Below are 143,635 nucleotides of genomic sequence, written 5' to 3' on the forward strand. Positions count from 1 at the left end.
CCTTAGGCCATGTATGTGTGCCACATGTGCACACAAGCACTATTCAGGGGTGCAACAGGGTGTCAATGTGACACCCTGCCACCCTTGAATGTTTCCCTATTTTACCAAATCGGTATTTACCGATTCGGTAATTGACATTCATTCCTATGGGCCTCCAGGCCCATAGGAATGAATGGCAATTACCGAATCTGTAAATACCGAATCTTATCGATTCGGTAATTTTTACCGAATATTTACCTACATAGCATTTACCGATTCTAAAATACCAAATCGGTAAAATTCGGTATTTTAGAATTGGTAAATACTATTTACCAACATCGGGCTCTTAGAGTCTAATAACTTAAAGTATAAGTAAAAGATTAATATATTCATTAGAAGTTTCAAAACTCCATGTTAGATTTCTGAAGAACGCAAAAAATCATTGTGGCTTCTCTTCGCGCTTCTGGTTAACGAAACACAGCAAAGAAGACCTACAACATAAGCGGGATGCAGCTGGCAGCCCCAGCGTGTACATGCCCGTTTTTACAGTGTTTAAAGATGGCCGATCAGTTGGGTGGCGGTTTAGCTGCCGCTTGCTGTATGGTACAAGTGGGATGATACGAAGTATGCATCTCAGACTACCCAATGTTATAGTCCTGTTTTTCAATCACAAACTTACTTCAAATGTTTAGTTTGATTTAAGTTATTCCTGTAACTGTTAAAAACAAAGAGATAGATCTTGAGAACACAATTTGTCACAAGGGGAGGCTGAAAAACAAATCTCCTAGTTTTCTAGATTCCATCTTGTTTGTTACACAACGTGGATGTCACTGTCTGTGATGGTGAGACCGGGACTGTTCTTATCAAGGAAATGCCACTGAGTGCGAGCTGCCCAGACCATTAATAGAGAGTTCTCAACCACAATATTTTGGCAAGAGGTCAAGCCAGGAATAAATGGGTGAGGTTTGTGACTGCCCAACTCTGTGAACTAAACACCTTGTTGCGGGGTTCACAAGGATTTTTTAAAGCACTCTGTACTTTAACCCCTTAAGGGCTGCTGACGGCCAACGGTCGTCAGCAGCGCTACCTCCCCAGTGCTGCGCACGACCATTGGACGTCCATTCAGCACTGGTTCCAATGGACAGCGCAGCACTGGGGAGGGATGTTTACACGCAGCTAAGGTGTTAACAGAGCATGTTTCCAAACACTCAAAGGAGATAGTGATGCCTAAGAATATATTTCATACCAATCAAGTTACAGCCTGTGCAAACTTGGCTCACCAAATGCAGCAATAGCAGGCACAAAAGGCTTACTTTAAGATCCATTACAGTCTAATCTATATTTCTTCTAAACATTAGGGGATTCAACAAAATGTATCCGGTTTTATAAAACAAAAAAAACATAAAAGTCATACATATGATGTTTTTTTTCTGGACAAGGAGATGGGATTGGCTATTAGGCGATTATCTCGCTCACCTTCCCACCCTTCCCTAGTGGTTTCTTCTGTTGCTCCATGTTAGACCTGTCAGCCCTAGGCTGGTCTTTCCCTATTTTTTTTCCGCCCTTGCCTCATTTTTCCCACCTTCTTTTTGTTGGCCCTTAGGTCTTCGGGCACCTTTTCATGGCTAATCCATGTTAGGGTGCAGGTGGTCTCTACTAAAAACATGGCTGCCACTGGCCCCTGCTACTGCAGCGTGGTCTTTTAGTGTAGCACCCTAGTTGCCAGGAGCTGGCTGGATCCCCATACATTGTTGCAATGTCAGCCTGTCATCCCCTGTCCATAGGTAGAGTGGGGAAGCTCCTGGAACCTTCCAGGAGAAAGGCGGAACCTATTTTTGCCGCCTTAGAGAGTGGTCACCTGACCTGGGCATATATAAGCCAGGGAGGGAACTTTTTTTGGTCAGTTGGGGCATCACTGACCTGGGGGACCCACGCAGGAGATTTAGGCGGGAGGGCCTAGTCAGGGACGTATGCCACTGGGAGTGACAAGATTTAGATGCTGCCTCTTAAGTTGAGTGAGGTATCCTAAACTAGCCCCCTGATCTAGCCCAGTGGTAGGGGACCCCAAGGCCCCTCTTCAGTGACCTGAGGAAACTTATCCAGCTTCCAACTCAAACCCCCCCCTCACTTCAAGAAACCACCTCATTTACCCAGTAATGTTTTTTCTGCTGCTCTGCATTTGCCCTGGATTGTCTCTCCTTTGGGTCTTTGTCAAAGCGCCGGGACACTCCATGGAGTAGCCGTGCGCTATAAAAGAGCCAAAATAACATAACTTAAGGGCGTAGAACCATCCAAGCGCCGAAACGACTACTTGCCCTTCATCCAGAGACTGCTGGGGGATCAACCAGGTACTGGTGCCGTCTCCCCTCTGTGCCCCCCAGCTTGGTACTGACTGAACTGCCTGAATCGCTTTAACCTGCTGACCTGTAAAGTGCTCTAAATTCCTAGTGTCACAGACTGCTATCCTGCCCTGGACTGCCTGCCAAGCTCTCTTGCCCTAAGCCCTGCCGAGCTGCTGGGAGTGCCCCACATCGAGTGTCATCAAGCGCTTCCCTGAGCTGAGTGAACTGTCACCCAAAGCGCTTGGCTGCTGTGCCCCCCCCCTGTGAAGCGCCGTACTGTCCGGACCTGCTGTGGTACCTCGACCTGCGATGCGCGAGCTAGCGCTGTACTTGGGCCCCGGAACGCTACGAGTCGCTAACATTCCCCCACTCACCGCCACAGCCCCCTGTGACTCGCTGGGTCTTAAGCGCTGTGGTCCCCCTCGGCGGCCCTCGGTGCCAGGCCCAACCCGACTGAGAGGAGGTCCCGCGGCCCCCAGAGCTTGAGGAAGGCCGCCGCGTATTCTAGTCAGGCCTCGCTAGGCCTGAAGCCACTGCCATCTCCACCACGTGACGGGGGCGTCCGGCCTCGTCACTGGCCGCGCCCCCGCCTCTCCTAAGCTGCTATTGGTCCTGCGGCCCAGCCCTGTCACTGGCCGCGCCTTGATTGGCGGTTGACTTCCCCGCCTCCCGAGGACGCGACTGGATTGGTCCCGGGCCCTCGCAAGGGCCAAGAAGGAAGGCGGAACTGCTCTGGGGCCGAGGACGAAGACCCGGGAAGAGCGCGAGTGTAGCGCGGGTCTCCCCCGACGGCCTACCACGCGCTGGGTCTGCTCCTTCACGGGCGCCGAAGCCCCGCACCTGTCCCCATCACCGCGCTGGGCCGAGTGAGGCCCCCGGGAGGGCCGGAGCCCCCTGCCCATCTCCAGAACCATCGCAAGGGCCCCGGAGGGCTGAAGATAAAAGGTAACTCCCAGGGAAAGAAGGGCGGAAGGCCGGAGAAGACCCCGGGTTCGCCCCTCCCCCTGGAAAACTGTGACTGGGCCCCGTTGGCCCCCAATGAGCCTCTAGTGACTGCGAGGCCCTGCTGAACATCGAGGTTGCATGACCTAATTGACTGTTCATGCTAGGTGACAGGCTCATGCCTAATTAAATGGTATACCTGGAGCCATAGTTACCCCTGGCTAACTGAGTAGGCCCTGTTTGATAACGAAATGGTTAAAGGCCTGATTACCTGTCGATACTTGGGGACAGGCGTGTACTTCATTGACTGTTTAGGCCTGGTGATAGGCTTACACCTAATTAATTGTTTATGCCTAATTGAATATCCAGAAGTGGTTTAGCCCTGCACAAGGGAGTTGTCAGCCTCAATGCAATGAATTACCTTTAATGAACTGCTTATTCTTATAGGAGGGAGTGCTCATTCTTACTGCCTGAAATGCTGGTCCATGATTTATGAAGTACCCACTTTATACAATGAACAGGTTTTTTCCTGAATTGCTACCTTTGCTCCTATGATGAAAATACTTTAGTGAAATATTCTAGGAAATGTTGATGAATTGATTACCCTGATCTTAATTCTATATAAAGCTATTGATTTTCATCAAAAGTACTGGTGTGATCTCCATTATTGCGCCGACGTATTGTCTCTACCTACCTGCTCAAGCCTAGCTACCCCCCGAAGAACTGGCGGTCCCAGTTCTTACACTCCATATGCCGGTTCCCATTCTCAGCTTCAGTCCCCTCAAGTAGGCTTGGTGGACATACCTCAAAATATGCCTCAAGACCAGGCTGGGGGTATCGTCACCCTTACACCAGTTGTTGTCACACCGGTCGGTGCCCAGTCTCCAATTTTTAGGTCAGCCCCTGACATGACCCCTGGCAATGGGTTGGGCCCAGGAGGCGCTAAGAGGAAGTGCCCCTCAGTTGGGGGCCCTACTAAACGCAGAAAGAACATTGGATCACAGTCATCTTCAGCAGTCCACCCAATAGTGCCTAACCTGGATCACATTTCATTAGACAGGCTAAAAAGCGGCCTTGCTGTCAGAACTTGGAACTAAATTGGACCCCATCCTACTACAACTTCCTGCACTGGAAAGCAACCTGTCTGCACTGATCGCCTCCTTACAAGTGGACCGTGCCCTTCTCTCCACAAGTATCCCTCCTACAAGGCCTACGATCTCGACCACCATTTCCAGTACCAGTGGTAGTGGCACGGGGGCAGGAGACAGAGCAGTGTCTATCACGAAGCTGCCTAGTCACATGGTAGGAGATACAACGGCACCTATTATGCCCAGGACTGACCCTAAAGACCGTCCAGCCAACTGGAGGGGGCAGGGGTCACCCAGACTAAGTATCTTTTCAGTCTCTGCAATCTCAGGGTTTCAAAGTGGGAGATTGTACAGTTCCGATGATAGGTGGGAAGGGCTGGAAGCCATGCCCCCTGGGGACTTGAATAACTGTTCTCCTAGTTTGGGCTCTCTTCATCTCCTACCAGAGTCTGCTCCGCTTGTTGTTGTGTTAGCTAGAGTAACATGCCTCAACCCCGTGACCAAGGAAGACTTTTACCAGCTGAACAATAAGGTGGTGCATGGCTAAATTCCAACATTGCCCCTGGGCTTGGGGTGGAAAACCAAATTCTCATGGTGCGCCGGACACAGTGGGTTGGTAGCGCCAGGAAATCCTGGCTGGAGGACTGTATTATCATCAATTTTAACAATCCAGTCATGGTAAGCCGAATCTTAAGCACGGTTGCCCAGTCTAAATACAGGTGTTGGAACTCAGCAATCTCGACACTCCCACCAGAATACTTCTACAGACCCAATTATTACCAACTGCCGTCCCAGAACGAGTGGCTTCAAGAGGTGGGCCATAGGGGTTGTGCAGTGGGGATGATAGGGGTAAGCACAGTAAATAGGTTTACTCCTCTGAGCTCATTGGAAGATTGCGATTGACGATGTGTGGGTCTCTCGGACCCTGTGGCACCCGCATCCCAGGGTAATGTATCGCCCCCAGAACAGGTATCGAGTGTGAATGGAGGGTGTACATTTCTTTCTTGGAATATCGCGGGGCTGGAGAGCGAGATTGAGAACACCGAATGGTTGGCCCTTGTAAGGAGTTTTGATGTGATATGCCTCCAGGAAACTTGGACTGTAGACAATAATTATCACCTGGATGGCTATAAAACCCTCTTCGTTCCAGCTACCCCATCCAAGTCAGGGAGAGCCAAGGGGGGCTTATCACCTTTGTTTCTCTAGCCGTCCTTGTCATCTCCGCTACATCACTAAACGTCTCTCCCAATTTACATGTGATGTTGTTGTCCAGTGGAAAGAGCAAGCTACTTCTGGTAAACTTTTACAACGCAGGAGTTACACACTTGGATGAGGGCAACTCTGCTGGGGTCTGTACTTCAGCATAGCATCTTGAAAGGTCAGAGTTATCACTATATTTTTCTAACAGGGGATTTTAACACTCATGCGTGGGGACATCAGGCAAGGAGGAGTGGAAGCTATGGGCTGTGCACGACAAGCAGGCTTACACACGGAACATACTCCCCAGGGTATTGAGCTTAACTCCATCTTGCTTGAATTTGATTTAACATCTGTAATAAAAAAGGTGCCTCCGGGGAAGACAGACATTACTCCCACCTTTATTGGGAGAGGGTGTGAGACCTTTATTGATTTCACCTTTGTATCTCCCCCCTTATTCTCTGGTTACCGATTTTTCTGTGCAGGCAAGTGAATGTAGTGACCACAACCCCATTTGTGTCTTAACAGGCTAGACCTGAACACTCGTACATAGCAAGGTGGGCGGGTGCTGGTGTCCCCTTAAAGTGGTGGAAGCAGAAAGGAGGGTAAAGTGGGGGTGTATTGTCCCAGAGCTACTCCACAAGTCCCTTTTAACTCAGTGTCGAAGCAAGTTTGCAACCTGTCTCGATGATGAGGCAAGTGCTCCGGACATCATGGGTGCATTTGGATCCATATCTACTGTCATAAGGAAGTTACTACGGGCCTCGGGTGGGGCTATAAGCACCAGATCCGCGATGGTTCGGCGTGCTCCCAGGCTTCCAGGAACCTGAGACAGGACTTGGGTGTTAAGCCCCGAGACCGGGTGGTGCTCAAAGGCCTATGAAGAGCATATAAAGCTGCTCTAGCAACTCATGAGTCTGTTCTGAAGATGGAGGCCTGGATCGATTTAGTGGAGGCGAGTACACCGCGTAATAGCTCAAAGTTCTGGGGCATTATTAACAGCCCATTTCTATATGGAAATAATGCTAATTTACTGGAAGCCCATATCACTGAGGACAATTGAGTACAACATTTCGAGGGTATCTTCCAATCAGATACCCTGCCAACTGAGGGGCAGGAAAGGGTGGAAGGCAAGTCGGAACTTATTTTCACCACGCAAGAGGTGAGAGCTGGTATTCTGGGTCTGTCTAAAAACAAGGACCCCACGCCAGATGGGATCCCGCCATATCTCTACATCGCCCACATAGAAACCTGGGTGCCTGTCCTCACAGATGTTATCAATGCTGAAGTTCAGGTTGGCCACCCAGATTCTTGGGCTTTATCGATTATAGTCCCGGTATTTAAAAAGGGAGATCGGTACAGTACCTATTGTTATAGGCCCATTTCTCTGCTGGACTTTGTGGTGAAGGTGGTGGGCCACATGATACTTGATACACTTGTATCATGGGTTGATGAAAACAACTTTTTATCCGCTATCCAATACGGCTTTCGCCCAGGTCGTTCCACTGTGGAACAGTGTTTAAAACTGTACATGGTTCTGAACAAATACACTGTAGCTCGTTCCAGCCCCATATACCTAGCCTTCATGGACCTGTCCTCAGCATTCCACTGGGTCAATAGGTCCAAGCTGTGGCAGTTGATGTCCTCCATTGGCATAGACAGTAACATAATTTTATTTCTGCGGGATCTTCACCGTGATTCAACCGCGGTTGTCCGCTGTTCAAAGGACCTGAAAGTGTCCAGTCAGCTTGACATCAAGAGAGGGGTGTGTCAAGGGTGCATTTTAGCACCCGTTCTTTTTAACCTATATATTAATTCCTTAGAGAAGACCCTTTTGGCCAACAAATGCTGATTGTCCCCAGGTAGGCAAGCGTAGCCTGCCAGTCCTATACGCAGACGATGTAGTCCTTGGGCGAGGACAGCTTGGTGCCTGCAACTTCTTCTGAAATATTTTGCCCTTTTTATGAAGGACTTGAACCTTTCGTTTAATCATTCAAGTCGTTCCTTATGCAGGTGGGACCTTGTAAAGCTAAGCAGTTCACTTTTAAATTCAGGCTTTCGTCAATACCGAAGACCAATGTTTTCTCCTATTTGGGAGTTGTGTTTGACGATTCCTTAAGTTGGCGGACATACCTCAAGATAGGCTGGGGGTATCGTCCTTCTTACACCAGTTGTTGTCACATACGTCGGTGCCCAGTCGCCAATTTTTAGGTTAGCCTCTGACATGGGCCCTGGCAATGGGTTGGGCCCAGGAGGCATTAAGAGGAAGCGCCCTTTGGTTGGGGGCCCTTGTAAATGCAGAAAGAATATTGGATCACAGTCATCTTCAGCAGTCCACCCAGTAGTGCCTAACCTGGATGCTATTCAGTTAGACATGCTCAAAGCAGCCTTGCTGTCAGCACTTGGAACTAAATTGGACTCCATCCTACTACAACTTTCTGCACTGGAAAGCAACCTGTCTGCACCGATCGCTTCCTTGCAAGGGGACCATGCCCTTCTCTCCAAAAGTATCCCTCCTACAAGGCCTACGATCTCAACCACCATTTCCAGTACCAGTGGTAGTGGCACGGGGGCAGGAGACAGAGCAGTGTCTATCACGAAGCAGCCTAGTCACATGGTAGGAGATACAACGCAACCTATTATGCCCAGGACTGACCCTTAAGACCGTCCAACCAACCGGAGGGGGGCCGGGGTCACCCAGAACCCAGTTACTTCTCAGTCTCTGCAATCTCAGGGTTTCAAAGTGGGCAGATTTTACAGTTCCGATGATAGGAGGTAATGCTGGAAGCCATGCCCCTGGGGACTTGAATAACTATTCTCCTAGTTTGGGCTCTGTTCATCTCCTACCTGAGTCCACTCCGCTTGTTGTGGTGTGAGTAACATGCCTCAACCCTATGACCAAGGAAGACTTTTGTCAGCTGAACAACAAGGTGGTGCACTGGCTCAATTCCAACATTGCCCCTGGGCTTAGGGTGGAAAACAAAATTCTCATGGTGCACCGGACACAGTGGGTGGGTAGTACCAAGAAATCCTGGCTGGGGGGGGACTGCATTAGCATCAATTTTAACAATCCAGTTATGGTAAGCCGCATCTTAAGCACGGTTGCCCAGTCTAACTACAGGTGTTGGAACTCAGCAATCTTAACACTCCTGCTGGGATACTTCTACAGACCCAATTATTACCAACTACGGTCCCAGCGCGAGCGGCTCCAAGAGGTGGGCCATAGGGGGTGTGCAGAGGGGATGATAGGGGTAAGCACAGCAAATAGGTTTACTCCTCTGAGCTCACTGGAGGATTGCGATTGACGATGTGTGGGTCTCTCGGACCCTGTGCCACCCACATCCCAGGGAAATGTATTGCCCCCGGAAGAGGCATCGAGTGTGAATGGAGGGTGTTAATTTCTTTCTTGGAATATCGCGGGGCTGGAGAGCGAGATTGAGAACACCAAATGGTTAGCCCTTGTTAAGAGTTTTGATGATGAGATATGCCTCCAGGAAACTTGGGCGGTAGACAATAATTATCACCAGGATGGCTATAAAACCATCTTCATTCCAGCAACACCATCCAGGTCAGGGAGAGCCAAGGCGAGGCTTATCACCTTTGTTCCTCTTGCTGTCCTTGGCATCTCTGCTTCCTCACTAAACGTCTCTCCCAATTTACATGTGATGCTGTTATCCAGTGGAAAGAGCAAGCTACTTCTGGTAAACTTTAACAATACAGGAGTAACACACCTGGATGAGGGCTAAACAACTCGGCTGGGGTCTGTACTTCAGGATAGCATCTTGAAAGGTCAGAGTTTCACTACATTTTTCTAATTTTTCTAATAATGCTAATTTACTGGAAGCCCATATCACTGAGGACAATTGAGTACATCATTTCGAGGGTATCTTCCAGGCGGATACCCCGCCAACTGAGGGGCAGGAAAGGGTGAAAGGCAAGTCGGAACTTATTTTCACCACGCAAGAGGTGAGAGCCGGTATTCTGGGTCTGTCTAAAAAGAAGATCCGCGCCAGATGGGATCCCGCCATATCTCTACATCGCCCACATAGAAACCTGGGTGCCTGGCCTCACAGCTGTTATCAATGCTGCAGTCCAGGTTGGCCGCCCAGATTCTTGGGCTTTATCGATTATAGTCCCCGTATTTAAAAAGGGAGATCGGGACAGTACCTATTGTTATAGGCTCATTTCTCTTCTGGACTCTGTGGTGAAGTTGTTGGGCTGCATTTTACTGAACACACTTGTATCCTGGGTTGATGAAAACAACTTTTTATCCGATATCCAATAAGGCTTTCGCTCAGGTCGTTCCACTGTGGAACAGTGTTTTAAACCTGCACATGGTTCTGAACAAATACACTGTGGCTCGTTCCAGCCCCATATACCTAGCCTTCATGGACCTGTCCTCAGCATTCCACTGTGTCAATAGGTCCAAGCTGTGGCAGTTGATGTCCTCCATTGGCATAGACAGTAACATAATTTTATTTCTGAGGGATCGTCACCGTGATTCAACGGTTGTCCGCTATTCAAAGGATCTGAAAGTGTCCAGTCAGCTTGACATCAAGAGAGGGGTGTGTCAAGGGTGCATTTTAGCACCCTTTCTTTTTAATCTATATATTAATTCCTTAGAGAAGGCCCTTTGATCACACATGCTGATTGTCCCCAGGTAGGCAAGCGTAGCCTGCCAGTTCTCCTATACGCAGATGACGCAGTCCTTGGGCGAGGACAGCTAGGGGCCTACAACTTCCTCTGAATTCTTTTGCCCATTTTATGGAGGACTTGGACCTTTCGTTTAATCATTCCAAGTCGTTCATTATGCAGGCGGGACCTCGTAAAGCTTAGCAGTTCACTTTTAAATTCGGACTTTCGTCAATACCGAAGACCAATGTTTTCTCCTATTTGGGAGTTGTGTTTGACGATTCCTTGAGTTGGTGCCCTTTGCTTACTTGGAAGAAAGGGGATGTAGTGAAAGGTTTTACAGCTGTTTTTAACTTTGCCAGCAGAGTGGGAGGGAAGCCAATAGGGTCTCTTTTGAAGACATATGAAGACAAATATATCTCAAAGGTTAGTTATGGGAGTGAGATATGGGGCCACATTGGGGTAGGGGCAGTGCAAAGTGCTGAAAACTCTTTCCTGTGATGGGCCCTTTCTGTCCCACAAAGCACCCCGGTTAATGTTGTGCACGAAGAGTTGGGGATGCCTTTCCTCTCAGATGTACTGGATTTCCGTCCCCTGGCTTTGTGGCTTAGTATTTGGGCTAGTTAAGAAAATACACTTAGCAAAGATGTCCTACAGGAATGCCTTTCACTTGACCATGTCTCAAGCATCCGATGGCTCCAGTATAGAAGAGTTGGCCTCTCCAGGGTAGGTAGGAACTATTTGCTAACCCTGAGCGCATATGTGAGAGGGACCTTTCCCTGGTCAAAGAGTGTTTTTTAGAATGAGCTGCTGTGATAGAGAGGGAAATGAATGTGTAAGCCTAGTGTGCGTTAGTACATTGTGTTAAAAACTGTACCAACCACCGAACCTTATCTTCTAGGGCTTAAAAGCATTCATGATCATTTTCTATTGATCCGGTTTCGGCTCAACATCTTCTATTACCTCATGGCACACCCTCGTGGCTCCCACAGAGGCCAGTGCCTCATGCCCTGTGGCTGCAACAATGAGTCTCCTCAGGAAATGATTCACTTTTTTAATGTTTTGTAGTTTTTATGCTGTCCCTAGAAAGTTATTTATTATTCCAATTCTCAAAAAAGCGGGTTTTAGGCGGGTGAGACCAGCTCTTATCTTTTACAACTGCTCTCTAATGACACTGTTTTGCATACGCTTTACTTTTTACGGTTCGCTGTTAGACTCAGGTCAAGCTGCGATTAACTTCTGTACTGTAATTCATGAATTTTTATCTTGTGTTTTGATTAACTTGTACAAATTATATTTTTCAATCTGTAACTTGGAAGATGTTTTATCATTTTATGTATGACTTTTATGGTTTTCTATTATGAAACCGAATAAATACAATAATCACTAGGGGATTCATTTAGAGGGTAGCATGGTATCCCTCACAATAACTCCAGGAGTCACAGTTCACACAATGTACATGTTTTGTTCCCCCTACTTCCAACCTTACATGTACCCCTAATCACCTGCCCAAACCTCTCCCTGCTGATGCCAATGTGGTCCTCCGTCATCCCACAGACCATATTTTTGACCCCTTTGAATGCGCCCCTACAATAACAATGCTGCAGTTGTAAATACATATCAACTACCATTTTTTGTGTTTGAAACATTTTATTGAATAATAAAACCTAATAAACATAAGCTGATTATTAAAGCAAAACAAAACATCAGTTGCCATACACATAAGAGACAAAAGTTGTACATAAAAATCAACATACTGTAACACAGCAAAGTTATGTAGAGCACAATTCCTAATTTCGGGCAATCTTTAAAGTTCAACGATAGAAACGTTCATAAAGAACAGGAAAGGAAAGAAAGAAGGTGGGATACAGTGATTTCATTAATGTAATGCTTCCTAAATATAGAAAAACAAATACTATTATTTTCCTTAAGCAATAAAGTCTGCACATTAAAATACTAAGAAATATATTGAACAATGAACATTTCATGTGTAATTAGAATTCAATTTGAATATTGTAACCTCCTCAGCATTATTTGACTCCTGATTACAACCTGAATGCTTTCTGGAAAGGAACCACCTCATAGGGGTTCAAAATCACATATTTTCCAACAACAGGATTCAAATGTTAAACTTGAATTTCAATTCAATTTATTGATTTAAGCCTTTTTGGAGATCAACAATTTTAACCCCTTCCAGGCTCATGACGAGCTGGGCTCGTCATGAAGTAGCCTCCTGCCAGGCTGATGACAAGCCCAGCTCGTCATGAACAATGGACTTTTGAAAATTCCAGCACAGGAGGAAAATATCACTAGCAGCGATGGTGTTAAATATATACAAAATCCACACGCTTTTGCAAATTGTCACCTAAACTTTAATTCAATCCACTTTCTGATTAAACACTTCTCATTCCAGCAAGCATCACAGGACCACTTGTTGTTATCTTCCGAATTAGTGATAATGTTTCGGATGATTTTGAGGGAGGAGATTATCCCGGTCTGGCTATACCTGTTTAATGGGATCTTAGAAGGTACATCTCGCCTGCCTGACTCTTGGAGTGATGCAGTTATTGCCCTGATTTTAAAGCCAGGGGAGACCCCAACTCAATGTCTGGCTAGCATTTGTAGTGATGCCTTATGGATGGGTTCAAAGGGCCCTTTCATCAGTTCTGTTAGGACTAAATTTAGGTTCCATACCGGCTGCGGCATCCTTTTAGGTGGTGCGATCCTTTTCGCCCCCTCTAGAATCTCTTTACTGCTTGTGAGGTAAAGAAACTCCTTCCTGTCTCTCCTCTAGTGTAGGCCACTATCGCTGCTAGGTGTACCCTCAGCGAGGATGAACTCAGCTTTGCTTTCAGCAGGTGTGTGAGATACCTTAGCACCATTGATTCCTTTGTCATCTTTCTGTGCAGTTTTCCCTTATTGCACCATAGTTTGAACCTCCTCCATTTTGCCATATAGCACTTTCGTGTTGTAGGTTTTCTCGCCTCTCATAGCACCCGCAGGGTGCTCTCTGGTAGTCTTAGATGTGCAAATTCTAAGTCTTCAGGAGCCATGCCGCTAGGCTGGGGCTCTCTGGCTCTCGGTGCAGTACTTCTCCGTTCTGCATGAAGAGTAAGTCTTTTCTTTTCCTGAACTTGTGGGGTGGCCCCTGTGTCATTTCCATTATTTGTGAGTACCATGTCTGCCTTGCCCACTGTGGTGCCACCAGGATCAGTGTCATGTTGCTGGTTCTACACTTGTTGAGTACCCTGGGTATCAGTGGTATCGGGGGGAAAAGCGACAGCAAATCTTTTTGACCAGCGTATCCATAGGGCAATACCCTGGGATTGTTTCCCTGGTTGCCTGGATGCGAAGTGTTGGCCTTTTGCATTCCGGTGTGTTGCAAATGGGTCTATCGTTGGTGATCCCTACCTTCTGAATAGCCTTAGCATTTCCTGTGCATTGAGCTCCCACTCATGGGATGCTGATGTCTGTCTGCTGAGCCAGTCTGCTTCCACATTGTCCTTCCGTGGTAGGTTTATGGCTAGCCGGTCTATCTTGAGTGGGATGGCCCATCTCCATATCTCCTGTGCTAGGTTTGATAGTGGTGCTGATTGTGTTCCTCCCTGCTTGTTGATGTAGAACATCATTGGTGTGTTGTCAGTTTTTATCAACACTCTCTGGTTGTACAGTTTTTTTTCTGGAAGGCCTTCAGGGCAAGGAAAACGGTCTTCAGTTCCAGGTAGTTGATGTGTTTGACCGCATCTGCTGGAGTCCACAGACCCCTCACCCTGAGCTTGTTCATGTGTGCCCCCCATCCCTTCTGGGATGCGTCTGTGGTGGTGGTCACTGTTGGGGTTGGTGGTGTTAAAGGCTTCCCTCTTGTTATGTTCTCCTTGTTCCACCATATCTCCTCCTGCACTGCGTGCGTTACAACCACTAGATCTTCCCAACTTCCTGTAGCTTGTGACCATTGTTCTTGCAGTCATTCCTGGAATGGTCTCATGTGGAGCCGTACATCTCGGACTAGGTGTATGCAGGGCACCATCATCCCCATGATCTTGCTCGCTGTCCTCACTGTCAGAGCTCGCATCTTCTGGTAGAGGCATGTCTCCTTCAGCAGAGCCAGTGTTCTCTTGTCGCTGGGGAACACTTTGCTCTGTATGGTGTCGATCTGTGCACTCAGGAAGATCTTCACTTGCTCTGGTTCCATTGAGGATTTCCCCCAGTGAATGGGGAAACCTAGGTTTGTCAGTGTTTCTGTCAACCGATGTGCGTGTTCCTTGCACGTCCCGTGTGAACTTGCCTTAAATAGCCAGTCGTCGAGGTAAGGGTATACGTGAATGCCTTCCCTCCGTAGGTGCGCTGCCAATGCTGCAAAGCATTTGGTGAAGACCCTTGGTGCAGATTTTAGTCCAAAAGCTAGGGCTGTGAACTGGTAGTGTTCTTTGTTGATTTTAAATCTTAGTAGATGCTTGTGCCGCCTGTTCATGGGAATGTGCAGGTAGGCATCTTTGAGGTCTCCATCCCTTATCTGAGGGTTGACCTCTTGTAGGGACGTCATTTTTAATTTTTGTGCCTTCATGTACTTGTTTAGGAACCTTAGATCCAGGATGGGTCTAAGCGTTTGGTCCACTTTTGGTACTAAGAAATAGGTTGAGTACACTTCCTTGTTCCTTTCTCAGTATGGGACTGGTTCGATGGCCTCCTTGTGGAGGAGTTCTTTCGCTTTCTCTAGGTGTAGCGCTAGCTCTCTCCCTGAATACGCCTTTCTTTTTGGTTTTCTTTTTGACTGTCTCTTTTCCAGTTCTATACAGTATCCGAACTGTATGATGTTGAGTATCCATTTGTCTGTGGTTATCTTCTTCCACTCCTGGAGGAAGTGACTTAGCCTGCCTCCTACTGGTGTTACATGATCTTTGATGCTTTGTCCGTGTAACCCTCTATTTGTCTTGTTTTGCCCCACCCTTGGAGGTGCTGTGTGGGTGGTCACGTCTTGCGTGACAGAGTCACTTTGAGGTGGGTTGTTGGTCCCCTCTTCTAGTGTGTCCGCGTCCATTCGCCCTTCTGCGAAAGGACTGGCCCCTAGGCTGGTACTGCCAGGTTTGCCTTTGCTGTCCCTGTTGTGCTTGGCTGTCTCCCTGGTGGGACTGCTGGAATGTCTGGTGTGACGTTCCTTGCTGGTTTCCCTCTCTTCTGTTCGGTCTCCGTGTCAGGGTACCCCTTCTCATCCCCCTGAATTGTAAGGCCCCCATGGACCTTGCAGTTTCGTTTTTTTTCTTCAGCTGGGTGAGCTTTTCATCCACCGGCGCCCCAAACAGTGTCTCTCCATTGAAAGGGGTGCTCAGAATGTTGTGCTGTGCCTTTGGTTTGAAGCCTGAGATCCTGAGCCAGGCCTGCCTTCTCTCAGTGATTCCCAACATCATCAGCCTGCTGGACGGGTCAGCCCCATCCAAGGCTGTTTTGAGGCAAGAATTCGCTATATTCTTCCCCACCTCCACAAGGTGTGAGGCTCTTTGTTGGTACTGGTCTGGGAGGTGCTTGAGCAGCTGTCCGATCTCATCCAGAATTTGGTACTGGTGCCTGTTAAGTAGGGCGTTTGAGTTAGCCATGCGCCAGTGCACCGCTGCATTTCTTCAATCAATCAATCAATCAATCAATCAATCAATCAATCAGAGTACTTGTAAAGCGCGCTACTTACCTGTGAGGGTCTCAAGGCACTATGGGGAGGAGGGGTGCTGCTACTGCTCGAAGAACCAGGTTTTGAGGAGTCTTCTGAAGGCGAGTAGGTCTTGGGTCTGCCGTATGTGGGTAGGGAGGGTGTTCCAGGTCTTGGAGGCGAGGTAGAAGGATCTGCCGCCGGAGGTCGTTCGTTGGATGCAGGGGACAGCGGTGAGGGCGAGGCTGGCAGAGCGGAGCTGGCGGGTGGGGGTATAGAAGCTGAGTCTGCTGTTCAGGTAGGCTGGTCCGGCATTGTGGAGTGCTTTGTGTACGTGGGTGAGGAGCTTGAAGGTGATCCTCTTGTCGACGGGGAGCCAGTGTAGGTCTATCCGGTGGGGAGTGATGTGGCTGCAGCGGGGGACGTTGACGATCAGTCGGGCGGAGGCGTTTTGGATGCGTTGTAGTCGACGTAGGTGTTTCGCTTGGATTCCTGCATACAGTGCGTTGCCGTAGTCCAGTCTTGTTCTGACAGGTGCCTGTGTCCCCGTTCTTCTTGTTTCGGTAGGGATCCACTTGTAGATTCTGCAGAGCATGCGGAGGGTGCTGTAGCAGGAGGAGGAGACGGCGTTGACCTGCTTAGACATGGAGAGGGAGGAGTCAAGGATGAATCCTAGGTTGCGTGCATGGTCAGTGGGTGTTGGTGCTGTTCCCAGTGTGGTCGCCCACCAGGAGTCATCCCAGGCTGAGGGGGTGGGTCCGAGGATGAGGACCTCCGTCTTGTCCGAGTTCAGCTTCAGACGGCTGCTCTTCATCCAGTCGGCGACGGCCTTCATTCCCTCAACGAGGTTGGTTTTGGCGGTGTGTAGGTCCTTGGTGAGAGCGAGGATGAGCTAGGTGTCGTCGGCATAGGAGGTGATGTTGAGGTTGTGTTGGCGGGCCACTTGTGAGGGGGGCCATGTAGACGTTGACAGCGTTGGGCTGAGAGATGAGCCCCGGGGGACGCCGCAGATGATGTCAGTGGCTTCGGATCGGAAGGGTGGAAGGCGGATGCTCTGGGTTTGCCGGAGAGGAAGGACGTGGTCCAGTCAAGGGCCTTCTCTTGGATTCCGGCTTCTAGGAGGCGTGTCTTTAGAGTGCGATGGCAGACCGTGTCGAAGGCGGCTGACAGGTCCAGGAGGATGAGGGCTGATGTTTCGCCATTGTCAAGTTGGCGCCGGATGTCGTCTGTGGTGGCGATGAGGGCTGTCTCGGTGCTGTGGTTTCGTCTGAATCTGGACTGGGACGGGTTCAAGATGTTGTTGTCTTACAGGTGGCGGGCCAATTGCATGTTGACGATTTTCTCGATTACCTTTGCCGGGAACAGGAGCAGGGAGATGGGACGGAAGTTCTTGAGGTCCTTGAGGTCCGCCTTGGGCTTCTTGAGGAGGGCGTTGATTTCGGCATGCTTCCAGCTTTCCGGGAATGTCGCTCTTTCAAATGAGATGTTGATGGCCTTCCGTAGTTGGGGTGCGATGGCTGCGTCTGCTTGGTTGAATACGTGGTGTGGGCACGGGTCTGACGGAGGTCCTGAGTGGATGGAGTTCATGACCTTGCGTGTCTTGTCGTCATTGACGTTAGACCAGGAGATCAGGCGGTTGGCGCTGGAAGTGTTTACAGGGGAGGTGGAGTCTGGCGTAGTCGGGGTGGTCGTGGTGTTGAAGCTGTCGTGGATGTCAGCGATCTTGCGGTGGAAGAAGATGGCTAGTGAGTCGCTCAGTTTTTGTGAGGGCGGGATGTCGTTGGCACTGGGGTTGGAGAGTTCCTTTACGATGCTGAAGAGCTCCATGCTGTTGTATGCGTTGTTATCCAAGCGGTTTTTGAAGGAGGATCTCTTGGCTAATCTGTAGAGGTGGTGATGTCTGCGGGTGGCGTGCTTGTGAGCTGCATGGTTGTCCGGTGTCCGTTCGTGGAGCCATATCTTCCCCAGTTTCCGGCATTTATTTCTATCTTCCTCCCGGTTAGGTCGATCCTCCTGCTTTCTTTGTCTGGTGGTGGGCCTGATGTTGTTGGCACAGTTGCCCTTTTTCTAGTAGTTGCCGCAATAATGGAGTCTACTGTGACGGATCCTTGGATGTACGGGGTTCTTTGGAGGAGTGCTTGTACTTCTTCTCCGTCCTTGGTGTGACGGACCTGCATGTTACTGGGTCTTTGAAAGCCTCCCTCCCTTGGTCCACGACACTCTGAAGCATGGGGAGGAACTAGCTTCTGGTCTGAGTGGGGAGCAGGGTCTCCAAGAGGAAGTCTGCCTTTGGCTTTTCCTCCTCTAATCTGACTCCAAAACCTGTTGCCGCGTTCCTGATGACCACATTATAGGCTCCAATGTCATCCGGCGACGAAGGCCTCGAAGGGCACATGTCCACGGCCTCTTGTGGCCTTTCGGTGTCGAGGTCCTGCCATTCCAGGTCCTGTGTCCCCGAGGATGCCGAGCCGAGGGTTGCCCGCTGGTCATCGTCCAGCTCCTTCTCGTAGTGTAGGGCCTCCTCCTTTAGGTGTTCCTGGGGCTTGGGAGTTTTCGGCGGCCCTTCGGCGTCAAACTCCTCTTTTTCTTCTATTTCGACGATCGGCGTCTACGGCTTCGACAGAACCGTGAACCTCTTCATTTTTTTGTCAAACTCTTTTTTCCTTTGCAGGTGCTATCCATTTTGGCCTCGAGCCGTCTCTTCCTCCCCTGGAGCTCGGCGGCCTGTTCGGCGTCGAACGTTTCGGCCGATCTTTTCCTCGCCGCCATCAGCGTCGGCGTCGACCCGGTCTTCGGGTCATTCTCTCTCGATGTCGAGCGGTCCTTTTCGGGGACTTGCTTCGACGACCTTGGCATTTCGCCGGTCTTCGCCGCCTGGGAGTCCTTTTCGAAGGATCCGCTGGGCTGTTTGTCCTTGGATGCAGCTGCAGCCGTTGAGATTTTCGGCGCTAGTACTCCCTTTGAGGACTTAAGACTCTGTTTTTTGAGTGACTCAGACCTTCAACGGTCTGTCAGGGGTTTGGGGGTCAATGACTCTCCTACCTCTTTAGAAGTGTTCTTATCGGACTCTCCGACCGTGTAGTCATTGGCTTCACCGGTGACGTTATCCTCCTCATTGCTGGAGAGTCCCAGGTCCCGAAGCGACGGCGGTTGGCCCTTGCCTTGCATGTTGTAGTTGGCCCTTCTCTGTCTCTCTCTAACCCGGAGAGTCTTCGGTGAGAAGGCGGAGCAGGCGTTGCAGTCCTTGCTCTCATGGTCGACAGGTAGGCAAGGTTATAAACCGGGTGCTGCTCCTTCTGTGCGTATTTGTGGTGGCAGTTATGGCAGAATTTAAAGGGTGTCTTGTCCATTCCTGTGCTCAGGGGGCCCCCTGTGTGCGCATTCTCCGTTGGACGTCGAAGTTCTCCTTCTTCTTCGTCGTCCCGGCTTGGTGGTCTAGTCCCTCGTTGTCTTCTCCAAAATTTTCTGTTGAAAATTCGCCTTTTCTGCGTCTTCTTTCCTCCAAAAATTCTGGAGCTCTTCGGAGACTATGCAGACCCAACGGCAGAAAATAGAATCTGAAGATGGCGCCCAAAGGTGCCTACGATTCCGGACCCAACCACTAGACCGCGGAATAATGCACAGCATAGTGAATCCAGAAAGATTCACGCTGCAAAAATTGTAGTTACCAGACAGCTCAAGAGCTCTAGAACGAGCAAAATCTACCCTCCAAGACTCTACATAAGAATAAAAAGGAGTTAGAATAACCAAGTCCTTTTCCATTCCACCCTACCCCATAGCACTGCCACCAACTCCACCACAATAACCTTGAAAACCATAGCTCCTATCCCCAAAGCACCGTCATCTGTTCCCACAAAACACTGGCCCTTTCTGCTTGTCCTAAAGCTACTCCCCCACACTGCCACCTACCCTCAAAACAATACATGGCTACACTGTCTGGATAGATGTGTTGCAGCAAAGTTTGTACTATGTTGTAACTTGGACACAGCCAATTGCTTTGGTCAGGCGATTGACATGAGTGTGGAACTTCGGTGCATTGCCTGGATTAGGTCTATATGCTTCTCTAAAGATACCCAAGCATCGTTAATGGACAAGCTATTTGATGGTGCTCGCCTTTTAAGCAAGAAAGTGGACTAGGCCCCAGACAGATTCCTTGGGTCTGTCTGCCTCCGCCACGCAATTTCATCACAAATCTCATCCCCTTTTGGCTACAGTAGGGTTTTTCAACTCTGCCAGCGACAGACCCTGCTACAAACCCAACAGGTCTCCCAGTTCTTTCATGGCCATGGCACACAAAGGCAACGTCCAAGACATCATGCCACTGAGTGACCTGCTGCTACAACTGGTGCAGCTGCAAAACCTCTTGGTGTCCTTCCAGACACTGACTCACCCTATTGTAGGCAGTATCCAACATTTTCTCCAGTGAATTAGATTATGCCAGTGGCAGACCCCTCTCCCTATTCCACCCAGACTTAACAGTGGTGATGGATGTATCACTTCTGGGTTGGGAAGGTCATATGGGAGACAGAGATTAGGGAACCCTCGTCACCGTCAGAGCCCCAACTCCACATCAAGCTGTTGGAGTAGGGAGAATTTCACTTGGCGATGAAGGTCTTCTGGCCCACCATCACAGGAGGGCTGGTGCAGCTTCTCACAGACAAGACAGTCAATGACGATGGTCTCATCAGGAAATGTCACACAAACGTGTTTGACAGCGAGCCGAGGATTCACTGGCTGCAGTTGTTTGGTCCGACGAACGGACGCTGGAACTGCTTAGTTGAATTTGACTTCCTCCCAGGTACGCTGCCCCAAGATACAGAAGAATCCTTACTCTGTTGTATTGAATATAGTTGAGAAGCATATGGGAGAGACGGCGATCTACCATCCTGATGAGACCATGGTAATTAACTGGAACGGTTGAAACATTGACTATCCAGGGATTATGTCTTCTGAGAATTGCATTTGCTTAACTTGTATTGTACAATGGTAATTTACAGCCCTGCTTTTGTGTACAAAATGTGGATCGGACTGTTTTATCATCATATCACTTTCATCTTGAGCACTGCGCAGTCATCACTCAACAATTTATATATACACTTGCTGCTGAGAATACAATTAGAATTTTGGGAAATGAAAAGGCCTCATCTGAATTCTAATCATGATAAAAAAGGTGTATTAATATCTGCCCAGGGCCTGCATATGTGATAAAGACCTGTGAGATAATGAACTCATAGACCTCTGTAGTTGTTCACAGTGCTCTGGGAAGTGCTTTTATGCGCCTGCGCTTGTCACTTCTGGAGCAGAATGACGTCGACACTGAGCTGCCTGATGTCTCCTTCTGCGTGCAGCAGGACTGCTTTAAAGTTTGAGGATCCAGTCTAGCGTGTGGGAAATATTCACAAGGTGAGGAATCTGTAAGCAAAGGAGTATCCACCAGAAAGAGCGTTACCGAAGGCAACTAACTGGTTTGTTATGTTTTCCTGCTGTTGTATATTATCTAATTCTGGGTGGTGAACTCAGCTTGCAGAGTTTCCGTATTCCATGGAGCTCGCGGAGTTCCTAAAAACTCTGCACGTTGTTTTTTTCCACGCTCGCGGTCTTCAACGTCATGTATTGGAGCGAGGAAAATCCACCTCCTGATGAGATTTTTCCTTGCTCGCGCTCGCCAAGGTCTAGTTGGTGATCAAAATCAACTTCCTGGCGAGATTCGTTGCCGGATTTCTCAATGCGAGTGGTCGTGCCTGGTCACAACCACTCGCGTTGAGAAATTTTCCTTCGCATTAATAAAGCTGCCGCTCAAGTAGAAGCAGCTGCACCCTCTTGCGCTACACATGGTGCCATTCACGATACATTTTACAGGGCGGGACAAACAATCGCAGATCAAAATCACCACGAACGGCATGACCCCAACACACTCCGCTGGTCGCAGAACTCTGCGTAGTGCGGCGCCGTTTTTTGACACTTTGCGGAGTTCTTCATTGAGGACCACCACCTAGGCTTAATCTTATCATGAAAATCTAGATTTCAGTCATATGTTAAGAAACAAGGGTGAGTAGAAGCCTTTTGGGTGGAGAAAATGTAAGACATTAATATTGTGAATTTTTTGGTAATTAGTTGATTTTTGCAAGTACTAACACTTCTCTGTGTAAAGTAAAGACCTTGAGATTTTTTAAACTTTCAGATACTCAAATTGTGGATTTTGTTGCAATTAAAACATTTTCGAGGCCTGAAATATCTTTGGAGGTTGCATGCGGGCAGCCTAAGTTATCCTGCAAGAATTGCTTGATTAAACCACAATATGTGCTATCTCATGTAGTCAGGTTGTTAGAAGCGTTTCTGCAACTCAAGATATGCCTTACTTTTGGCCTGGTTTGGATGCATTTCTCATGTTTAGTGAGATTTCCTTTCTGAGTATAACGTTTCTGGATTTCCTCTCCTGTAGAAGGCTTTAGTCCAGTGTGAATTCTCTCATGTTAAGTGACATTGTATTCGTGATTAAACCTTATCTGACATTCAGAAAACACATAAGGCTTTTTCTCCCGTGTGAGTTCGCTCATGACAAGTGAGAAGTAATTTGTAAACAAAACTTTGCTTGCATTTCGAGCACTCATAAGGTTTTTCCCCAGAGTGGGATCTCTCATGAAGCATAACACTGTCTTTCAGATTCAAGCTTTTATGGCATAAGGATTCTCTCCAGTGTGGAGTTTCTCATGGTAAGATAGCGTTTTTCTCTGCAGCTTTTCTGGTATTCAGAGCACTCATAAGGTTTTTCATCAGTATGGAGTCGCTTATGGTTAGCGAGGTTGTGCCTATCAAATAGGAATTTCTGACATTCACAGCGTTGGTAATGTTTTTCCCTGTGTGCGTCTGCTCATGTAGTGTGAGATTGCATTTAAAATTGATGCTTTTCTGGCATTTGGAGCACTAAATTTTTTTGATGGTGAGTTTTCTTATGGTGCATGTAACCATCTCTACCTCTGAATCTTTTCTGACATTTAGAACACTGATAATATTTTTCCCCAGTGTGGATTCTCACATGTGCAGTGAGATAATATTTTTGGCTGAAACATTTTTGGCATTCGGAGCACTGATAAGGTTTTTCCCCAGTGTGGGTTCTTATATGCTGAATGAGACGTCTTTTTTCACTGAAACATTTCTGGCATTCCGAGCACCTATAAGGTTTTTCCCCAGTGTGGGTTTTTATATGCTGAATGAGACGTCTTTTTTGACTGAAACATATCTGGCATTCAGAGCACCTAAAAGGTTTTTCCCCAGTGTGGATTTTTATATGGTCAGTGAGATTGCATTTTTGACTGAAACATTTGTGGCATTCAGAGCACTGATAAGGTTTTTCCCCAGTGTGGGTTCTTATATGCTGAGTGAGATAGCATTTTTCACTGAAACATTTGTCGCATTCAAAGCACTTATAAGGTTTTTCCCCAGTGTGGGTCCTTGTATGTTTAATGAGTCTTCTTTTGTCACAGAAACATTTCTGGCATTCAGAGCACTGATAAGGTTTTTCCCCAGTGTGGAATCGCAGATGTGCCATTAGAAGTGATTTAACTTTGAAATCTTTTGGGCATTCAGAGCACTGATAAGGTTTTTCCCCAGTGTGGAATCTCACATGTGCATTTAGAAGTGATTTAAGTTTGAAATCTTTTGGGCATTCAGAGCACTGATAAGGTTTTTCCCCAGTGTGGGTTCTTATATGCTGAGTGAGACTGATTTTGTTTATGAAACATTTGTGACATTCAGAGCATGAATAAGGTTTTTCCCCAGTGTGGGCTATTGTATGTCGAGAAAGACTTCTTTTGTCACTGAAACATTTCTGGCATTCAGAGCACTGATAAGGGTTTTCCCCAGTGTGGGTTTTTATATGTAGCGTGAGACTACTTTTTACACTGAAACATTTCTGGCATTCAGAGCACTGATAAGGGTGTTCCACAGAATGGGTTATTGCATGTCGAGAAAGACTTTGTTTGTTACACAACGTTTTCTGGCATTCAGAGCACTGATAAGGTTTTTCCCCAGTGTGGATTCTCACATGTGCAGCTAGAAGTGATTTAAGTTTGAAATGCTTTGGGCATTCAGAGCACTGATAAGGGTTTTCCCCAGAGTGGATTATTGTATGTTCAGTGAGTCTGCTTTTGTAACTAAAACATTTCTGGCATTCAGAGCACTGAAAAGGTTTTTCTCCAGTGTGGGTTCTTCTATGATGAGTGAGACTGTTTTTGTCAATGAAACATTTCTGGCAATCCGTGCACTGATAAGGTTTATCCCCAGTGTGGGTTCTTCTATGCCGAGTGAGACTGTTTTTGTCAATGAAACATTTGTGGCAATCCGTGCACTGATAAGGTTTTTCCCCAGTGTGGGTCCTTGTGTGTATAGTAAGTCCTCTTTCGTCACTAAAATATTTCTGGCATTCCGAGCACTGGTAAGGTTTTTCCACAGAGTGGGTTAATACATGTCGAGAAAGACTTTGTTTGTTACAAAACCTTTTCTGGCATTCAGAGCACTGATAAGGTTTTTCCCCAGAGTGGATTCTCATATGGTCAGTGAAATAGGATTTACGGCTGAAACTTTTTTGGCATTCAGAGCACTGGTAAGGGTTTTCCGCAGAGTGGGTTAATGCATGTCGATTTAGACTCGGTTTGGTACAAAACCTTTTCTGGCATTCAGAGCACTGATAAGGTTTTTCCCCAGAGTGGATTCTCATATGGTCAGTGAAATAAGATTTACGGCTGAAACTTTTTTGGCATTCAAAGCACTGGTAAGGGTTTTCCGCAGAGTGGGTTAATGCATGTTGACATAGACTTGGTTTGTTACGAAACCTTTTCTGGCAATCAGAACACTGATAAGGTTTTTCTCCAGTGTGGATTCTCATATGCTCAGCGAGATAAGATTTACGCCGGAAACTTTTTTGGCATACTTTGCACGGAGAGTTTTTTCCCCCAGTGTGGATTCTCATATGCTCAGTGAGATAAGATTTACGCTTGAAACTTTTTTGGCATACTTTGCACTGAGAGAGGTTTTTCCCAGTGTGCATTCTCTCAAATTCAGTAAGATGAGATTTATGGCGGAATCTTTCTTGGCACAGGTAACTTTTTCCCCAACTTGGGTTATTTTGCTTTGATTGAGGTGGGTTTGAACATTGAATTTGTTCTCACAGCCCGTGTTTTTATAAGGTGTATTCATTGAGTTACATTTAATTTTCTCTTCCTTATAAGCCACGGTAAGAGTGAACCCGATTTTAGAGTCGAGCTTGTTTAGATAATGTTCAGTATTTATCTCTAAAAGAAATTGTGTGTTTTACACTTGAATTAAGCAAAATATGTCTGGAAGCAGCCCTGTAACACCTGTCGAAATGTTTCTAGCAGATAATAGTCTTTTGGTTATAGCCTCTCTGGCAGCAACTTATTTTGTGACTGAAGTTTTTCTCAAATCTATTTGTATAGGTGCTTAGCAATACAGTAATAAGGTGTTAGTCTGACATTTAATTATTAAACTGAGAAGTACCTTTTTGCACTGATGTAATGGCAGTAACCGAGAACATTAGAACATGCACAGTACTATTGTGGATCACCAGTCACAGAACATCAGTTCCTTTTACCCTTTTTATGTTTGGTGTAAGGTGTAGTTCTGAAGACGAGGATTTATTTACATTAGCAATAGCGCAACGGTGCTCATTTAATCAGTTTTTACACATCACTCCTGCACAGCAGATAATGTCGAGGCGATTTACATAGAATTAAAGAACAGAATACATTAAAAAGGAAACATTCTGAGATGGTCATGAAAACAATAAAGTGGTAGATTTTTAAGGTTTTTGCCAGAGTGAGCAGAGTGGGTCGTGGTGTTCTATCCAGAGGCAGATAGTCTCAAACTTGCGTAACAGGTTAAAAACGGTTGTTGAACAAATGCGATTTTCCAATCTTTTGATTGTTTGCTTGTCAGCTTTGGAGTCTTCTTTTAGCGTCTTTTCTTTGATGGTTTGCAGAAGAAACTTTTTGTTATAACTTTCTTGTATGCAGTGTCTGCTTCCCCTCTGGAATTAGATGATGCTTTAGATGAACGTTATTCTGTCATGCTGAGGCAATTTGTCTTTCTGATAATATTTCAGATGAGGATGCTGTGATTGGTCTTTCTGGCATTATTTCTGATGCTGTGTGCACAGATATGACTTTGCTCTGGGTTAATGAAATGAAAATTAGAGACTTCACTTGCAGGTATAGTACTTTCCTCAGCTCCAACTTCCTCGCCACACCTAGGTTTTGGAAATTGTTTAAACTTAGAATGCTGGATGTCCTTCAGTTTTTCAGAATAATCCTTCTTATGGCGCTAACATTCAGTTGCCTGGTGCTAAATCTTGCTTTCTTCATGCGTAATTTCAATCACCTATAGTATTAAAATTAAATAGTTAATACATGTAGATTTTCCCAAAAATAATTTACAAGCCATATCAATGCAGAATTGCAGAATTTTGAAAATGTGAGCTGTTCTTCAGACAGAGCAGAGGATAGAATGGTAGCCTGAGAATACTTGGATGAGTGAGGATTTGTAGAATTTATTAAGCTCAAAAGGATACATGCACCCTATGGAGTTGTAACATAGAATCCCAAAGGCAGACATTAAAGTCATATGCACTGGCACCAAACAGATATTTAAAAAAGAATACTATTAATTAATTTTTAATGTAGATTTCTGGGATGGGAATTTCTCCTCCACGGACAACAGGCGTTTGCCTCTGCCCTGAGTTACCACCTACTTGTATCTGATATCCTGACTTTTGAGTTCTGTCCTCTGCCGCACGCAAATCTATTGTGTATTGCGAGGACTATGCCTAGACCTATCCCTCAACTATGGTCCTTAGTATGAATCAAGGGCAATGAAATTAAGGCGTACTTTCATGTGTTCATTTTATTCCACCTGATTATCAGTTGTTAGGTTTTTCTGCACCTGGATGTACCGGGTGCAGAAAAACAGGACACCCTTTTTTTCCAGACAGAAATTTTTTACTGAAATGACGCACCAGACTCTGGGTGCAGCAGAAGCAGCCAAGACTTATGCTGTTTTTTTACTAACTGGGGGAAACACACAATTCTTGCCTCTGTTAGAAAATGCTTTCCTCTTCCCTCCCCTGCTTCACCCATCTCCCCCCAACCAACCACATGCATATAGTCAAGTCAAGTCAAATAATTCATATAGCGCGCTACATACCCAGAGGGTCTCAAGGCGCTTGAAGAAGGGTGGGGAATTACTTGTCGAATACCTATTACCTGCTTAAAACAAGTGGTAAATAAAAGTAGAAAAACAATATGTAATAGTGAATGGCATGTGGTTTGACAAGCAGAAGAATCTGTTCCTTGTGCAACTCCCCAGTCCATGGCGTCAAACTTGTAACTGGACGTTACTGGGGTAAATCTACCACAAAACAATTACATGAGATTTTTCTGCCACCCCAGTACTGTGCAACTTCTAACAAGGGACTATGGAGAGGTCTTGGACGGGTCCTGTGACCATGAGGGCCACACCAAGTGTGCCCTCATTTAAGGCAGAGGACTGTCATGGGTTTAACAGCTAGAGCGGTGGTGGCAATGGAGCCTGTTGTAAGGATCAATAGCCTTATGATATCTTTGCATCATGGTCAGTGGAGTGGCGTCCTACTGACACACCCATGTAATGCTCCATTTCTATGAATGTGCCCAGACTTTGCGCTAACATCAAGTGCGTGTTTAGGGTGTTGGTGTGCGTAGCATAGAAGCAATGTGAGAGTGCGACAGAGTAAACTGCATCTCCTGCCTGCCAGTTGTGTATACAAGTGGGACCATCTATCCCTCTTTTATACCCTAGTTCAAAGTCCTCTGTTACCAAGGAATAATGTGCTCTACAAAGTACCCAGGTGCCTGCTGTGCCACCAGGGATGGTGTCAGCCTGACAGTTTATCTAAGTTGAAGGGGCATCACCTGCAGGCTGAATTACTTAATGGAGAAGCTGTGTACCTGTCCTGAAGAACCTAGAAGTCTGCCTAGAAGTCTGCCTGTCTGGTAAGAAAGGGAAGGGAGTTTGACTATCCAGCAGGAGGACAAGGTTATCATGGAAGAATCAAGGTCCGACACATACCAGTTATCTGTAGGGCGGGCCGGAAAGCCATCCAGCAGGACCAGCTAGTCTGAGGGACCCCCTCCTCCCCCGCCAAGACTTTCCCAGCAGTTCAAGGCTGAAAATAAAAGTCTACGACAACATGATTGTTGAGGCCCAGTAGGAGAGTGTGTGCTGCCAACAGGCCCGTTCAAGGTTTCACTTGTCAAATTCCTAACACAACAAGGTCTGAATCTATTGACTTCCTGGAGAGCCTGTGTTGGGCTTTTAGCTGCTGAAATTTCTGACTACTCTGTGTCAGAGGTCCATGAGGGACTACAAATACTCCAGTGTCGAACACCATGTCTGAGCTTACGCCTGTGGTGCAAGCGGCCACAGTGTGGGCTCAATTGCTGATGGTCGGGCCTCCAGAGGGGCTGAACTTACCGACAGGCCAGGTGTGACTGCTACCTTGGAACTGCTTATCTTCAGGCAACTGCAAAGAAAAGACAGAGTGGGTGCCCTACTGAATGCAGTCCTACATCCAGGACAAAAGCACTCAACAAAAGCCTGCTGGTGGGCCACTGCTCTCTCAAGTATTTGCGCGTGCCATTCAAGTGTCGGGAAACAGGAAAGAGACCCAGACAAGACTGACTCATCCTGTGAAAGGGTAAGACGCTTATGACAGAGCATACAAGCAACGGGGTGACTGGAGTGACAGAACTGCACCTATACTATATTCATGATACTCCTAAATGCCCCAGAGGCACCTGTCTGCAGCACATGGTAGTCTGGCATGCCAGACTGTCCATAAAGATGATTTCAGAGCCGCTACGCACATAGCAGTGGGAATCACAGACCATTCGCTGGTGGAGGTGCAACTCGATAGTCTGGTTGTGGACTTCATGCTACCCCCAAGGGTTGATCTGTGTTATTTAAAAGACGTTCAAAGCTCGTATGAGAGATGGAGCAGACTTCTATTTTAAGGGGAACAGGCGGCATGTTGAATCAGCTTGCGTGCTATAGGATGAATTCAAGCCAGTGATCCTCGAGGACACTGACTACAAGGGGACAGAAATAGTGGGAGAGACTTCCTGAAAGACCTGACCCTGCCAATGCTAACGAATGACGACCGAGACGCACTAGACCACGACCTGACAGTAGACTAAATATATAAGACAATAGGAACCTTGCAAACAGGGCAAGCAACAGGGCCTAATGAGCCCCCCATAGAATTACATAAAAGCATGATGGATGAAATCAGTGAGTACCTCCAGAGTAGGTTTCAGACTGCCTGAAAATAAGGGTGTCTCCCAGAGGACCAAAGAACGTCTGAGGTGGTGGTCATCTCAAAAAAGGACAAACCAGTAACTGAGTTTGGGTCTCATAGACCTACTTCCCTGCTTAATTTTGAGACTAAGGTCCTTGCATCTGCCTGCGGACAGTAGCTTTATGCCACACGAGGGAACGCGCTTAAATCTCCGACACCTTATTGGAGTACCACATGCAACAGGGGATTCCTTTGCTGAACCAGTGGTGCTGCTGTCATGCTCTTGTATGTGGACCCTCTAGCGCACATGCACGTCAATAACACAGTCTCCGAGTCTTTGCCGTCCGACAGGGATGTTCCTTGTCTCCTCTGCTCTTCACACATGCGTAGGTTCACCAGGACCTCTCATATGGGGTATTCCAGTTGATCAAGAGTGGGATGAGAAAATCTCCCTCTACGCTGATGATTTGGTGTAGGATACGTAATCAGCCTTCTCGAGTGAACGAATCCTACAAATCTTTCACATATTTGGAGATTATTAAGAATATAAGATCAATTGGAAGACGTCCTTAATATTCCTGCTAGTGGCAGGGACCCTGCGGCTGGACTCTACGTGCACAGTTCAAGTGGCACTACATGGCTTTAAATATTTAGGCGTGTTCATTACAAGAGAGCCACAGGCAGGAACATACTCCTGAAATTAGACCGGCTTCGCTGGGATGCCCCACACTTGCGTACGCTCCCGCTCTCCTTACTGGGCCGAGTGGCCCTATTTAAAGTGATGACCCTCCAGGGTTTCCTGTACATCGTGCAAAAAACGTCCTTTAAGATCCCACCAGACATTTTCTTTTAAAAGGTAGACTGAGAACTTCGGCTCCTGTTGTGGGATGGTGGCTCTTCAAGCTGAGTAAGGTGCAGAGGGGAGTTCAAGGTGGACCAGCGGTCCGGAGCATTCGCAAGCATTACTGGGACACGCAGCTGGTGGCAGTCAACAACTGGGTTTTTGCGGACCGTGAGGATCCTTCTTACGGGGTAGATAGATTGGCCATGGGCAAGAAAGGTTACCCCACACCAGTGCAGTATCGAAGAAAGTATGAGTGCACCCTACCTACCCATACCCAAACAGTGGTAAGGGTGTGGAGAGAGGCTACCAAGTGTTTAGGCTGAGAAGGTAAGCTGACTGAAATTACTCCACTGTATGATGGTGATCTTTTAAGTGCAGTGGGAGGATTGCAGGGCTTAACAAAATAGGGATTGATTAGCTTAGAACGCCGGGCGATGTGTGGAGGGGACAGGCACTTGTGTCCTTCACGATCCTACAACAAATGTATATTAGGTGACTAAAGAAGGTTCTGACATTTGCAGGTGGGTCATGCTCTGCAAATGTAAATGTAAATGTCAAGGTATTTGTAGAGCGCGCTGCCACCAAGCGGTTTCCTGGCGCTATCAATCATACCGCTATGGAACCCCTCCTGGCTTTCCCTGTGAAGTGTCCACTCCTGGGCACCCCCAGGGTGAAGCCAGGCATCCTAGCGCTGTTGGGGCCGGTGTAGAGGTTAAGCAAGCTATTGCCCAGAGTTGCAGCGAGAGGCCCATGATTAGACAAGGCACAAGGCGAGAATTGTCAGGTCTGAGGAAATTGAGCCCAAGACCCGCCGATGCGGGAATTGAACCCTGGTCCCGGGCCAGAACTCTGCATCAGGGTCTGCCGCTCTAACCATTGAGCCACACTCCTCCGAAAAAGCAATCTCAACCATCTATAGGAAGTTGATCTACAATTCTCTGGATCCCTTGGGGATGTTTCAGGTGGCCATTCACCAACGTTTGTGTTTTTCAAAAACAAGCTTTCAAAGCTGGAGTTGATTTTTAAAAACCAATAACTAATCATCCTCACACCCCTGGAACTGTCTCCCTGAATAATTTACTCCCAGGAAGTGGGATTCATTTAAAAACAAATTCTCATCATGACTGCCAGGTATTCCCTGGTGGTCCTGAATAAGAGAAAAATACATCAAACAGCCTGATCTAGAGAGGAAGGGCCGTCCGATGTATTTACATCAATGCCACTCAAGTAAGGCTGGACAAATGACAATCCAGCTGACTTGCATTAGGTCAGGCAGACCATCCGTTTGTTGGACATGATACTCCACCACGCTTGTGAAGGAGTACCCTGCTCACCAAACTCTAAATCAAGACCTTTATCTTGTCTGTGCTATGCATGTATCTATAGTTCTGCTTCATTATGTCCATCAGTCTTTGTATTAGTTACCTGGTATTGAGGCTTGTGTGTTTAGTACAGCGTAATCTTACGGTGTGTGGGTTTATTGGAACCCTGCGGTTTAATCTGCACTTGTTGTTTATGCGGTGTTATCACACCCTTGTAATTATAAAAAGTATGTTACAGGCGGCCAGGGATCTCTTGCCCGTGACTTCTGCGGAAGTAATGGTGCACAGTTAACAGCAGCAACATTGCAAAGTGTCAAGAGCCTGATTTAGAGTTCGCTGGCAGGGTTAGTCAGACACAAACGTGACGGATATCCTGGCCGCCGTATTACAAGCACCACTGAATATAATATATGAGAGCCTCATTTCTTTCTTTCGTACTTTCTATTTCCCTTGTTTTTATTATCTTTACTAGCTGTACCCGGCCACGCGTTTCTGTGGCTCAGTCTGGTTAAATGGAAAAGAAAGAAAAGGACAAGCGCACGTTTCTAATATGTTTAATTTCACAATGCTTGTGGGTATACAATATTTTTTGTTGTTCCATTGTCTGTGCAGATGTAGAGATTGTCTGGTTTGCCGACTCTAGACCACACAACATTTAATTGTCCCTGTGAAAAGCAATCTGTTTCTAGATCTAAACCGCACAATTCTAAAGATTGGCCCTGAGCTTTTTAAAACATTTTTTTTAAACAAACTGTATCGAAAACCACAGTTTGTAGTACATGTATCATAGCAAGTACGCATTTTTTTTGTTTTTGCTGCTTGTTATCCAGTTTTTACCGATATCAATTTGATACATGTTTAAATCACATCACATCAGTTATTATAACAGAAACAAACAGTACAGATGGTAGCTTTTGGACGCATCCTTAATATATAACATGTAACAGAACCGCAGGTCGCGGTTGCATCCTGTTCTTTTAAAATATGTTGCAAACTGAACCAACTCCTCCCCCCTTCCTCCACCCACTTCACGGTCTGCCATCCTGACACCAAATGTCCATCCTAATATATGTAGACTATTGTCTCTATGCGTCCCTTGAAGTTGTTGCGCATCAACCAAATCAATAAGGTCTGTTCGGGCCTTCGATTAAAAACACGCACATATTCGACACGCATGTATTTGAATCCAACGTTGTGCATATAAAAACACGCACGTTTTCAAATCCAACGTTGTGTCAAAATTTCAAAGCAATCGGTGGAGTACTTTCGGAGATTTTAGATTTTGAACAACGAACAGTTACATTTTTATTTATATAGATAGATTTTACTTTTTTTTGTCCTCTTTCTTATTTTTTTTTCTGTTTCTCTCTATTCCTGGCTTATCTCTCATTCATTTCTTAATTTAAGAATGCTCAGCCTCCTAAAGCATTTTATTAATTCATTTGTATTTCTTCTTTCCTGTCATGGGGATGACTGCACAGATATCCTTACAAGTAGGATCTTTTGAATTCTGCATGAACCTGTTTACTAATGGTCCTAGTCGAAGGTGTCATTTAGAAGTTAATTATATGTTTCTTATGTGAGGTAGGGTGGGTATGTGTGAGAATGCGTGTGAGTGAGAGAGCGTGTGTGTCTGTGTGTCTATGTTATGTTATGTTATTTGTACTTGTAAAGCGCACTGCTACCCTAGGGTGTTCTGCCGCTGAGTACTGGTGACCTGGGGAGCATCAGCTGTTTAGTGGGAGAAGAATCATGTTTTCAAACCCTTGCGAAAAGAAAAAAGGTTTAGCGCATTTCTGAGATGGCACGGAAGTTCATTCCATGCTTTGGAGACACAGTGGAGAAAACTTCTGCCTCCCCAATTAGTTTTCTTAAAGGTGGAGTTTTGGACTAATTTGGATCCGGAGGAACGTAGGAACATACCATGTAAGTCTGGTTTTAAGAAACTCCGGACCAATCCCATTAACCGCCTTAAAGACGACACAAAGTGCCTTGAAGCGTGATCTAAGTGGAACTGGGAGCCAATGCAGTTTCTTAAGTTCTCCTTTGACCGAAGCAAACCTACGGGTTCCCGTCAGCATTCTCTCTGCCGCGTTCTGGACCAGTTGCAACTTGTTCATATGTTGTTTCTGAACATTAAGATAGAGGCTGTTGCAATAGTCCAGATGGGACATAATGAGTGCAGTGACAACCGTCCTTAGGTTGTCTGCCGATAGGAAGAACTTGATTTTTTTGCTGAAGATACCTGATTCACTAGGTCCCCCATGGTGAGCTTGTTATCCACCATGACTCCCAAATTCTTAGCTTTCCTAGAGAGTGTAGGGCACGATCCCAGATCCTCCGGCCACCAGTCTGGGGTCCAGACCCAGGGATTATTGCAAAATTTTAACACCTCAATTTTAGCTGAGTTGAGTTTTAAACAGTTGGACGACATCCAGGTGGACATAGAGCTCATGCAATTATAGAACCTCTCCCCCGCCTCCCTTTCCGCACCCTCCATCAGTGATAGCACAATTTGTGTGTCATCAGCGTAGGAGGTGAGCTGGAAACCAAACGACTTGATGACACTGGCCAGGGGTACCACTTAGATGTTAAAAAGCGTAGGGCTCAACGCCGAGCCCTGTGGCACCCCACAGGGAAGTGAGGAGGGTTCCTAAGTGTTGCCATCTAAATCTACTGTCTGAGCTCTGTCAGACAGGAAGGAATGTAGCAGTTTCCATATTGAGCCCTTCACACCAATATCAGAGAACCTGTTCAGCAGGACCCTATGGTGGACCGCATCAAAGGCCTCGGATAGGTCCAGGAGGATTAAGATGGCATTACCTCCCCTATCGACGGCTTCTCTGATTTCCTCGGTTGATTTTATTAAAGCCAGTTCCGTTCTGTGAAAAGCTCTAAACCCATATTGCGATGGGTCCAAGGAGTTATTGGCAGAGATAAAGTTGCTGATTTGGCTATTTATTTCTTTTTCCAGTAATTTGGCAGGTAGTGGAAGCCTAGAGATAGGACGATAATTATTCGGGTCCTTAGGGTCAAGAGATTACTTCTTTAGAAGAGGAAGCACAGAGCCTTTTTCCAATTTTTGGGAAAAATTGCGGACTGTAAAACTGCATTAAGCAGGGGTGTGAGAGCCGTTCCAAAAGTTTCCGGAATTTGCTTAGCAATTCCAGCAGGACACGGATCACTAGGGCCACCCGATTTTAGCACAGACAACAATTTGACCAAATCTGCTTTCTCAATCGGGGTGAAATGCTCCAGTAGTTCTGCCGCGGCACCTAAGCTTCATGATTCTGTTAGATTGAAATCAGTCTGAGTATCATTGATTAGACCATTGAGTGAGGTAAAAATTGTTTCTACTTTGGTTTTAAAAAAGGCAGCTATTTTATTACAAAATTCTGCATCCCCCGGTTTCTTTGGAGCGGCAGGGTTAGCTAGTTTAGAAAAATCATTCCACTTTTAAAAAAGCCTTCCTTGGAGTCATCAGACCCGAATAACTTTCGTCCAATTTCCCAGCTTCCTTTTCTGGCTAAGGTTACTGAGGCATATGTGAAGTCAGTCCTGGCACAATCTGTCGAGCATTTCAAGTGGTGGAACCACCGTTTGATTCTCACACACATGCTATTAAACACGGGGTTCCTCAGGGCTCTATATTGAGCCCTGCACTTTTTAACATCTTTGTACAGCCCCTAGTCCTGCAGGCAAAAAGCAGAGGGTTGTCATTGGTTTCATACGCCGATGACTCCCAGCTAGTCATCAATTTTTTCGAGGACCTGCCAAGACAATCTCATCACATTGAAAGAGGACTTGGTAGCTATCTCTGACTGGATGGCAGCTAGTTGTTTACTGCTGAATGCTGCTAAGTCAGAAATTCTAGTGCTGGGTAGAGACAGCTCCCTCTGGTCAGAACAGTGGTGGCCTGTCAAACTTAAACCTGCACCCCAGCCAAAAAAGGCTGTAAAATATTTGGGCTTTTCGATCGATAGCGAACTTTCATTTGATGTGCAATCCAAGGCCCTGTCTGGATCCTGCTTTGGTCTCCTAAGAGGGTTGAGGCCCCTACTTGGCTATTTTGCACCAAAAGTTCGCCAAATCATCCTTCAGGCTACAATTTTGTCAAGGCTGGACTATGGGAACTCCTAATATTTAGGCGTCAACAAGTCCTGTATTGTCCGCCTGCAGAGAATCCAGAACCCAGCAGCTCGCGCCCTGCTAGCTTTGCCCAGATCTTGCTCAGTCTCGCACCTTCTGCCTAAATTGCACTGGCTACCGATAGCGAAAAGAATCCAGTTTAAGTCTTTGTGTGTGGCTCATAAAATATTGACCTACCAAGGACCGCAGATTTTGGCGAATCTGCTGGCCCATTATGTAAAGAACCGCCTTTTGCTTTCGGCTAATGCGGGCTTGGCTTGCACTTCCCGTTTTCTCAGACCTAGAGCGGGCGGTCGACCATTTAAAGTTCAGGCGGCACGCCTCTGGAACTCTCTTCCTACATCTATCAGAGGACTCCAGAACCATCTGGCCTTTTGTAAGGCGTTAAAGACCTGGCTCTTTCCAGCTTAGGCTCTTCTTTTTCCTTTGAAGTGTTTCAGCCATGGCTTAGTTAGCGCTGGGATACCCCGTCACTGGGCAGCTATGCGCTTTATAAAACTTAAAACATTAAAAATAGTTCTAAACAATGCTTTGGAATTGGATTCGGCAATGGTATTTTGTAACGAGAAGTACTCTTTTTTTAGCTTCCAAAAGAGCTTGCTTGTAAGTGAAAATACAAGTTTTGTAATTCTCCTTCTCTGCTTTGTCATAAAATTTCCGCCAATTCACCTTGTAGCAGGGTTTCCGTTCTCCCACAGAACTGTGCACAGAGATCTAGAACCTGGGTGAGTGAGGGTGACCCACTACTCACCTTTGTTTCAGAAATCCCCTTACAAAGCTAGCTACAGTGTCTCATCGGTAGTAATAACTTACCAATGACTTAGACAATCCAGAACATGAACTTAGAGTACCTCAGGTATCGTGGAACACATGAACACTCTTTCGTTATATTATCACTCCAAACCGAAACTGGGAGGCAAAGAATACACGTGCAAGTTTGAAATGTTTATTTTTCAATGCAGCATTCTCAAACGCAGTATCTCGTATAATATCAATATACATATTATAAAAATCAGAGTCAGCAGCATAGTCACTAATCCATAGTAAGCAAAAGGTGATAGCATTTTATGATGCAAAAATCTATAGAAATCTGTATCACCTATATTTCGCGCACCCTAATTAGCATATTATATTATATCTAAGAAGGTCTCATCTGGGTTCTTAGCAGGGCGGACCCATACCTCTAATTCTCAGTAGGAGGAGATCACATCAACCGCTACCAGCTCTCAGCATGCTCAGCATCAAGTGTGTTGATTCATTCCCTGTAACTGTATCTTAAACCCACGTAGAGCCAAATGTTGGCACAAACATTATTTGTGTTATGACTAACGTGGTGCGAGGATCAGGCCTTCAGCAACCTTGTGTTAGGTTATTCTGAGAGTGTGCAGTTCTCAGTGTGCAGACAGTTGTACCAAGTGTACCAAGCACGACTGATACCAGGGCAATAACATATTATTCTCAAATAAATCACATCTTTCGTCTAGGTTGAAAGCTACAATAACAATTAGGTGTCGTGTGCAAACCGAAGCAGAAAGAAAATATGGCGTTTTAAACATTTAATAAGCACATGCTAACTTAACACAATATATAGAAACGTAGTAACCATATGACACCCCCCCCAATGATCCGAGGACGGTTAAAAGAGAAAAATATAAGCCAATACTCTATGAGAGGCAAGACATGAAAGCAGAGTTCAATGATATTGAGCCAAGCTAAATGTATTTAAATGTATGTAAAATTTAAAAACACAAAAATGTATGTATGAATGCCTATAGTGGCCACACAAAATATAAAAAGTCGAACTTGAGGCCTACTTTTAATTAATAGGCCTAGAACATCTGAAAAAATCGAATGTTCGTATTGAAAAAGGCACCATTCAGAATTACTAAAAAGTCACGTGCCATATTGATGGAAGTCTTCAGAGTCACTCATCGTTGAATGAATATGCAAAATAGGTAGCTACAGCTTCCAACATGAAATCACTGCCATCATCCGAAAACAGTTCAGCCATCCAATTAAGCAATGGGAAAGAACATACGTGCTCCTCCAACACCGATTCCTCTAGCAACCTCAGAGGACAACTCAGTGGGTTCTCGAGAACACTCTGTGCCAGAAAGTCATGCGCCGCTGCGAATATATCCCACTGACCCATTAGTCCATGCATCGCTGCCACAGCCATAACCCTTCCGCCAGAACAGACCAACTCGTGAGCCACTAAGGGGTTCATCAGCTGATCAAAGTTGACGTCAGGAGAAGTCGGTAAACAGAGACACAAATCAATGGCCCAGTCGAAATCACAGCTCAGGCAATGAAACACGGGCTGGACACATGTGAAATAGGAAAATCTGAAGGATAATCCAAAAGCCGTGCTTAATGTCGCAAGCGGCAAGGATCCATAATAATCAAGCATCCGGTTGCGAAACTGCATCAGTAGGGGCTGAGCGTTTCCTTGCGCAGGATGGGCATCCATGTTTTATAAAATAAAATATCACCAGAACGCCTGCAGCCAAAGCCAGCAAAACAGGAAATCCGCCAAACAGGCTAGCGAATATAGAATGAAAGAACGCAGGGATAATACCAAATACTTTTTCAAATGTAGTCACGAGACCACTGCTAACCATTTTAAAAAAATGAGCCAGGCTCGTTGTGGAGGAGGCATTGAAGATTTGATGAACCAGCTCGCAAAAATGAGACGGCAAATCAGTACTTAAAAGTGCCTGTACTTCTGTGCGTGTGTTTGCTATGTGAAGGACATAAGTTTCGCGGGCAGAGCTCAGGGCCACCTGCTTTTGAGACAATAGGGCTCTTATACGGCCTAAACAATTGAACTCAGCTCTCAAGGTTGGTATTCTTGGCCAAATTAAAACTTCTGAATTCCCATGCGTGGGTGGATACAACACATTCTTGCAGCAAACCACCCTTTCTGACACGGTAACCACATAAGCGATACCAGCCTCTAACCCACAACAAAACTCGTTATTCAAAAGTAAATAACTTCCGTTGGACAACAAAGTGAACGTGGGAACTATTGCCGGAACTGGTGTCCCTTTCAAAACACAGGCCAAATTAGGTTTGTCCTGATTACAAGAACCATGCAACTGGATGTGTCTGCATTTTAGTGAACGGTCAGGCGACTGTGTACATTCTTCACCATTCAGATTCACTTCATTTCCCTCCTTTAGACATCTGTAAGTGTATGGTAAAGACCATGTCTAATGGAGGAAAGCGCTGCCTAATGGTTCATATCGCCCAATGGCTATATATTTCATACAATTTGTAAATTTATACAAAGCAAATGGTAACGTTATAACACCATGGATAAGCCATGTAGCAGCAGTCACTTCAGCCACTGAAAATGGCAGGGATTCTAATTTTTCAATATGTAACATAGAAAATGTTGCATCTCTCATTGATAGCATGCGCTGTTTTTCAGTCAGATTAAATGGGGCAAATAGTGACGAGACGTTCATAAAATTCCATGGCACTCGACCAGACTTAAGAGTCTGTAGTGTCCAAGCAAACTGCATGACAGAACGCAACTGATTTTGACCATGATATAACACGGACACTTCATCATGTACAATGTCAACAACAGAAGACACAATATTGTTCAACGTGTAAATTCGGGAAGAAAGCGTGTTAATGCTGTTATCCACAACTGCAAGCACCTTCTCTAAATTTGCTTGATCAATAGCTCTCAGGCGTTTAGCAGCCTCAACCTGGGTAACTTTCCAAATTTCATTGTAAATTGCATACAGCCATCGTTTAGATCTACCTTTAGCCGGGCCTTTTATAAAGTCGTTCAAATCCACATTATCATTTAATAAAGACAGATGTAGTTTAACTGCAGCTAATGTGGAATGTTGTAACCAATTCTGACACAGCTTCCCCACAGAATAAGTTGTGACAGTATAGTCTTCTTCAAAACGGGGATCGAGTCTGACTTTTGTGAACCCCTTAGCCAAACCCAAAAAACGGCGTTGGCAAGAATCAGCACTCCTATGCCACACCAGCCAACCTTTGGAATCCAAACTGGAAATGTTAAAGGACGAATTGTGTAAAAAAGTTTGCAACTCGTGAATGGACAAATCAGTAGAATTACCCCAACCTGTATATTCCTCTAAATTTGGGATGGTCGGTGTATTTAATTTTTTAGAAGTAGCCAATCCAAAGCATGTTGTTTGCAAAATAGATGAATTTAAAAACAACATGTGATTCGGGATGAGACATGCCCGGTGCAAAGCCTCAGTGCCTTGTACCTGCCAATCTTTGGTACCCCAAACCGATTTAAGGTCAATTGTTCCTTTCAAAAATTCGTAGCCATCTACAGCCAATCTGTCTAGAAAGGACTTCGAATACAGCAATTTTGTATCGGTAAGTCTAACTTTGGACATGGACTTTTGTGTCATTTTAAAGCAAAATGACTCGGGATTAGATTGATTAAAGTCTGTAAAATAGGTGTATTTTTTCAGAATCGTATTGGAACTGCCACCAAACGGAGTAGGGCAATGTTCCCATTGTGTATAATTTACAGTTACCCTCCTGGAATTTGTCTTATGTAAAAAATGATTACCATAGTGTTGAAAACAAAACAAATCACCATAATTATTAGAATCTGTGTACAGATCCTCAGCATCGAAGGCAGCATAATACTTCAAATCAGAGAATAATGCTTCTACGGCCTGAATATCCCAATCATCAGAACGTATATTCTGTTTAATTACATCTCCCATTTTTACTCTAAGCACATTTGGAACATTAATCACTTCCGTGGGCCCATGTATCTGAAACCTAACCGCATCCCACACAATCCCATCAAGGACAGACCAAGCAGTAATGTTAACTGTATATAAGTTTCGTTTCAGTCTGTGCGCAGAATGTGAAGAAGAAAGAGGGGCCAATGTTCCATTAAGGTACCGAATTCCTGTTCTTTCTTTAACGTAGTGACCATCAATCAGGCGGAAAAAATAAAACACAAAACCAATTGACATAAAAAGATAGAATGAAAATAGGATCAACCAAATGTATGTCCAAGGCGGAATTAAAAAATGTTTTTTAAACAACGTGGCATATCTTGCAATGTTTGTGGGTTTCTTTAAAGGTTCCGAAACAGAGTCAAATGAGAATCTGGACTGGCCTGCCAAACGGGTCTGTAAATCAGGCATCGATAAATCAGCAGGATAAGTGTAGTTTTGCTCATCAATGTTAGTATCAGGAATAGTATTTAATAAAGGACTGGATATGGCAGGCATCTCGAGGGACACCTCCTGTTCTGCACCAGATGTAATAGCCAGCACAGAGTGCCTCACCATGGAAGGACAGGATACAGCCGGTGTCATGCTATGAAGAATCGGCCACCCTGTGTGTCTTGACATTGTCAATAGAAATAAATCTGTTTTCCTTACGACCTGGAAGTGGTGGTAAAATGACTGTTCTTGTGCTCTTCACTCCAAGTACTCGAACCGGTGCTCGATATGAGGGACCAAACTCTTTCTTGTTATCGATCTTCTCTCGAACCAGTTCTCCAACTTGGGGTAGCCAGCCAACTACCGGGATCTGCAGCGCATCATCCGATGTGGAGGGCAAATGTTCCTTTGCAAGACTGTCTCTGGTCTTTTGTAGATTCTGTAAAACATTGCAATGTTCATCTACGTCAAAGGACGTGGCCTGGGCCTTGCTGTCTAGCCCATCGAGGTCAGGTACATACATCTTGATACCAAAGAGCATTTCGTATGGGGTCCGCCCACCCAGAGACCTTCTAGGGAGATTATTAAGCGCACGCTGCACGCCTATGAGGTGGGCTAACCAGTTTCTGCCAGTGCCTATAACTCAAGCTGTCAAAGATTGCTTTAAGTCGCGGTTCATTCGTTCAACTACACTATTACCCTCAGGTCTGTAGGGACTCGAAAATTTGACTTGAACCCCCATCGAAACCATAGCATCCTTATACGCCTTAGAGGCAAAAGCCGGACCCTGATCCGAATGGAAGGTACCACAGGCAAAAATTCCCACAAAGACTCGCAAATCCTTAATGACAGTACGTGAATCAGCGCTCCGATGTGGCCATACCCACACAAAGCGTGTGCATGAATCTACTGCTACTAAGATGTACTTGTATGCAGTATCAGAAGAAAATGGACCGCAGTGATCCAAATAAACGCATCCAAGCGGTTTATTCGAGATGTACAACTGCGTCTGAGGCGGACGCGCAGCAGTTGAAGGTTTAATCTGCTGGCAAATGTCACATTTAAGAACATAATCGCGCGTCTGTTTGTACAGTCCCCGCCACCAGAACCTTTGTTGTAGCTGAGTTACAGTGGCTGAGACGCCCGCATGCGCAGACGCCACACCTTCATGCGCCGCTGTAAATAAAGCAGCTCTGCGATCCGAGTTGGGAACTAGACGTTCGCCAACTTCAGGGATTTTCACATAAGGAACCTTATCGGGACTTAAGTGGTATGTGTATTTAGAAGGGAACCCCGCAGGATATTTACTTCCCTTCTCCGTAGCAGCAACTGCTGCCAAAATGTCATCATCTATTTTGCTTTTGGACCTCGTGACCGCTGCAACTAAGTATTTTGATACCGCTGACTTCGCTGCTTCATCAGCAAGCGAATTGCCAACAGCGTGGACCCCCACGCGCTGATGACCGAGAGTATGAATCACAAACACGAGTGGCAGCTTCTCTTTCAGTTCCGCCACTCGGACCCAGATCATTTTATGTTTTATTGTGCTACCTTTGGAGTCACGAAATTCATTTTGAATCCAAAAGAACAAGTTCTCATTGTAAGACTGGACACAGTAGTAAGAATCACTTACGATCAAAGTCGTCACACTAGGATCAGCGTATTCCAATGCAAGCATCAGTGCACGAAGCTCTGCCAATTGTGCGGTGCAGTCCCCAAGCGTCTGCGTATGCACGACACTGGACTTGAACTCATCGTTCACCATGGCCCCGACCACAATGGCGCAAGCGGAAACGTAGGCATGTTTAGAGCCATGCGCAACCTGCGCCGAACCATCAGTGTAAATGATGCAATGGAAGTCCTCCAACGGCCGCATTGCTAATGGAGCAGGATGAACAAATTCATACTGTAAATACTCCTGCGACCGTAAAGTGGGGTCAAAAATAAACGTGACAACCTGGGACGTCAAGGATGCAGCCCATTGAATCCACCGAGGGTGCAAAGCTTTGGAATTAGGTACACTGGCTTTCGTAACCGCCTCTAAGGCAGGACACGGGGTAACAACCAACATGCGCTTTCCTTGTGACAGGGCACGTTCCTTAAGAATTGCCATCTGTACAGCCGTTAAAACTTTCTCCACAGTGGAAAAACGCAATTCAGCCGAAGTGTACAAGTGTGACTTGTAAGCAATAGGTACTGTGTCTCCTTCATTAAAAGTCAGGTACGTGAAACCCACCGCCCCAGGGATAATTCTTATCACCAGGTTGGTTTGGTTATCACGAGTCTGTAAGTATTCAGAAGCGAGCAAATCAGCCTGCAAAGACTGCAGAATGGCTGAATGCTCAGGCAGCCAGCATGATTTGGAAAAAGTTGGTTGTATCAAAGCATACAAAGGCTTGATACGCTGGGCATATTCCGGAATGTAAGTCCTCCCGAAAATCAGAAAGCCCAGTAGAGATTGTAATTTTTTCAGTGTTGTCGGAGAGCGCAACTGTGCGCATTTCTCCAGGAAGTGGGGTGCTAAACCCTTCCCTTCGTTGTTAAGCTAAAGTAAAAAGGGGATTATTCATCGGTGACACACACGTTTCAATTACACCTTGATATTTCAATTGTTCAAGGATAGCCGCGACTGAAGCTTTTGCTTCACGCCGTATGGGATATGGAGGTTGAGGCTGTGGCTGAGACCGTAAAGGAATCTCGTGGCTTGGTGACAATTTATCCCAGCCACATTGATTGCGGTACACAGCCGGCGCAAGCGCCAGAGCCCACTCTTCTGCAAAATGCAGCGCTTCCACTCTTGGCACAGTGTGCTGGGTAGGATTACCTCCTCCCCTCGCGGAGCTGCGAGAACAAAAGGTGGGGGCCAGTCAGCCTCCGAAAGCAAAATATCATACGTAGACGAGAGATTTTCCGAAAATACCCCTTTTACAGTTCGCTGCATGTCACCTTCAATTAATAGGACAATTTCAAAAAGACGTTCAGGGGGAGCAACATGCGTATCAGCAGTTTCAATCACAACATAAGAATCAGTCGCTGTCACCTTCAACAGTGGACGGAGGGCCTCTCTCACTATGGTAATCTCTGCTGCGCTGTCCAGCAAGGTCAGAGCCCACGTCAGATTCCGAAGCCGCGTTCTCACTATCTGGGGCATAACAATGCGCGGTCAGGGCAGCGACTTTCTTCGTAGCAAACTGTGGTCTCTTGGGCGTAGAGCCTTCCTGCTGATCTCCACCGGCACGCGGGCGGGGCTGACCACGTCCTTGCTGGCCACCCCGGCCCCTGCCGCTCCCTCCACCACCGGTTGACGGAGCCGATGAGTCCTGAAAAGGAACGAGGAGAGCGTTGGTCAGAAGCCTGAAACCTCTCAGGCGATTTAATCATCGCGCGGTCGCGCAAATCATAAACTCGGTCCGACTGCACAGGCAACGGAGACGCAGAAGCAGAAACCTGTGTTTGTTGTTGTTGTTGCTTACCCTGATTCTGCTTTTTAGGCCAATTTTGTTTCTTGGACTTTTGTTGACCACTAGTGTCCGATGTCTGACCCTGGGGCTGCTTCTTCTCCTTATCAGGAAAAGCTTTAACCCCCATCGCATTGCGGCCTACCATTTTGTAAGCAGCCACAATTATCCTTGCTAACCGTCGGGGTCGTTCGGCCTCGGGAACCAACGCCAATGCGTTAGCAACCTGAAAGTTCACTGCATCCCCCTTGACATTTGCAAGGATCAGATCGCAAACTACATCAAAGGAGCCACACAGGCGCATACCCAATTCAACAGCCGACTCCGGTCCGTGGTCGTCTTGAACACGTTTAAGGACCCCACCTAGATTGGTCACAGACGGGGAGCCATAGCACCTCGAATAGACCGCTGCAAAAGTCTTGCCCCAGGTCTCACAGTCAACAAGGTCAGGAGCCAAATCCTTCGGTAAACTTAGTGTAAGAATCCGGTGCTTATCACCCGGACTCGTGTTGGGAAACACAGCTTCCAGCTGGCCGAATTTCTCAGCAAGCCAGAACGGAAAATCATCCTTTTCCTGGGGCTTTTTACCCATCACGGAATTTACCATGACCGGATTGATTTTCAGACCAGCATGTTCTGCACGAAGCTGTGCGCCCCTAGGAGCCGCGTCCTGAACATTACGGCTAGTGTAATGAACAAGCGCTCGAATCACTTCCACCGCGACTTCATGAAGCCGCCACAGATCAGCCACGTTACAAGTGGCTCGTCGAGGGTGAGGAGTTAACCCAGCCAAAGCGGGCCAAGGAGTGCCCGGAATGGACAAAGGACCTAACCTCGAAGCGGTTAAAGCGTGCAGTAGGGCGCCACCAAACCAAACTCCATGTTGCCAAGCATCAATAGGAACTTCCAGTGCCCTGTACGGAGCGTACGCAACAGGTACATCCGAAGCAGTGTATGAGTGGAACACACCAGAAGTAGCGTCCACTGCCGGAAATGTCAGCCACGAATAAAACAGTTTGTACGGGTAAGCATGTTCCGCACTCACCACCAGTACCACAGCCAAGCAAGGAACATCATACATCTGCAAATGGTCACGCACCGCAATGCGACTATGCTGCGGGATGTCCACGGCTTGTGCCATGTCAGCACAGGAAAGCGAAAACACAAAGATCACTTTGTAGCACAACTGGGTAGTAATTCAAAGAAACCGTTTTAGATAGATTCAAGCTTGAAAAGACCCATTTCAAAAATAGGTAGGTTTTTCCGACACTGCCGTTTTCCGGAAACGGGACTGAAGGCGTCCAGGTTTGAATGATATACTACTCGAGTGTCATGATATAAGGCCAATCAACGTATGGGCGCCATGTAGCAGGGTTTTCATTCTCCCACAGAACTGTGCACAGAGATCTAGAACCTGGGTGAGTGAGGGTGACCCACTACTCACCTTTGTTTCAGAAATCCCCTTACCAAGCTAGCTACAGTGTCTCATCGGTAGTAATAACTTACCAATGACTTAGACAATCCAGAACATGAACTTAGAGTACCTCAGGTATCGTGGAACACATGAACACTCTTTCGTTATATTATCATTCCAAACCGAAACTGGGAGGCAAAGAATACACGTGCAAGTTTGAAATGTTTATTTTTCAATGCAGCATTCTCAAACGCAATATCTTGTATAATATCAATATACATATTATAAAAATCAGAGTCAGCAGCATAGTCACTAATCCATAGTAAGCAAAAGGTGATAGCATTTTATGATGCAAAAATCTATAGAAATCTGTTACACCTATATTTCGCGCACCCTAATTAGCATATTATATTATATCTAAGAAGGTCTCATCTGGGTTCTTAGCAGGGCGGACCCATACCTCTAATTCTCAGTAGGAGGAGATCACATCAACCGCTACCAGCTCTCAGCATGCTCAGCATCAAGTGTGTTGATTCATTCCCTGTAACTGTATCTTAAACCCACGTAGAGCCAAATGTTGGCACAAACATTATTTGTGTTATGACTAACGTGGTGCGAGGATCAGGCCTTCAGCAACCTTGTGTTAGGTTATTCTGAGAGTGTGCAGTTCTCAGTGTGCAGACAGTTGTACCAAGTGTACCAAGCACGACTGATACCAGGGCAATAACATATTATTCTCAAATAAATCACATCTTTCGTCTAGGTTGAAAGCTACAATAACAATTAGGTGTCGTGTGCAAACCGAAGCAGAAAGAAAATATGGCGTTTTAAACATTTAATAAGCACATGCTAACTTAACACAATATATAGAAACGTAGTAACCATATGACAACCTCTGCAGGAGAGGCCCGTTTGGGAGTCCATTTTTTGTGAGAAACAAGCTGATCACAGGCATCCAAAAGCCAATTATTATAAATGGTCGTGGCCTCCTCCACATCCAGCGGGAGCTGGTACATTGAGTTTTCCAAGACATTTCCCAGTCCCAGTCCCTCCACATCCAGCTTGTCCGAGTGTGAGTCTCAATATAGTATGCAAAAATAACAATTGATGGACAGAATGCAGAACAATGTCATACATTCACCCCAGTACAGAGATCTAGGCCTAAATCCATCGTTTTTTGCACTCCACACCACCCCAGTTCAGACATGGCCATATGCAAATCGGTTTGACCCTGTGCCTCATGGGAACAGTCCTGCCCGAACTGCCAAGCCATGCCTTCCCTGGACCGGAAACAAGCTTCCGAGGACCGGTTTCTGGCATTTCAGCCGTCTTCAGCCAGAATAGCTTGACTACAGTGGTGTGGAGAGCATGGGACTCACGTCTGAGCATACCCATCCCTCTCGGGTAGACAAATGCAAATCTCAATATAGTATACCATAGTGTGCAGAGAGTCCAGTGGATTCCCAGGGATTTTACAGAGGTTAAAGTAGATAATACTAATGCTCTTTTGTGGTAGTGTGGGGGAGCAGTTAGATGTATCCGGGGGTACTGTTAAGCATTTATTGTACACACAGTGGCAATAATGACACACACTGTTGTACACACAGTGGTAATAAATGACACACACTCAATGAATAAATCTGATATCAATTTATAAAATGATACTTGGTTAGATTTATTTTGCAGAACCACAGAATTTCATCTTGAATAAATATGTTTTGCAATAGAAGTACTGTCCAATATAAAAAGTGGATAATTCGTGCAATTTTCAGACTTTGCAATGTTAACCTATGGAGTGAAGAAAACATTCAACATACGTATAGGCAACATCCACTTACAAGACCATTCTTCGGAAGTTAAGGTCAGTATTGGACAAGGTTCAGTTCAGAACCAACAGTGCACCACCAGCGGCACGTGGGTGCCGGGGTGCTGTTGCAAGTTCAAGGTTGGAAACTCAATACAGGGGGACTAGGGCAATCGGACAGAGGCTGCTTACAGGTAAGTAACAGCGGCTTGGGGGAACTAGGTGGTCAGGAACTGAAGTTCATGGACTGGGGATGCCACCTAAAAACTTGATTTAAGGGCGTTACAAGGGAGTGACAGGTAGTGTCCAATGGGCCCTCTGCCTAGGGTGTCTACGCAATCTAACATGCCCACCTTCTGTGAGATCCGACTTAGCGGATGGGTGCAGGTTTGAGTGTTTGTTATTTGGATTTGCCGTGGCTCTGCTCACTGAGATTGTTTCCAGAAGGAGCTGAATGAAGTATAGACTTGCCCCGTGTGAACTGGCATACGCAATTTGGGACATTTGAGTGGACGCCCTCCTTTTTGGAGGACGTGTACACCAGTACCCGTGTCCTGATGAAGCCTAAAGAAATATTTGGCCGAAGCGCGACCGCGACTGCGTCAACACCATTCTAAGGAGTCCCCTTATATTGATTTATTGTGTTTCGTTTCTGGCTCCTTCTTCTCTATATTTTTGTGTATAAAGAATTTACAACTTAGGCGAGGAGAGGATTTCCTTTATAGCTTATATCACTTAAGGTTATAGTGAATACTGTTCATCCTAATTATTTTTCTTTCCTTTTGTAGGGTACACATTGTTTGTTTATATGTAATGTATATAATGTATTTGTATGATGTATATATATATATATATTCACTGAAAAAACCATAGGTTATAGAACCATATATAGTTAGGGATTAGCATTTACAAAACCTTATTTGACTCGCATAAAACCATTGAAATTCCATATATAGTTAGTTGCACTTACTATATATCGCGGACCCGCAATCCACTGCTAATGATGTCACATATTACATCATTCATGACATGGTCAGTGACATCACTGATGACATCACTGATGACATCTCAAATGACATCACTGATGACAACACCCAGTGACTGTATGTTTCTGTAAAGTTAAAATATGTCTTACATATTGAAGAATGAGTGGATGTATAAGTGTCTGGATGAAGGATTTAGTAGGTGCATGACTGACTGTATGAGAGAATGATTAAATGTGTCTCACTGAGTGCATGGGTTAGTGACTAAAGTGTCTTAATTTGGCAATCATTATATATGTAGTTCTGTAAACTGCTGCATGTTTAAATCAGTAGCTATATCAGTAACTATATGGGTTATTGAATGGTTGCCCAAGTATTTGTATGGTAGACTGAGCATGTGTGTGGGTGGCTGGGAGGTGTATGACTCTGTGCATAGATGTGTGAGCAGTTGATTCCCTAGGTGTATGGGTTCAAAAGTGCATGTAGAAACAGCTGTATGGACAGTTGACTGTGTGCATGAGTGTATTGGTGAGTGAATGGATATCTCAGTGCTACATGTCAAAGTAAGTACATATGTAAAACACAGTCCATGTGAGAGTTGACATATATAAATAACTGAACATAAGAGCCAGTGAATGTGAGAGTGGCTGTATGGATCATTGTGAACTTGTATCAGGGATTGTATAAGAGAGTAAATATGTGTTAGTATATGTTTGAATAAGTAAGGTGTGTATAACTGTATAGTTGAGGAAATGGAGGTGTGATTGATTCTTTGCATGACTGACTAGGTGTGTGAGTAACTCCATGGATGTGTGACAGTCTGTGAGTGTCTGTTTACACTGAGTGTATCTAAGGTTATATTACATTCTGAAGATGTTCATTGTATTATCACATAAATGATATCATCAGTGATGTGATCAATAATGTCAAATGAGATGTCAGTGATGTCATCAGTGATGTCATTTGAGATGTCATCAGTGATGTCATTTGAGATGTCATCAGTGATGTCACTGACCATGTCATGAATGATGTAATATGTGACATCATTAGCAGTGGATTGCGGGTCCGCGATATATAGTTAGTGCAACTAACTATATATGGAATTTCAATGGTTTTATGCGAGTAAAATAAGGTTTTGTAAATGCTAATCCCTAACTATATATGGTCTATAACCTATGGTTTTTTCAGTGAATTTTCAAGGTTTTGTAAATGCAAATTCCTAACTATATATGGTCTATAACCTATGGTTTTTTCAGTGAATTTCATTGGTTTTTTAAAAGCTAATATCTATAGCTGTAAAATATATTCTTTATTACGTGACGTATCACGTAGCCCGTGAGACGCCTCATGATGCATCGCATAACCGTGACAAATCGTCTCTGCAGCGCAAACAAAACCGCAATCGCAATTTTTTTTTTCTTTTGCCCCGCGGGGAACTTTAATAGCCCCCTCATCAACCCTAGGGGTTCAGGAGGAGTCTACCTTACCCCTTTCCTTCATTTACACCTTTTTTTTTTCCACCTCTTGTCTCTCGATCCCACAGAGAGACAAGATGGCGGCCGCTCCAGACTGTTTACAATGTTAACAGCCAATCAGCTTCACCTCAGACTCCGGTTACACTGCCGGTTAGCTTCCTGGTTAGCTTCCTGGTTAGCTGCCCGGTTCGCGTACCAAGACGCGCCTCTACGGCGAAAAAAATCGGAATTTTTTTTTTTTTTTTGGGCCCCGCGTAGCTCTATAATATCCCCCTCATCAATCCTAGGGGGTCAGAAGGGGTCTACCTTGCCCCCTTTCCTTCATTTCCCCCTTTGTTTTGGCCTCCTCTTGTCTCTCGATCCTACCGAGAGACAAGATGGCGGCCGCTCCGGACTGTTTACAATGTTGACAGCCAATCAGCTACTCCTCAGACTCCCGTTACACTGCCGGTTAGCTTCCCGGTTAGCTGCCCGGTTCACGTACCAAGACGCGTCTCTACGGCGAAAAAAATCAGATTTTTTTTTTTTTTTTGGGCCCCGCGTCGCTCTATAATATCCCCCTCATCAATCCTAGGGGGTCAGAAGGGGTATACCTTGCCCCCTTTCCTTCATTTCCCCCTTTGTTTTGGCCTCCTCTTGTCTCTCGATCCTACCGAGAGACAAGATGGCGGCCGCTCCGGACTGTTTAGAATGTTGACAGACACCGGAGAGCCAATCAGCTTCGCATCGCAAAGTTCCGTTACGCGAAAAGTACGCGAACCGGAGCGCTACCCGGAGCGCTGTTACAGATATATATCTTTTTTTGAACGTTAATTTCTCAAAATCCACTGAAGCACATATATTGAGACCTAGCAAAGGCACATCGGGCTAACAGTCCCTACAATTTTGCCAAGTTTCGTGCAAATCCATTCAGCCGTTCGAGCTAAAAGTGAGGCCAACCGCCCTATGGAAAAATGAATGGGAAAAACGCGTTTTGGGACCCCCCTTTTTTCTCGGTCCCCCCTCAACGAAACCCCCTCAAATTTTCAGGGGCTGCTCAGAAACAAAATGTGCCATTTTCCTGAAAATTTCAGCCAATTCCGTCCACAAACGCCAAAGTTATTAGACATAGAATTTTCAAAAGTTCCATAGAGAAAAAATCCTAACTATATATACCTACTGGCTATCGCCAGTAGGTAATATTGTAAATATGTATAATCTATATATTATTTTTGCTGTTGTGCCACCTTGTCCTGTGATGCGTATATCTGTGTTTGTAAATTTGTGAAATCATATGCTTTACAAATAATTGGACATTACAAGGTAATTAAATATATCTTGTGTATAACGTTTGTTGTCGAATTGATCCCTCTATACCCCCTTTGTTCTACTTTTTCATCCTTGTGACGTACCTAGCCCAGGTTTGGGAGGGTTATTTGGACAGAACCCCTGCATAATTTTTTCACCTTCTGTGAGAGGACACAGTCCTAGCCCTAACTGGATAAGTCCCATCATCTTCAAGATGGTGGGCACTGAAAAGTGTACTTGACCTAGCCTCCAGCACCCGAGAGGTGGAGTTGGCAGAGGGGGGCTCATCTCCTCTTCTATCAAAGGTTTCCCACCTGTCCTGCTGCCAAAAAGGGGTGAGGACAGGATGGAGGCCAGCTCCTTCGAACAGGAGAGGCTAGGGTCGCATTACAAAGGAGGCAAGACCTCTGAAGCTCCCCACCACGGATGGCTCTTCCTGACCAGGGGGGATGTGAACACCTCCACCCAGGAAAGGCATTGTTCTCAGCCTCAGAGTGCGCAGGCACTCTCCCCTGAGGTCAGAACACAGTCTGGTGGTAGCAGGCTGGCTCAGGCCAATCAATGACCACACTAAGGATTGGTAGGTTTCAGGGGACCCCTCTAAGGGGCCCTCTGTGTGCAATTTTTAATAAAATCGACACAAATCAGTGCAGGTTTATTGTGTTAAGATGCTTGGTGCCAAACATCACATATTTCAGTGAGGCCATCATGGAGCTGCAAACTCATAATGACGAGTGTCCAGCCTATGTACTTACTATGACTTCCCTGGTCACTTACAATATCCAGGAATCGACTAGGATACTGCAGGGGCATCAGGGGCATTTCATGCAGATATGCCCTCACAGGGGGAGAGGATGTGGTGCAGCAGCAAGAGCTGCCGACTCGGGAAATGGGGTTCCAGGCTCAAGTCTCTGCTTCAGCGCAACATCCTGTGATTCTGGGCAAATCACTGTATCACCCCGTGACCATAGACAGCGTCTGGAAACCATCACGGGTGATGAGCCGCACAATATAAATCTGCGAACTTTAAATGTAACTCCCTGCCTGAGATATGGGTAAGACACCCCTCTAGCAGTGTTCATGGGTATGGCACACAGGTTAGCTCTTCAGTTTTGTCTGCACCAAGACACTCAGGCCGCTGTGGCAGTATGAATGTGCTTGGTGAGGGGCCCCTTAGGGTGGCATAATTTGTGCTGCAGCCCAGGGTCCCTCTTTAACCACAAGGTACTTGGTACCAGGGGTACCTTTTACAAAGAACTTATATGTGAGCCAAAGGGGTGCCAATTGTGGAAATGACGGGAAAAGTTTAGGGAAGGAGATCTGGCACAAGGGACCTGGTTGGCAGGGGACTCTGTGCACTTCCAGTCGAAACCACAATATTTTCCAGGCAACAAGTGGGGGCTAATAATGTCCAAAAGAGGTACGTGTATTCATGACACCCTCCCCCACAAATGAAAGAGGATGAGACTAACCTTCCTCTATAGAGCCTTCATCGCCCTCTTAGTGGATAATGTGAGTAATGCAGGGATACAGGGCCTGGCCCTTAAGTGGCTTTCCAAGAGGATCGCACTCAAGCTGTACGCTGTGCCCAATTCTCTTCCTCTAAAGTCAAATTGACTTGTGGGGTGCCGCAGGGCTCCTCCCTGTCACTGCACCTTTTTAATCTGTATCTGTATCCTCTAATTCAATCCTTAGGCTAAAGAAAGGTATGCACTTTCAACTACGCTGACGATCATCAACTGATCTTGGAAATCGACAAGTCTGCAGCCTCCGTTAGTAACTTTCAAACTACCATGTTACATATTGGTAGCTGGATGAACAGTAACCACCTGCATTTAAACCCAGACAAAACTGGCCCTGGAACTCTAATGTTTGTCCGACTGAGTTGGGAAACCCACCCCTACCATCTAGATCAAGTAAAAGACTTGGCATCACAATTGCTGCGATCTGTCTATGAAATCCCAGATTGGGACGGTGGTCTCTACCTGCTTTTTTCAGCTCCGGAAGATCAGGAAGATGAACAGAAGTTACTTACCTGTAAACCGTGGTTCTACAGTATTGCTATCTTTTATAGATTCACATGCTTGAATAATTCCCCAGAGCCGAAGTGGGAGTCTTACGGTACATAGAATAAATAGCAATATAGCAATAGCATAGCGAAAGCATAGCGGAAAGTGCAATAGGAAGTATTGTAACATAGAAGTTAATAGGAAAAAACGTGTCACTTTAATAACTTGTCCAAGTCATTAGATGTGGTCCAAACTCCAGCCAGTCAGGGAACTGCACCCTCTGGAACCTTCTCCTCAGAGGCTCTGCTTTTCCGATTTTTGAGCACAAGTGTGGCATAGGAGCCAAGGAGAAGAGGGGAGCCTCTGAGCGGAGGTGGGTGGGTCACATGTGAATCTATGAAAGATACCAATACTGGAGAATCACAGTTTTCAGGTAAGTAACTTATGTTCTTCTCCAGTATTGGGGTATCTTTCATAGATTCACATGCTTGAATCAGAGTAGATAGCAGTAATTCGAGAATTGTGCATGGTAAGTCATAAGTAAATCGTAAACAGAGTACGAGAGAATACATATACCTATATTACAGTATAGCAGTAAACATGGGCACATCTGCAAAAGCAGAAATGTATACATATATACAATGTGTGCAGGAGAAGGTAAGAAACAGAGGCTCACCTTACTTAAAAAGATTACGTAGCATTGCTTGCCCCACAGCTGTGTCAGCATTGTTGGCAGCTTCCAGACAGTAGTGCTTGGTTGCAGCTCTGCAAATCTGATGAAGAGGCACACCAGCAAAGAGAGAAGTAGAAGAAGAGACTGCTCTGGTAGAGTGCGCTTTAATCATTGCATGAAGTGTCTTGCCTGCTTGCTGATGGCAAAAGGAAATTGCTCAGATATCCAACGCGCAATAGTCTGTTTAGCAACTGGAGGTTCTTTACGCATCCTGCCGTAGGCTATGAAGAGCTGATCAGTTTTACGGATACTGGTTGTTCTTTGCAAATAAAATTTCAAACAACTCTTAACATCTAGAGAATGTAAAGTCTTTTCTGCTGGCAACTGTGGATTAGGGAAAAAAGTCTTTAGGATGACCGGTTCATTCAGGTGGAAATCAGATGGAACTTTAGGAATTAAGGCCTGATTAGTGCGGAGCAACACAGCGTCTTTGGTGAATTGAAGAAAAGGTGGTTTGATAGTAAAAGCTTGTATCTTGCTGACTCGAAGTAAGAGCTAAAAGCAGTGATGTCTGCCAGGAGATGAATTTAAGATCAGCGCTACGAATGGGCTCAAATGGGGACTTCATGAGTTGTGCCAACAAAATGTCCAGATGCCAAGGAGGAGGCGGGCGTCGAATTTTAGGGAACATCTGAAATAAGCCTTTGAAAAATTGTTGAATAATTCTTGAAGAATAAAGAGAATTGGCGCCATCCTGCCAATATCTGGAAATTGCAGCCAAAAAAACCTTCAGGGTAGAGTGAGAGAGTCCGGATTTTGCTAATTGTAAAAGGCAGAAGCTGCTCTGGCATAGAGTGAACAGGGTGAACATGCATTTATTTATTTTATTTATCATCATTTGTAAAGCGCAACTGACACTCTACGGGTAACCTGGCGCTGTGATTCAGGCGGTTAGCTTAGGGCCGAGATACTGTGTCCCCTGCCAGGAAGGAGTTAGCAGGATGCCAAGGAGCATACTCAGGGGTAGAGCCGGGTTTTTAACCTTTTTCTAAACTGCAGGATGTTGTCTATTTGTCTTGTATCAAATGGAAGAGTATTCCAAAGGCGGGACGCTGCCGCACTGAAGGCCCTACCTCCTGATTTGACTTTCCTAACTCTAGGCACCCTCACCAGATTAGCCGATGAGGAGCGCAGCGCTCGTGGAGGGACATACCATGTCAGTTTCTCCTGCAGAGATTTAGGCCCGTGACCATGTGGAGCCTTAAATACTATACATAGTGCCTTAAATCGTATCCTCTGCGAGACTGGCAGCCAGTGTAAATCTGAGAGTGCACGGGAGGCGGAGGAGCGGCGTGGTTGCACTAGAACCAATTTGGGCGCCATGGTCTGTACTCTCTGCAATCTCTCAATCAGCTATTGCGGGGATTCTAGGAACAGGGCATTACAATAGTGCAGCTTACTGAGGATGGTGCTCCGGACTATCAGCGCTCTGTTCTGTTAAAAGAACATCGGAAGTATTTTCCAAAATGCTCTGATCAGAGTAAAACAACTTCCAGCTGTTTTGTTGACATAGTTTTCTAATGTCAATTTCCTATCAACCATGACTCCCAGATTACGTACCACAATACTGGGAGCCAATGGAGTAGCAGGGGATAATGGCCAAAACTCAAGCGAAAGTTTAAGAGGGATTTTACCTACTGCATCTCTATCTGAGTTAAACTGAAGAATTTAAATTTGAAGCTTCACATCAAAGATAGAGGCGTTTCAACTTGCGTTTGTAGGTTTTGTTAGTGGAGGGTGCTCTAGCGTTAGTGAGGACCTCCCTGCAGTCCGGAGGAATAATCAAATTAGCAAACTCATAGTGCTCAGGCGCCAGGCTGCCAATCGCAGAGAAGTTGGATCCGGATGGCAGATCAGGCCGTGGTTCATAGTAAGAAGATTCGAAATTGGGCGCAGCCAAATTGGATTGCACTCCGACAGAAGGAGAAGCTCCGTAAACCAGAACTGGCGAGGCCATCTGGTGGCTATGAGAAGAATGCAGCAGGGTTCTTTCCGCATTTTCCAAAGTACCCTTGCGACTAGAGGAATCAGTGGAAAAGCGTGAGCATATATTTTTGACGCATTCCTGCACGATTCTGAGTGGGGAAGCCAACTTGCATAGAATGTGCATTTGCGGTTCAGGTTGGTCGTGAATAAATCCAGATTGGAGTGTCCGCAAAGCTGAAAGATGCGGTTCAGTGTCGGCTGATGAAGTTCCCACTAGTGGTTTGACGAGACCGACCTGCTCAGGGAGTCCGCTAGAAGGTTGGACACCCCCGGAACATGGACTGCTGTTAAAGTGATCTGATGTTGAATTGCCCAATCCCAAATTTACTGAGCTTGTAGGGATAGCAAAGTGGATCTTGTGCCCCCTTGTTTGTTCACATAATGCATGCTTGTTGTGTTGTCCGTTTCGGACCAACACTGAAGCTCCTTGAGTGAGGGTGCAAGAGGACTTCAAAGCCAGGAATATCACCAGTAACTCAAAAAGGTTTATGTGCCAAGTTCATAGGTGGGTGTCCCATTTCCCCTTGACTGCGAGGGCTTAAAGATGCGCTACCCACCCTTCGAGGGAGGCGTCTGTCGTGAGGATGAAACTTGGAGTGTCCACTACAAACGAACTGCTGAGATGTTTGGTATGAGAGTCCACCATAGCAATGCTCTTCGTATCTGAGACGTGATGTTGATGACATTGTCGAAGGACCCTGAGACTTGTTGCAATTGATAGTCGAGTTCCTCCAGTCGGGGTCCCATTTTGAGGCGACAGTTGGGAATTAGGGGAATACCGGAAGACAGCATCCCCAGAAGCGATTTGAACTGTTGAACAGAAACATAATGTTATGTGCCCAGGAGAGTTGCCAGTTTGGAAATCAGCTGTTGTCTTTCGTTTGAGACAAAAGCCCTTGTTTGCTGTGTGTCTATGATGGTCCCCAAGAAGGTCGTCACTTGAGAGGGGGTGAACTGAGACTTCTCCAGATTGATGGAAAGACACAGAGACAGGCATGACTGAGTGTGTCTGGTTGCGACTGCGAACGACTGCGCCTTTATAAGGCAGTAGTCGAGTTAGCAAAATATTTGGACACCATCTAGAACAAGATGTTCTGCCAACGGTGCCAAGACTTTGGTGAACATTCGGGTGCAGAGCGAAGGCCAGATGGAAGGACTTGGAATTGGAAATCTCTGCCAGCCGCTCTGAAGCGCAGGAATTTTCTGTGCCTGGGTAGAATAGGGACATGAAAATAGGCTTCTTGAAGATCCAGCGTTGGCTTGTAATCCCCTTGAGACAGTAATTGAAGCACTTCTAGAAGAGACAACATCCGGAAAGTTTGCTTCTTGAGGAACTTTTTGAGGGAACGAAGGTCCAGAATAGAATCTTGAATAGAAGCCTGCATCCCTTTGAATATTTGGGACAGTTTGATCGCTCCTTTCTTTAACATGAGATTGATTTGGCATAAAAGTTCCTTTAGACGGGCAGGAGGAGGACCTCTGTGGGGAGAATTTGGAGGGAATTTCACAAACCTCAGCAGGAGGATTTCCCTCTGTACTGCTTGTAAGAGGCAGCCTGGAGCTGTCGAAACGACTGCTGTTGCAGGGAGGAGTAGTAACGCGGTTGGTCCTGATAGGGATGGTACTGCTGGTATTGGTTGTAACCTCCCCGAAAGGAAGAGGAGGAGCCACGACCCCCCGCACCCTCAAAGGGCTGCTCTTAAAACTGTACAGTAGACACTACACACGGACCCAAGAGGCCTGGAATTTAGACTTTGACATTCCAATGGAAGATCAAGACTGGCAGCGGGCCTGTGAACTAACGTGCATGGTTTCTAGTAATGCCCATTTTCGACTGATACTTTATAATTTTCTACGAAGAACCTACTTAACGCCACAAGACCTTTATCGAATAGTCGTGTCTTGCCCAGATTTATGCCTGTGCTGCAACACTGTGAGGGCTGATTTCTTACATTAACCATGGCCCTGCGATGCAATACACTCCTTCTGGCAACTAGCTGTCGAAGAAATGGTGCATGCCACACAACTAAGTATTGAGCTGACACCCAAATGATGTTTATATTGGTATTATATGTCTATGTATACTCTGAATGCCAGGTTGTATGTTGACAAAATTAATATAAAGTTCTAAAAAACAAAAGCCATTACATTGTGGGTGGTAGTGGGTAGTGAAGCGGTAATTCACGCCACACTCCTTCGATATGTGTTTCAAGTAGCCAGACATGAGGTTGGTACCTCGGTATGACACCACCCCCTTAGGGAAGCCCACCCTGGTAAAGATGCTAATGAGGGCTCTAGCCACTGCAGCAGCAGTGGTAGTCCTGAGGAGAATAGCCTCAGAATACCTGGAGGCATGATCTACTACCAGCAGAACTGTTCCCTGATGCTGTAGGGGGTCAAGGGGACCAACAATGTCAATCATTGCCTTTTCAAATGGAACGCCAACAACTGGAAGCGGGATTAAGAGGGTCTTTGGGTGCCCACCTGTCGTGCCACTGGCTTGACAGATGGGACCGAAGTTACAAATCTACTTCACCATCTGGCCAAGGTGTCCAGCTACAGGGATGCAGGTGGACCAGAGGTATACTTCTTGTTTTTACAGCCAGAGTCTCAAGGTCAGTGCCCAAGTGACCTACAGCCATGGCACCAAGCCTTCTTAGGATCCCAGTTCTTACCCTGGTACCCACCCTTTGGCAGGTTTTTGGGGGCCTGAAGTAGAATCTTTCTTTTTCAGGTTACCCCATTTCCCTAGGGTCGCTTTCTGGCCTCTTTCTTTTGGTCTCCCCCAACCAGCAGGAGTCTTGGTCACCCTAGTTTTGACCCAGTGGTCTGCCTTCTTCCCCAACTCTTGAGGAGAAAGTGGACCAAGGTCTACCAGGAATTGATGTAGCTTCCCTTGGTAACAATTACTTAAAAGATGCTCCTTCATTAACAAATGATAAAGCCCTTCAAAGGAATGCACATTCTTACCTACTAACCAACCTCCTACTGATTTCAGTGAATAGTCTACAAAATCTACCCAGGCCTGGCTCAGGGTTTTTTGAGCCTCCCTGAAACTGGTGCTATACTCCGTACTGAATCCAAAGCCCTCACTTAGGGTACCCTTCATGAGGTCATAGGATTCAGCCTCTTTCTCACTGAGTGTCAGGAGTCTATCACTGCACTTTTCTGAGAATATTTCCCACAGGATAGCACTCCACAGCTTCCTGAGGACCTGCCTGCTAAGACAGGCCTGTTCAAAAGCAATGAACCACTTGGTGATATCATCACCCTCAAATAATGTTGGGCCAATCCCTCTGGGGTTTTTAGGGTCAAATGAATCTACTTTCTCCTTATTTATGATTGTGATGCCACCAAAGATGGGTCCTAGGCCAAACTCCTTTCTCTCTCTTCTGTAGCTAGGAGTTGGGCTTCTAGAGCTGCCCTCCTGGCTAGTCTTTGCAGAGCACGCTCTTCGTCTGAAGAGGCTTTTTTGTCTTGGGGTGTCACACTGTAACTCCTAGTGTCAGTATTTTGATCTGTAAGATCAGAGTCATCCTCTGGATGCTCTTTGTCATATTCCGCCAAAAGATCCTGGAGCCTTGCTTTGGTCGGGTTTGACCCAGTCCTGAGCCTATAGGTTTTACCCAAGCCTCTGCGCTATTTTATACTTAAAGGCATAAGGTGTGAGGTCGATTCCCTCCACCTGTATCAGCTCTTCTGAGTGACTACTTCTAGCACTCAGTGTCTTTGAAAAGTTTGGAACCATTTTGGAAAGGAAAAAACCCTAATACTGGTTTCCTAACTACAGCAAGAGTTTGACTTTTGAAACAGCTGTACTCAAGGGGACCGAACCAGGGCCCTGACATATTTCAAAATTTGGAAAAATAGTCAATTTGCAAAACTACAATTTAATGAAAGGCAATTTCTGGATTGAATCTTGTTGTCACTTATTGTCAGGGTGGTCCAGCAAATGCAAAGTCGTGTACCCTACCGCTGCGCCACCAGTGTAGGAAGCTGGCTCTCTATATACTATACCAAAAAGAGGTAGAGTGTGCCGTGTACCCTACCGCTGTGCCACCAGTGTAGGAAGCTGGCTCTCTATATACTATACCAAAAAGAGGTAGAGTGTGTCGTGTACCCTACCGCTGCGCCATCAGTGTAGGAAGCTGGCTCTCTATACACTATACCAAAAAGAGGTAGAGTGTGTCGTGTACCCCACCGCTGCGCCACCAGTGTAGGAAGCTGGCTCTCTATATACTATACCAAAAAGAGGTAGAGTGTGCCGTGTACCCTCCCGCTGCGCCACCAGTGTAGGAAGCTGGCTCTCTATATACTATACCAAAAAGAGGTAGAGTGTGTTGTGTACCCTCCCGCTGCGCCACCAGTGTAGGAAGCTGGCTCTCTATATACTATACCAAAAAGAGGTAGAGTGTGTCATGTACCCTACCGCTGCGCCACCAGTGTAGGAAGCTGGCTCTCTATATACTATACCAAAAAGAGGTAGAGTGTGCCGTGTACCCTCCCGCTGCGCCACCAGTGTAGGAAGCTGGCTCTCTATATACTATACCAAAAAGAGGTAGAGTGTGTCGTGTACCCTACCGCTGCGCCACCAGTGTCGGAAGCTGGCTCTCTATATACTACACCAAAAAGAGGTAGAGTGAGCAGAGAGTCCAGTGGATCCCCAAAGGCTTTACAGAGGCTCAAGTAGATAATACTAATGCTCTCTTTTGTAATAGTGTGAAAGAGCAGTTAGGCTTATCCGAGGGTAGTCGTAAGCATTTGTTGTACACACCGTGGCAATAAAAGAGACACACACTCAATGATTAAATCTGAGACCAATTCATAAAAATGACACTTGGTTGGATTTATTTTGCAGAACCACAGAACTTTGTCTTAGGTAAATACATTTCGCAATATAAATAATAATATACATAATTTTCAATATAAAAGGTGGACACTGCAATTTTCAGACTTTGTAATGTTAAGCAATGGGAGGAAAAAAACATTAAACATATGTATACGCAACATTGACTTACAAGACAGTCTTCGGAAGTTAAGGTCAGTACAGGGCAAGGTTCAGTTCAGCACCAACAGTGCACCACAAGCGACAAAGGGGTGGGCGGGTACATGGTGCAAGTTCAAGGTCAGTCACTGAATACAAAATAAAGGGGACTGGGGCAATCGGACAGAGGATGCCTACAGGTAAGAAGCAGCGGCTTGGAGGAACAGTTTTCGGGGCTGAGGCTAAAACTGAGCAGGGGCCAAGACAGCACCAACACTACAACACCAGCGGCACAGGGGCGGCTGGATGCAGGGTGCCAACACAGCATCGGGTGCCCAATGAAAAGCAATGGAAAATCTGAAAAAGGCTGCAGGCTCCAGCCATGAGGCCGATCGAAGGAAACCAAAAGCCATTGAGGTAAATTATGATGCTCAGGAACGTAGGAACACCTTTTGTCCTCTTCAGCAAGGCCCAGGATGGACGGGTGAAGGGGTGCCTTTTGGTGTCAGAAATGGCTAACCAGTGCAGGTCGCGGTTGAGGGGTCTTCTTGCAGAAGCTGCAGGCAACTTCTAGGAGTCCAGGAGAGGTCAGCTCATGGTGGAGTTGGGCTCTTGAGAGCAGGAGAACCTTGCTGAACAGGTGGGCCACTTGGACTCGGGCTGGTGGCATTGGGTGCAGAGGTAAAACCAGGGGGGCAGGCTGCGCAGTTCTTCAGGTCACAGAGTCTTTACTTTGAAGAGGGTTGCTTTGTGAATAGGTCTGCTTTTCTCTGGAGACCTTGGTCTGCAAGATGAGTTGACTTTTGGTTCAGGATCATCCAGGGATGCATACAGGCCAGTAGGGCTGGGACCATGCCCGTAGTTCTCTACAGAGCCTCACCAACAGAGAAGGCTGCAGTGCCCGGCTCTTCTTAGGTCGCCAGGAATTGAAATTCAGGTTCTGAGGATGCCACCTAAAATCTTGATTTAAGGGTGTTACAAGGGAGTAAAAGGTAGTGGCCAATGGGCCACTTTCCAGGGGTGTCTACACCTTCTTATCATGCCCACCTCCTGTGGGAATGGGGACATAGTTCTAGCCCTGATTGGATAAGTCCCACCATCTTCAAGATGGTAGGCACTACAAAGTGTACTTCACCTCGCCTCCAGCACCTGAGGGGTGGAGTTGGCAGAAGGGACGGGGGGCACACCTCCTATTCTATCTAAGGTTTTCCACCTGTCTTCGCGCCAAAAAGGAGGTGAGGACAGGAAGATCGTTTGCTCCCTCTAACAGGAAAGTCTGGGGTCGCATTACAAAGGCGGCAAGTCCTTTGAAAATCCCTGCCACAGATAGCTCTTCCTGACCAGGGGAGGAGTGAACACCTCCACCCAGGAAAGGGATTGTTCTCGACCTCAAAGTGCACAGGCACTCTACCCATGAGATCAGAACACTGTCTGGTGGTAGAAGGCTGGCTCAGGTCAGTTGATGATCACACTAAGGATTGGTAGATCTTGGGGGACCCCTCTAAGGGGCACTCTGTGTGCAATTTTTAATAAATCGGACACTGCAATCGGCACAGGTTTATTATGCTGAGATGTTTGGTAGAAAATATCCCATATTTCAGTGAAACCTTCCTGGAGCTGTGGAACTCGTAATGACAAGTGTGAAGCCAATGTACTTACTATAGAGCTTCCCTGGTCACTTGCAATATCCCAGAATCGACAAGGATATTGCAGGGGCATATCTGCTCATGCAGATATGCCCTCACAGGAGATATCCCTAAAGCAGCGGGCACTAAAAGGCCTGCTACAGGGGTGTCTTACCGATATCTCAGACAGTCCCTATGGGCATCGCATACAGGGATGTGTGGCATGTCGACTCTTCAGTTTTGTCTGCACCAAGACACACAGCTGCAGTGGCAGTATGAATGTATGTGTGTATGTATGTATGTATGTATGTGTGTGTGTATGTATGTATGTGCTTAGTGAGGGGTCCCTTAGGGTGGCATAATTTGTGCTGCAGCCTTTAGAGACCCTCTTCAACAACAAGGCCCTTGGTACCCGAGGTATCTTTTACAAGGGACTTATAAGTGAGCTAATGCGTTGACAATCGTGGAAACGACTGGTACACTTAAGGGAAGGAAATCGGGCTCAGGGGACCTGGTTGGCAGGGACCCTGTGCACTTCCAGTAAATACTATATCATTTTGCAGGTAAAAAGTGAAGGCTAACCATGTCCAAAACAGGCCCTTTCCTACATTGAGACATATTTCCTAGGACAGCGAAAACTCTACAGCAGGTCTTGCTCACAGTCCTTATACTGTGACTGCCACTACTGAACATTAATCGTGAATTGTTAAAGCAGGGCCAGGATCTGAACAGGAGCCAATGAACAGTAGGGCAACTCACCAGATAATAAAACTATTCTGTCTTCACACTCACTTAGAGAGAACAATGCCATCCCATGTATTGCAGGAAAAAGAGGCCACAACCCTCAGTGAAACACTCACTGCTCAGATGTGAGTCGTTAATAAGAATAAAATGAACAAAACGGGTCCCTGGGGACCCCACAGATACACCGTTCCTACCTGTACCATAAATGCTTGGGGTTCCGCAGGTAAACCTAACAGTGCAACAAAGTGTTAGGGCCCTACAGGTAAACCTTTCCTAACCCAGTGCTACAAATGCTATGTACTCACTGCAGCAGGACTGGGCGCTCTAGGGCAGCAATTAAGTTGCTTGGCATTCATCTACCCTTAGCTAAGCCACGTGATAAAGGCAGTAGATCAGGATGATTCTCCTCGGTCAGAGTAGCTCTCACTATCGAAAAGGTGGAGTCCCTGGTATAACACAAACGCAGACATGCGGTTAGGCTCTACCAGGACATGTTGTAAACTAATAATGTATGTATCTGTAGGATTAGATTGCATTGCAAGTTTATTCTTATGTCACTATTTTCCGCATACTACATATAATATAGATTCCTCACATGCTCACCCTGATGAAGGGAGAACCCCCAAAATCAATTGGGCAGACTGAATTTGAATTTACTTGAGGAACAGTGGATTTTGAAAGTGATTCTATGAGAATAAATATGCTTAAACTGGAATACAGGTGGATTTGCTTCCAAGGGAAGGAGACATTGATGCACTTTTACGGGAACAAGCTGGGGAGCAGGAGACGCAGACCTGATCTAATCTGGCGCTATCTAAACAACTGTAGCCAAATACATCTCCCTTCTGGCACACGATGAGTGGATTTCATAAATACTACAATAATGAATGAAAAATACACGGCATGCATAGACAAGGTCTGCTATGTAACCTCTGGACTCCTGTAAACCTAAACAAACACCAGTAATCAGACACTAGGGACATCACCTGAAGCTCCTAAGTTTTTCCTGTTGTTTGGTATCTTGTTTTTAGAAGGTGGGTTTTTAGGATAAGCTATTTTTAGGTATGTCTTCTTTTATTCCAGGATGGGCACTAGTTTTAGCATTGTCATCTCTTATACTCTGCATACCAAGTTGCTGACTTTCTTTCACGCATTCCTCATTTCCCCGAACAGGAAACGTCTGGGGGTGGGGTGTGTCAGGTAGCCCTTGTGGTAGACGATGGGATAGAGGATAAGGAGTGCCATGCCATCCCTTCGTATATTTCTCCCCTCCTATATTCACAGTCCCCTTTTACCAGTTATCTGCTTTGCTGTCATCAAGAAGTGGAGAGAGGGGAATCGGCAGGCGGCCCCTTTAAGCCACAGCTGAGGACGGACATCAGAGGATACACGCTTAAAGAAGGCGGGTGGAGAGCGCGTCAGGTTGGTCAGTAGTTGATCCAGCTGCACGCAGCACAGGAACGCGAGGCGGAGAAACCAGCGGGGGAAGACCGGAAAGACAGAGAAGGCCTAACAGCCTTCTGAGAGAGAGAACTGGAGCCCAGAGGAGGTCACAGTTTGTCGGTGAGCGTAAAACCCGAACCTGGCAGAGGAGGGAAAGCCGAAACAGAAGACCAGACCTCACTGAAAGACGTGGAGTCACCACACCATGGCCCCGGAGTGACGTGACTCTTCAAGGTGCGTGGGCGTCTACGGGGCTTTTGGAAAGGGGCTGAGTCAGAGAGGGACGGGAGGGGAGGCTGAGGGTTGAAAGGGACCCATGGAAAAGGAAATAAGTGAGACAGAAAAGAAAGACAAGCGCAGAAATCATCGGCTACTCTTTTTCCTTTGGTTGCTCCAACCTCTACCCCCTCCCTTGACATTTATGCATAGCTATTATTTATCCCTCAAATCCTCCCTTGATTAAACCCTAAAGCAAAAACACTTACCTGAGTCTTTTCCTTCTGTCCGAGGGACGACGGCGGCCGAGGCTCACCTAAGGGACTGAAGTGGAAGACCCTGTGAGAAAGAAGAATATAACAGAGACAATCAATCATTGTGATTTCCTATAATACTAATAAAAAGTGCATACAAGAAATTATTCAATGCAGTGTGTTCCCTCTTGACCGACTCTTCTACAACGGGGAGCTACATACTCTCTCTACAGGGAATGGGAGAAAGAAACACAGAGACCAACAGACACACACACACGGGAAAGCATAGTAGGAAAACGCATACATAGTTGTTCTATGCTTGCATATGTACATTGTTTTAGAAAGATGGTGGAACTATTTATTTTGTTCATTATGCTTATACTGCTAATTACTTTTATCTGATTCTATTATCATTGCAGCACATACATTCTATACCAGAATTACGACGGTTCAATAAATAATGAAAATGCTAATGTTATGTTATTTTAATTTGATATTGCACATGAATTACCCCTAAGCAGAAACTACTTCAAGGAGAAATTTAGGATTGGTACGTAGAACTACTCTATCTTAGTGAAGTTAAAAGAAAGGCTCTTGTATAGGTAATGCCTGAAGTTCTTCAACTCTACGGACACTTGTGCATTGGTTCAAAAGTCGGGCCCATTAGCCTTGTAAGGACGGTTTAAGTTCCACTCTGGAGCAGGGGGGAATACTTGGCGGTATAACCCTTTTTAATCCTGGTACTCTGAAGAGAGATAGGTGTTGTCTATTTTGCAAGTGTGCACCTACGACTCCCAGGTGTAAACAAATGGATGTGTAAGTGAATCCACATTGCTGTAAATGCAACAGATAACAAATGATGTTCTGCACAAAAGCATCAAGATGATTGATATTGTTGTTGTTACAAAAGGCAACAAAAAGTTTCCATTTGCCTCATAACATGCTCTAGTAGTAGGCTTTCTAGCTTCCTTGAAAATATTCATACAGTCTGGTTGTAGTTGTAAATAACCAAACTCTATGACTTCAGGAGACAAATCGCTAGGTTGAGTTCTCTGGGAATTGGATGTCCGACTTCCCCATGGATCTGAGTGAGGAGACAAGGTGTGAGATGTAGCTTTTGATGTGGAACCACTGAGAGTTCTAACAGGGTGGTGTACCAAGGTTGCGAGCCCATGTGGGGGCTATTAAGATCAGTGTGAGGGACGTTTGTCTGAGTTTACGAACAAGTAATGGAATTAGCAGGAGAGGCGGAAAAGCGTAAGCAAATATAACTGACCAAATCATCCATTGGGCATTGCCTTTGGATGCTGGTTGTGGGAACCTAGATGCAAAGTTTGGGAATTTTGCGTTGTGTACTGTTGCAAACAGATCTATTTGTAGAAAAGCCAATTTTTGAAAGTAGGGAAGAAGAACTTGGGGATGAAGTTCCCACTTGTGTACTTGCTGCTTGTGTCTGCTAAGCAGGGCTGCAATCTGAAGGCCTACCCCTGGGAGGTGTTCTGCTAGGAGATAGATTTTCTGGTGAATCCCCTAAACCCAAATGCTTTGTGCAAGGCACGACAGCTGGAAAGAGTGAGTCCCTCCCTGTTTCTGTAGGTAGTACATTGCTGTCATGTTGTCAGTGTGAACTAAGACAGTCTTGCCTACAAGTTGGGTGAGAAAAGCTAAGGAACACTGCTAGAAGTTTCAGGTAGATGATGTGGAGACGTTTGTGCTTGTCCGACCGCGGCCCTCTGGACTTTGTAATGTAGAAGATGGGCACCACAACCGGTTAACGATGTATCTGTGGAATCGGGTCTATGAAAGGCTGCCCTTTTGCTAAGTTTCGAGGGTTCCACCACTGCAGCGAGCGATGGTTGTGGCGGTCTACCAACACTAGATCGGTTAATTGACCCTGGGCCATATGTACAACCCTTTCATTTTGCGCCTCGCAATTTGCGACTCATTGTGAGTCACAAATTGCGAGGCGCTAAATGAAATGTACAGTAGTTGTTATTACACTGATTTGCAATTCCCAATGGGCTCGCAAATTGCAAGGCTCATTAATATTAATGAGCCTCTCGCAATTTACGAGCCCATTGGGAATGCCAGCCCTACCAGGGATGGTGGACTGCTGGGCTCAGCAGACCACCATGTCTGGGACTGCTTTTTAATAAAGTAGCTTTTTTTTTTTTTAATGCTGACGTTTTTCTTAAAGGAAAACGGGATGCATTAAAAAAAATTGTTTTTACGTTTTAGTTTCATAGTTTTATTCTTTAAGGGCAGGCAGTGGTCCCTGGGACCACTGCCGGCCCGTAAAAAATATTTTTAGACACAGTCACAAAGTGGAAGGAGTCCCCTTGGGCCCCTTTCGAAATTGTGACTGCATTACCACCCTCTTGAAGAGGGTGGTAATTTGCGAGTGTTTTGCGACCGCAATTGTGGTCACAAAACATTCACACATAGCATTTCGAACGCAATTAGGAAGGGAATGCACCTTTCTAATTGAGACTCTCACTTCCTAAATAGCAAATGAACTCGCTATTTTGAAATTTTACATGGCCAACAGCGATTTTGCATGTGCAAATGGGTTTGCAAACCCGTTTGCGCATGCAAAATAACATCGTACATCTGGCCCCCTGTGATTGATTCCACTGACTCACTAGACATTGTGGCAGAGGACTCATATGAAGCCTTGCATGAGGTACGATTGCAACGCAGGATGCCATCATTCCAAGCAGTTGCATGAAGACTTTGGCTGGTAATGATTGGTTGGGTTGAAATTGTAATAGTGTGGCCTGGATATTGTGAATCCTGGCTATATTGGGAGTGGCTAGAGCTTTGAGAGTGTTGATGGAGGCTCCCAGATAAGATTGTACTTGTGCCGGATACAGGTGAGATTTGTGTGCAATTATTGTAAAACCCAACTGGTGAAGTAGATGTACTGTTGTCTGATTGTGTAGTGTCCTTGGTGAGAGAGAGGATGAGCTGGGTGTCATGGGCATAGGAAAACACGTTATGGGACCCTCCTTTTTTCTCGGCCCCCGCTTCAAATGCAATATTTTAGACCCCGGGATTTCTCCTTCCCACGTAGCTCATTTTTAAACAAGCACAGAACCCCGCGCTTCGTTTTTATGGTATTTTTTACGGCGGATCCATGCACCCAGCGTAAAACTCTCAATTTACAGATGCACGGATCCACTGAGGCCATAGATATATATGTACTTTTAATTGTAATTTTCTCAGAAACTACTGAACAGATTTACACCATATAAGCAAAAGGCACGAGTCTGAACCAAGGAATACAACTTTACCAAATTTGGTGTAATTCCGTTCAGCCGTTCGGGCTGTAGCCGCGATGAATGGTACCTATGGAAAATTGCATGGAGAAAACACGTTTTGGGACCCCCCATTTTTCTCAGCCCCCGCTTCACGAATCACCCCAAGACTTTCAGGATAGGAGCGAACCGGAGCGCCCCACCAAGTTTAAAAATTTCACGAAGATTCGTCAACCGGCGCCACAGTTATTCCAAATAGAATGTTGTGGATTTCCTATGGAAAATAGGACCTAACTATAACTACCTACTGGCGACTGCCAGTAGGTAATACATATATATATATATATATATATATATATATATATATATATATATATATATATATATATATATATATATATATATATGAATATGATTGCTCAGCTTTCCCAAGAATAATCCCAGCCGGGTTTGGAAAAAGATACAGCACTCTCGGGGTTCCTGGTACTCAGCAGCAAGGATTTATTAGTCCAAACAGACGCGTTTCGGGAGAAACTCCCTTCGTCAGTGTTTACATGAAAACGCGTGAAGCGCGAACATTATATCACATTTTTTCATTGGTAACGGACATAAACATAAACATAGGACTGACGTGAGTATTTTTGTCAGCGCCATCTTGTAATGTGTAATGTACCAGTGTGGATGTTGATATTACATCAGCCTGCATTTACCTTGATGGAAAATGTTCGCAATTGTTTTGTGAGCATGGATATGGTGCATCTGGTACTCCACAATTTTATGGGGGAAATTCCTTTAATTTAAAGCACAGAAGATTGTGCATATCAACTTGAAGACCAAACGGTCTACTCGTCGTGATCTTGCCCTGGATTGTCGATTGCAGCCAATGAGGCTGCTAGTTACCAAAGAATACATCATATCCATGGACCTTCACATAATCACATCATTAAGGCTAGCTCCAAACACCCATCCAGACAATTTCAAATCCCCTCATCCAGTAAATTATTTCTCCAGATTCAGTTAAATAAAGTTCAAAATAGCAGAATCCAAAAATACAAAGGTCATGCAAGTACAATTACACGGAAACCCACAAATATCGTTCAGCCCAGGTGAGATGATAATTCTTCCCCCATATTCAGCCCTCCAGGGGCCTTAGTCTCCAGGTCTATAATATATCGGGATTCTAATCTCCTGAGCATCTGTAACTTGTTGCCTCCTCGTGGATTTTCGGATATACAGTCCACACAGAAAAACCTCAACAGGTCCCTGTTGCTATTGTGCTTTATGGCAAAATGTCGAGCAACCGGATAAGAGAAATCCCTATTTGCGATCGCTCGCATGTGCTCAAGCACTCTTAGTTTTACCGGATTGATTGTGCTGCCAATATATCTCATTTGGCAAGGACACATCAAACAGTAAATCGCATAGTCTGTGTGGCATGACATGAATTTATTTATCCTCTTTCCACCCTTACAGCCTCTCACCTCGAATGATAATGTTCGTTTACTAGATGCGCAGGCCTTACATCTCCCGCAAGGGAAGAAGCCCTTTGCATCATTCAATGTGCCCTGATTCTTGCGTGTGGGGTTTAGGTGGCTCTGAACCACGTAGTCACGCAAGCTTCTGGCCTTGCTAAAGGTAATTAGTGGAACAGTTGGCATATCTGGACCAATAATGTGGTCAGTCTTTAGAATATGCCAATGTTTTTGCATTATAGATCTCAGTTTCCATGAGTTGGTCGAGTAGGGAGTAATCATGCGGAATTGACCATCAATATTTTAACGTGATTATTTCTCCAAGAGAGAGTGTCTCAGAAGTTTTCTTACTCTATTGAGGGCATTGTTCAAGAGGTTACGTTTATATCCTATCTCAGAGAATCTGTCCATACTTTCCCTAGCTGCCTGTTCAAAATCTTTCTCCAAGGTACAGTTACGTCTTAACCTGAGTAGTTCTCCGTAAGGAATGCTGTTAATGAGTTTTTTGGGGGGACTACTAGTAGCGTGCAACACGCTGTTTCCCGCAGTTGGCTTGCGGTACAGTGAGGTACATATCTTATCGTCTCTCACGGTAACTTGGAGGTCTAAGTAGTTGACCTGCTCTTGACTGATATCCCCCGTAAATCTCAGATTACAATCATTGTTGTTCAATAATTGAATGTACTGTTTTGCCTCTTCTACCGACCCATCCCAGATTAGGAATAGGTCGTCGATATACCTATACCAGGCAACCACCTTGTTGTTAAATGTTTCATGTTCCGGGGCCCAGGCTACCTGCTCCTCCCACCAGTCTACGAACAAGTTCGCATAACTGGGGGCGGAGCAGGAGCCCATCGCTGTACCAGACAGTTGTTTATATATTTGATCCTGAAATAAAAAGATGTTATAATATAAACAAAATTGGATCAACTCCAGCAGCATTTTGTTGTGCATAGCAAATTTCAATGGTTTCTTATCCAAGAAATATTTCACAGCATATAGGCCCTTCTCGTGTTCGATACACGTATAAAGACTCGTGATGTCTAATGTCAAGAGTACATAGGTGGGATGCCATTGTAGGTTCTCAATTTTTTCAATGAAGTCGGATGTGTCCCTTATATATGACTTCAGAGAGAGCACAAATTCGAATAAGTAGTGGTCTAGAAATTTGGACAAGTTCTCAGTTAAGCCCCCTATAGACGAAATGATCGGTCTTCCAGGTGGGTTGTTAATGTTCTTATGGACCTTGGGGAGGTGATAGAACGTTGGTAAGGTGGGATGCATAGTTTTTAAAAACAAATATTCCTCCAATTCTATCATTTGCTTCCCATGCCACTTCTTCAAAAGGTCATGCAGCATGTCCACGCTTCCATGTCGAGCCACCACAACCAATGCACATCAACCTACTTGGTAATATACATTAACTGGTTAGAGGGCGTTTTCTTTAAGCAAGCTGAGGAAGGAATCTTTGCCGAAACGCGTCCTTGCAATAAAGAAGCTTTGAAAGGGGCTCCTGCGTGTGCAGTGTTTCTTCATTTGAACCGGAGCGTGAATATATATATATGTAGGTATGTTATAGTTAGAACCTAGTTTCCACAGGCAAAACATTTTTTGATTTTCAAATAACTTTGGCGTCGTTTGTCGAATCTTCCTGAAATTTTCCCAAAAAGATGTCTATCCAGGTCAGCTCCTATCCTGAAAGTTTGGAGGAGATTCGTCAAGCAGGGGCCGAGAAAAAAGCGGGGTCCCAAAATGTGTTTTCTCCATGTTCATTTCCATAGGAAATTTTGCGACAGGCTACAGCCTGAACTGCTGAACGGAATTACCCGAAATTTGGCAAAAAGGTAGAGCTTGGTTCAGAACGCGACCTTTTTTAAATGGTGTAAATCCGTTCAGTAGTTTTTGAGAAAATAAAAAAATAAGAGTAAAAAAATCAATTTCCCATAGGAAAATTTGTGCAAGGCTACAGCCGAAACTACAGAACGGAATTACCCCAAATTTGGCAAAAAGGTAGTGCTTGGGTCAGAAAGCAACCTTTTTAGGTCTCACCTGAGCCAGCGCATGCCCTGCACTGGCGAGACTTTTAGTAAGTGGGCTTCAGAAAATTCTAAAACTGTGGCCTAGAGCTTGCGGTTACGCGCTCGGGCGCGCTCTCACGAGCAGAGGAGCTATTTGGCTTTCCTCTCAACTCATGGGTCATCAGCTTTCAAAATACGAGAGCTTTCTGTCACATTCCTGAAGTTGATAGATTCCTTTTCATTTGCCTATATATCCCTACCTCTCTTCTACCCCTCTACCTCTACTCTACCCCACTACCTCTACTCTACCTCTCTTCTACCCCTCTGCCTCTCTTCTACCCCTCTACTTCTCTTCTACCGCTCTACCTCTCTTCATCCCTCTACCTCTCTTCTATCCCGCTACCTCTCCTCTACCCCTCTACCTCTCTTCTACCCCTCTAGCTCTCTTCTACCCCTCTACCTCTCTTCTACCCCTCTACCTCTCTTCTACCCCTCTACCTCTCTTCTATCCCTCTAGCTGTCTTCTAGCCCTCTACCTCTCCTCTACCCCTCTACCTCTCTTCTACTCTTCTATCCCTCTACCTCTCTTCTAGCCCTCTACCTCTCCTCTACTCCTCTACCTCTCTCTACCCTTCTACCTCTACTCTACCTCTCTTCTACCCCTCTACCTCTCTTCTACCCCTCTAACCCTCTTCTACCCTCTAACCCGCTTCTACCCCTCTACTACCCCTCTACCCCTCTAATATCCCTCTTCTACCCCTCTACACCTCTTGTACCCCTCTACTACCCCTCTACCCTACTACCCCTCTAACCTACTATCCCTCTATTACCCCTCTACCCCCTCTACCTTTTCTACCCCTCTACCTCTCTTCTACCCCTCTACCTCTCTTCTACCCCTCTACATTTACTCTACCTCTCTTCTACCCCTCTACCTCTCTTCTATCCCTCTACCTCTACTCTACCTCTCTTCTATCCCTCTACCACTCTTCTACCTCTCTACTACACCTCTACCCCTCTTCTATCCTTCTACCCCTCTACCTCTCTTCTACCGCTCTACCTCTACTCTACCTCTCTTCTATCCCTCGACCTCTCTTCTACCCTTCTACCCCTCTACATCTCTATCCCACTTATACCCCTCTACAACGCTACCCTTTTTTTACCCCTCTACTACCCTTCTACCCCTCTTCTACCCCTTTTACCCCTCTACCCCTCTTCTACAGCTCTACCCCTCTTCTACCCCTCTACCCCGTTCTACCCCTCAAACCCTCTAATAACCCTCTACCCCTTTTCTACTCTTCTACCCCTCCTCTATCCCTCTACTACCCCTCTTCTACCTCTACACTACCTCTCTTCTACCCCTCAACCTCTACTCTACGTCTCTTCTACCCTTCTACCTCTCTTCTACCCCTCTACCTCTACTCAATCTCTCTTCTAACCCTCTACCCCTCTTCTACCCCTCAACCTCTCTTCTACCCCTCTACCCTTCTTCTACCCCTCTCCGACCCCTCTACCCCTCGTGTACCCCTCTACTACACCTCAACCCCTCTACTACCCCTCTACCACTGCTCTCCTACCATTCTACCGCTCTACTACCCCTCTTCTACCACTCTTCTACCCTGCTACCCCTCCTCTACCACTCTACTACCCCTCTACCCCACTACTACCCCTCGTCTACCCCTCTACTACCCCCCACTACCACTCTACTACCCCACAACCCCTCTACTACTGCTCTACAACCCTCTACTACCCTTCTGATGCCCCTCTACCTCTCTTCTACCCCTACCCTCTACTACCCCTCTTCTATCCCTCTTACACCCCTCTACTATACCTTAACCCCTCTACATCCCCCTCTACCACTGCTCGCCTACCCCTCTACTACCTCTCTTCTACCGCTCTTTTACCCCTCTACTTCTTGTACCCCTCTACTTCTCTTCTACCCCACCCCTCTACCTCTCTTCTATGCCTATACCTCTCTTCTACCCCTCTACCTCTCTTCTACCTCTCTACCCCTCTTCTACCCCTTACACCTCTCGACCTCTACTACCCCTCAAACCTACTACCCCTGTAACCTACTACCCCTCTACCTCTCGTCTACCCCTCTACCTCTTCTACCCCTCTACCTCTATTCTACCTCTCTTCTACCACTCTATCTCTCTTCTATCCCTCTACCTTTCTTCTACCCCTCTACATTTCTTCTATCCCTCTACCTCTCTTCTATCCCTCAACATCTCCTACTTTTCATCCCCTCTACCACCCCTCTTCCCTTCTACTACCCCTCTTCTAACCTTCTACCCCTCTACTACCCTTCTACCTCTCTACCATCCCTCTTCTACCCCTCTACCACTCCTCTACCCCTACCCCTCTTTTATCCCTCTACTTCTCTTTTACCCTTCGACTTCTCTTCTACTCCTCTTCTACCCCACTACCTCTCTTCTACCCCACTACCTCTCTTCTACCACACTACCTCTCTTCTACCCCTCTACCTCTACTCTATCTCTCTTCTACCCCTCTACCTCTCTTCTATGCCTCTACCTCTCTTCTACCCCTCTACCTCTACACTACCTCTCTTCTGCCCCTCTACCTCTACACTACCTCTCTTCTGCCCCTCTACCTTTCTTCTACCCCTCTTCTATACCTCTACCCCTCTTCTACACCTCTTCTACCCCTCTACAACCGCTCTATCCCTCTACTACCCCTATACCCCTCTTCTAACCCTCTACACCTCTTCCCTTTCTTCTACCCCTCTACTCCTCTATTACCCTCTACTACCCCTCTACCCTTCAACACCTCTTCTACCTGATTCTATTAGGGCCCAGAACCATTTTACTTAGTGATGTCCATCTGCACACTTTCCTGCATCTTGTAGTAAATTGAATATTGACAAACAGAAGTGTTATTTCCAGAAACAGTGAGTTCTGCAGCTTGTCTGTGTATCTTTTATCTGCACCTCACAGACTCCTCACATTCCTCTCGAGAGAAGATCCTGCCTCCTACTCATTAGTGTAGTTTCAGTAACTGTTTCTATCATGTGTTCATGTTTCATTGACTTGTATTAGGAGAAAAGTGTGTAAAAATACATTGTGTAGCATTAGCATTATATACTCAAATTGCTTTAGGGTGGATGCTCTCGTCCATTGCAAAGACAATTGTCACTTGTTAGTTTGCTTGGCCTTTTTCTATTTTTGCATTAAATGTATTCAATGTAATCTGCCTGTTACTAAATAACTGACTTGAATTGTGTCTTGCTGATGTGAGCTGTGGAATTGTTCGGTGTATTGTGTCTGCCATGATTTTGTTCCTCAATAAAGGTTTTTGAAAACTTTTAAAAAAAAGAAAAAATATTTTTTTTCCATTAAATGTATGATAGATTTGTTGGCCTCCCGGTGTGCTGTGTATTATTTTACATATCACAAGAGATGACGATGAAAATGACAGTCCAGTATACACATTCTTCATATAAATCAACTCACAGTATACTGTTCTGGAGGTTCAGTCCCACAGACATTATCTCTAACTGAACGCAGGCACTCTAGGAAGCATGTGCTTTTCAAACCAGTTGCCCTCTGATGCGGCACTATTGGATAAGTCAAAATGTCCTGAATTTTAGGAGGGTTACCATGAACTAGTGCACTCTGTTAGACAGTGCTCACCTGTGGTAGTAAGATGGTAATAGGCACCTTATCACCTATGCACGGTGCAGGGCTTTGAGTTACAAAGCTCCTCACGCTGTGGAGAAGATTAGGTCACATTTACCCATTTTCCCATATTTGGTCATGATGAAATGCCAACTGATTGCTCCATGACTACACAGGGCATGAACAAAGTTGACCTGAAGTATAGACCCCAGCTTACCAGCAGGTCCATAGGTGATCGACACTTTCACACAGTGATAGGGGCCATTAGTTCCTCATTTTTTCTGCCACTGTTTTTAATCTCAACATGGACCAGGAAGATCACATGAACTATATTGCGGCAACTGGCCGATAGTTGATCTTATATTCATACTTTCACCAATCTCACATCTTATGACACAACATCCTCTGTCCTACTATGCTCATCCCGAGTACTTAATAAAAGATCTCCGACAAAGTGTCCTCTTGTGGTGCCCGCCAGGCATTGTAGCGCCGGCCTGGTGAGGAGTATAGCCCATTGATGAAGCATGTCACCTTCAAGTGAGTGAACGCAATTGTCTTAAAAACACATGCTTCCTAGGGTGTCTGCGTTCAGTTACAGATAATGTCTCTGGGACTGAACCTCTGGAACAGTATACTGTGATTTGATTGCCCCTCTGACCTACCCGTCATTTCCGCCTGCCCTTTGCTGCTCTGAGCTGCCCAGTGACCTGCTTGTTGTTTGTGGCTGCCTTCTTTGACGGACTTCGCCCCATCCACATTGCGGAGCGCTGGACTGTCGGGACTGCAGTTCCCAGGAGGCAGCGCGCTCTCGCATTTCCATCGGGCCAACGAGGATAAATTAGCGTTGGGGCTCCTGTGGCGCAGGACAAGGGCGGGCCCGTCAAAGGCCGGAGGAGGCCGGGTAGCGCCACCCCCCTTGAGTCTGAAACAGGACACCTCCCATAGGGACGGACGCTAGACCGAGAGTGGCAGTAAGTAAACAGCCGGATACACATTGTGGACACGTCCTCCAGTGAATGAGTGGAAGTAATAGCTGATTACATCAGTTTTAGCAGTTAGGGAGGCAGCGCCTTGTGCTTTGTGGACTCTGTTTCATTTTTAGTGTCTTTCGTATTGTATGTAACGTAGGACCTGACCATAGTTCTATAGCACATCTGCGCTGTAACCGGTGGGAGTATCGAACACCACTCAGTAAGCGGAAGGTGATTCCTGGGATAGGGGCAGGGTTAAGGGGGACCCTTGATGCATTTCTTCAAAGAGCAGAATCACTATTATTCCACGAAATTCAGCTCACAGAAAAAAGATTGTCGCTGGATACACTGCTAGAACATAAGCGATCATCAATGGGCCCCATAGCGAGGTCTAAAACACCAAGTAAAAGTATCCTCCAAGGTCCATCAAAGCAAGATAGAGGCAGCATCACTAGTGCTATGGTTCATGTTCCCATATGACACAGGAGGGTGGCTCACCTATGTACCCTGATGACCCACTTATAACGGATTCTGACCCTGACTGGTCTCACATTAGTTTTGAAGAGGTGGAGAAGAATTCCAGCGCGTCCACTCCAGTGATTGACAGGCCAGAACAAGGGCCATCAGAGTTGGTAGCCTCTAGGGCCAACTCAGGTATAGGAACCATAGTAAGGGGGGCGGAGAAGTGATCACAAAATCAAAAGGTGCAATAAAAGACACATGTACTACGCAGTTGGTATCACCTCTAGCTAACACAAAGACCCGGGGCACACGATCGGGGGGAGGGGGCCGATTGTTTCAAAGCCAAAATCAAAACAGAAGGGTGCCGTAAAGATCAGCAGAGTGAACACTGCCGTGAGACCCATTTGTAGCACGCAATGTTCAAACTGTGGGAAGATGGGGAGCGGACAAGGAATGGAAGATCTATTAAGGTCAAACTTAGAGCTCCTTTTTTCCACCCATTTGGGACCGGTGCTCGAGAGAATTAAGGTTATTGAGGAAAAACCATCTCGGCTATGCGATCAGGGGAATAGTGTGCCAGGTAGAATTAGGGGACCGGAGGAGGGGGGAGCAGAAGCCTCATCAGACTCAAAGCACACAACTAGTTATGAGGGTCAAGGAGGGGGGCACAGCGAAGGCGGGCGATTGGGCAAAGACAGTGAGGGCACCAACAAGGGTGCCTTGGCGGGTAAAACGAACGGGACTACCCTAAGCATAAACAGAATGCGGCCACCTAATACAGTTTGTCCTGACACAGCCCAGAGGGGCTCGGAGGGAAGAAGGGCAATAGTCAGTGAATAGGAGTTAACAATAGCGGACGCTGTGCCGAGCACTAGGAGTTTACCGACATTGGATCTCCCACCAGCCTCAAGCCCCTACACAGTGGTCCTTGTAGGGGTTCCTACTAACGGGGATGAGAGGGAGGAATCCCCGCGCACTCTAATTAACAAGACAGCACATTGGCTAGTCAAAAACACGGCTTTCAATATCACACAACACAGACATATTCTGATGGCAAGGAGGGTGGCTTGGATAGGAAGTAGCAGAAAGAGCTTTGCGGGTGGTTGTGTGATTTTGAATTTCAGATATCCAGAGTTAGTCAATGAGCTCCTCCATAGTCAATCCAGTGGTCAATACCAAGGGGATGGAGGGTCCAGTATCAGACTGCTCCCCTTGGCTTCTTTCTACAGGGATATGGCCCATAGGAATATGCAAGGTGACCATAGGAGGAATAGGATTGCATCAGATGGGAGGGGGCAGCTAGTTTTACTCATTAACCGATTTGCACCTCTCCACTGTGCTTCAGCCCTAAATTAAATAGATTGACTGGTGGGGGGGTTGAAAGACGAGAAAGCACGAGGGGGGAGGGGTCACTCATAATAGGAGACAATAAAGGTCCAGGGCGCACACAGTCCGATGATTTCAATGCCAATGTGAGAGTTATAGAGCCCGGTGGGAGAAATGTGGAGAAAGATGCAGGGAATTTGGGTGAAGTTCCTGTAATGCCCACTAACCCTACAACTGTCACGGCAGGCAGTCAAATAGTGGGAGAGATTAAGATCATATCCTGGAATGTAGCGGGCTTAGCCTCAAAAATCAAAAATCAAAACTGGCTAACATATATTAAGAAACATCAAATAATCCTCCTACAAGAAACATGGGAGGTACATAGTAACACCCAGGCAATAGAAGGCTACAAAATGTTTTTCGTCCCTGCACGTAAGTCAGCGCCGGGGAGGGCACAGGGGGGGGTCTGACTATTTATGTCGATCTCAGACTCTCAGGAAGGTGGAGTGAACTTAGATGGGCCTCGGACTGCACACTGGGGCTCACATATCGTAATAAGGGTTTTATTTAACTGTTGTAAATTTCTATAATGCCATTACTCCAGGACAAACTCTCCAAAGCCTAAATGAATTAGGGGCTCGGCTGGCAGGCATGGAGGAGCAAGGGGCACTGTGCTCCCAGCTAGTATTAGCAGGGGAGCTCAATTGCCACTTATGCCCCTTCCTAAGAATAAATGAGGGGAGCAGGTCGGCTTGCCCGATTGTAGAGGGGTGACACCTGAATCACACAAGGGAAGGAGGAGCGGTGAATAAGATCCTGGGCAGGCATGCCCTAACATATACCATGGATTTGATTGGTGGGGAGGGCAATAGCAAAGTCACCCCTACTTTCAAAGGCAGGGCGAAGGGCACCATCATTGATTTTATTTTCGTTACACCCATGTTAAAGTGTCAGGTTACAAAGTTTGAGATAGAGGTTAGCATTTCCAGCGACCATAACCGGCTTCTCCTGTGCATCATAGATCCAAATACGGTACTTCTATCACAATGTAGGGGGGCCGGAGGTTTGATTAAAGCCACTGACCAAGGTAGGAGACTAAGGTGGGTCAACACGGACAGAGAGGCATTTTACAGAATCTTACTGACACAGGCCGAGTCCAACGTTTGGAAGTGTTTGGACTTGGAGTTTGAGGGGGCAGACCTGATCAAGGCATTTGAGGGAGCGGCCAAACAAATTGATTGCTTACTTAGGGGCAGGAAGATCAACAAGGAACACAGTGCACCAAGGTGGTTAGATCATGACTGCACCCTCGCCTTGAGGGATCTGAAATCGGCTCTGAAATGCGTACCTAGGGACAGAGGGAAGGTATCAAGCTGCAGGGCTAGGTACAATAAAACACTAAGATGCTGCAGAACCGTATTGCAGAACCAGGCATTGGAAAACTTGAGAGAAGCAGCCAAGACAAAGGACTCGACTGCTTTTTGGAGAGTTGTTAATGAACCATGCATTCAGGATTCAAATAAACCCAAGCTGGCCTGCCACATCCTCCCATAAACCTGGCTTGAGCATTACAAGGGGCTGTATAACCATGGTAGCATTGGAGAACTAAAAAGTGGGAACCCACCCCAGATTACCTTTTCCTTGGGAGAAATAAAGGCGGTGATTGAGGGGCTAACCCGTAATAAGGCCCCAGTGCCGGATGGGATTCCACCAGATCTCCTCTTAAGCCAGAAAGAACTCGGGGTGCAAATACCGCAGTGCAAACAATGATGCCAATATCCTGGTGTACGGCCACAATAGTCCCCATATTTAAATAAAAAAGGGGACAGAAATAGCCCTCAATGCTATAGGCCTATTTCATTAATTGATGTTACTGTGAAAGTGCTCAGTAGGGCCATTCTTAACCGATTGATTGATTGGGCGGAGGAACATGAGATCATTACGGATACTCAGTATGGGTTTAGGCACGGCCGCTCCACCACAGATCAATGCCTTAATTTATATCTCCTGGCAGCCAAGGACACCGTAGCCAGTGAGGGGACGGTGTACATGGCTTTCATGGACCTCACCGCGGCATTTGATTGAGTAAATCGGAAGAAATTGTGGGGACAATTGGGGGCCTTGGGAGTTGACCCTGGTCTGGTAAATATATTACGGACACTGCATCAGAATACTTCTGCCCAGGTCAGATTTGATAAGGAGGGAAAAGTCACAGACCACGTCCCATGCTCAAGGGGAGTGAGGCAGGGATGTATTTTGGCCCCCTTCCTCTTTACTTTATATATAAATGGTTTGACCCAGGCGCTGGTAGCTCTAGGGGTGGACTGCCCGCATATGGGTAGGAGAGGGATACCGGTGTTACTGAATGCAGATGGCGCGGTACTCTTGGCCCGCACTGCGCGTGGATGGCAGCGCCTCATAGATGGCTTTGTCCATTTTATGGATAGCTTAGATTTGTCACCGAACCTCACCAAATCATATGTTATGTAGGTAGGGTAAGGACCATCCAGCAAAACTAAGTATACAATAGGCACACAGGGACTGGAAAAGGTCAAGTCATTTTCATATCTGGGGATCATGTTCGACAGTCGCCTTCGTTTTAAAGCCCTTGTGGAGGAGAAATGCAATAAACTAATTAACTCAACAGGGGCAACTATGAATTTTGCAAAGAGGCTAGGCCGATGGGCTCCGGAACAAATCCTGAACCTCTACAGTTCTGTAAGCTGTGCCAAAGTTTTATATGGGAGTGAGGTCTGGGGCTTTATAGATCCGCTTAAGTTACAAATAGAAGAAAACAAATATTTGAGGCGGGTACTGAAAGTCCCACAAAGCATTTCCTCCTACATGGTTCATGAGGAACTGGGTATAACCCGTCTGTGCGATAGGCTGCAATGGAAGCCCCTCGCATGCTGGATTAAGGTATGGACAAACCCAGAGGCGGCGTTAAGTCAACAAATAATATCAGACTGCATTGCACGGGCACGGGGTTACAATATTCCTTGGATTAGACACATCAAGGAAAACCTGTTAGCCATGGGTTGTGTTGAATATTTTACCCACCGACCAAATTGCTATCTAAGGATAAGGGCCGTATTAAGTCAGAATTTTTAAACAGAGCCAAGTCAAATAGGAAAGCAAGAGAGCTGACTAAGCCATCAGTAAGAACTCATCAGTTAACAAAGTCGTGCCTGGGCATGGAACCTTATTTGTGTCTTATTTACAATCCTCAAGACAGATTTCTCATGACCCGTTTCAGGCTAGATTTGTTACACCATACTTTGGCGGTTCCAGCAGGGTATACAAAGCATTTGGAGAGTAAGGGCTCCTGTGGCTGCGACCAACGGTCTCCACAGGATACACTCCATTTGGTCCTACTATGCCCATTTTACGCTTACCCTAGGGGACTATTTTTAAAAGGTATTTTAAGGAAGGCCAAGTTCAAACAAGTTAAGGTGGTCCTACTGTTTCTGAAATTGTCAGTAGAACCTTTAAAAACTTTTCTGTGTAGTACATTTTCTAAGATTAGCGATGAAACTCAGAGCCAGTAGCGGGGAGGAATAATGGACCTGTGTGTTCAATATTTGCTCCGATTTGCACTATACTATGGATGAAACATTTTTAACCGGGTACCTCCTTGTCATTTCTATAAGATCATCCCTGTGCCGAATCATTTATATTTTATGTATTGTTGTTAAACAGGTTTTTAGTATGTTTTTTATAATGTATGAGATATTGTTTTTTAACACTGTACTTTTATGGTATTGCTTTATGCCGAATAAAGTATATTTTGAATTGAATTGATTGTGTTTTATTTTAACAAATGTACATAGCAGATATTGGTGCTTGCTTGTTTCACAAAAATGATCGGATACCTGCCTCGGAGCGCACTTCTTACAGACGAGTATGGGGTTATCATGATGCTGCTACAAGCTCCTTACCTGTGTGAGTTATCGGGAACGATGCAGGGGGCAGACCCAAACCAGCCACACATGGAGATCAATGACAAATACTGAAGAATTAACTGAGCTTCCAAGCTGGTGACCATTACTTAATTAACCTTGAAAATAAAAGACACGTTTTTAGTATCCTGTTGACTCATGACCATAAAAAACAAAGGTTATAAATTCAATATTGTGTCAAATTCTTAAAAAATGGAACTGGATGTGCTGAATCCGATGTTGTCCTAGGTCCTGCGTGACACCTTCCACCACTATTGCTTATGGAACTTGTAGTTTTATTTTCCTCATTAAAAGGATGGGCTCTGAAGTCCCAGTGTTCTAGGCGATGTTGCTTAAAATCAGAGGCCTGATGGAGGGTGAAGCATGACATGACTCTGCTTAGCAGTGAGACGAATGACAGTCCCCAGCCCTTTCATTCTTTGACAGACAGAGGCTCGTTGGCCATTCATATTTTTTTGCAACGACAAAGAAACTTTTATTGCAGCTCCTGTCAACTGAAGAGATAAAACCCCTGGGCATGTTTAATTAACTACCGACAAACATGAACTATCAAGAACATGAGTTTCTGGAAAACTATCAAGCACCCAATCAGAATCAGCCGCCCTTCACACCCAGGAATTCTTGAGGCTTGGCTTTGGAGAGGATTAATTGCATGTGGTATAAGCAGTGGCGTTGATGCATAGGGCCGAATGGGGCGTTGCCCCACTAGCCTCAGGAGTCGGGACGGGGAGGAAGACAAGAGAGCCACGTACCACACGCACGCAATGCAGCAGCGTCAAATCAATGAACTGCTCACTGCCCCGTGTGTCACAAATTAAATTCAGTCAGTCTGACTCTTTCGTTTTTTTTCGTCAAGGGACGGACGATGACGAGGGCACAGCAGGTCAGAGACATACCTCGCATGTGCTGGCCGGGGCGAGGAATATTGCTCACCCTGGAAGCACATCCGGAAAGAGTGATGTCACCATGAAGGGAGTGGCATAATAAAGGGGAAAATGCCTGGTTTCAAATGGGTACAAAAACGGGTGGTGATGGACGGAGCATCTGAACCAATCAAACACTCACACCCAGTCAACAGATCTGGGTTTAATCCATCACCGTTCTTTAGCCCACTCTGCCACCCCAGTTCAGACATGGCCATATGCAAATCAGTCTGACCCTATGCCTCATGGGAACAGTCCAGTTCGAACTGCCAAGCCTTGCCTTCCCTGGACCGGAAACAAGCTTCCTAGGACCGGTTTCTGGCCTTTCAGCTGAACAAAGCGGTCCATCACCACCCCCATTTGTACCGCTTTGTTCGCCATAAGTTGGAAGGGTATGCTCAGACATGAGTCCCTTGCTCACTTTGCCACTGGATTCAAGCAAGCCTGGCTGAAGACGGCTGAAATGCCAGAACCCGGTCCTAGGAAGCTTGTATCTGGAGCGGAGACACCCGCGAGCAGCAGGTTAACAGCAGCAGCATGTGCGCACTTCTCTTCTGCTGCATTGTTTTCCTGCCCCGAGGAAAGGGATGGCTTACTTAATTTAACTACAGTAGATGCGGCTTCATTTTGCATACGTTATGCCACTTGATTGGTAAAAGAAAGAAATGAAATACCGCTATTCCAAAAGTTGGCAGGTGTAGCTGTGACGTTAAATGGGAGCTGTGTTGATGTGTCTGACTGTTTTTGTATCAATACATCTGTCTCCCATTCCATGTTTGCATTGAGTAAAAGACAGCCTGTTTCTGTTTACCAATCTATGTACAAGCATTTGTAATGCAATAGGGCTCGCAATTACACAAGTTTAAGCTATTTGTATTGTAAATGACAATGCCTTTTATTTATGTTTTAAAAACAAATCAAAAATGAAAGGCATTGTTATTTGTAATGTCAATAGCTCAAACTAGTGTAAATGCAAAACCTATTGCATTGCAAATGATTGTTTTGTAAAAGCGCCCCATACTGTTCTTTCACTTTAATGGCGACTCACCCCTTTCTTTAGAGACGGCTCGTCTAAGAAAAGGGGCCCGGACAACATTAAAGTTACTGCGCTGCATAAGAGTTTTACAAACAGGCATTTGCAATGCAATAGGTGTCGTATTTTCCATCCACTCAGCTGTTGTTTCTTCCCACCTGTTATTAGCGCCTAGAGACCTGACGGTGATTTGGCGCTATATAAGTCAAAATTAACATAACTTAACAAATGCTAGTTTCAATTTACCATGAGCAATATCGACCTTTTTAAAACAAACTCTTTTCCATGTGCACCTTTTGCATTTTTGTGCTAAAGCAATACATATATTTTTGATAAAACAAAGAGGGTGGCACATAACTCAGCAGGCCACAGGCTGGTCATTTAGACACAAATGTGCAAATGGCAGGTCAATGCACATGTCCAGCGCTTACAAATCCAAGGGCGTGAACACACATCTTTCTCGGGGTTGGGGCAATGCACCAGTGAGAAAAGACCAGGTAGAATGTACTACTTTTCACAGTTCTCCCATTAGAATCTAAATAATTTTGATAACTCTGCAGTGTAAGCATCTTGTAGAGTTAAGCACTTAAAGGAAATAGGCCCCAGAGCTGTGAACACTTCACAACTAATGTGCTTGCACCATTTGCTTTGTGGAAACATCGAGCTGTAAGAAATAACACTAGAATCAGTTTCTATTGTAAACATTGTGTTACATTTAGCAGAAAAATGAGAAGACAGAATGCACTCCACTATACCTCGAACAAGAAGCCAGGTGCTTTGAAATTCCGTTTAACAGTATCCACTCTTCAAACACCCGCCTTGGGGCCCCCTCAGCAACTAGAAACTGAGACACCTTGTCCCAGACCCACCTGGACACCCAGTGATCTGTCAATGGCGCCTGGCCTGTGCCAAACAACCTATCAGCGCGCGTTAGAGGCTTTGCATTAACTACGCATGCGCTGGGGACAGGCACCGCTGAAGATTACCTATTAATTAACAACTGCGCATGCGTGGGGAACTGACACTGCGTTCCAACTGCGCAGCACCCGAGCGAGGGTTACTGGGGAGTCTTAAACAACTGCGCATGCGCAGCGGACAGACACTGCTGGGGGGGCTAGTATTACCAGCTGCGCATGCGAGGAGAATAGACACTGCTATCAGGCCTTATATTCACAGCCGCGCATGCGCGAAGGACAGACACTGCCCCCTGCACCGGAGCACGAGATGTCATCGAATGAAGTGCATTGGAAGAAATAAATATCAGAAATTCCTATATTTTGAACAACGAGAAGCTCTAAACATATTTTGAAAATAATGGGAAACGACTGAAATGAAAGGTCACTAACCTACAACCTCTTTCTAATATAACTACATTTATAAACTAATGGCGGCAAAGAAGACACAAGAGAAGGAAGTTTGATGGGGCTGAGACACTTGCTTAGCTTGACAAGACCTCACTCGTGGATCAACACTGTGCAGCAGACAAAAAGGAAGTTTTTAGAGGCCAGTGCGTCAAGAAATGTAGACGGGCCAGTTACTCCGAATCACTTTTGCAAATGTGCGCTCTGTACAATTATACAAATCTCAATCTCAGCTGCACGGAGAGTGTTATTATTGGTGCAGAAAAGAATGATGCTTCATTTCAACCGCGCTATTCTAAAACACAGACTCTTATTTCCTCTGCAAACTGCGTAATAATTCATTGCCCGTCAATTGTCAAGGTAAGAAATTGTGGCTAACATGAGGCTTTACCAACAAGCATTTACGATGCAATAGGTCTCGGGTGAATTAAGTTTGAGGTATTGGCATTGCTAAATATTGCAACTGCAACAAAAGTCTATAAATTGTAGGCCAAATAAAATGTGTATTTATTTTTGTAGCAATGGTGGCATGCTGCGCTTTAGATGAATATGTTTAAAAGTAAAATGCGCCATACTGCGATTGCTACAATAGTTAATTGTGGATGCGTTAACAATTGATGTGTGCACTGATGACTGGTGGTGTGTGTGCCTGTTGGAAGTGTGCACTGCCGGCTGGTGGTGTGTGTGCCTGTTGGAAGTGTGCACTGCCGGCTGGTGTTGTGTGTGCCTGGTGGAAGCGTGCACTGCCGGCTGGTGTTGTGTGTGCCTGGTGGAAGCGTGCACTGACGGCTGGTGGTGTTTGTGCCCTGTGAAAGCGTGCACTGATGACTGATGGCGTCTGTGCTTGGTGAAAGTGTGCACTGACGGTGTTGTTCTGTTTGTGGTTGTGTGTGTGTGGTTGTGTGTGGTTGTATGTGTGGTTATGTGTGTGGTTATGTGTGTGGTTGTGTGTGTGGTTGTGTGTGTATGTGTGGTTGTGTGTGTGTGGTTGTGTGTGTGTGGCTGTGTTTGTGGGGCGGGTGAGGGGGCAGATAAGCGTAATGTTGTCAGCTCTGAGGAGCACACAGTTTATGCTCATATTCTGAAGCATGTGCTTCCAGACTCCCTGCTCCCCCTTCACAGTCGGTCCAAGTTATACCTTGCACTGCTGTTAAGCCTCAATAAATCCCAGGCACACTTCCGCTTTGCATCTATCGCCACAGGGAAGAAGCAGTGTACCAGTGCATTGATTAATTGGCCGGCTGATGAGACCCTCCTGTGAAATCTAAAGCATTTAATAAAATAACCCTCTTGTTAGCTCTTAAAGTGACCCTCACATTATATCCTCAAATTACCTTCATGTGAGATAATAAAGTGACCCTCCGGTGAGACCCGAGAGTTAGCCTTTGAGATCCAAGGGTGATTATACCTGAGACGCCTTATATCTGAGACGCCAAAAGAAACTGCTGTGACATGTCCAGGAGCCACCTAAATTACTCAACTGTATTTACAACAAGCCATGTAAGGAACATCGCGAACAGGTGTTTGTGGCGGACCCTCGCGAAGTTTGCTTACTGTGCCTGGTGGCGGAGCACAGTTCTAGGGCTGCATCGACTGCGCTCAGTTGAATCTGAAGGTCATGCAGTTTGCTTACTGTGCCTGGCGGCGGAGCACAGTTCTAGGGCTGCATCGACTGCGCTTAGTTGAATCTGAAGGTCATGCAGTTTGCTTACTGTGCCTGGCGGCGGAGCACAACTCTAGGGCCTGCATCGACTGCGCTCAGTTAAATCTGAAGGTCATGCAGGACTGTGAGGTGAAGTTCCATCTTGGGATACAGACTGGCAGAGAGTAGAGACACTCAGAATAGAGACACACCAGGGTCGGACACAGGGAATACAATCAGAGACATCTTGACAGAAGCAGAGATTAGCACACACAGTGACAACATACTCAGGAAATAGAGAAATGAACAAACTAATCGGCAGGCCGGTGCCTCCAAGGCCAGTCGAATCTTCGCTCATGCCCTGGCCCAGGGAGGTCATATGCACCTGTGCACTTCAGTGCGGCTCATAAAGGGCACTGGATGGCTCCGCCCCTATACAGGGCACGGCAGAACACGGACCCAGGCAGATCTATGCACCTGTACGCAGCACATAAAGGACACAGGGCAATCACCCAGGCCCTGGCCCAGGGAGGGGATATGCACCTGTGCACTTCAGTGTGGGTCAAATGGCAATGGAGGGCTCAGAGCTCATACAGGGCACTGCAGAACAGAACACTACAAAATGTAGTTTGAAAACAGTAATTTGTAAGCACTAACATGCATAATGTACAGCAAGATGTACTGGGTACCAATTCGTTGGTTAACTGTAACATCTTTTGTTGCAGCGCTTTCAAGTCGTAAGTGTAGTTTGCCGTGCATAAAACAAATTATTTCTCTCTCACACACACTTTTCATATATTTTGGATTCTGGAACTGTTGCCACATTGCTTTAACCATCTGCTGATATTTCGAATCAGTTTTCTCGGATTTTCTCACTGTTCACTGTGCTGCTACTTTTATGTATGTGTGTTGCACACACTCATGTCAGCATCTGCTCCACCACTAACGTAGCTTCCTGCTGCTGCTGCGATGTCTGTTCATACTTTCGTTTTAGTGTTTTCTGGCACTTACCCTCAGGAGCCTGCAGCTGATTGTCATTTTAATTTCTGCTACATCATTTCCGTGTCTGCAGTGCTGATACTTTCCACTCTGTATTTATCCAACTTCAATTAAATTGATTATAATTTATTTCAATTCTGTGTATGTGGATAGCCTCCTTTCAGCATTTAATAAACTTTTATTTCCTTGTTTATTCCTGTTTTTATTTCAGTGTCTGCTGACACGGGTTATTCCACTTAATACCGCAACCTTCACTTCAGTGTGCACTGACAACTTGCCGCCAGTGTCTGCAATCACTAAATATATATTTTTTTATATGTTGGATTGCTCGGTGTGCAATTTCTTAAAAGCGCTTCTTAAAACTCCGTGCAAAGGACTCTTATTATTTGGGTTTTGTAAAGCGCGTAGTAACCCGTAAGCATCCCATCTCTGGCTGAGGGTGTCCTATGTTAGCATTTAGGGGAAAGCAGTCGATTATGTTACGGGGCTAAGCTTAATTTGTAGTTCTGTGAACAGTTATTGTATGTTTTTATTCTGATTATTATATTTCTATTCTGATTCTTCATATGTGGGAAGATGTGTGGGGCCGTGGCCAGGGCGACTGACGTTGGGCGCTGGGGATCACGGTTTGATCCCTGGCTCCGGCGGCAGGGGTCTGTCCAGCACCATGTGACTCTGGGCAATAGCTCGCTTAATCTTGCCAACGGCCCCCAGCGCCGAGATACCCCTTCGGGGATGATTTGTGCTCTAAACAAGTACTGGATTTATTTTATTTTATGTGACTTGAGTTTGTGAAAAAAACTATTTGTATGTCACACTGCCTCTCAGATAATGGATAGGGCCGATTCTGTTGCATTTATTAAAAGTTGTTTTGCGTGCAGTACGGAGCAAAACATGAATGATAAATATTTGCTTCTGCGTGTGAGAGTACGCCTTGAAGAAGCAGCTGTTGTGTTTCGAGGCGCCCACGGCGGCCCGAAGGGGTGGGCCACGAGCTCCTCACAGGATGTCGTTTGGACGGACTATCCTTGGCCCTAGTGAGTGTGTGATCATAGTGTGGTCTGCAGAGCATGAGTGAGGCGGGGCCCTTCACGAGAGAGTGAGTGTGTGATCATAGTGTGGTCTGTAGAGCATGAGTGAGTGAGGGGCCCTTCACGAGAGGGTGAGTGTGTGATCATAGTGTGGTCTGTAGGGCATGAGTGAGGCAGGGGCCCTTCACGAGAGGGTGAGTGTGTGATCATAGTGTGGTCTGTAGGGCATGAGTGAGGCAGGGGCCCTTCACGAGAGGGTGAGTGTGTGATCATAGTGTGGTCTGTAGGGCATGAGTGAGGCGGGGGCCCTCCACGAGAGGGTGAGTGTGTGATCATAGTGAGGTCTGCAGGGCATGAGTGAGGCAGGGGCCCTTCACGAGAGGGTGAGTGTGTGATCATAGTGTGGTCTGTGGGGCATGAGTGAGTCAGGGGCCCTTCACGGGAGGGTGAGTGTGTGATCATAGTGTGGTCTGTGGGGCATGAGTGAGGCGAGGGCCCTTCACGAGAGGGTGAGTGTGTGATCATAGTGTGGTCTGTGGGGCATGAGTGAGGCAGGGGCCCTCCATGAGAGGGTGAGTGTGTGATCACAGTGTGGTCTGTGGGGCATGAGTGAGGCGGGCCCTTCACGAGAGGGTGAGTGTGTGATCATAGTGTGGTCTGTAGGGCATGAGTGAGGCAGGGGCCCTCCACGAGGGGGTGAGTGTGTGATCATAGTGTGGTCTGTAGGGCATGAGTGAGGCGGGGGCCCTCCACAAGAGGGTGAGTGTGTGATCATAGTGAGGTCTGCAGGGCATGAGTGAGGCAGGGGCCCTTCACGAGAGGGTGAGTGTGTGATCATAGTGTGGTCTGTGGGGCATGAGTGAGTCAGGGGCCCTTCACGGGAGGGTGAGTGTGTGATCATAGTGTGGTCTGTGGGGCATGAGTGAGGCGAGGGCCCTTCACGAGAGGGTGAGTGTGTGATCATAGTGTGGTCTGTGGGGCATGAGTGAGGCAGGGGCCCTCCACGAGAGGGTGAGTGTGTGATCACAGTGTGGTCTGTGGGGCATGAGTGAGGCGGGCCCTTCACGAGAGGGTGAGTGTGTGATCATAGTGTGGTCTGTAGGGCATGAGTGAGGCAGGGGCCCTCCACGAGAGGGTGAGTGTGTGATCATAGTGTGGTCTGTAGGGCATGAGTGAGGCGGGGCCTCCACGAGAGGGTGAGTGTGTGATCATAGTGTGGTCTGTGTTAGACGGACCGGGAGGGTCGGCCGAGAATAAGGGGAGAGGTCTCCGGGGAGAGCCGTCTCCAGCGATCGTACAGACGAGTAACTTCCCCCCCACAGATGTACACCACACAAGGATAAGGTTTAACGTTCTTTATAAGCAATCTTTAAGTACGGTGGAATGGTACAAGGAGGTCTGGACTCAGGGGTCCCCTCGGTTCTAGTCTCTTGGTTGGGAAAAGGGGTAGCGGGACAGTCTTGTTACCAATCTGGTAGATGCGGTGATAGATGGATAGCTCACAATCCTCGAGCTCGGCGTTCTAGATGGTCGGGCCGCGGCGGAGCCAGCAGGTCCCGAGATGGTCGAAGGTAGCGACGGTCCGCGGCGAAGCCAGCAGGTCCCGATGAAGGTGGTAGTTACAAACGGTCCGCGGCCACGCCAGCAGGTCCCGACGAAGATGAAGGTTTCAGAAGGTTGTGGCAGCGCCAGTAGGCAGGACGATAGATCGCAAGGCAGGGCTACGGCAGCGCCAGTAGTCCGTCAAGGATGAGTTCTTCACTGCGTCTCTCGACTCCAGGATACAACTGCCTTCCTGCTCTGGAGATGCCCCAGTTATAGGTCTGGCGCCCTTTGATGTCCGGACCCTCGCACTTGGAGGTCGGGAGGTCCGGGATGAGGGAGTCCAGACACCCAGCAGGGGGGTGGAGCCAGCGCCTGGGGGAGCTGGGGGCGATCGGCACCTGGCGGGGGAGAGCCATCGACACTTCTTTCTCCCATTGACCTGCCAAGTAGTCCGCTCACCTCCTGGGTGGATGGTGGTGCCGGGATGTCGGGCCTGGCCAGGCCCAGGGTTAAGGTCGATCGGAGGCCACGCGGCCTCGTGGTGCTGTGTCCAAGATGGCGCCCAGGCCGGGCGAGGGGGCCGGTAGTGATTCGGGCCCAGGATGTGGAGATGTCCAGGGGCAGGGGTCCCATATGAGACGGGAAGCGGGTGGTTGTTGTGTGTAACACCTGGAGGGCCGGGCTCGGGCCTGGTCATGCGGGGAGACAGCAAGCCCTTCACGTGGCCTGTCCAACATGCGTCCCCCCCAGCTGAAGGCGGGGAGAGTCACCCATCCTCTTGGGGACTCTCTTCGTCGAGGCGGAAAAAGCGTGACAGGCCATCTGCGTTGGCGTGGTCTTGCCCAGGTCGATGTTCCACAGTGAAGTCCATCCCCTGCAGGGAGATGGACCAACGCAATAGTTTTGGGTTTTCCCCCCGCATATGCATTAGCCACTGCAGGGGCCGATGATCTGTCTGCACCCGGAAGTGGGTACCGAAGAGATAAGGCCGGAGCTTTTTGAGGGCCCACACCACTGCGAATGCCTCCCTCTCGATGGTGCTCCAGCGTTGCTCTCGGGCCAGGAGACGTCTGCTGATGAACGCCACTGGTTGGTCAAGTCCTTCGGGGTTCAGCTGGGAAAGGACTGCCCCAATGCCATGGTCGGAGGCATCCGTTTGGACGATGAATTCCCGACTGTGGTCGGGGGCCTGGAGCACAGGGGCGGAGCACATGGCGGCCTTCAGCTTCTCGAAGGCCGCTTGACAGTCTGGGGTCCAGTTGACCTTCTTTGGTTGGTTTTTGGATGTGAGTTCCGTGAGGGGCCCCACAATGCTGCCATAGTCCCTCACGAACCGCCGGTAGTAGCCTGTGAGTCCCAAGAAGGCGCGGACCTCGGTCTGGGTGACGGGGGGCTGCCAAGACTGGATGGCCGCGATCTTGAGTTGCAGAGGGGCCACCAGACCGCTTCCCACCTGGTGTCCGAGATAGGTCACGGACCCCTGGCCAATTTGGCACTTGCTAGCCTTGATGGTGAGGCCGGCTCGTTGGAGAGCCTGCAGAACCTCTCGGAGGTGGTTGAGGTGGTCGGACCAGTGGCGGCTGTACACAGCGATATCGTCCAGGTAGGCGGCGCTGAATTCTTCGAGCCCCGCCAGTACCTGGTTTACTAGCCGCTGAAATGTTGCTGGGGCATTCTTCATGCCGAATGGCATGACCTTGAAGTGGTAGTGGCCATCAGGGGTGGAGAAGGCAGATCGTTCTTGGGCCCGGGGTGTGAGACCGATCTGCCAGTAGCCCGCTGTCAGGTCAAAGATGCTGAGGTAGCGGGCAGCTCCCATGCGGTCGATTAGTTCATCTGCTTGGGGGATGGGATGTGCGTCGGTTCTGGTGACAGCGTTCAAGCCCCGGTAGTCGACGCAGAACCGGAGCTCAGGAGTGGTGCCGGGGGCGGCCGCTTTGGGGACCAGTACCACTGGGCTGGCCCAGGGGCTGTCTGAGGGCTCGATGACCCCGAGCGTGATCATCTTGGACACCTCCTCCTGGATGCAGGCCCGTACCCGATCTGGTACGCGGTAGGCCCGATGTCGGACAGGGGGACTGTCTCCAGTGTCCACGTCGTGCAAGCACCAGGGGGTGACCCCTGGGGTGAGTGAGAACAGGGTGGCGAACTGCAGTAGGAGGTCTCGGCAGCCTTGGCGCTGTTCCGGGGTGAGGGCCTCCGAGAGTCGGACCCCATCCACGGAGCCGTCCTTCTCCCGAGTCCGTAGGAGATCAGGGAGTGGCTCGGAATCCTCTTCGGTTCCGCTGTCTGTTGCCATCAGGAGGCTGAGCTCCGAGCGCACAAAGTGGGGTTTTAGTCTTTTGGCGTGGAGGACCCGGAGGGGGTTCGGTGAAGATTCCATATCGATGAGATAGGTGACAGGGCTCTTGCGCTCGACCACTTTGAAGGGCCCTGTCCACTTGTCTTGCAAGGCGCATGGTTCGGTGGGGGACATCACCCACACTTGTTGGCCGGGTTCGAATTCGATGGAGGAGGCATTTTGATCGTACCACCTTTTCATGTCTTCCTGACTGTCCTCCAGGTTCGCTTTTGCCATTTCTCTGAACCGTCTGGTCTGGTTGCGTAGGGTTAGGAGGTACTTGAAAACATCTGGAGGGTTCTTCAGAGGGGGCATTTCCCAACCTTCTTTGACTAGGCTGAGCGGCCCTCGCACAGGGTGTCCATATAAGAGTTCGAACGGGCTGAAGCCGAGGGACTTCTGGGGGACTTCTCGATAGGCAAAGAGGAGGCACGGCAGTAGCACATCCCACTGGCGACGGAGGGGCTCTTCCAACCCCCCAATCATCCCTTTGAGCGTGCGGTTGAACCGCTCGACTAGTCCGTTTCCTTGAGGGTGATAGGGGGTCGTGAATCGGTAGGTGACCCCACACTGTTGCCAGAGGGACTTCATGTATTTTGAAATAAAGTTTGTGCCCCGGTCACTGACGACTTCTCGGGGGAAGCCCACCCGGGAGAAGATCCCCATCAAGGCCCGGCCGACTACCGGGGCTGTCACAGTTCGTAGGGGAACAGCCTCGGGGTAGCGGGTGGCGTGGTCCACCAGTACCAGGATGAACCGATGTCCTTGTGCTGTACGGGGGTCCAGGGGCCCCACAATGTCTATCCCCACCCTCTCGAACGGGGTGGTGACAACTGGGAAAGGTTGCAGAGGTGCTTTAAGTTTGCGGCCGCTCTTCCCGCTGGCCTGGCACGTGGGGCAAGACCGGCAGTGATGGAGTACGTCGTTCCTCATCTTGGGCCAGAAAAAGTGGGTCACCAGACGACTGTAGGTTTTGTCCTGACCCAGGTGACCAGCCAGTGGGACATCGTGGGCCAGGTTTAGCAAGAAGTCTCTAAAGCTGAGGGGCACCACTAGCACTCGACTGGCCCCTAACTCCGCGATTCTCTGTTCGCTGTACAACAGGTCGTTGTCCCAATAGACCCAATGGGTTCCGGAGGTATCCCCTGCGCTCTGGGCGAGGGCTTGTTGGCGGAGTCCCTCGAGGGAGGGACAGGTCTTCTGCTCTTGGCGAAACTGTTCCTGGGAGGGCCCCCCTTCCTGACGCCACTGAGCCAGGTCGGGAAGGTCCTGGGGCTGAGCGAGCCCTTCGGGAGTTTGCTCTGGGGGGACGGCACGGTCGGTGTCTTCCACTGGAGCGACCGGGGGAGGAGGTGCCGGCCATTCAGGTTCTTCGGGTCGGGGGATGGTACGGGCAGCCATGGACCGGGTGGTTACGCACGCCCAGTCCGGGAGGCCCAACATCCCCAGGTGCTCTCTTCGCTCTACGGCGGCCCACGGGGAACTCTCAAGATCATTTCCCAGGAGACAGTCCACGGGGGCATCATCTCGGACCGTCACCTTCAACATGCCGGAGACTCCTTCCCACTCGAAGGGGACGCAGGCCATCCGACATAAACTCTCCGAATTGTCGGCTGAACGGACAGGGCAGAGAATGTTCGGCAGGATCTGTTCTGGGGTCACCAGGTGACAGCGGACGGCTGTTACACTGGCCCCGGTGTCACGTAGGGCTTCGGCCCTGCGTCCATTAATGTTCACCCACTGACTGTACTTCCTGGTGTTGGCGGGTAGGGGGGCCCGCGGGACCATGTCTTTTCCCCCTAGGCACGCTAGAACCATGGCGGCTGGTTCCCACTCTTGGTGTTCTTGCTCACATTCCTCTTGTTCTTCGGAGATTTGTTCTTCCCCCAGGGCGGTGGCAGCCATCTGGCGGGGTCTCGGAGTCTGGTTCTGTGGACAATTCGGGTCATTTGCGTAGTGGCCGACTCGCTGGCATCGGTGACACGTGACATTGGCTCTGTACCCCGGGCGCGCCGGGGGGTTGCCCCGGGTGGCCGGGGGTGGGGTGCTGGCAGCGGGAGCGGCCGGGGCGTTGTCTCTTCCTCGTCCCTGGCCCCCTCCTCCTCCTCGGGGACGGTGCTGACCTTGGTTGTTCCGGTTCTGTTCATGTGACCCATTTCGGCCCACTCGGGTAATTTCCCACCGGTCAGCCTCGGCGGCGAGCTGCCGTGGATCAGTCAATTTACTGTCGAGGAGGTGCTGCCTGAGCTCGACGAAGCAGTTATTAGATAGGTGCTCCCATACCATGAGATTGAAGAGTTGCTCGTAGGTCGTTACATTGCTTCCCTTGATCCAACCCTCGAAGGCTCGGCTGAAATAGTTCACGTACTCCACCCAAGTTGTACCCGGGATCCGGGTGCAGTCTCGGAACCTCTGGCGGTACATTTCGGGTGTGAGCCCATAGCGGGTGAGGAGGGTAGCCTTCATGTGGTCATAGGAGGTCATCAGGTGGTCCGGGAGCTGTAACAGGGCGTCGCGGCCCTCATTGACGAACCTCCCCCATAGACCGGCTCCCCAGTCACTTCGATCGATCCGGTGGGAGGTCATAGCGATCTCGTAGGCCTTGAACCATTGTTGTATGTCGTCATCTCGGAAATATTCTCGAACGACATCCTTGGGGATGTGTACTTTCTTTTCTGTTGCTCCCGGGGTGCGCGGTTGCTCGGGCACCCCTAATTCTTTGTTCTGCTTACGTAAGTCTATTTCAGCTAGTTTGCGCTCGTGTTCATACGCTAGTCTCTTTTCTTCGAGTTCTCTTTGTCTCTGTTTCTCTTCCCGTTCTTCTCGGAGCCGCAGATGTTCTAGGTTCAGTTTTTGTTCGGCTAATTTGAGTTCGCCATCCATTTTGAGCCGGGCCATTTCTAGTTCATGTAGTCTGCTTCTTTCTCGTTCTTGGATCTCATCTTGCGAGAGACCCGTTCTTCGCTCCTCGGGAGCCGTGGTGTTCTTCTCTGCTGCTGCAACATTTTGGTCCGGGGGTCTGACGGCCCCGGTTTCTGCCCATGACTCAATGGCGTGCTTGAAATCGTCTTTAGTACTCAGACCGGTGGTAGCGATACCTAGTTCAATGCAGAATTGTTTCAACTCACGATGGCTGTACTCTTCCAATTTCTCCATCTGGAATTTCTCGGTGGATCCGCTCTCTTTGGTTGTCATTGTGGTTTCGTCGTGGGGTGAGCTACTCTCTGTACGATTACGCGTTGATTCGGATCGCGCCGCTGGCCACCAATGTTAGACGGACCGGGAGGGTCGGCCGAGAATAAGGGGAGAGGTCTCCGGGGAGAGCCGTCTCCAGCGATCGTACAGACGAGTAACTTCCCCCCCACAGATGTACACCACACAAGGATAAGGTTTAACGTTCTTTATAAGCAATCTTTAAGTACGGTGGAATGGTACAAGGAGGTCTGGACTCAGGGGTCCCCTCGGTTCTAGTCTCTTGGTTGGGAAAAGGGGTAGCGGGACAGTCTTGTTACCAATCTGGTAGATGTGGTGATAGATGGATAGCTCACAATCCTCGAGCTCGGCGTTCTAGATGGTCGGGCCGCGGCGGAGCCAGCAGGTCCCGAGATGGTCGAAGGTAGCGACGGTCCGCGGCGAAGCCAGCAGGTCCCGATGAAGGTGGTAGTTACAAACGGTCCGCGGCCACGCCAGCAGGTCCCGACGAAGATGAAGGTTTCAGAAGGTTGCGGCAGCGCCAGCAGCCAGGACGATAGATCGCAAGGCAGGGCTACGGCAGCGCCAGTAGTCCGTCAAGGATGAGTTCTTCACTGCGTCTCTCGACTCCAGGATACAACTGCCTTCCTGCTCTGGAGCTGCCCCAGTTATAGGTCTGGCGCCCTTTGATGTCCGGACCCTCGCACTTGGAGGTCGGGAGGTCCGGGATGAGGGAGTCCAGACACCCAGCAGGGGGGTGGAGCCAGCGCCTGGGGGAGCTGGGGGCGATCGGCACCTGGCAGGGGAGAGCCATCGACATTTCTTTCTCCCATTGACCTGCCAAGTAGTCCGCTCACCTCCTGGGTGGATGGTGGTGCCGGGATGTCGGGGCCTGGCCAGGCCCAGGGTTAGGGTCGATCGGAGGCCACGCAGCCTCGTGGTGCTGTGTCCAAGATGGCGCCCAGGCCGGGCGAGGGGGCCGGTAGTGATTCGGGCCCAGGATGTGGAGATGTCCAGGGGCAGGGGTTCCATATGAGACGGGAAGCGGGTGGTTGTTGTGTGTAACACCTGGAGGGCCGGGCTCGGGCCTGGTCATGCGGGGAGGGAGCAAGCCCTTCACGTGGCCTGTCCAACAGTCTGTAGGCCATGAGTGAGGCAGGGGCCCTTCACGAGAGGGTGAGTGTGTGATCATAGTGTGGTCTGTAGGGCATGAGTGAGGCAGGGGCCCTCCACGAGAGGGTGAGTGTGTGATCATAGTGTGGTCTGTAGGCCATGAGTGAGGCGGGGGCCCTCCATGAGAGGGTGAGTGTGTGATCATAGTGTGGTCTGTAGGGCATGAGTGAGGCAGGGGCCCTCCACGAGAGGGTGAGTGTGTGATCATAGTGTGGTCTGTAGGCCATGAGTGAGGCAGGGGCCCTTCACAAGAGAGTGAGTGTGTGATCATAGTGTGGTCTGTAGGGCATGGTGAGGCGGGGGCCCTTCACGAGAGGGTGAGTGTGTGATCATAGTGTGGTCTGTAGGGCATGAGTGAGGCAGGGGCCCTCCACGAGAGGGTGAGTGTGTGATCATAGTGTGGTCTGTAGGCCATGAGTGAGGCAGGGGCACTTCACGAGAGGGTGAGTGTGTGATCATAGTGTGGTCTGTAGGCCATGAGTGAGGCGGGGGCCCTTCACGAGAGGGTGAGTGTGTGATCATAGTATGGTCTGTGGGGCATGAGTGAGCAGGGGCCCTCCACGAGAGGGTCAGTGTGTGATCATAGTGTGGTCTGTAGGGCATGAGTGAGGCGGGGCCTCCACGAAAGGGTGAGTGTGTGATCATAGTGTGGTCTGTAGGCCATGAGTGAGGCAGGAGCCCTTCACGAGAGGGTGAGTGTGTGATCATAGTGTGGTCTGTAGGGCATGAGTGAGGCAGGGGCCCTCCACGAGAGGGTGAGTGTGTGATCATAGTGTGGTCTGTAGGCCATGAGTGAGGCGGGGGCCCTCCATGAGAGGGTGAGTGTGTGATCATAGTGTGGTCTGTAGGGCATGAGTGAGGCAGGGGCCCTCCACGAGAGGGTGAGTGTGTGATCATAGTGTGGTCTGTAGGCCATGAGTGAGGCAGGGGCCCTTCACAAGAGAGTGAGTGTGTGATCATAGTGTGGTCTGTAGGGCATGGTGAGGCGGGGGCCCTTCACGAGAGGGTGAGTGTGTGATCATAGTGTGGTCTGTAGGGCATGAGTGAGGCAGGGGCCCTCCACGAGAGGGTGAGTGTGTGATCATAGTGTGGTCTGTAGGGCATGAGTGAGGCAGGGGCCCTTTACGAGAGGGTTAGTGTGTGATCATAGTGTGGTCTGTAGGGCATGAGTGAGGTAGGGGCCCTCCACGAGAGGGTGAGTGTGTGATCATAGTGTGGTCTGTAGGCCATGAGTGAGGCAGGGGCCCTCCACGAGAGGGTGAGTGTGTGATCATAGTATGGTCTGTAGGGCATGAGTGAGGCAGGGGCCCTTCACAAGAGGGTGAGTGTGTGATCATAGTGTGGTCTGTAGGGCATGGTGAGGCGGGGGCCCTTCACGAGAGGGTGAGTGTGTGATCATAGTGTGGTCTGTAGGGCATGAGTGAGGCAGGGGCCCTCCACGAGAGGGTGAGTGTGTGATCATAGTGTGGTCTGTGGGGCATGAGTGAGGCAGGGGCCCTCCACGAGAGGGTGAGTGTGTGATCATAGTGTGGTCTGTAGGGCATGAGTGAGGCAGGGGCCCTTCACAAGAGGGTGAGTGTGTGATCATAGTGTGGTCTGTAGGGCATGGTGAGGCGGGGGCCCTTCACGAGAGGGTGAGTGTGTGATCATAGTGTGGTCTGTAGGGCATGAGTGAGGCAGGGGCCCTCCACGAGAGGGTGAGTATGTGATCATAGTGTGGTCTGTGGGGCATGAGTGAGGCAGGGGCCCTCCACGAGAGGGTGAGTGTGTGATCATAGTGTGGTCTGTAGGGCATGAGTGAGGCAGGGGCCCTTCACGATAGGCTTAGTGTGTGATCATAGTGTGGTCTGTAGGGCATGAGTGAGGCAGGGGCCCTTCACGAGAGGGTGAGTGTGTGATCGTAGTGTGGTCTGTAGGGCATGAGTGAGGCAGGGGCCCTTCACGAGAGGGTGAGTGTGTGATCATAGTGTGGTCTGCAGGGCATGAGTGAGGCAGGGGCCCTTCACGAGAGGGTCAGTGTGTGATCATAGTGTGGTCTGTGGGGCATGAGTGAGGCAGGGGCCCTTCACGAGAGGATGAGTGTGGGATCATAGTGTGGTCTGTAGGGCATGAGTGAGGCAGGGGCTCTTCATGAGAGGGTGAGTGTGTGATCACAGTGTGGTCTGTGGGGCATTAGTGAGGCAGGGGCCCTTCACGAGAGGGTGAGTGTGTGATCATAGTGTGGTCTGTAGGGCATGAGTGAGGCGGGGCCCTTCACGAGAGGGTGAGTGTGTGATCATAGTGTGGTCTGTAGGGCATGAGTGAGGCAGGGGCCCTTCACGAGAGGGTGAGTGTGGGATCATAGTGTGGTCTGAAGGGCATGAGTGAGGCAGGGGCCCTTCACGAGAGGGTGAGTGTGTGATCATAGTATGGTCTGTGGGGCATGAGTGAGGCAGGGGCCCTTTACGAGAGGGTGAGTGTGTGATCATAGTATGGTCTGTAGGGCATGAGTGAGGCAGGGGCACTTCACGAGAGGGTGAGTGTGTGATTATAGTGTGGTCTGTAGGGCATGAGTGAGGCGGGGGCCCTTCGCGAGAGGGTGAGTGTGTGTTCATAGTGTGGTCTGTAGGGCATGAGTGAGGCGGGGGCCCTTCACGAGAGGGTGAGTGTGGGATCATAGTGTGGTCTGAAGGGCATGAGTGAGGCAGGGGCCCTTCACGAGAGGGTGAGTGTGTGATCATAGTATTGTCTGTGGGGCATGAGTGAGGCAGGGGCCCTTCACAAGAGGGTGAGTGTGTGATCATAGTGTGGTCTGTAGGGCATGAGTGAGGCAGGGGCACTTCACGAGAGGGTGAGTGTGTGATCATAGTGTGGTCTGTGGAGCATGAGTGAGGCGGGGGCTCTTCGCGAGAGGGTGAGTGTGTGATCACAGTGTGGTCTGTGGGGCATGAGTGAGGCAGGAGCCCTTCACGAGAGGGTGAGTGTGTGATCATAGTGTGGTCTGTAGGGCATGAGTGAGGCAGGGGCCCTTCACGAGAGGATGAGTGTGTGATCATAGTGTGGACTGTGGGGCATGAGTGAGGCAGGGGCCTTCACGAGAGGGTGAGTGTGTGATCATAGTGTGGTCTGTGGGGCATGAGTGAGGCGGGGCCCTTCACGAGAGGGTGAGTGTGTGATCATAGTGTGGGCTGCAGGGCATGAGTGAGGCAGGGGTCCTTCACGAGAGGGTGAGTGTGTGATCATAGTGTGGTCTGTAGGGCATGAATGAGGCGGGCCCTTCACGAGAGGGTGAGTGTGTGGTCATAGTGTGGGCTGCAGGGCATGGGTGAGGCAGGGGTCCTTCACGAGAGGGTGAGTGTATGATCATAGTGTGGTCTGTAGGGCATGAGTGAGGCGGGGGCCCTCCACGAGAGGGTGAGTGTGTGATCATAGTGTGGTCTGTGGGGCATGAGTGAGGCAGGGGCCCTTCGCGAGAGGGTGAGTGTGTGATCATAGTGTGGTCTGTGGGGCATGAGTGAGGCAGGGGCCCTTCGCGAGAGGGTGAGTGTGTGTTCATAGTGTGGTCTGTAGGGCATGAGTGAGGCGGGGGCCCTCTACGCAGAGGGTGAGTGTGTGATCATAGTGTGGTCTGTAGGGCATGAGTGAGGCAGGGGCCCTTCACGAGAGGGTGAATGTGTGATCATAGTGTGGTCTGTAGGGCATGAGTGAGGAAGGGACCCTCCACGAGAGGGTGAGTGTGTGATCATAGTATGGTCTGTAGGGCATGAGTGAGGCAGGGGCACTTCACGAGAGGGTGAGTGTGTGATCATAGTGTGGTCTGTAGGGCATGAGTGAGGCAGGGCCCTTCACGAGAGAGTGAGTGTGTGATCATAGTGTGGTCTGTGGGGCATGGTGAGGCGGGAGCCCTTCACGAGAGGGTGAGTGTGTGAGCATAGTATGGTCTGTGGGGCATGAGTGAGGCAGGGGCCCTCCACGAGAGGGTGAATGTGTGATCATAGTGTGGTCTGTAGGGCATGAGTGAGGAAGGGACCCTCCACGAGAGGGTGAGTGTGTGATCATAGTGTGGTCTGTGGGGCATGAGTGAGGCAGGGGCCCTTCACAAGAGGGTGAGTGTGTGATCATAGTGTGGTCTGTGGGGCATGAGTGAGGCAGGGGCCCTTCACAAGAGGGTGAGTGTGTGATCATAGTGTGGTCTGTAGGGCATGAGTGAGGCAGGGGCCCTTCACAAGAGGGTGAGTGTGTGATCATAGTGTGGTCTGTAGGGCATGGTGAGGCGGGGGCCCTTCACGAGAGGGTGAGTGTGTGATCATAGTGTGGTCTGTAGGGCATGAGTGAGGCGGGGGGCCTCCACGAGAGGGTGAGTGTTTGATCATATTGTGGTCTGTAGGGCATGAGTGAGGCAGGGGCCCTTCACGAGAGGGTGAGTGTGTGATCATAGTGTGGTCTGCAGGGCATGAGTGAGGCGGGGCCCTTCACGAGAGGGTGAGTGTGTGATAATAGTGTGGTCTGTAGGACATGAGTGAGGCAAGGGCCCTTCACGAGAGAGTGAGTGTGGGATCATAGTGTGGTCTGTGGGGCATGAGTGAGGCAGGGGCCCTTCACAAGAGGGTGAGTGTGTGATCATAGTGTGGTCTGCGGGGCATGAGTGAGGCGGGGCCCTTCACGAGAGGGTGAGTGTGTGATCATAGTGTGGTCTGTTGGGGCATGAGTGAGGCGGGGCTCTTCACGAGAGGGTGAGTGTGTGATCATAGTGTGGTCTGTGGGGCATGAGTGAAGCGTGGGCCCTTCACGAGAGGGTGAGTGTGTGATCATAGTGTGGACTGTGGGGCATGAGTGAGGCAGGGGCCTTCACGAGAGGGTGAGTGTGTGATCATAGTGTGGTCTGTGGGGCATGAGTGAGGCGGGGCCCTTCACGAGAGGGTGAGTGTGTGATCATAGTGTGGGCTGCAGGGCATAAGTGAGGCAGGGGTCCTTCACGAGAGGGTGAGTGTGTGATCATAGTGTGGTCTGTAGGGCATGAATGAGGCGGGCCCTTCACGAGAGGGTGAGTGTGTGGTCATAGTGTGGGCTGCAGGGCATGGGTGAGGCAGGGGTCCTTCACGAGAGGGTGAGTGTATGATCATAGTGTGGTCTGTAGGGCATGAGTGAGGCGGGGGCCCTTCGCGAGAGGGTGAGTGTGTGTTCATAGTGTGGTCTGTAGGGCATGAGTGAGGCGGGGGCCCTCTACGCAGAGGGTGAGTGTGTGATCATAGTGTGGTCTGTAGGGCATGAGTGAGGCAGGGGCCCTTCACGAGAGGGTGAATGTGTGATCATAGTGTGGTCTGTAGGGCATGAGTGAGGAAGGGACCCTCCACGAGAGGGTGAGTGTGTGATCATAGTATGGTCTGTAGGGCATGAGTGAGGCAGGGGCACTTCACGAGAGGGTGAGTGTGTGATCATAGTGTGGTCTGTAGGGCATGAGTGAGGCAGGGCCCTTCACGAGAGAGTGAGTGTGTGATCATAGTGTGGTCTGTGGGGCATGGTGAGGCGGGAGCCCTTCACGAGAGGGTGAGTGTGTGAGCATAGTATGGTCTGTGGGGCATGAGTGAGGCAGGGGCCCTCCACGAGAGGGTGAATGTGTGATCATAGTGTGGTCTGTAGGGCATGAGTGAGGAAGGGACCCTCCACGAGAGGGTGAGTGTGTGATCATAGTGTGGTCTGTGGGGCATGAGTGAGGCAGGGGCCCTTCACAAGAGGGTGAGTGTGTGATCATAGTGTGGTCTGTGGGGCATGAGTGAGGCAGGGGCCCTTCACAAGAGGGTGAGTGTGTGATCATAGTGTGGTCTGTAGGGCATGAGTGAGGCAGGGGCCCTTCACAAGAGGGTGAGTGTGTGATCATAGTGTGGTCTGTAGGGCATGGCGAGGCGGGGGCCCTTCACGAGAGGGTGAGTGTGTGATCATAGTGTGGTCTGTAGGGCATGAGTGAGGCGGGGGGCCTCCACGAGAGGGTGAGTGTTTGATCATATTGTGGTTTGTAGGGCATGAGTGAGGCAGGGGCCCTTCACGAGAGGGTGAGTGTGTGATCATAGTGTGGTCTGCAGGGCATGAGTGAGGCGGGGCCCTTCACTAGAGGGTGAGTGTGTGATAATAGTGTGGTCTGTAGGACATGAGTGAGGCAAGGGCCCTTCACGAGAGAGTGAGTGTGGGATCATAGTGTGGTCTGTGGGGCATGAGTGAGGCAGGGGCCCTTCACAAGAGGGTGAGTGTGTGATCATAGTGTGGTCTGTGGGGCATATGTGAGGCGGGGCCCTTCACGAGAGGGTGAGTGTGTGATCATAGTGTGGTCTGTTGGGGCATGAGTGAGGCGGGGCTCTTCACGAGAGGGTGAGTGTGTGATCATAGTGTGGTCTGTGGGGCATGAGTGAAGCGTGGGCCCTTCACGAGAGGGTGAGTGAGTGATAATAGTGTGGTCTGTAGGGCATGAGTGAGGCAAGGGCCCTTCAGGAGAGGGTGAGTGTGGGATCATAGTGTGGTCTGTAGGGCATGAGTGAGGCAGGGGCCCTTCACGCGAGGATGAGTGTGTGATACTAGTGTGGTCTGTAGGGCATGAGTGAGGCAGGAGCCCTCCACGAGAGGGTGAGTGTGTGATCATAGTGTGGTCTGTGGGGCATGAGTGAGGCAGGGGCCCTTCACGAGAGGGTGAGTGTGTGATCATAATGTGGTCTGTGGGGCATGAGTGAGGCAGGGACCCTTCACGAGAGGGTGAGTGTGTGATCATAGTGTGGTCTGTAGGGCATGAGTGAGGCAGGGGCCCTTCACAAGAGGGTGAGTGTGTGATCATAGTGTGGTCTGTAGGGCATGAGTGAGGCGGGGCCCTTCACGAGAGGGTGAGTGTGTGATCATAGTATGGTCTGTGGGGCATGAGTGAGGCAGGGGCCCTTCACAAGAGGGTGAGTGTGGGATCATAGTGTGGTCTGTGGTGCATGAGTGAGGCAAGGGCCCTTCACGAGAGAGTGAGTGTGGGATCATAGTGTGGTCTGTGGGGCATGAGTGAGGCAGGGGCCCTTCACAAGAGGGTGAGTGTGTGATCATAGTGTGGTCTGCGGGGCATGAGTGAGGCGGGGCCCTTCACGAGAGGGTGAGTGTGTGATCATAGTGTGGTCTGTTGGGGCATGAGTGAGGCGGGGCTCTTCACGAGAGGGTGAGTGTGTGATCATAGTGTGGTCTGTGGGGCATGAGTGAAGCGTGGGCCCTTCACGAGAGGGTGAGTGTGTGATCATAGTGTGGACTGTGGGGCATGAGTGAGGCAGGGGCCTTCACGAGAGGGTGAGTGTGTGATCATAGTGTGGTCTGTGGGGCATGAGTGAGGCGGGGCCCTTCACGAGAGGGTGAGTGTGTGATCATAGTGTGGGCTGCAGGGCATAAGTGAGGCAGGGGTCCTTCACGAGAGGGTGAGTGTGTGATCATAGTGTGGTCTGTAGGGCATGAATGAGGCGGGGCCCTTCACGAGAGGGTGAGTGTGTGGTCATAGTGTGGGCTGCAGGGCATGGGTGAGGCAGGGGTCCTTCACGAGAGGGTGAGTGTATGATCATAGTGTGGTCTGTAGGGCATGAGTGAGGCGGGGGCCCTTCGCGAGAGGGTGAGTGTGTGTTCATAGTGTGGTCTGTAGGGCATGAGTGAGGCAGGGGCCCTCTACGCAGAGGTTGAGTGTGTGATCATAGTGTGGTCTGTAGGGCATGAGTGAGGCAGGGGCCCTTCACGAGAGGGTGAATGTGTGATCATAGTGTGGTCTGTAGGGCATGAGTGAGGAAGGGACCCTCCACGAGAGGGTGAGTGTGTGATCATAGTATGGTCTGTAGGGCATGAGTGAGGCAGGGGCACTTCACGAGAGGGTGAGTGTGTGATCATAATGTGGTCTGTAGGGCATGAGTGAGGCAGGGCCCTTCACGAGAGAGTGAGTGTGTGATCATAGTGTGGTCTGTGGGGCATGGTGAGGCGGGAGCCCTTCACGAGAGGGTGAGTGTGTGAGCATAGTATGGTCTGTGGGGCATGAGTGAGGCAGGGGCCCTCCACGAGAGGGTGAATGTGTGATCATAGTGTGGTCTGTAGGGCATGAGTGAGGAAGGGACCCTCCACGAGAGGGTGAGTGTGTGATCATAGTGTGGTCTGTGGGGCATGAGTGAGGCAGGGGCCCTTCACAAGAGGGTGAGTGTGTGATCATAGTGTGGTCTGTGGGGCATGAGCGAGGCAGGGGCCCTTCACAAGAGGGTGAGTGTGTGATCATAGTGTGGTCTGTAGGGCATGAGTGAGGCAGGGGCCCTTCACAAGAGGGTGAGTGTGTGATCATAGTGTGGTCTGTAGGGCATGGCGAGGCGGGGGCCCTTCACGAGAGGGTGAGTGTGTGATCATAGTGTGGTCTGTAGGGCATGAGTGAGGCGGGGGGCCTCCACGAGAGGGTGAGTGTTTGATCATATTGTGGTCTGTAGGGCATGAGTGAGGCAGGGGCCCTTCACGAGAGGGTGAGTGTGTGATCATAGTGTGGTCTGCAGGGCATGAGTGAGGCGGGGCCCTTCACGAGAGGGTGAGTGTGTGATAATAGTGTGGTCTGTAGGACATGAGTGAGGCAAGGGCCCTTCACGAGAGAGTGAGTGTGGGATCATAGTGTGGTCTGTGGGGCATGAGTGAGGCAGGGGCCCTTCACAAGAGGGTGAGTGTGTGATCATAGTGTGGTCTGTGGGGCATGAGTGAGGCGGGGCCCTTCACGAGAGGGTGAGTGTGTGATCATAGTGTGGTCTGTAGGGCATGAGTGAGGCGGGGCCCTTCACGAGAGGGTGAGTGTGTGATCATAGTATGGTCTGTGGGGCATGAGTGAGGCAGGCTTTTCCTTCACAAGAGGGTGAGTGTGGGATCATAGTGTGGTCTGTGGTGCATGAGTGAGGCAAGGGCCCTTCACGAGAGAGTGAGTGTGGGATCATAGTGTGGTCTGTGGGGCATGAGTGAGGCAGGGGCCCTTCACAAGAGGGTGAGTGTGTGATCATAGTGTGGTCTGCGGGGCATGAGTGAGGCGGGGCCCTTCACGAGAGGGTGAGTGTGTGATCATAGTGTGGTCTGTTGGGGCATGAGTGAGGCGGGGCTCTTCACGAGAGGGTGAGTGTGTGATCATAGTGTGGTCTGTGGGGCATGAGTGAAGCGTGGGCCCTTCACGAGAGGGTGAGTGTGTGATCATAGTGTGGACTGTGGGGCATGAGTGAGGCAGGGGCCTTCACGAGAGGGTGAGTGTGTGATCATAGTGTGGTCTGTGGGGCATGAGTGAGGCGGGGCCCTTCACGAGAGGGTGAGTGTGTGATCATAGTGTGGGCTGCAGGGCATAAGTGAGGCAGGGGTCCTTCACGAGAGGGTGAGTGTGTGATCATAGTGTGGTCTGTAGGGCATGAATGAGGCGGGGCCCTTCACGAGAGGGTGAGTGTGTGGTCATAGTGTGGGCTGCAGGGCATGGGTGAGGCAGGGGTCCTTCACGAGAGGGTGAGTGTATGATCATAGTGTGGTCTGTAGGGCATGAGTGAGGCGGGGGCCCTTCGCGAGAGGGTGAGTGTGTGTTCATAGTGTGGTCTGTAGGGCATGAGTGAGGCAGGGGCCCTCTACGCAGAGGGTGAGTGTGTGATCATAGTGTGGTCTGTAGGGCATGAGTGAGGCAGGGGCCCTTCACGAGAGGGTGAATGTGTGATCATAGTGTGGTCTGTAGGGCATGAGTGAGGAAGGGACCCTCCACGAGAGGGTGAGTGTGTGATCATAGTATGGTCTGTAGGGCATGAGTGAGGCAGGGGCACTTCACGAGAGGGTGAGTGTGTGATCATAGTGTGGTCTGTAGGGCATGAGTGAGGCAGGGCCCTTCACGAGAGAGTGAGTGTGTGATCATAGTGTGGTCTGTGGGGCATGGTGAGGCGGGAGCCCTTCACGAGAGGGTGAGTGTGTGAGCATAGTATGGTCTGTGGGGCATGAGTGAGGCAGGGGCCCTCCACGAGAGGGTGAATGTGTGATCATAGTGTGGTCTGTAGGGCATGAGTGAGGAAGGGACCCTCCACGAGAGGGTGAGTGTGTGATCATAGTGTGGTCTGTGGGGCATGAGTGAGGCAGGGGCCCTTCACAAGAGGGTGAGTGTGTGATCATAGTGTGGTCTGTGGGGCATGAGTGAGGCAGGGGCCCTTCACAAGAGGGTGAGTGTGTGATCATAGTGTGGTCTGTAGGGCATGAGTGAGGCAGGGGCCCTTCACAAGAGGGTGAGTGTGTGATCATAGTGTGGTCTGTAGGGCATGGCGAGGCGGGGGCCCTTCACGAGAGGGTGAGTGTGTGATCATAGTGTGGTCTGTAGGGCATGAGTGAGGCGGGGGCCTCCACGAGAGGGTGAGTGTTTGATCATATTGTGGTCTGTAGGGCATGAGTGAGGCAGGGGCCCTTCACGAGAGGGTGAGTGTGTGATCATAGTGTGGTCTGCAGGGCATGAGTGAGGCGGGGCCCTTCACGAGAGGGTGAGTGTGTGATAATAGTGTGGTCTGTAGGACATGAGTGAGGCAAGGGCCCTTCACGAGAGAGTGAGTGTGGGATCATAGTGTGGTCTGTGGGGCATGAGTGAGGCAGGGGCCCTTCACAAGAGGGTGAGTGTGTGATCATAGTGTGGTCTGTGGGGCATGAGTGAGGCGGGGCCCTTCACGAGAGGGTGAGTGTGTGATCATAGTGTGGTCTGTTGGGGCATGAGTGAGGCGGGGCTCTTCACGAGAGGGTGAGTGTGTGATCATAGTGTGGTCTGTGGGGCATGAGTGAAGCGTGGGCCCTTCACGAGAGGGTGAGTGAGTGATAATAGTGTGGTCTGTAGGGCATGAGTGAGGCAAGGGCCCTTCACGAGAGGGTGAGTGTGGGATCATAGTGTGGTCTGTAGGGCATGAGTGAGGCAGGGGCCCTTCACACGAGGATGAGTGTGTGATACTAGTGTGGTCTGTAGGGCATGAGTGAGGCAGGAGCCCTCCACGAGAGGGTGAGTGTGTGAGCATAGTATGGTCTGTGGGGCATGAGTGAGGCAGGGGCCCTCCACGAGAGGGTGAATGTGTGATCATAGTGTGGTCTGTAGGGCATGAGTGAGGAAGGGACCCTCCACGAGAGGGTGAGTGTGTGATCATAGTGTGGTCTGTGGGGCATGAGTGAGGCAGGGGCCCTTCACAAGAGGGTGAGTGTGTGATCATAGTGTGGTCTGTGGGGCATGAGTGAGGCAGGGGCCCTTCACAAGAGGGTGAGTGTGTGATCATAGTGTGGTCTGTAGGGCATGAGTGAGGCAGGGGCCCTTCACAAGAGGGTGAGTGTGTGATCATAGTGTGGTCTGTAGGGCATGGCGAGGCGGGGGCCCTTCACGAGAGGGTGAGTGTGTGATCATAGTGTGGTCTGTAGGGCATGAGTGAGGCGGGGGGCCTCCACGAGAGGGTGAGTGTTTGATCATATTGTGGTCTGTAGGGCATGAGTGAGGCAGGGGCCCTTCACGAGAGGGTGAGTGTGTGATCATAGTGTGGTCTGCAGGGCATGAGTGAGGCGGGGCCCTTCACGAGAGGGTGAGTGTGTGATAATAGTGTGGTCTGTAGGACATGAGTGAGGCAAGGGCCCTTCACGAGAGAGTGAGTGTGTGATCATAGTGTGGTCTGTGGGGCATGAGTGAGGCAGGGGCCCTTCACGAGAGGGTGAGTGTGTGATCATAATGTGGTCTGTGGGGCATGAGTGAGGCAGGGACCCTTCACGAGAAGGTGAGTGTGTGATCATAGTGTGGTCTGTAGGGCATGAGTGAGGCAGGGGCCCTTCACAAGAGGGTGAGTGTGTGATCATAGTGTGGTCTGTAGGGCATGAGTGAGGCGGGGCCCTTCACGAGAGGGTGAGTGTGTGATCATAGTATGGTCTGTGGGGCATGAGTGAGGCAGGGGCCCTTCACAAGAGGGTGAGTGTGGGATCATAGTGTGGTCTGTGGTGCATGAGTGAGGCGGGGGCCCTTCACGAGAGGATGAGTGTGTGATCATAGTGTGGTCTGTGGGGCATGAGTAAGGCAGGGGCCCTTCACGAGAAGGTGAGTGTGTGATCATAGTGTGGTCTGTAGGGCATGAGTGAGGCAGGGGCCCTCCACGAGAGGGTGAGTGTGTGATCATAGTGTGGTCTGTAGGCCATGAGTGAGGCGGGGGCCCTCCATGAGAGGGTGAGTGTGTGATCATAGTGTGGTCTGTAGGGCATGAGTGAGGCAGGGGCCCTCCACGAGAGGGTGAGTGTGTGATCATAGTGTGGTCTGTAGGCCATGAGTGAGGCAGGGGCCCTTCACAAGAGAGTGAGTGTGTGATCATAGTGTGGTCTGTAGGGCATGGTGAGGCGGGGGCCCTTCACGAGAGGGTGAGTGTGTGATCATAGTGTGGTCTGTAGGGCATGAGTGAGGCAGGGGCCCTCCACGAGAGGGTGAGTGTGTGATCATAGTGTGGTCTGTAGGCCATGAGTGAGGCAGGGGCACTTCACGAGAGGGTGAGTGTGTGATCATAGTGTGGTCTGTAGGCCATGAGTGAGGCGGGGGCCCTTCACGAGAGGGTGAGTGTGTGATCATAGTATGGTCTGTGGGGCATGAGTGAGCAGGGGCCCTCCACGAGAGGGTCAGTGTGTGATCATAGTGTGGTCTGTAGGGCATGAGTGAGGCGGGGCCTCCACGAAAGGGTGAGTGTGTGATCATAGTGTGGTCTGTAGGCCATGAGTGAGGCAGGAGCCCTTCACGAGAGGGTGAGTGTGTGATCATAGTGTGGTCTGTAGGGCATGAGTGAGGCAGGGGCCCTCCACGAGAGGGTGAGTGTGTGATCATAGTGTGGTCTGTAGGCCATGAGTGAGGCGGGGGCCCTCCATGAGAGGGTGAGTGTGTGATCATAGTGTGGTCTGTAGGGCATGAGTGAGGCAGGGGCCGTCCACGAGAGGGTGAGTGTGTGATCATAGTGTGGTCTGTAGGCCATGAGTGAGGCAGGGGCCCTTCACAAGAGAGTGAGTGTGTGATCATAGTGTGGTCTGTAGGGCATGGTGAGGCGGGGGCCCTTCACGAGAGGGTGAGTGTGTGATCATAGTGTGGTCTGTAGGGCATGAGTGAGGCAGGGGCCCTCCACGAGAGGGTGAGTGTGTGATCATAGTGTGGTCTGTAGGCCATGAGTGAGGCAGGGGCCCTCCACGAGAGGGTGAGTGTGTGATCATAGTGTGGTCTGTAGGGCATGAGTGAGGCAGGGGCCCTTCACGAGAGGGTTAGTGTGTGATCATAGTGTGGTCTGTAGGGCATGAGTGAGGTAGGGGCCCTCCACGAGAGGGTGAGTGTGTGATCATAGTGTGGTCTGTAGGCCATGAGTGAGGCAGGGGCCCTCCACGAGAGGGTGAGTGTGTGATCATAGTATGGTCTGTAGGGCATGAGTGAGGCAGGGGCCCTTCACAAGAGGGTGAGTGTGTGATCATAGTGTGGTCTGTAGGGCATGGTGAGGCGGGGGCCCTTCACGAGAGGGTGAGTGTGTGATCATAGTGTGGTCTGTAGGGCATGAGTGAGGCAGGGGCCCTCCACGAGAGGGTGAGTGTGTGATCATAGTGTGGTCTGTGAGGCATGAGTGAGGCAGGGGCCCTCCACGAGAGGGTGAGTGTGTGATCATAGTGTGGTCTGTAGGGCATGAGTGAGGCAGGGGCCCTTCACAAGAGGGTGAGTGTGTGATCATAGTGTGGTCTGTAGGGCATGGTGAGGCGGGGGCCCTTCACGAGAGGGTGAGTGTGTGATCATAGTGTGGTCTGTAGGGCATGAGTGAGGCAGGGGCCCTCCACGAGAGGGTGAGTGTGTGATCATAGTGTGGTCTGTGGGGCATGAGTGAGGCAGGGGCCCTCCACGAGAGGGTGAGTGTGTGATCATAGTGTGGTCTGTAGGGCATGAGTGAGGCAGGGGCCCTTCACGATAGGCTTAGTGTGTGATCATAGTGTGGTCTGTAGGGCATGAGTGAGGCAGGGGCCCTTCACGAGAGGGTGAGTGTGTGATCGTAGTGTGGTCTGTAGGGCATGAGTGAGGCAGGGGCCCTTCACGAGAGGGTGAGTGTGTGATCATAGTGTGGTCTGCAGGGCATGAGTGAGGCAGGGGCCCTTCACGAGAGGGTCAGTGTGTGATCATAGTGTGGTCTGTGGGGCATGAGTGAGGCAGGGGCCCTTCACGAGAGGATGAGTGTGGGATCATAGTGTGGTCTGTAGGGCATGAGTGAGGCAGGGGCTCTTCATGAGAGGGTGAGTGTGTGATCACAGTGTGGTCTGTGGGGCATTAGTGAGGCAGGGGCCCTTCACGAGAGGGTGAGTGTGTGATCATAGTGTGGTCTGTAGGGCATGAGTGAGGCGGGGCCCTTCACGAGAGGGTGAGTGTGTGATCATAGTGTGGTCTGTAGGGCATGAGTGAGGCAGGGGCCCTTCACGAGAGGGTGAGTGTGGGATCATAGTGTGGTCTGAAGGGCATGAGTGAGGCAGGGGCCCTTCACGAGAGGGTGAGTGTGTGATCATAGTATGGTCTGTGGGGCATGAGTGAGGCAGGGGCCCTTTACGAGAGGGTGAGTGTGTGATCATAGTATGGTCTGTAGGGCATGAGTGAGGCAGGGGCACTTCACGAGAGGGTGAGTGTGTGATCATAGTGTGGTCTGTAGGGCATGAGTGAGGCGGGGGCCCTTCGCGAGAGGGTGAGTGTGTGTTCATAGTGTGGTCTGTAGGGCATGAGTGAGGCGGGGGCCCTTCACGAGAGGGTGAGTGTGGGATCATAGTGTGGTCTGAAGGGCATGAGTGAGGCAGGGGCCCTTCACGAGAGGGTGAGTGTGTGATCATAGTATTGTCTGTGGGGCATGAGTGAGGCAGGGGCCCTTCACAAGAGGGTGAGTGTGTGATCATAGTGTGGTCTGTAGGGCATGAGTGAGGCAGGGGCACTTCACGAGAGGGTGAGTGTGTGATCATAGTGTGGTCTGTGGAGCATGAGTGAGGCGGGGGCTCTTCGCGAGAGGGTGAGTGTGTGATCACAGTGTGGTCTGTGGGGCATGAGTGAGGCAGGAGCCCTTCACGAGAGGGTGAGTGTGTGATCATAGTGTGGTCTGTAGGGCATGAGTGAGGCAGGGGCCCTTCACGAGAGGATGAGTGTGTGATCATAGTGTGGACTGTGGGGCATGAGTGAGGCAGGGGCCTTCACGAGAGGGTGAGTGTGTGATCATAGTGTGGTCTGTGGGGCATGAGTGAGGCGGGGCCCTTCACGAGAGGGTGAGTGTGTGATCATAGTGTGGGCTGCAGGGCATGAGTGAGGCAGGGGTCCTTCACGAGAGGGTGAGTGTGTGATCATAGTGTGGTCTGTAGGGCATGAATGAGGCGGGCCCTTCACGAGAGGGTGAGTGTGTGGTCATAGTGTGGGCTGCAGGGCATGGGTGAGGCAGGGGTCCTTCACGAGAGGGTGAGTGTATGATCATAGTGTGGTCTGTAGGGCATGAGTGAGGCGGGGGCCCTCCACGAGAGGGTGAGTGTGTGATCATAGTGTGGTCTGTGGGGCATGAGTGAGGCAGGGGCCCTTCGCGAGAGGGTGAGTGTGTGATCATAGTGTGGTCTGTGGGGCATGAGTGAGGCAGGGGCCCTTCGCGAGAGGGTGAGTGTGTGTTCATAGTGTGGTCTGTAGGGCATGAGTGAGGCGGGGGCCCTCTACGCAGAGGGTGAGTGTGTGATCATAGTGTGGTCTGCAGGGCATGAGTGAGGCAGGGGCCCTTCACGAGAGGGTGAATGTGTGATCATAGTGTGGTCTGTAGGGCATGAGTGAGGAAGGGACCCTCCACGAGAGGGTGAGTGTGTGATCATAGTATGGTCTGTAGGGCATGAGTGAGGCAGGGGCACTTCACGAGAGGGTGAGTGTGTGATCATAGTGTGGTCTGTAGGGCATGAGTGAGGCAGGGCCCTTCACGAGAGAGTGAGTGTGTGATCATAGTGTGGTCTGTGGGGCATGGTGAGGCGGGAGCCCTTCACGAGAGGGTGAGTGTGTGAGCATAGTATGGTCTGTGGGGCATGAGTGAGGCAGGGGCCCTCCACGAGAGGGTGAATGTGTGATCATAGTGTGGTCTGTAGGGCATGAGTGAGGAAGGGACCCTCCACGAGAGGGTGAGTGTGTGATCATAGTGTGGTCTGTGGGGCATGAGTGAGGCAGGGGCCCTTCACAAGAGGGTGAGTGTGTGATCATAGTGTGGTCTGTGGGGCATGAGTGAGGCAGGGGCCCTTCACAAGAGGGTGAGTGTGTGATCATAGTGTGGTCTGTAGGGCATGAGTGAGGCAGGGGCCCTTCACAAGAGGGTGAGTGTGTGATCATAGTGTGGTCTGTAGGGCATGGTGAGGCGGGGGCCCTTCACGAGAGGGTGAGTGTGTGATCATAGTGTGGTCTGTAGGGCATGAGTGAGGCGGGGGGCCTCCACGAGAGGGTGAGTGTTTGATCATATTGTGGTCTGTAGGGCATGAGTGAGGCAGGGGCCCTTCACGAGAGGGTGAGTGTGTGATCATAGTGTGGTCTGCAGGGCATGAGTGAGGCGGGGCCCTTCACGAGAGGGTGAGTGTGTGATAATAGTGTGGTCTGTAGGACATGAGTGAGGCAAGGGCCCTTCACGAGAGAGTGAGTGTGGGATCATAGTGTGGTCTGTGGGGCATGAGTGAGGCAGGGGCCCTTCACAAGAGGGTGAGTGTGTGATCATAGTGTGGTCTGCGGGGCATGAGTGAGGCGGGGCCCTTCACGAGAGGGTGAGTGTGTGATCATAGTGTGGTCTGTTGGGGCATGAGTGAGGCGGGGCTCTTCACAAGAGGGTGAGTGTGTGATCATAGTGTGGTCTGTGGGGCATGAGTGAAGCGTGGGCCCTTCACGAGAGGGTGAGTGTGTGATCATAGTGTGGACTGTGGGGCATGAGTGAGGCAGGGGCCTTCACGAGAGGGTGAGTGTGTGATCATAGTGTGGTCTGTGGGGCATGAGTGAGGCGGGGCCCTTCACGAGAGGGTGAGTGTGTGATCATAGTGTGGGCTGCAGGGCATAAGTGAGGCAGGGGTCCTTCACGAGAGGGTGAGTGTGTGATCATAGTGTGGTCTGTAGGGCATGAATGAGGCGGGCCCTTCACGAGAGGGTGAGTGTGTGGTCATAGTGTGGGCTGCAGGGCATGGGTGAGGCAGGGGTCCTTCACGAGAGGGTGAGTGTATGATCATAGTGTGGTCTGTAGGGCATGAGTGAGGCGGGGGCCCTTCGCGAGAGGGTGAGTGTGTGTTCATAGTGTGGTCTGTAGGGCATGAGTGAGGCGGGGGCCCTCTACGCAGAGGGTGAGTGTGTGATCATAGTGTGGTCTGTAGGGCATGAGTGAGGCAGGGGCCCTTCACGAGAGGGTGAATGTGTGATCATAGTGTGGTCTGTAGGGCATGAGTGAGGAAGGGACCCTCCACGAGAGGGTGAGTGTGTGATCATAGTATGGTCTGTAGGGCATGAGTGAGGCAGGGGCACTTCACGAGAGGGTGAGTGTGTGATCATAGTGTGGTCTGTAGGGCATGAGTGAGGCAGGGCCCTTCACGAGAGAGTGAGTGTGTGATCATAGTGTGGTCTGTGGGGCATGGTGAGGCGGGAGCCCTTCACGAGAGGGTGAGTGTGTGAGCATAGTATGGTCTGTGGGGCATGAGTGAGGCAGGGGCCCTCCACGAGAGGGTGAATGTGTGATCATAGTGTGGTCTGTAGGGCATGAGTGAGGAAGGGACCCTCCACGAGAGGGTGAGTGTGTGATCATAGTGTGGTCTGTGGGGCATGAGTGAGGCAGGGGCCCTTCACAAGAGGGTGAGTGTGTGATCATAGTGTGGTCTGTGGGGCATGAGTGAGGCAGGGGCCCTTCACAAGAGGGTGAGTGTGTGATCATAGTGTGGTCTGTAGGGCATGAGTGAGGCAGGGGCCCTTCACAAGAGGGTGAGTGTGTGATCATAGTGTGGTCTGTAGGGCATGGCGAGGCGGGGGCCCTTCACGAGAGGGTGAGTGTGTGATCATAGTGTGGTCTGTAGGGCATGAGTGAGGCGGGGGGCCTCCACGAGAGGGTGAGTGTTTGATCATATTGTGGTCTGTAGGGCATGAGTGAGGCAGGGGCCCTTCACGAGAGGGTGAGTGTGTGATCATAGTGTGGTCTGCAGGGCATGAGTGAGGCGGGGCCCTTCACTAGAGGGTGAGTGTGTGATAATAGTGTGGTCTGTAGGACATGAGTGAGGCAAGGGCCCTTCACGAGAGAGTGAGTGTGGGATCATAGTGTGGTCTGTGGGGCATGAGTGAGGCAGGGGCCCTTCACAAGAGGGTGAGTGTGTGATCATAGTGTGGTCTGTGGGGCATGAGTGAGGCGGGGCCCTTCACGAGAGGGTGAGTGTGTGATCATAGTGTGGTCTGTTGGGGCATGAGTGAGGCGGGGCTCTTCACGAGAGGGTGAGTGTGTGATCATAGTGTGGTCTGTGGGGCATGAGTGAAGCGTGGGCCCTTCACGAGAGGGTGAGTGAGTGATAATAGTGTGGTCTGTAGGGCATGAGTGAGGCAAGGGCCCTTCAGGAGAGGGTGAGTGTGGGATCATAGTGTGGTCTGTAGGGCATGAGTGAGGCAGGGGCCCTTCACGCGAGGATGAGTGTGTGATACTAGTGTGGTCTGTAGGGCATGAGTGAGGCAGGAGCCCTCCACAAGAGGGTGAGTGTGTGATCATAGTGTGGTCTGTGGGGCATGAGTGAGGCAGGGGCCCTTCACGAGAGGGTGAGTGTGTGATCATAATGTGGTCTGTGGGGCATGAGTGAGGCAGGGACCCTTCACGAGAGGGTGAGTGTGTGATCATAGTGTGGTCTGTAGGGCATGAGTGAGGCAGGGGCCCTTCACAAGAGGGTGAGTGTGTGATCATAGTGTGGTCTGTAGGGCATGAGTGAGGCGGGGCCCTTCACGAGAGGGTGAGTGTGTGATCATAGTATGGTCTGTGGGGCATGAGTGAGGCAGGGGCCCTTCACAAGAGGGTGAGTGTGGGATCATAGTGTGGTCTGTGGTGCATGAGTGAGGCAAGGGCCCTTCACGAGAGAGTGAGTGTGGGATCATAGTGTGGTCTGTGGGGCATGAGTGAGGCAGGGGCCCTTCACAAGAGGGTGAGTGTGTGATCATAGTGTGGTCTGCGGGGCATGAGTGAGGCGGGGCCCTTCACGAGAGGGTGAGTGTGTGATCATAGTGTGGTCTGTTGGGGCATGAGTGAGGCGGGGCTCTTCACGAGAGGGTGAGTGTGTGATCATAGTGTGGTCTGTGGGGCATGAGTGAAGCGTGGGCCCTTCACGAGAGGGTGAGTGTGTGATCATAGTGTGGACTGTGGGGCATGAGTGAGGCAGGGGCCTTCACGAGAGGGTGAGTGTGTGATCATAGTGTGGTCTGTGGGGCATGAGTGAGGCGGGGCCCTTCACGAGAGGGTGAGTGTGTGATCATAGTGTGGGCTGCAGGGCATAAGTGAGGCAGGGGTCCTTCACGAGAGGGTGAGTGTGTGATCATAGTGTGGTCTGTAGGGCATGAATGAGGCGGGGCCCTTCACGAGAGGGTGAGTGTGTGGTCATAGTGTGGGCTGCAGGGCATGGGTGAGGCAGGGGTCCTTCACGAGAGGGTGAGTGTATGATCATAGTGTGGTCTGTAGGGCATGAGTGAGGCGGGGGCCCTTCGCGAGAGGGTGAGTGTGTGTTCATAGTGTGGTCTGTAGGGCATGAGTGAGGCAGGGGCCCTCTACGCAGAGGTTGAGTGTGTGATCATAGTGTGGTCTGTAGGGCATGAGTGAGGCAGGGGCCCTTCACGAGAGGGTGAATGTGTGATCATAGTGTGGTCTGTAGGGCATGAGTGAGGAAGGGACCCTCCACGAGAGGGTGAGTGTGTGATCATAGTATGGTCTGTAGGGCATGAGTGAGGCAGGGGCACTTCACGAGAGGGTGAGTGTGTGATCATAATGTGGTCTGTAGGGCATGAGTGAGGCAGGGCCCTTCACGAGAGAGTGAGTGTGTGATCATAGTGTGGTCTGTGGGGCATGGTGAGGCGGGAGCCCTTCACGAGAGGGTGAGTGTGTGAGCATAGTATGGTCTGTGGGGCATGAGTGAGGCAGGGGCCCTCCACGAGAGGGTGAATGTGTGATCATAGTGTGGTCTGTAGGGCATGAGTGAGGAAGGGACCCTCCACGAGAGGGTGAGTGTGTGATCATAGTGTGGTCTGTGGGGCATGAGTGAGGCAGGGGCCCTTCACAAGAGGGTGAGTGTGTGATCATAGTGTGGTCTGTGGGGCATGAGCGAGGCAGGGGCCCTTCACAAGAGGGTGAGTGTGTGATCATAGTGTGGTCTGTAGGGCATGAGTGAGGCAGGGGCCCTTCACAAGAGGGTGAGTGTGTGATCATAGTGTGGTCTGTAGGGCATGGCGAGGCGGGGGCCCTTCACGAGAGGGTGAGTGTGTGATCATAGTGTGGTCTGTAGGGCATGAGTGAGGCGGGGGGCCTCCACGAGAGGGTGAGTGTTTGATCATATTGTGGTCTGTAGGGCATGAGTGAGGCAGGGGCCCTTCACGAGAGGGTGAGTGTGTGATCATAGTGTGGTCTGCAGGGCATGAGTGAGGCGGGGCCCTTCACGAGAGGGTGAGTGTGTGATAATAGTGTGGTCTGTAGGACATGAGTGAGGCAAGGGCCCTTCACGAGAGAGTGAGTGTGGGATCATAGTGTGGTCTGTGGGGCATGAGTGAGGCAGGGGCCCTTCACAAGAGGGTGAGTGTGTGATCATAGTGTGGTCTGTGGGGCATGAGTGAGGCGGGGCCCTTCACGAGAGGGTGAGTGTGTGATCATAGTGTGGTCTGTAGGGCATGAGTGAGGCGGGGCCCTTCACGAGAGGGTGAGTGTGTGATCATAGTATGGTCTGTGGGGCATGAGTGAGGCAGGGGCCCTTCACAAGAGGGTGAGTGTGGGATCATAGTGTGGTCTGTGGTGCATGAGTGAGGCAAGGGCCCTTCACGAGAGAGTGAGTGTGGGATCATAGTGTGGTCTGTGGGGCATGAGTGAGGCAGGGGCCCTTCACAAGAGGGTGAGTGTGTGATCATAGTGTGGTCTGCGGGGCATGAGTGAGGCGGGGCCCTTCACGAGAGGGTGAGTGTGTGATCATAGTGTGGTCTGTTGGGGCATGAGTGAGGCGGGGCTCTTCACGAGAGGGTGAGTGTGTGATCATAGTGTGGTCTGTGGGGCATGAGTGAAGCGTGGGCCCTTCACGAGAGGGTGAGTGTGTGATACTAGTGTGGTCTGTAGGGCATGAGTGAGGCAGGAGCCCTTCACGAGAGGGTGAGTGTGGGATCATAGTGTGGTCTGTAGGGCATGAGTGAGGCAGGGGCCCTTCACGCGAGGATGAGTGTGTGATACTAGTGTGGTCTGTAGGGCATGAGTGAGGCAGGAGCCCTCCACGAGAGGGTGAGTGTGTGAGCATAGTATGGTCTGTGGGGCATGAGTGAGGCAGGGGCCCTCCACGAGAGGGTGAATGTGTGATCATAGTGTGGTCTGTAGGGCATGAGTGAGGAAGGGACCCTCCACGAGAGGGTGAGTGTGTGATCATAGTGTGGTCTGTGGGGCATGAGTGAGGCAGGGGCCCTTCACAAGAGGGTGAGTGTGTGATCATAGTGTGGTCTGTGGGGCATGAGTGAGGCAGGGGCCCTTCACAAGAGGGTGAGTGTGTGATCATAGTGTGGTCTGTAGGGCATGAGTGAGGCAGGGGCCCTTCACAAGAGGGTGAGTGTGTGATCATAGTGTGGTCTGTAGGGCATGGCGAGGCGGGGGCCCTTCACGAGAGGGTGAGTGTGTGATCATAGTGTGGTCTGTAGGGCATGAGTGAGGCGGGGGGCCTCCACGAGAGGGTGAGTGTTTGATCATATTGTGGTCTGTAGGGCATGAGTGAGGCAGGGGCCCTTCACGAGAGGGTGAGTGTGTGATCATAGTGTGGTCTGCAGGGCATGAGTGAGGCGGGGCCCTTCACGAGAGGGTGAGTGTGTGATAATAGTGTGGTCTGTAGGACATGAGTGAGGCAAGGGCCCTTTACGAGAGAGTGAGTGTGTGATCATAGTGTGGTCTGTGGGGCATGAGTGAGGCAGGGGCCCTTCACGAGAGGGTGAGTGTGTGATCATAATGTGGTCTGTGGGGCATGAGTGAGGCAGGGACCCTTCACGAGAAGGTGAGTGTGTGATCATAGTGTGGTCTGTAGGGCATGAGTGAGGCAGGGGCCCTTCACAAGAGGGTGAGTGTGTGATCATAGTGTGGTCTGTAGGGCATGAGTGAGGCGGGGCCCTTCACGAGAGGGTGAGTGTGTGATCATAGTATGGTCTGTGGGGCATGAGTGAGGCAGGGGCCCTTCACAAGAGGGTGAGTGTGGGATCATAGTGTGGTCTGTGGTGCATGAGTGAGGCGGGGGCCCTTCACGAGAGGATGAGTGTGTGATCATAGTGTGGTCTGTGGGGCATGAGTAAGGCAGGGGCCCTTCACGAGAAGGTGAGTGTGTGATCATAGTGTGGTCTGTAGGGCATGAGTGAGGCAGGGGCCCTCCACGAGAGGGTGAGTGTGTGATCATAGTGTGGTCTGTAGGCCATGAGTGAGGCGGGGGCCCTCCATGAGAGGGTGAGTGTGTGATCATAGTGTGGTCTGTAGGGCATGAGTGAGGCAGGGGCCCTCCACGAGAGGGTGAGTGTGTGATCATAGTGTGGTCTGTAGGCCATGAGTGAGGCAGGGGCCCTTCACAAGAGAGTGAGTGTGTGATCATAGTGTGGTCTGTAGGGCATGGTGAGGCGGGGGCCCTTCACGAGAGGGTGAGTGTGTGATCATAGTGTGGTCTGTAGGGCATGAGTGAGGCAGGGGCCCTCCACGAGAGGGTGAGTGTGTGATCATAGTGTGGTCTGTAGGCCATGAGTGAGGCAGGGGCACTTCACGAGAGGGTGAGTGTGTGATCATAGTGTGGTCTGTAGGCCATGAGTGAGGCGGGGGCCCTTCACGAGAGGGTGAGTGTGTGATCATAGTATGGTCTGTGGGGCATGAGTGAGCAGGGGCCCTCCACGAGAGGGTCAGTGTGTGATCATAGTGTGGTCTGTAGGGCATGAGTGAGGCGGGGCCTCCACGAAAGGGTGAGTGTGTGATCATAGTGTGGTCTGTAGGCCATGAGTGAGGCAGGAGCCCTTCACGAGAGGGTGAGTGTGTGATCATAGTGTGGTCTGTAGGGCATGAGTGAGGCAGGGGCCCTCCACGAGAGGGTGAGTGTGTGATCATAGTGTGGTCTGTAGGCCATGAGTGAGGCGGGGGCCCTCCATGAGAGGGTGAGTGTGTGATCATAGTGTGGTCTGTAGGGCATGAGTGAGGCAGGGGCCGTCCACGAGAGGGTGAGTGTGTGATCATAGTGTGGTCTGTAGGCCATGAGTGAGGCAGGGGCCCTTCACAAGAGAGTGAGTGTGTGATCATAGTGTGGTCTGTAGGGCATGGTGAGGCGGGGGCCCTTCACGAGAGGGTGAGTGTGTGATCATAGTGTGGTCTGTAGGGCATGAGTGAGGCAGGGGCCCTCCACGAGAGGGTGAGTGTGTGATCATAGTGTGGTCTGTAGGCCATGAGTGAGGCAGGGGCCCTCCACGAGAGGGTGAGTGTGTGATCATAGTGTGGTCTGTAGGGCATGAGTGAGGCAGGGGCCCTTCACAAGAGGGTTAGTGTGTGATCATAGTGTGGTCTGTAGGGCATGAGTGAGGTAGGGGCCCTCCACGAGAGGGTGAGTGTGTGATCATAGTGTGGTCTGTAGGCCATGAGTGAGGCAGGGGCCCTCCACGAGAGGGTGAGTGTGTGATCATAGTATGGTCTGTAGGGCATGAGTGAGGCAGGGGCCCTTCACAAGAGGGTGAGTGTGTGATCATAGTGTGGTCTGTAGGGCATGGTGAGGCGGGGGCCCTTCACGAGAGGGTGAGTGTGTGATCATAGTGTGGTCTGTAGGGCATGAGTGAGGCAGGGGCCCTCCATGAGAGGGTGAGTGTGTGATCATAGTGTGGTCTGTGGGGCATGAGTGAGGCAGGGGCCCTCCACGAGAGGGTGAGTGTGTGATCATAGTGTGGTCTGTAGGGCATGAGTGAGGCAGGGGCCCTTCACAAGAGGGTGAGTGTGTGATCATAGTGTGGTCTGTAGGGCATGGTGAGGCGGGGGCCCTTCACGAGAGGGTGAGTGTGTGATCATAGTGTGGTCTGTAGGGCATGAGTGAGGCAGGGGCCCTCCACGAGAGGGTGAGTGTGTGATCATAGTGTGGTCTGTGGGGCATGAGTGAGGCAGGGGCCCTCCACGAGAGGGTGAGTGTGTGATCATAGTGTGGTCTGTAGGGCATGAGTGAGGCAGGGGCCCTTCACGATAGGCTTAGTGTGTGATCATAGTGTGGTCTGTAGGGCATGAGTGAGGCAGGGGCCCTTCACGAGAGGGTGAGTGTGTGATCGTAGTGTGGTCTGTAGGGCATGAGTGAGGCAGGGGCCCTTCACGAGAGGGTGAGTGTGTGATCATAGTGTGGTCTGCAGGGCATGAGTGAGGCAGGGGCCCTTCACGAGAGGGTCAGTGTGTGATCATAGTGTGGTCTGTGGGGCATGAGTGAGGCAGGGGCCCTTCACGAGAGGATGAGTGTGGGATCATAGTGTGGTCTGTAGGGCATGAGTGAGGCAGGGGCTCTTCATGAGAGGGTGAGTGTGTGATCACAGTGTGGTCTGTGGGGCATTAGTGAGGCAGGGGCCCTTCACGAGAGGGTGAGTGTGTGATCATAGTGTGGTCTGTAGGGCATGAGTGAGGCGGGGCCCTTCACGAGAGGGTGAGTGTGTGATCATAGTGTGGTCTGTAGGGCATGAGTGAGGCAGGGGCCCTTCACGAGAGGGTGAGTGTGGGATCATAGTGTGGTCTGAAGGGCATGAGTGAGGCAGGGGCCCTTCACGAGAGGGTGAGTGTGTGATCATAGTATGGTCTGTGGGGCATGAGTGAGGCAGGGGCCCTTTACGAGAGGGTGAGTGTGTGATCATAGTATGGTCTGTAGGGCATGAGTGAGGCAGGGGCACTTCACGAGAGGGTGAGTGTGTGATCATAGTGTGGTCTGTAGGGCATGAGTGAGGCGGGGGCCCTTCGCGAGAGGGTGAGTGTGTGTTCATAGTGTGGTCTGTAGGGCATGAGTGAGGCGGGGGCCCTTCACGAGAGGGTGAGTGTGGGATCATAGTGTGGTCTGAAGGGCATGAGTGAGGCAGGGGCCCTTCACGAGAGGGTGAGTGTGTGATCATAGTATTGTCTGTGGGGCATGAGTGAGGCAGGGGCCCTTCACAAGAGGGTGAGTGTGTGATCATAGTGTGGTCTGTAGGGCATGAGTGAGGCAGGGGCACTTCACGAGAGGGTGAGTGTGTGATCATAGTGTGGTCTGTGGAGCATGAGTGAGGCGGGGGCTCTTCGCGAGAGGGTGAGTGTGTGATCACAGTGTGGTCTGTGGGGCATGAGTGAGGCAGGAGCCCTTCACGAGAGGGTGAGTGTGTGATCATAGTGTGGTCTGTAGGGCATGAGTGAGGCAGGGGCCCTTCACGAGAGGATGAGTGTGTGATCATAGTGTGGACTGTGGGGCATGAGTGAGGCAGGGGCCTTCACGAGAGGGTGAGTGTGTGATCATAGTGTGGTCTGTGGGGCATGAGTGAGGCGGGGCCCTTCACGAGAGGGTGAGTGTGTGATCATAGTGTGGGCTGCAGGGCATGAGTGAGGCAGGGGTCCTTCACGAGAGGGTGAGTGTGTGATCATAGTGTGGTCTGTAGGGCATGAATGAGGCGGGCCCTTCACGAGAGGGTGAGTGTGTGGTCATAGTGTGGGCTGCAGGGCATGGGTGAGGCAGGGGTCCTTCACGAGAGGGTGAGTGTATGATCATAGTGTGGTCTGTAGGGCATGAGTGAGGCGGGGGCCCTCCACGAGAGGGTGAGTGTGTGATCATAGTGTGGTCTGTGGGGCATGAGTGAGGCAGGGGCCCTTCGCGAGAGGGTGAGTGTGTGATCATAGTGTGGTCTGTGGGGCATGAGTGAGGCAGGGGCCCTTCGCGAGAGGGTGAGTGTGTGTTCATAGTGTGGTCTGTAGGGCATGAGTGAGGCGGGGGCCCTCTACGCAGAGGGTGAGTGTGTGATCATAGTGTGGTCTGTAGGGCATGAGTGAGGCAGGGGCCCTTCACGAGAGGGTGAATGTGTGATCATAGTGTGGTCTGTAGGGCATGAGTGAGGAAGGGACCCTCCACGAGAGGGTGAGTGTGTGATCATAGTATGGTCTGTAGGGCATGAGTGAGGCAGGGGCACTTCACGAGAGGGTGAGTGTGTGATCATAGTGTGGTCTGTAGGGCATGAGTGAGGCAGGGCCCTTCACGAGAGAGTGAGTGTGTGATCATAGTGTGGTCTGTGGGGCATGGTGAGGCGGGAGCCCTTCACGAGAGGGTGAGTGTGTGAGCATAGTATGGTCTGTGGGGCATGAGTGAGGCAGGGGCCCTCCACGAGAGGGTGAATGTGTGATCATAGTGTGGTCTGTAGGGCATGAGTGAGGAAGGGACCCTCCACGAGAGGGTGAGTGTGTGATCATAGTGTGGTCTGTGGGGCATGAGTGAGGCAGGGGCCCTTCACAAGAGGGTGAGTGTGTGATCATAGTGTGGTCTGTGGGGCATGAGTGAGGCAGGGGCCCTTCACAAGAGGGTGAGTGTGTGATCATAGTGTGGTCTGTAGGGCATGAGTGAGGCAGGGGCCCTTCACAAGAGGGTGAGTGTGTGATCATAGTGTGGTCTGTAGGGCATGGTGAGGCGGGGGCCCTTCACGAGAGGGTGAGTGTGTGATCATAGTGTGGTCTGTAGGGCATGAGTGAGGCGGGGGGCCTCCACGAGAGGGTGAGTGTTTGATCATATTGTGGTCTGTAGGGCATGAGTGAGGCAGGGGCCCTTCACGAGAGGGTGAGTGTGTGATCATAGTGTGGTCTGCAGGGCATGAGTGAGGCGGGGCCCTTCACGAGAGGGTGAGTGTGTGATAATAGTGTGGTCTGTAGGACATGAGTGAGGCAAGGGCCCTTCACGAGAGAGTGAGTGTGGGATCATAGTGTGGTCTGTGGGGCATGAGTGAGGCAGGGGCCCTTCACAAGAGGGTGAGTGTGTGATCATAGTGTGGTCTGCGGGGCATGAGTGAGGCGGGGCCCTTCACGAGAGGGTGAGTGTGTGATCATAGTGTGGTCTGTTGGGGCATGAGTGAGGCGGGGCTCTTCACGAGAGGGTGAGTGTGTGATCATAGTGTGGTCTGTGGGGCATGAGTGAAGCGTGGGCCCTTCACGAGAGGGTGAGTGTGTGATCATAGTGTGGACTGTGGGGCATGAGTGAGGCAGGGGCCTTCACGAGAGGGTGAGTGTGTGATCATAGTGTGGTCTGTGGGGCATGAGTGAGGCGGGGCCCTTCACGAGAGGGTGAGTGTGTGATCATAGTGTGGGCTGCAGGGCATAAGTGAGGCAGGGGTCCTTCACGAGAGGGTGAGTGTGTGATCATAGTGTGGTCTGTAGGGCATGAATGAGGCGGGCCCTTCACGAGAGGGTGAGTGTGTGGTCATAGTGTGGGCTGCAGGGCATGGGTGAGGCAGGGGTCCTTCACGAGAGGGTGAGTGTATGATCATAGTGTGGTCTGTAGGGCATGAGTGAGGCGGGGGCCCTTCGCGAGAGGGTGAGTGTGTGTTCATAGTGTGGTCTGTAGGGCATGAGTGAGGCGGGGGCCCTCTACGCAGAGGGTGAGTGTGTGATCATAGTGTGGTCTGTAGGGCATGAGTGAGGCAGGGGCCCTTCACGAGAGGGTGAATGTGTGATCATAGTGTGGTCTGTAGGGCATGAGTGAGGAAGGGACCCTCCACGAGAGGGTGAGTGTGTGATCATAGTATGGTCTGTAGGGCATGAGTGAGGCAGGGGCACTTCACGAGAGGGTGAGTGTGTGATCATAGTGTGGTCTGTAGGGCATGAGTGAGGCAGGGCCCTTCACGAGAGAGTGAGTGTGTGATCATAGTGTGGTCTGTGGGGCATGGTGAGGCGGGAGCCCTTCACGAGAGGGTGAGTGTGTGAGCATAGTATGGTCTGTGGGGCATGAGTGAGGCAGGGGCCCTCCACGAGAGGGTGAATGTGTGATCATAGTGTGGTCTGTAGGGCATGAGTGAGGAAGGGACCCTCCACGAGAGGGTGAGTGTGTGATCATAGTGTGGTCTGTGGGGCATGAGTGAGGCAGGGGCCCTTCACAAGAGGGTGAGTGTGTGATCATAGTGTGGTCTGTGGGGCATGAGTGAGGCAGGGGCCCTTCACAAGAGGGTGAGTGTGTGATCATAGTGTGGTCTGTAGGGCATGAGTGAGGCAGGGGCCCTTCACAAGAGGGTGAGTGTGTGATCATAGTGTGGTCTGTAGGGCATGGCGAGGCGGGGGCCCTTCACGAGAGGGTGAGTGTGTGATCATAGTGTGGTCTGTAGGGCATGAGTGAGGCGGGGGGCCTCCACGAGAGGGTGAGTGTTTGATCATATTGTGGTCTGTAGGGCATGAGTGAGGCAGGGGCCCTTCACGAGAGGGTGAGTGTGTGATCATAGTGTGGTCTGCAGGGCATGAGTGAGGCGGGGCCCTTCACTAGAGGGTGAGTGTGTGATAATAGTGTGGTCTGTAGGACATGAGTGAGGCAAGGGCCCTTCACGAGAGAGTGAGTGTGGGATCATAGTGTGGTCTGTGGGGCATGAGTGAGGCAGGGGCCCTTCACAAGAGGGTGAGTGTGTGATCATAGTGTGGTCTGTGGGGCATGAGTGAGGCGGGGCCCTTCACGAGAGGGTGAGTGTGTGATCATAGTGTGGTCTGTTGGGGCATGAGTGAGGCGGGGCTCTTCACGAGAGGGTGAGTGTGTGATCATAGTGTGGTCTGTGGGGCATGAGTGAAGCGTGGGCCCTTCACGAGAGGGTGAGTGAGTGATAATAGTGTGGTCTGTAGGGCATGAGTGAGGCAAGGGCCCTTCAGGAGAGGGTGAGTGTGGGATCATAGTGTGGTCTGTAGGGCATGAGTGAGGCAGGGGCCCTTCACGCGAGGATGAGTGTGTGATACTAGTGTGGTCTGTAGGGCATGAGTGAGGCAGGAGCCCTCCACGAGAGGGTGAGTGTGTGATCATAGTGTGGTCTGTGGGGCATGAGTGAGGCAGGGGCCCTTCACGAGAGGGTGAGTGTGTGATCATAATGTGGTCTGTGGGGCATGAGTGAGGCAGGGACCCTTCACGAGAGGGTGAGTGTGTGATCATAGTGTGGTCTGTAGGGCATGAGTGAGGCAGGGGCCCTTCACAAGAGGGTGAGTGTGTGATCATAGTGTGGTCTGTAGGGCATGAGTGAGGCGGGGCCCTTCACGAGAGGGTGAGTGTGTGATCATAGTATGGTCTGTGGGGCATGAGTGAGGCAGGGGCCCTTCACAAGAGGGTGAGTGTGGGATCATAGTGTGGTCTGTGGTGCATGAGTGAGGCAAGGGCCCTTCACGAGAGAGTGAGTGTGGGATCATAGTGTGGTCTGTGGGGCATGAGTGAGGCAGGGGCCCTTCACAAGAGGGTGAGTGTGTGATCATAGTGTGGTCTGCGGGGCATGAGTGAGGCGGGGCCCTTCACGAGAGGGTGAGTGTGTGATCATAGTGTGGTCTGTTGGGGCATGAGTGAGGCGGGGCTCTTCACGAGAGGGTGAGTGTGTGATCATAGTGTGGTCTGTGGGGCATGAGTGAAGCGTGGGCCCTTCACGAGAGGGTGAGTGTGTGATCATAGTGTGGACTGTGGGGCATGAGTGAGGCAGGGGCCTTCACGAGAGGGTGAGTGTGTGATCATAGTGTGGTCTGTGGGGCATGAGTGAGGCGGGGCCCTTCACGAGAGGGTGAGTGTGTGATCATAGTGTGGGCTGCAGGGCATAAGTGAGGCAGGGGTCCTTCACGAGAGGGTGAGTGTGTGATCATAGTGTGGTCTGTAGGGCATGAATGAGGCGGGGCCCTTCACGAGAGGGTGAGTGTGTGGTCATAGTGTGGGCTGCAGGGCATGGGTGAGGCAGGGGTCCTTCACGAGAGGGTGAGTGTATGATCATAGTGTGGTCTGTAGGGCATGAGTGAGGCGGGGGCCCTTCGCGAGAGGGTGAGTGTGTGTTCATAGTGTGGTCTGTAGGGCATGAGTGAGGCAGGGGCCCTCTACGCAGAGGGTGAGTGTGTGATCATAGTGTGGTCTGTAGGGCATGAGTGAGGCAGGGGCCCTTCACGAGAGGGTGAATGTGTGATCATAGTGTGGTCTGTAGGGCATGGCGAGGCGGGGGCCCTTCACGAGAGGGTGAGTGTGTGATCATAGTGTGGTCTGTAGGGCATGAGTGAGGCGGGGGGCCTCCACGAGAGGGTGAGTGTTTGATCATATTGTGGTCTGTAGGGCATGAGTGAGGCAGGGGCCCTTCACGAGAGGGTGAGTGTGTGATCATAGTGTGGTCTGCAGGGCATGAGTGAGGCGGGGCCCTTCACGAGAGGGTGAGTGTGTGATAATAGTGTGGTCTGTAGGACATGAGTGAGGCAAGGGCCCTTCACGAGAGAGTGAGTGTGGGATCATAGTGTGGTCTGTGGGGCATGAGTGAGGCAGGGGCCCTTCACAAGAGGGTGAGTGTGTGATCATAGTGTGGTCTGTGGTGCATGAGTGAGGCAAGGGCCCTTCACGAGAGAGTGAGTGTGGGATCATAGTGTGGTCTGTGGGGCATGAGTGAGGCAGGGGCCCTTCACAAGAGGGTGAGTGTGTGATCATAGTGTGGTCTGCGGGGCATGAGTGAGGCGGGGCCCTTCACGAGAGGGTGAGTGTGTGATCATAGTGTGGTCTGTTGGGGCATGAGTGAGGCGGGGCTCTTCACGAGAGGGTGAGTGTGTGATCATAGTGTGGTCTGTGGGGCATGAGTGAAGCGTGGGCCCTTCACGAGAGGGTGAGTGTGTGATCATAGTGTGGACTGTGGGGCATGAGTGAGGCAGGGGCCTTCACGAGAGGGTGAGTGTGTGATCATAGTGTGGTCTGTGGGGCATGAGTGAGGCGGGGCCCTTCACGAGAGGGTGAGTGTGTGATCATAGTGTGGGCTGCAGGGCATAAGTGAGGCAGGGGTCCTTCACGAGAGGGTGAGTGTGTGATCATAGTGTGGTCTGTAGGGCATGAATGAGGCGGGGCCCTTCACGAGAGGGTGAGTGTGTGGTCATAGTGTGGGCTGCAGGGCATGGGTGAGGCAGGGGTCCTTCACGAGAGGGTGAGTGTATGATCATAGTGTGGTCTGTAGGGCATGAGTGAGGCGGGGGCCCTTCGCGAGAGGGTGAGTGTGTGTTCATAGTGTGGTCTGTAGGGCATGAGTGAGGCAGGGGCCCTCTACGCAGAGGGTGAGTGTGTGATCATAGTGTGGTCTGTAGGGCATGAGTGAGGCAGGGGCCCTTCACGAGAGGGTGAATGTGTGATCATAGTGTGGTCTGTAGGGCATGAGTGAGGAAGGGACCCTCCACGAGAGGGTGAGTGTGTGATCATAGTATGGTCTGTAGGGCATGAGTGAGGCAGGGGCACTTCACGAGAGGGTGAGTGTGTGATCATAGTGTGGTCTGTAGGGCATGAGTGAGGCAGGGCCCTTCACGAGAGAGTGAGTGTGTGATCATAGTGTGGTCTGTGGGGCATGGTGAGGCGGGAGCCCTTCACGAGAGGGTGAGTGTGTGAGCATAGTATGGTCTGTGGGGCATGAGTGAGGCAGGGGCCCTCCACGAGAGGGTGAATGTGTGATCATAGTGTGGTCTGTAGGGCATGAGTGAGGAAGGGACCCTCCACGAGAGGGTGAGTGTGTGATCATAGTGTGGTCTGTGGGGCATGAGTGAGGCAGGGGCCCTTCACAAGAGGGTGAGTGTGTGATCATAGTGTGGTCTGTGGGGCATGAGTGAGGCAGGGGCCCTTCACAAGAGGGTGAGTGTGTGATCATAGTGTGGTCTGTAGGGCATGAGTGAGGCAGGGGCCCTTCACAAGAGGGTGAGTGTGTGATCATAGTGTGGTCTGTAGGGCATGGCGAGGCGGGGGCCCTTCACGAGAGGGTGAGTGTGTGATCATAGTGTGGTCTGTAGGGCATGAGTGAGGCGGGGGGCCTCCACGAGAGGTTTAGTGTTTGATCATATTGTGGTCTGTAGGGCATGAGTGAGGCAGGGGCCCTTCACGAGAGGGTGAGTGTGTGATCATAGTGTGGTCTGCAGGGCATGAGTGAGGCGGGGCCCTTCACGAGAGGGTGAGTGTGTGATAATAGTGTGGTCTGTAGGACATGAGTGAGGCAAGGGCCCTTCACGAGAGAGTGAGTGTGGGATCATAGTGTGGTCTGTGGGGCATGAGTGAGGCAGGGGCCCTTCACAAGAGGGTGAGTGTGTGATCATAGTGTGGTCTGTGGGGCATGAGTGAGGCGGGGCCCTTCACGAGAGGGTGAGTGTGTGATCATAGTGTGGTCTGTTGGGGCATGAGTGAGGCGGGGCTCTTCACGAGAGGGTGAGTGTGTGATCATAGTGTGGTCTGTGGGGCATGAGTGAAGCGTGGGCCCTTCACGAGAGGGTGAGTGAGTGATAATAGTGTGGTCTGTAGGGCATGAGTGAGGCAAGGGCCCTTCACGAGAGGGTGAGTGTGGGATCATAGTGTGGTCTGTAGGGCATGAGTGAGGCAGGGGCCCTTCACGCGAGGATGAGTGTGTGATACTAGTGTGGTCTGTAGGGCATGAGTGAGGCAGGAGCCCTCCACGAGAGGGTGAGTGTGTGAGCATAGTATGGTCTGTGGGGCATGAGTGAGGCAGGGGCCCTCCACGAGAGGGTGAATGTGTGATCATAGTGTGGTCTGTAGGGCATGAGTGAGGAAGGGACCCTCCACGAGAGGGTGAGTGTGTGATCATAGTGTGGTCTGTGGGGCATGAGTGAGGCAGGGGCCCTTCACAAGAGGGTGAGTGTGTGATCATAGTGTGGTCTGTGGGGCATGAGTGAGGCAGGGGCCCTTCACAAGAGGGTGAGTGTGTGATCATAGTGTGGTCTGTAGGGCATGAGTGAGGCAGGGGCCCTTCACAAGAGGGTGAGTGTGTGATCATAGTGTGGTCTGTAGGGCATGGCGAGGCGGGGGCCCTTCACGAGAGGGTGAGTGTGTGATCATAGTGTGGTCTGTAGGGCATGAGTGAGGCGGGGGGCCTCCACGAGAGGGTGAGTGTTTGATCATATTGTGGTCTGTAGGGCATGAGTGAGGCAGGGGCCCTTCACGAGAGGGTGAGTGTGTGATCATAGTGTGGTCTGCAGGGCATGAGTGAGGCGGGGCCCTTCACGAGAGGGTGAGTGTGTGATAATAGTGTGGTCTGTAGGACATGAGTGAGGCAAGGGCCCTTCACGAGAGAGTGAGTGTGTGATCATAGTGTGGTCTGTGGGGCATGAGTGAGGCAGGGGCCCTTCACGAGAGGGTGAGTGTGTGATCATAATGTGGTCTGTGGGGCATGAGTGAGGCAGGGACCCTTCACGAGAAGGTGAGTGTGTGATCATAGTGTGGTCTGTAGGGCATGAGTGAGGCAGGGGCCCTTCACAAGAGGGTGAGTGTGTGATCATAGTGTGGTCTGTAGGGCATGAGTGAGGCGGGGCCCTTCACGAGAGGGTGAGTGTGTGATCATAGTATGGTCTGTGGGGCATGAGTGAGGCAGGGGCCCTTCACAAGAGGGTGAGTGTGGGATCATAGTGTGGTCTGTGGTGCATGAGTGAGGCGGGGGCCCTTCACGAGAGGATGAGTGTGTGATCATAGTGTGGTCTGTGGGGCATGAGTAAGGCAGGGGCCCTTCACGAGAAGGTGAGTGTGTGATCATAGTGTGGTCTGTTGGGGCATGAGTGAGGCGGGGCTCTTCACGAGAGGGTGAGTGTGTGATCATAGTGTGGTCTGTGGGGCATGAGTGAAGCGTGGGCCCTTCACGAGAGGGTGAGTGAGTGATAATAGTGTGGTCTGTAGGGCATGAGTGAGGCAAGGGCCCTTCACGAGAGGGTGAGTGTGGGATCATAGTGTGGTCTGTAGGGCATGAGTGAGGCAGGGGCCCTTCACGCGAGGATGAGTGTGTGATACTAGTGTGGTCTGTAGGGCATGAGTGAGGCAGGAGCCCTCCACGAGAGGGTGAGTGTGTGAGCATAGTATGGTCTGTGGGGCATGAGTGAGGCAGGGGCCCTCCACGAGAGGGTGAATGTGTGATCATAGTGTGGTCTGTAGGGCATGAGTGAGGAAGGGACCCTCCACGAGAGGGTGAGTGTGTGATCATAGTGTGGTCTGTGGGGCATGAGTGAGGCAGGGGCCCTTCACAAGAGGGTGAGTGTGTGATCATAGTGTGGTCTGTGGGGCATGAGTGAGGCAGGGGCCCTTCACAAGAGGGTGAGTGTGTGATCATAGTGTGGTCTGTAGGGCATGAGTGAGGCAGGGGCCCTTCACAAGAGGGTGAGTGTGTGATCATAGTGTGGTCTGTAGGGCATGGCGAGGCGGGGGCCCTTCACGAGAGGGTGAGTGTGTGATCATAGTGTGGTCTGTAGGGCATGAGTGAGGCGGGGGGCCTCCACGAGAGGGTGAGTGTTTGATCATATTGTGGTCTGTAGGGCATGAGTGAGGCAGGGGCCCTTCACGAGAGGGTGAGTGTGTGATCATAGTGTGGTCTGCAGGGCATGAGTGAGGCGGGGCCCTTCACGAGAGGGTGAGTGTGTGATAATAGTGTGGTCTGTAGGACATGAGTGAGGCAAGGGCCCTTCACGAGAGAGTGAGTGTGTGATCATAGTGTGGTCTGTGGGGCATGAGTGAGGCAGGGGCCCTTCACGAGAGGGTGAGTGTGTGATCATAATGTGGTCTGTGGGGCATGAGTGAGGCAGGGACCCTTCACGAGAAGGTGAGTGTGTGATCATAGTGTGGTCTGTAGGGCATGAGTGAGGCAGGGGCCCTTCACAAGAGGGTGAGTGTGTGATCATAGTGTGGTCTGTAGGGCATGAGTGAGGCGGGGCCCTTCACGAGAGGGTGAGTGTGTGATCATAGTATGGTCTGTGGGGCATGAGTGAGGCAGGGGCCCTTCACAAGAGGGTGAGTGTGGGATCATAGTGTGGTCTGTGGTGCATGAGTGAGGCGGGGGCCCTTCACGAGAGGATGAGTGTGTGATCATAGTGTGGTCTGTGGGGCATGAGTAAGGCAGGGGCCCTTCACGAGAAGGTGAGTGTGTGATCATAGTGTGGTCTGTGGGGCATGAGTGAGGCAGGGTCCTTCACGAGAGGGTGAGTGTGTGATCATAGTGTGGTCTGTGGGACATGAGTGAGGCAGGGGCCCTTCACGAGAGGGTGAGTGTGTGATCATAGTGTGGTCTGTGGGGCATGAGTGAGGCAGGGGCGCTTCACGAGAGGGTGAGTGTGTGATCATAGTTTGGTCTGTGGGGCATGAGTGAGGTGAGGCCCTCCACGAGAGGGTGAGTGTGTGATCATAGTGTGGTCTGTGGGGCATGAGTGAGCAGGGGCCCTTCATGAGAGGGTGAGTGTGTGATCATAGTGTGGTCTGTGGGACATGAGTGAGGCGGGGCCCTCCACGAGAGGGTGAGTGTGTGATCATAGTGCGGTCTGTAGGGCATGAGTGAGGCAGGGGCCCTTCACGAGAGGGTGAGTGTGTGATCATAGTGTGGTCTGTGGGGCATGAGTGAGCAGGGGCCCTTCATGAGAGGGTGAGTGTGTGAACATAGTGTGGTCTGTGGGACATGAGTGAGGCGGGGCCCTCCACGAGAGGGTGAGTGTGAGATCATAGTGCGGTCTGTAGGGCATGAGTGAGGCAGGGGCCCTTCACGAGAGGGTGAGTGTGTGATCATAGTGTGGTCTGTAGGGCATGAGTGAGGCGGGCCCTTCACGAGAGGGTGAGTGGGCGAGCACCTCGGGTTCATGACTGTTGCACATTGCGGTGACTCTGACTAGACATTTGTGAGGGCACGTGAATGAGCAAGGACCAGATTTACTTTTCCATGAACTGGCACCTCAGTCTTATGGTACCTGTTCCCTCCCGCAATTGGTCAGCGGTTCCATCACGGAGTATAGTCGGATATTGACTGCTCCCACAGCAGGAGAGAGCGAGACACAGGACATGTATGACACCTCAAAACCTCAAAGAGCTTCATTTTCTAAAGCCCCTCACTTTTTTCACTATGTTTTTTTTTCATTTTGTACGTTTTATTACAGTGAGGTGTATGCCTTTTCGATGTAATGTAATTTGTAAAGATCGTGACTCCAGGGCCCAGCGGATGAGTTTCCTTGAACTTTGAGGTGTCATCACACCCCACGAGAAGTTCGGCAACCCCCCACAGTCCCGCACAAGAATCCCTGCTACCACCGATTCCCCCCATCTCATCCCCATAAGATTATTGGCTTTCTTCTCCTACCCATCCCCCCAAGAATTCTGATAACCTCTTCCCTCCTCGCCAAATTCCTCAGGGCTCTGTTTAACTATTTGTAAATGTACCGTGTGGGAGTAAAGGGAAGCCAGGAGTGCGAGCCGGGCATGTGCTTGTAACTGGTGTAGCGCTTAGTGAGGTGTGTGTCAACAGCGGCGCTGTGTGTGTGTGGGAATGCAGTATGTGCTCCAGTGAAGTGAATCCAAGCACAGGGTTTGCATGTAAACAGCGCCTGTGATTAGCGGCTGGGGCACAAGCTCACACCCTCTCCTGTGAGGATTATCCCAGCTCATTAGTTACCCTGGAGTAGGAGAGGCTGAGGAGTAGGTGAGATGTCTGTATCCGCTTACACGACAATGGAGTTCTGTGAAAGACCTGCGCCCTTTTCTAAATTTTTAGCCCAGGGCTGTGCATACGATGCCCTTCGACGTTCCTTTGTATCGGATGTATACATGAAACCTTTTTTTCAGTGTATGCTTTGTGGTACAAATGAAAAATGTCACAAAACGTGCAAGATCTTCAGATGACCCACTTATTGTCACGTGCGTTTGCAAAGCCAATAAAAACATTCAAACAGTCATGTCACTGTATGTACCTTGTGACGCCTCCAAAAGAGAACCATACGCCACCGTCAAATGTCTTTCCTGCCTCAAACCAATGGAAAGGGAAATGATCCCCAGAGTGAGGAGAGGTGAACTGGACCTGACGCAAGAGTGAAACAAATGTAGCAACAAATCCTGCCATTTAAAAGGAATTGCGCAGTAACTTGAAATTAGATAATCAGGAGCGCAGTGGTGTCTGGTGGCAGCTGTGTGAAGGTAGCTAGACCACCTATGTTTTCGGCAGACCAGTCCATTAGATCGCAAATACAAGTGTCAGGAAAGGAGAAGGTTACATTATCAGAAAAGTTGTATAGGTACACTAAATAAAAAAGGAAACGACCCTCTGGCGGCGGCGCCGTTATTTCCCTGCTATTTTCAAAATAAAGACGAAAGCGAAAACAGTAGACACAACTCACGTGGCAATCCCCACACTTGCAACACATAACCACGAACCACTCCTAGTAGAAACGAGCAGCACAAACCCTACCCGATCTTCTATCGCAGCCCTTCATTCAGACAGCACTGAAAGCGATCGCGCGATCGCTATTGTAACAAGTCAAAATGACTGCGCACTATTTAAAACAAGCGTTACAATACTGTAGTTAGGCTGTGCTGCTTCCGGAATAGCCGGAAGTTACCTACTGGCTAAAGAGCCAATAATAAGGCTGCTAACAAATAAAAAGCCAAAGTTACCCAATGGCAAGCAGCAAGAAATAACAAAGCAGTAGGCGGAGTTTCAGCACCCTTATAGACTACCATATGTCTCGGAGAGACAGAGCATGCGCACTGCCAAACCGAAACCTAAAAATGACATTGCCATGGAATATATGCTATGTAAGGGATTTTAGCACATAGTTCAGGTGGGCTGAGGGATTTTCTGATGCTTTAAATCACAGACAGCCAAAGTTAGTTTATGCGATTATTATTTACGAGTGGGAGGCCAAGGGGGGGGGGGGTGTCGGGGGAGTCGGAAGCACCTCTGCTGAGTGACTGTGTGTAAGTGTTAAAGTAGAGTAAGTGAGAAGGGAGCGTGCTGGAGGCGGAGGGCCGTACAGCAGCATTTAAACAGAAATTAGGTAACTGCCTCCAGATGCTATTGTTTGTGAAATTATTTTTTCTGTTGATGATCAGACAGACTCGTGCTGCTCCGCAGCTGTACTAAACTGACTGTACAGTACTAAGTCAGTAACGGCTCTGCCTGACATGCAGCACTTTGCCCGCTGGACTGATGTAACTTAAGTAACACTTACTTGAACTAGACGAGTTCAGACTGCTGTCTCTTCCCGGTTCATGACCGTACGGTCAGCAGTGCACCTGGACTAGTTATGCCACACGATGCACATGATGGACAGGTTGCCGATGATGCCCACGGTGAAGACAATCAATGAGAGCAGCATCATGCTATAAATGCTATACGAGTTCTCCGTCATGGGGTGGAGTGGGTTCTGAACTTGCGGGCACTTCTGGTCTGTCGTGGTTGGTTCCCCTCTGCTCTACGCCCTGTCCGTCTCCGAGGCCCCGCCATGCCTGACTCTGGACGGGTCTGTGATTGACATGAGCAGTGGCCTGGTAAGCCTCAGGTGGCCCGTGTCAATGAGAAATGGGTACTCGGTTATCATCCTCGGCTCATACTGCTGCACAGCGTTGGCATCATCGTCCTCTGCACCTCTCCGCATGCGCAGAAAGGTCCCAGAGATGTCTGGAGCACCCTGCCGCTGCCACCTGTTCATTCGAAGGAGGAAGCCAGTATTGCCCTCTGGTGGTTCCACTGACTGACTCCCCGTGCCTCGGTTATCCAGAAACATCTCTTCCTCAGTCTTTGGACCCGTTCTCCACTGCCTGGATGTCAGCCTGCCTCATAAACGAAGCAACTTTGGATGCCTCATCCCTCAACGAAGTCCGGGCTCACTAACGGTCACATCCAGATTATAATCCCCGATGGTGTGCCACCTGAGCCAGTAGCAGCAACCACTCACTGCTTTGAGCAGTCGGTAATTGCAAGAGCAGTGTGTCAAAGCCCTGCGGCACAGCCACAATTAATCATGTAGCCTGGAGCCAGGCGCGACAGGGCGGGCAGGTTCATTGATACATTGTAACACTCTCAGCCACTCCAGATCTGAGAGCAGACCATTTTAACTATTTAGGAACTACTGAGTCCAGCAAGCAGCTGCTGGAACCATGTCTCGGAGCAGCAGAGCAGGCGCAAAGGTTCACAGGCACCGCAGGTGGTGCGCGCTGGCAACTGGCATTAAATGCGTGACAATGCATTTCAGTGTGGTGTTGCGCAACACCGCACTGAAATGCGTGAGCGTCACACCTGATGCGTGATACTTGACAGGCATGGATGGTGACACGTGCACTGCACCATGCAGAGGTTGACAGGTGCACTGCACCGTGCAGTGTGGCTGGTGCACCGTGCAGAGTGTGACGGGTGCACTGCACTGTGCAGAGTGTGACTGGTGCACTGCACCGTGCAGAGGGTGACTGGTGCACTGCACCATGCTGATGGTTACCGGTGCACTGCACCGTGCAGAGTGTGACTGGTGCTCTGCACCATGCAGATGGTGAGAGGTGCACTGCACCGTGCAGAGTGTGACTGGTGCACTGCGCCGTGCAGAGGCTGACAGGTGCATCGCACCCTGCACAGGGTGACAGGTGAGCTGCACCGTGCAGTGTGGCTCGTGCACCGTGCAGAGTGTGACTGGTACATTGCACCGTGCAGATTGTGACTGGTGCACTGCTCCATGCAGATGGTGACAGGTGCACTGCACCGTGCAGAGTGTGACTGGTGCACTGCACCGTGCAGAGGGTGACAGGTGCATTGCACCCTGCAGAGGGTGACAGGTGCGCTGCACAGTGCAGTGTGGCTGGTGCACCGTGCAGAGTGTGACGGGTGCACTGCACCGTGCAAAGGGTGACGGGTGCACTGCACTGTGCAGAGTGTGACTCACTGCACTGTTCAGAGGGTGACAGGTGCACTGCACCATGCAGAGGGTGACAGGTGCACTGCACTGTGCAGAGGGTGACAGGTGCACTGCACCGTGCAGAGTGTGACTCACTGCACTGTGCAGAGTGTGACTGGTGCACTGCACCGTGCAGAGGGTGACAGGTGCACTGCACTGTGCAGAGTGTGACTCACTGCACCGTGCAGATGGTGACAGATGCACTGCACCGTGCAGAGGGTGACAGGTGCACTGCACTGTGCAGAGTGTGACTCACTGCACTGTTCAGAGGGTGACAGGTGCACTGCACCATGCAGAGGGTGACAGGTGCACTGCACTGTGCAGAGTGTGACTGGTGCACTGCACCATGCAGAGTGTGACTGGTGCACTGCTCCGTGCAGATGGTAACAGGTGCACTGCACCGTGCAGATGGTGACAGGTGCACTGCACTGTGAAGAGTGTGACTGGTGCACCGTGCAGAGTGTGACGGGCGCACTGCACCATGGAGATGGTGACAGGTGCACTGCATCATGCAGAGTGTGACTGGTGCACTGCCACGTGCAGCGGGTGACAGGTGCACTGCACCGTGCAGTGTGGCTAGTGCAGAGTGTGACTGGTGCACATGCTAATTTAGCAATGTCGACAATGGACCTATAAGCCTTACTACAGGTCTGTTTAACCCCTTCCATGCTGATGACGGCCCCCGTCCATCATGCATCACGGTGGGCATGTGCTAATGACGGCTGGGGGCCGTCATGAACTTGCCCACTCATTAAAACAGCCACACAGGCGCAGAATCGCGGCCGGGCCCAAGGAGTTAATGCTCGAAAGCCCACCTACTCCCGAATCGCTAGAAGCCTCTGGGCTGTTTTCATTATCTTGTATTACGGCGTCCCATACAAATTGGTCCTCCTCCGTATCAATATCTTCAGATGAACTCCTGAACATATTTGAATTGAAGTCCCCAGTAATGATCAGGCTGTTGGCATGCTCTTCCGTTATAATTTTGTCGAGCTCCTCCTTCAGTTGCTGGGTGCCTTTAGTTCTGTCACACTGGTGTAAATAGAGATTTATGAGATTTATGAGGATTATCTGCTCATTTTTATCCTCCCCTGTAAAGTGATTCGGAGCACTTGCATGGCTCTTTGGAGGTGCTAAGCTGTGCATCATTGGCTCCATAGCATAAATGCTCTTTATAGAGCTGTTTGTAGCTAGGCCTCCCTTGCTGTGGCCGAATTTTGCGCTTTTAATAGCAGGTAGGGAGAGCAGGTTAAAACCGTTTAATGCTGGTGGCGATTCGCACCAAGTTCCCTGGAATGAAATAGAACACTGGGACTTTAGAGACCACCCTTTTAATAAGAAAAGCAGAACTACAAGTCGCATAAGCAATAGTGATGGAAGGTGTCTAGCATGCCCTGGGGCGACAGTCGATTCAGTATATCCTGTTTTATTTTTTCAGTATTTGACACAATATTGAATTTGTAACCTTTATTTTTATGGTCATGAGTCACCAGAATACTAATGTTTAAAGGAAGTCCGCTGCACTCCAATGGTAAATCAGTAAGCTTAATTGGTAGACGATGAAAGCATAGTCTTTTAGGGTGCTCAGGGTGAACCCCTACTGTCCAGGAGGGGAAAAGATATGAAAGCGCGAAAAACCTTACAGGCGTAAGGTGGGAGAACCTGAGCACTCCTGTGTGCTACAAAAGCAAGTGGATACGAAGATGTTTTGATGATCAAAGTTTTATTCACTTTGCAACATAATTCATGTCGTTTTTTTAAACATTTTTGTCCTTTTGTTAAAGAAATATTCACATGGCTGAACAAAATTTGGATACGATGTTACAAAATGATTCCAAAGGTAGAAGAAATCTTTTTATTTGCATCATAATTGTGGTAAAGGGATGGCGTGTATCAATATCCCCAATGCATTTCGAGCTGCACGGCTCTTCATCAAGGGGTTAATGTAATTCTGTGGAAAAGTAGGAAAAACGGAAGTTAGCGGGTCAGGAGCCGAGTGTAGGTACGGAAAACATGTTAGTTGAAATGTGAAGTGAAGACAATTAACAGACGTACAGTGGTAATTAAACGGAACTTGGGTTGTGAGGGAAAATGGTAGGGTGGCCCCTTGTGAATGCCGAAAAGTAGAGAAAATGCCAAGAAACATGTGGTAGAAAACAAAAACAAAAAGGGAAACCCGGCGTGCATTTTAAAAAAATGAATAACATGTGAACAAAAGTGCTAACGAAAAAGAAAAGTGATCCAATAGTGCGATGGAGAAAAGATCCGCGAACCAGTGAAACGACTTAAAGAAATGATGAGAGTGAGGTTCATGAAAGGGGCTGAACATAGCGATTGTGCTTACTAAGAAAAGTATGAAGCCGTTAAGCGGTGAAAGGTCCACAGCGCGGTGTGCGAAAGAATGCCATCCGAGGATGCGGAAGTAAGCCGACTGTGGTGCCCATGCGTGTTTTATCTTGCGCATGTGAAATTAAAAGAGGACAATGTTCGTAAACACAGAAACATATAGTGGGTGAAAAGTAGGTGCCCGTGCGGTTCAGAAAATGTGAGTGAAACTGAGGATGAAGAGAAAATGTGACGAAATATGATTAAAGTTGAGGAAATTATGAGCGAAACAAAGGTGAATTTTTTTTAAAGAGTCAGGAAAAGTGGTAAGGAAGTGTGGCCAAAGAGATACGTAATGTCGATGAAAAGTACGAGAGTGTATCTGACTTAGTGTGCTAAAAGAGGGGTGAGAAAGGTGAAGGAGTCTGACAAAAAAATTATAGAATTTGGAAGGGTAGGAAAAACGGATGCGAGGTGTATATGTAAGGTGAAAAAATATGCATAAGGATGCAGTTAGAAGGAGAAAAACCAGCATATACAATCAACATTATTTACAAACACATTAAAGGAAACTGCTAAATTCCAGACGCTCATTCAGTCCTTTCGGGTGGGTGGTGCCAAGTTTAAATATCCAATACAGTTCCCTTTGAAGCAGGTATTTTTTCGGGTCCATGCCCTCCGGTTTCTGACTGTCTCTAAAATGAGGAAACAAATTTGAGTGTTGTTATGGTTTTGTTAGGTGAAATGAGCAGAAACATAGGATTTACAATTTTTGTTGCGGATATTACTCCTGTGTTCGTTGAGCCTGGTTTTAATTTTGCGTTCGGTTTTCCCTACATAAGGCAATCCGCAGGGACATTTTAATAGGTACACACCATTCATGGTGTCACATGTCGCATTGACTCGAAGATGAATTTGAACACCTGTACTGGGATGGTTGATGCTATTTCCTGGAATTATATTGTGACAGTTCTGGCAGTTATGACAAGGAATTTTTCCTTTGTAACTAGTGGGTTGGATGGTGCCGGTTTTTATGTATGTCCGTAGATTTTTAGAACGTTGGTAGGCAAAAATTGGCAGTTCTTGAAACAGTGTATTGAAATCGGGTTCCAATTGGAGCAATTGCCAGTGGGTGGTGATGCTCTTTTTAATCAAGTAACTTTTGGTGGAAAATTTAGAGACAAACACATGGCATTGTTCGTTTGAGGTGATTTTTGGTTTGGGTTTGAGTAGAGTGGATCGATCAATGGTGGCTACTCTTGCGTAAGCCGATTGCACAATCTGGTTAGGATAACCTCGTTTCAAAAATTTGTTCATGATGATAGTAATGTCATGATTGAAAGACTCATCTGTGGAAGCAATTCTTTTGGCACGCATTAGTTGAGAGTATGGCAGATGTTTCTTCAGACTGGGTTGATGAAAACTTGAGTAATGGAGGTAATTGTTGCGGTCAGTTGGTTTTATGTATGTAGATGTTTCAAGTTTGTTATCCTTGATGATGATCTTCACATCTAAGAATGATATTTCACTCCGGTTGTAATTGTGGGTGAATTGTATTCTGTTATTGATGCTGTTGAGATGACTGATGGCAAAGGTGAGTTGTTGTTCAGTACTGGTCCATATCAGAAAGATGTCGTCGATGTATCGGTAGTAGATTTTCAGATGGTCTTGCCAGTGTGGGACTGATAGTATGTTTTTAGTTTCAAAGAACGGCATGAAGAGATTTGCGTATGATGGGGCTGCACAATTGCCCATGGCTACGCCAGATAATTGAATGAAAAATGTATTTTCATATTTGAAGTAACTGTGTAGCAAAGTGAATTGGATAAGTTCCATGAGAAAGACTTGTAAATCCGATGGTTTGTTGGTTTTGAGTAAAGCTGCTTCTATGGCCTGGATGCCGAGATTGTGAGGGATGGATGTGTAAATCGAGTTTACATCAATGGTACAAAGTAAGACAGGTGTTTGTGGATCAATGCTGATGGTCATGAGTTTGGACAGAAAGTCTGTAGTGTCCTGTAAGTAGCTTTCCATTTGGGTTACGGAAGGTTGAAGATGCCGGTCTATGTATGTTCCGATGGATTCATGAATAGAGTTGCATGTGCTGACAATCGGTCTGAATGGTGGTTTGATGGGATCTTTGTGAATTTTGGGAATCATATAAAGGTATGGAATACTAGGATGAGTTTTGATGAGATAATTGCGATCTTTGTTGGTAATTGTTCCAAATGCTACAGCTTTGTCAATGAGGGTCTGGAGAATCGCAGAATATTCCTTGGTGGGATCCAAATGTATTTCCATGTAGGTGTTTGTGTCTGAAAGATGTTCGTTTACGCTATCCAGATAAAACTGGGTATCCAAAATTACCAAGGATCCGCCCTTGTCTTGTGGTAAATTAAATTACCCTAACTGAATTTCTATACATTAATAAAGAATAAGGATAGCTCATAAAATGAGAGGCAGAGTCCGTGGTGTCCGAGTTACAAAGGGCTTTATTCAATGGCTCGAGCCAGGGGGAGAATCGTGTTCCATCACCACTAAGGTTCAGGAAGGGATGTCACATTCTTTATTAACATCATACATTATATATAGTAAAACCATACAATTACAGTGAATACAGCAGGCGGAAACTCAAGGCGGAGTAATGTAAAAAGAGAGAGATAAGAACACATGGGCGTGAAAGAAGGCGTATAAAGAGGCGTACACGAGGGTGTGCACTTTATGAGTCATACATGGGTGGATGCATAGAGGAGGTCTGCAGGGTCAGCAGAAACTTTTAACCTACATGTGCGCGCAACTGGTCATGACGTAAAGTGACGTGTAACTGGGGAGAACTGGGGGCTGACTTTCGTGCTAGTGAAGGAGTCTAAAGTCTGGGATGTCAGAACGACCTGTACCTTTAGCATATCTGATATCTTGTGTTTGGAGGATGTATTATCTGAGACAAAGGTCTCTTCGAGGAAAGGCTATTCATCGCTGAATGCTAGTGTGCCTATATTTCTTCATGCATTACGTGGGGGCTATGGGCCTACTATGGCAACGGGTTCAGTAAATCACTTGCATGGAGACAGGAAGGCTAGGCCCTACGTTCTGCAGGCGGAAGATGTTTACCTCTTTCACTAGACTGGAATGTGTTTCTGTGGAGGCTGAACAGATAACTGTGAGCAAAATACCGTCTTGGCAGGCAGGCAGGCCAGGAGGGGCACCTCTCGGCCGGGCAGGGAGTAAGGAAGAAGTCAAGGATGCATACCTAATCTTTCAGAGGCAGAAGAGGCTCGGAAGCCTGAATTCAGGGCCTGGCTCGGCTGGGCCACAAAAACGTGTGCCATGTAGATGCATTGGCAACATAGGCTAAAGTACAGAATTAACGTTTCATACATGGAGGGTTTAATAACTAACATACTAATGTTGGACGGAAATGCAGAAGCATTATCATTACAGGCAGGAATGGGGAATTACATGACAATATGAACATACATGGGGAATAGGTACATGGCTAGGGTGCATGTAGGGGACATTCTGGACACGTGGAAATTTCTATTTCCTCATTCCCTCCTTGTACCCTACTGTGCCCTTCAGGACACGTCGATATTCATGATACCATATATTTGATCATACAGCATCATTTGATCATCCTTTTTCGTTTGTACACGGGGACGTGGACGTGGACTAGGAATGCAAGCAGTGGCACACAAGCCGGAAATCGCTGGGACACAATGCAGACAGAGACAGCAACTGAATACTATGAGCAGTATTATTCCTAGAAATGACAGTACTTTCCATCCCCAGGCTGATATCATACTCCAGAGCCAACCGGACCAAGT

At 49.6% G+C, this 143,635-nt stretch overlaps 1 protein-coding gene across 2 annotated transcripts; it reads right to left on the reverse strand.

Moving 5' to 3' along the window:
* Positions 1 to 22,365: 22,365 nt before the first annotated feature.
* LOC147660795 (uncharacterized) lies at positions 22,366 to 85,028 on the reverse strand. Of its 2 annotated transcripts, XM_086951460.1 has the most exons (4): positions 84,894 to 85,028; positions 82,162 to 82,280; positions 65,098 to 65,167; positions 22,366 to 26,213 (listed from the first exon to the last, which is right to left on the reverse strand). In XM_086951460.1, the coding sequence occupies exon 4, from the start codon at positions 24,862 to 24,864 to the stop codon at positions 22,711 to 22,713; it is 2,154 nt and encodes a 717-aa protein (XP_086807586.1). In that variant the 5' UTR covers positions 24,865 to 26,213; positions 65,098 to 65,167; positions 82,162 to 82,280; positions 84,894 to 85,028; the 3' UTR covers positions 22,366 to 22,710. The 2 variants fall into 2 exon arrangements, with proteins under 2 accessions (XP_086807586.1, XP_086807587.1); XM_086951461.1 differs by lacking the exons at positions 65,098 to 65,167; positions 82,162 to 82,280; positions 84,894 to 85,028 and having other exon boundaries at positions 22,366 to 24,150; positions 24,235 to 24,481; positions 24,650 to 24,953.
* Between the last annotated feature and the right edge of the window lie 58,607 nt (positions 85,029 to 143,635).

Source organism: Lissotriton vulgaris, unplaced genomic scaffold, assembly GCF_964263255.1.
Source record: "Lissotriton vulgaris unplaced genomic scaffold, aLisVul1.2 SCAFFOLD_1316, whole genome shotgun sequence".
Taxonomy (NCBI): Eukaryota; Metazoa; Chordata; class Amphibia; order Caudata; family Salamandridae; genus Lissotriton; species Lissotriton vulgaris.

What these genes read in the sequence shown, in the direction of transcription:
- LOC147660795 (XM_086951460.1), bottom strand. Translation starts at nt 24,864, where the DNA reads ATGCACACTGGGAAAAACCTCTCTCAGTGCAAAGTATGCCAAAAAAGT.